At 40.1% G+C, this 144,179-nt stretch overlaps 3 protein-coding genes, 2 long non-coding RNA genes and 1 pseudogene across 10 annotated transcripts in view; 5 read left to right on the top strand and 1 right to left on the bottom strand.

Moving 5' to 3' along the window:
- The first annotated feature begins 35,301 nt into the window (after nucleotides 1-35,301).
- LOC147214049 (uncharacterized) lies at nucleotides 35,302-49,091 on the top strand (annotated as a pseudogene).
- Nucleotides 42,005-82,521, top strand: frmpd1a (FERM and PDZ domain containing 1a). Of its 4 annotated transcripts, XM_086142736.1 has the most exons (17): nucleotides 42,005-42,353; nucleotides 51,267-51,402; nucleotides 54,511-54,624; nucleotides 62,032-62,154; nucleotides 62,410-62,573; nucleotides 64,700-64,802; nucleotides 64,912-64,957; nucleotides 66,757-66,861; nucleotides 68,171-68,266; nucleotides 68,700-68,825; nucleotides 69,641-69,760; nucleotides 71,768-71,904; nucleotides 72,995-73,214; nucleotides 73,314-73,496; nucleotides 73,943-74,087; nucleotides 74,235-75,545; nucleotides 76,984-82,521. In XM_086142736.1, exons 4-17 carry the CDS (start codon nucleotides 62,036-62,038, stop codon nucleotides 80,424-80,426), a joined length of 6,318 nt encoding a protein of 2,105 aa, XP_085998862.1. In that variant the 5' UTR covers nucleotides 42,005-42,353; nucleotides 51,267-51,402; nucleotides 54,511-54,624; nucleotides 62,032-62,035; the 3' UTR covers nucleotides 80,427-82,521. The 4 variants fall into 4 exon arrangements, with proteins under 4 accessions (XP_085998862.1, XP_085998861.1, XP_085998863.1 ...); XM_086142735.1 differs by lacking the exon at nucleotides 51,267-51,402; XM_086142737.1 differs by lacking the exons at nucleotides 51,267-51,402; nucleotides 54,511-54,624.
- Nucleotides 82,522-82,583: 62 nt separating this feature from the next.
- LOC147214047 (uncharacterized) lies at nucleotides 82,584-87,267 on the top strand. The gene is made up of 4 exons (XR_015104424.1): nucleotides 82,584-82,660; nucleotides 82,732-82,904; nucleotides 87,050-87,116; nucleotides 87,219-87,267. It is a non-coding gene; the product is annotated as an uncharacterized LOC147214047 (long non-coding RNA).
- Nucleotides 87,268-88,378: 1,111 nt separating this feature from the next.
- LOC147214046 (multidrug and toxin extrusion protein 1-like) lies at nucleotides 88,379-100,139 on the top strand. Its single transcript, XM_086142618.1, has 16 exons — nucleotides 88,379-88,680; nucleotides 90,430-90,531; nucleotides 90,629-90,697; nucleotides 90,916-91,064; nucleotides 92,448-92,490; nucleotides 92,593-92,637; nucleotides 92,729-92,826; nucleotides 93,489-93,586; nucleotides 93,974-94,155; nucleotides 94,241-94,349; nucleotides 95,294-95,369; nucleotides 95,948-96,017; nucleotides 96,119-96,251; nucleotides 96,338-96,432; nucleotides 96,536-96,599; nucleotides 96,670-100,139. The coding sequence occupies exons 1-16, from the start codon at nucleotides 88,501-88,503 to the stop codon at nucleotides 96,912-96,914; spliced, it is 1,758 nt and encodes a 585-aa protein (XP_085998744.1). The 5' UTR covers nucleotides 88,379-88,500; the 3' UTR covers nucleotides 96,915-100,139.
- Nucleotides 100,140-102,689: 2,550 nt separating this feature from the next.
- LOC147214045 (uncharacterized) lies at nucleotides 102,690-109,254 on the bottom strand. Of its 3 annotated transcripts, none has more exons than XR_015104439.1 (3): nucleotides 109,025-109,189; nucleotides 105,074-105,153; nucleotides 102,690-102,820 (listed from the first exon to the last, which is right to left on the bottom strand). It is a non-coding gene; the product is annotated as an uncharacterized LOC147214045 (long non-coding RNA). The 3 variants fall into 3 exon arrangements; XR_015104437.1 differs by lacking the exon at nucleotides 109,025-109,189 and adding an exon at nucleotides 109,222-109,254 and having other exon boundaries at nucleotides 102,696-102,856; XR_015104438.1 differs by having other exon boundaries at nucleotides 102,696-102,856.
- A 31,043-nt stretch (nucleotides 109,255-140,297) lies between these two features.
- LOC147214044 (high affinity choline transporter 1-like) overlaps nucleotides 140,298-144,179 on the top strand; it is a 20,499-nt gene continuing 16,617 nt past the window's right edge. The window contains exon 1 of the mRNA XM_086142616.1: nucleotides 140,298-140,443. The gene's annotated coding sequence lies outside the window, so the exon portion shown is untranslated. The remainder of the gene's footprint in view (nucleotides 140,444-144,179) is intronic.

The following is a 144,179-nucleotide window of genomic DNA, read 5'->3' as shown; positions in this document are numbered from 1 at the left end:
GCCAGTTGGGAATTTCCACATTCGATGTCTTACCACTTCACCCAGTGGTGTAAATTGAATATTTGTACATCATCATGTTTTTCTTTCTCTCTTTGAAATTCATTTATTTTAGAGTCACTTTGAAATAAAAGGTACGATAAATCAAAAAGATAATAAGCGAAATTCTCGTTATTCTCGTTCAAATCTACACACTTGAAAAAGGAATCCTTTTCGCAGAACCGCAACCCTGGTATGAAAGCCTGCTTATGTAATCTGATTTTATTTTTTTAAACAAGTCTTTCATGGCCCTGCAGAGAGCAGCCAGATCGGTAAATTCCCACAAACATCATGAGGGCACTTTAAATGTTGACACATGGTCACGCGGGTCGAACCCACATTGTCTATTCAAAAGAAGCCCCCATGTGCCTGCACCGAGCCGATAACTGGGAGATACAAAGGAGAACCAGAAAGCTAGTTTAAAAGTAGAATGAAAATAAAAGGCAACATATAGATTTGTATGGAACAAAGTTGTAGTGAACAGGGATGTATGATGAGGCTTCCTGTCGGGCTAATTTTTTTTCCTTTTTTTTTTTTTCTTTCCATAAACAGCAAGACAACTGTAAAACCCACGAATTTGAAAAAGAAAAAAAAAAAACAAAAAAAAACGAACACCGTGTCAAATGTGTAAAAAAAAAAAGACATTACAGGGAAAAAAAGGCCTTCCCTCGCCTTAAGATACAGCCGGTGCAATCGCACAGCTGGAAACAAATGCTTGGATCAAGAGTTATTTTTGTAAAAGCTTTCCCCTGTGACGTTGCATCACGCCCGCATTAGCCATCCCCATGCAGGATTGCATAACTGCCGTTTATGTACATTTATCAATTCTGCATTTAAACTCTTAACCTTGCGTCATTTCGCATCATGCTTCTGTTGAGGGATTCCTGAGTTTTAATCAAAGGGAGAAAAAATGCTGTGCCATGTAAATCATTTTTTTTCTATTTTGGTTTTATTTCTTTTTTATATTTTGGAGTGTTTCTGGAAGCGGGCAAATCTAGTAAACCAGAGAATTAAAAAGAGGAAAGTGAGAAACAAGGAGAAACAAGGGCAGAAAATGAAGTTTGCGGCGTATGTTGATGGGATATGCGAATGGACGAGAAGCTCATTGCATCATGGGAGATCCCCGGCGGCATTGGCCCGGAGTAGAAGAACTGAACCATCCCTAACTATGAGCTTGATCAAAAAGGAAGGCTGCATGTCTGCTCTTAAATGTAGAGAGCGTGAGTCCAGGACCTAAACTGGGATCCGGGACAACAGGAGAGGAGCCCGATAGCCGAAGGCTCTGCCTCTCGTTCTACTTTTGGAGACTTGAGGAACCAAAAATATCCGAACTCTGGAAGCTTACGGCTGTCATGGGGTAATAACATGCTGCAAGATTTTCGGAGACATGATTGTGCCTGACCGCGCTCTACACGTGACGAGAAGGATTTCAAATAATTTTCTGTGATTCTCATGGAGCCACTGCAGGAAATATTGTTGGCCCTTTGTGCTCGTACCTGTCTATACCAGTCCTTCCTGAATTTGCAGGAGAGCAGCAGCCCGCCAATAAGGAATTGCAATCAACCAGCGCTGGAAAACTCTTCTACCAATAAGTCGAAGCGGTTCGTTTTAAACGTATTTGTGCCTAACGTAATGATTTATGCCGCATAAACCGAAGGTCGGAAGTTGCAGGTTTACAAGCGGGTGTAATGAAATGCATTTGAATGTATTATGGCATCTAATTGAGTTAACAGCGTAACTGTGCAGATGGACAGTTAATCACAGTATTTGAAATGGGAATAGCTGAAGGTCGCATTACATATCAATTCAATGACCATAGAGACAACCGGATATCATTTCATCCATTTGTTGACATGAAATTAAATTTGATGTGGTACACCCTTAATTTGACATAATTTGTAGTAAAACATGCGTAAAAATACCACTCGGAGTATGAATGCAGATAAGTAAATAGATATAGGCCTATATGCTGAGGTAAAGCAAGTTTGCTAAGATATTGCGATATGTTTAGTTGTTCAATTACAGTATCAAATTTAACCAATGATCAGTATTCAGACAACCACAATAACATGTCTCTGTGATTCGAGATAATTTTTTTAATCACAAAGAATTCATTACTTTTACAGCGACCCCGGGTATTGCAAATGTAGATTCTTATACTTAATGCACAAAACAAATCCTACAAAAATATCAGTACATGAAATGTTACAGTCCAAATAAGGTGCTCTGCTGAAAAGGATGATTTACAATGCTGTGTTCGGTAAAAAAAAAAAAAAGGGAACCAAACCATCTACACATCTGCGTCCTTTTTTGGGATCTAAAGCAGCAATTAGTTCTAACATCACAAGTACACAGAAAGTCCTTTGTCAAAGACGATTAGGATGTAGTTTTCACTAAAAAAATCCATTCATGTGCTCTATCTGCGGTGCCACCTGACTTGGGAATACCTAACACCAAAAAAATAACTTCTTATAGAATCACAAACCAGTTGAATTACAGGAATGGATTCCATCATGTGAACATTTGTTTTAGTTTCTTCAGACTTCCACTAACAAGTTGTCAATGATGGGACATGTGGCTCCATTATTATTATTATTTCTAAGATAGTGATGATTACTAATTATTTATGCATGTATTTTTATTTAGTTATTCATGTTTTATGTCCCGCTCTGGGGCTTCTTATCATGTATTGAGATCAAATCAGCTTAGAACAAAGTTGTCGTCTGTCAATGTAAAATGGTTTTGTGCAGATAACGCCAATGGATAATTTATTTTATTCAAATAACGCTCCCTCCCATCTGCAGAGCAGCTTTAAGTCACGTAGATTTTAACCACTTGTTGAGGCTCTTCTGAGGTTTCTTCCATTTGTCTACAGTAGTCAAATACTGTGAAAAGCAGATTACACTTCCTGCCCAAAAGTTTGTCATTAATCAATAGACTTTTTTTTTCTAAAATCTCAAAAATTGTGTAAATCAGCTTTTTATTTATCTATTTATTTTAAAGCAACTAAACAAGCTATAAACAGCCGTGCTTGGACAGAAGACGACGATAAAGGAAACATTCATGCATCGTTGAAAGATGGAGTAAATAACTAGGGTATCAGAAAGAAAACATTTCAGCAGCCTTAAAGTAAAAAAAAAAAAAAAAAAAAGCATCAGTCATGTTTTTAAGCATTTTATGAATATCATCAAAGATATATTGTGTCAGCCTTTTATTCTTCTTTTAATTCCAAATCTGCTGTAACTAATTGTGCATTATTGCTAATTAAAAGACACTTTAATGTTTTCTTTCCATTAATCCAATCCCGGGTTACAACATGTGCACACAAAGGACTCTTATTCTTGTGTTTTCCGCTTTTATCACGACCACCAAGAGGCTAAACAGGCTAATTTGTTACTCGGATTTTTTTCGGAATCCAGCAAAGGCATTATTGGGTTACCAATAAAACAGCATACCGCATTATTGTATATTAAAACCAACTTTTTAAGGCTTCGCTGTTGATCCAATTAACATTACCTAACAGACTAATCAACTTTTACAGCCTTAGCATATTTCCCTGTCACACAAACCACAAGTGGATACTGTGATTGTACTGCATTTCACCAGTAGCTCTGGAAGGGATTTTATGTGAATAGATTGATAGTTGCACTTCCCTTACTAGAAAAGCCTCATTTAATGTTTTGTAATGTGAGATTTATTGGAAGTCTCAGGTCTGCTTTTGTATTTTCGGGCAGCACCGGCATTTTTTTCTCTCATGCAGCGTCCCGCAGGGGGAACACTGGCATACAGGTACAAGGAACAGAGTTACAGTTGTACACATTGTTCTCGTCAGTTCTGCTCGTCTTTTATGTGGTTGAAGCGAAATGTGCCTTCAAGCGGTTTGCATGGCTGATCTGAGGAATGCTCTGTGAGGCCATATGGATATGAGATCCTAAAGACGACGATCATGTGGATACCAAACAAATACACAGAGACACACACGGAGAGCATATTGGAATGTGTACATTTATGAGAGACACATTTGGTTAATCCTTTTGAATGAAGTGCCAAGCGCTGTCATAATTGGGTGGTGGTGATAGAAGGCGGCACCCCATCGCCTTCAAAGATTTTCCCCAGCATGAGCCTTTATTTGACATTTCACATGACTTCTTTAATTTAGTATATTGTAAACCAATATACGTAATAGTCTGACATTAGAACAGAGACATAAAATCGAGATTGCATTACGGGAGAGTGAATAATAAGAACAAGAATTTGCAAATTAATTCCCGTTGTCCAGGGAATGGTTTATTTTGGCAAAAAAGTTAGCCGACTGCTGTTTATTCAAGAAGAGCAATAATGAGCCAACATTAATGCGCTGTAGCCTTTTCGCTGTAAAAAGGGTTGTAGTATACTGAGGAAGCACGGAGCTTCATTAAGTTGTAGAAACATATAAGCCCACTATTGACCATCTTATTATTCAATTATTCATTCCTTCAAACTATCCATCCGCCCATCCATTATCTACCTCTTATCGGTAAGATAAGATAAGATAAGATAAGATAAGATAAGATAAGATAAGATAAGATAAGATAAGATAAGATAGTGGAGGGGGCAAGGTCGGCCTTTGAGGCTGCATAGCGTGAAATACAATTTTTTGAGAATCTATCTGATAGATTCACGGTATGGATAAAACCAAGTTATCTAACAAATAAAGTAAAAGCAGATATACCTGGAACGGGTAAATGATCCACTAGATATCATGGGGCATGTTGCTCCCATGGTAGGTTGTCCACAGCCACCCAAGGCCCTACGGTCTGATCAAATATTGGTATATTACAATGGAAAAAGCAAAAGCCAAGCTTTTTTGGCCACCAAGCAGAAGTCAAGGCTTTGAACCTGGATTTCAGAAAGCAGCGGTTGACGTCAAACACGGGCTGTTTAAAATTTAAATTAACTCAATGTTCTTGTCTCACACAGTCAGATGCAACACAGAAAGGAATATCTAGTGCATTTTGTTGTTCGGTTAACATCTCATAAAGGACTAGGTTATGAATTATTTTTGTTTAAATGATCGGGGGGCAACATCTGATATAGGAAATGAACATGTCAAAACATTATTAAAATGAGTGACAGGTATTTTCAAAAACCACCTTTGGGAATCACACCTTAATCCCCCCGTCGGTCGATGTAGATGAGGACCGTGTCGGTCTCCTGATTAATCTGCCTTGTCTACATGCCCTTGAGAAGCTTTCTGCACATCTACTTTCAACTCATCATTATCCACGTGTGACATCATCGGCACTCTTGCATACCTTTGTTGTGTTTTCCTCCCCGCTTTAATTCACAGCCACAAAAGATAAGAGGAACCCACAGCATACCAGCCGGCGAGAGGAAGAGTGCTGAAGAAAGACCAACGCAAAGGCAAAATAAACAGATTTCAAAGCACTTTTATATCAAGACATCAAACATTCTGCACGATGAAACAACATGCCGCTGCTCGCTTTAATTGACACATTGACAACCTCAAACTTATGATAAGAAGATGGGAGACGGGGCAAGATGGATGGAAAGCAGGAGCGAGGGAGGGAGGGGGGGGAGAGCGGTGAAGGAATGAAAGGAAGATCAGCCTAAACTAACAACAATAATGCAAAGATAGAGGGGCTTAATTTTGCCTGACAGAAGGTGCTTTCATCAGAATGTGTGCCTTCAACCGCACCTTGATTAATTATTTAATAAGGTGGCCTACTCTTCAGCTCCGGCTCTCATTTGATGCTCCCACAAATGTGCTCCCGCTGACAGATAGGGGTCCACTACTGGCCCCTGTTTACACACACCGAAATAGAGCGGCAGCCTGCGCCCCGTCGTACCTAGTGACTGCAGCTTTGATGGTATTAAGCCAGCTAGGGGAGGGTCTCGCTATCTGATCCCTACCTTTCAAAAAGATATTCTTCATCGCCTCGCCGTACGCATGCCGAGCAACCTTGAATTGGTACGCACTTTATCTATATTCGGATCGACGCGGAAGGCGTATTCGCGATAATGGAGATGTGCTATTTATAGCTGGTTCACGCACGTTATCTAATGGCACAAAGTAAAAACTCAAAGTAATGATGTGTAGTTTTGAAGTCATTCTTGATGAGTTTTTCATTTTACGTAGTGCCTCGTGCTTCAGCTCCCCTCTGTGTCACGAGGGACTATTTTACTTTGCATTACGGATGTGAAGCTTCACAGTGGATCTTCACATCTAATGCACTTGGCTGGCTCTGCGCCTCGGCAAATCTTTTACTGTTACATTAAGATGCATCAGCCTGTCCCAGCTGGTCCAAGATGATTGGGTATGCATTAGTAAAAAGCATCCCTCTAAGAGCCTCAGAAATTGCAGATTGCAATTAATGTATGAAAACATCACAGTATCACATGCAAATGTTTATATCTTCATTTGAAAGAACCGCCATTGTTTTGCGGTGCGACTTTCTCTCCATGGGAACGACCTGCTCGTGGTTATCACATTGAAATGTGATTTAAATTGTCAAAAAAGAAACCTAATAACCTATCATTGAATGTTTTTGACATCTTCATTTATTCTCACACTCAAAAATAAATGCAAACATGTGTGTTTGTCTTCAAACTACCGCATACTCATGTCATAAAGATATACAGTGGTATGTATACACACACACACACGAGTCAAGTATCTCCATAACAAACATAAACTGTACAGACAGATAGATAAATTAGACAGATAGATATATAGATAGGACCATATAGTATGCATATATATATAATACATATAAAAATGTGGGTGTGTGTTTGTGTTTGTCTGTGTGTGTGTGTTTATGTCTACATGAATTGTGAAATACTCAAGATAATATTCTAACGCATCCTCACGTATGATTTCACGTCTCACTCCTGCACTACTTTTGCTATATTGCCACTATTATGCTTGCAATTGTTGCCACTATTATGCACAATTATGCTTGTCATGAAAATCTTCCAGATAATTTCAGATGTAATTATGGAAATAATGAGTACATGCCTGGAAGCTGTTGAAATAAAATTTCAATGCCACCTCATTCTGTTTTTTTATGTTTTTTGAAAACAAAAAAAAAAAAAGTATGAGACTACCTGGACTCCGAGGAGTTTCTTAAAGACCTTCCATGGACAGCAAAGACCAGATCCGTCATTCATCAAATTCAACGTCTCGATTTCCCCAAAATGGTTTCAGTGTCTTCTACATCTGACCTGAGTCTGACCTGAGATCAGTGGCATAATGGTGCAATGTGTTTCCATTCTTACTCTCCGTGCTCTTTTGTCTGTGAGGGACCTGCGTCCTCTCAGGTCCCCGTTTGGATTGACCATAGCTGCCGTTTTGTGATTTTATTAAGACTTTAACCAGCTCGGCTAATCTGAAGAACCACCCGCACGTTTCCTCACTCTTGTCACACACCTTGAGTATGTAGCGTTGCTCATCGGCTCGACTGACCTGCGCCTTGCAGGTTTGTCCTCGTATAACCTGTCGGCCTTATTTCACATCCTCTAAAACATGTCCTGTACCTACACGTAAACTTCAATTTGGCATGAGACAATAAATAAAAGTTTTGAAATTTCCTTGGAACGTTAAGTAGTATTGAGTAAACCCTTTCATCCCACCTTAACTAGATTACTCTGAAGAGTCTAATTTATGCCTGCCGGCCCCAACAATAGCTCATTGTGTGGAGGACTGAGGTGATCTAATCACTACTGCCCTCGGAAGTCTGACTGAGAGGATGAAGAGGAAACAACATTGGAAACATCCATCACTTTTGATGTGAAAACACATGATGGCTCAGTCTTATCTGATCTTTCCTGCAAATTAGTTGGACCAAATGAAATGACGCAGATCAAATATGATGACAGAGTCATTTAATTGCATTACGCACCCACATTCGAGCTTTGGAAATAAACTCTACTTTCCGTCTGCTGGGATGGGCATTTTTATAAACAGATGACAATAATATTTGCGGAGCGGTTTGCACGGTATTTAGATTTTCTCCGTTCTCAGTTCGCACGGCGGCGAGAACAGACATTACCCGAAACGCGTACCCGCCCGCGAAAAAGCATATTTTCACACTTCGCATTAACCTGGAAACCAAAAGACAATCAATGGTCGCTTATCGTCAGCAATCCTGCAAAGCTGCCTTCACTTTGGTGAGTTCAGATGTCAGCTGCACACTCAAAGACAAAGCCGAGCGCAGATACCGACTCATCCTCTATCTATGGCACAGAAAAAAACAAAACAAAAAAAAAAAAAAAAAAACATGACAGATTCTGAAATGCCAGCTTGTGACTTTTTGGAGGAGCTAATCTATTCTATTTAATGTAGTTCAGAGGGGCCCCTGCTCCGCACTGAAGACACAAGGCGGGATTAGTCCTCATATCGTGGTGGCGAGATGAAAGGAGATAAACCACTTAGCCCGGTTCTTGGATGACTTTATATATTTATTTCCCTCAAGTCTCTTCCCAACGTTTGAAAAAGGATTTAATAGCGAAGACACTTAAGTCTCTGGAAGTTAATCTTTTTTTCCTCTTTCAAATAAGTTGTGGATTTTTTTTTTTCGATTTTTTTTTTTTTTTTTTTTTTTTTTTTGTGCTGTTGAGTTTTATGAACTTTCAACAGTAGCGCGGCGAGGACTCGGTTAGAATTCCCAATGATAACCCTGGCTTTTGTAATAAAAAAAAAAAAACAAAAAAAACCAAAACACGAGAATAGTTCCTCTCGCATTGTATTCCAGCTTTCTTACGTCACATTTCATTCCGATTCACACCTTTAAATAAGCTGGTGAGGCGCATACAGATTTTAACCCCCATTTTTTTTTGCGTTGCCTTCATGTGTGTCTCTGAGTGTGACCCATCTGCTCTTCAATATCTTCCCACTCCTCTATTGACTCTGCAGACCCTGTGCTCGGAGCCAAGCCTGCTGAGGGGTGGCGACCCCAGGCTCCGGCCCCTGCACATCAAAGACTCCTTATGGAGGATGTTAATATTTGCTCAGGTGCATCTTGCGGGTCTCCCTCTCTGAGCGGAGGCTGCTCCGAGCATATAAATATATCAGAGGCCAAAGGGACGTCTGGTCACGCTGTCCTTGTGTGTGTGAGAACAGGGAAGTGGAGGGGATGACAGTGTGCACTGTCACATAACACATATTCACAGACACACACATGAACAAAAACAGATATTCACACACACACACACACAGACTCCACCCCTCCTCAAGTCTATAGCCTGCATTTGAACCCTCTCATCTCCAGCTTCCTTTCTTCTTCGTGACCTCTTGACCGGGTGTGGCCCTTTCGGTCAGGGGGGGACGTGGACAGGACAGCTGGGGACAACAGGAGCCCTGTCCCCGACGAATCCCCCCTGCTTATAGACCCTTCCATCCCATGACCCCCGCGTCGCTTTTGAACTTCTGCCGCCGATACTGAGAGAGGCCGTCTCTCCCGAGAGGCAAAACTGTTTATCCAGCGAGGTTACAAATAAAAACACGGTGGCAAGATGCAATTTCGACTTTTCCGAACCTCTTTGTTCACAACGTCGAACCATCTCACAAACGCACTGATTTCATCTTGGGTTTACAAAGCCTCGATCATACATGTCCGCTAATGCCACCATGTATTTTGATAATGCGCACAGGCTCGGGAGCATGAATTAACTTTTTAATGAATTTCATTCACGTGCGAGGGGGAAAACACAGGAGCTGAGCTACACGTTTCACAAACCCGAGGGAAGTAACAAAGGTTCACCTCACAACATGGACTGCAGGACTATTATATGCGGCATCATCTCAATCTATAACCCCAGCGTTGTGTATGCCCCTTGGTTTTTGAAAGTCAGGTTTACTTGGTTCACCGTGACTTGTTTACGCTGAGCTCCACAAATAAGATCTAGCCCTCAGCGGCCTCTGTTGGCCGCCAACACGGATAGATATACGTGGAATCTAGAAACCCCGGCGTCACATCAAAGAAGCTGGAAAGCAGTCAGACCCACATCTGTTGAACAATCTGACTGCAAGACTGATGTGTTTCATAACCCGCTCGCTGACAATACACAGACTGTTGGAGACCTGCAGAACTGCCGCTTGATCACGTAACAAGGCTGCACATACTTACATGCAGTATATGTCCGGAGTTTAGGATCCCAAGCAGTCATGGAGTCCTGGTACACGATGTCAAGCAGGACGCCGAATGTACGTCTGTGGTGTAGCAGCAAAATAAGGAGTATCAAGATATTTATCATTTTTGATGATTAGAAGTGAAGGAAATATGACAAAACATTTTTTTAAATAAGGGCAAGGTCACACCGATGGTATAGTTTTTTTTCCTCAAACAAGGTCAATATATATGGCAGCCAGAGCAGAAAATTCATTTTAAGCCATTTGTGTCACGGTAACACAGATCATACTTTCTTCCAGGGCCAATAGCAGAAAATCCATTAATGCCGCGGATGTTGGTTCATAATCGATGAGGACATGCTAAAAAGTCTTTTACAATAACTTTGTCTGTCTATCTGAACTCCGGGGCAAGGACGTGGGTGGAAGGAAATGTCATTCTTTGATGGCATTTTCCTATATTGCCTGCAAAAGACGATAACATTACCCAGCAAAATCAAACATTACTGTTGAATCATATAATATTGATCATCTGTTCTTATCAGCCTGGTGCAGAGCCTGCCCTGCTGTATTGTCCTACATGCTTGTTTCAATAATCTCTCTCGCTCTCCCAATGATAAAAAAGTGGGAAAAGTCAGAGTTTGAACAAAATTATTTCACGTAAAGCTGAGCTCGACACCAGGGATATCTAAAGACTGCAGTTTCAGTGAATTGTATTGCTTTTGCACGTTTGTATTGTAATACTAGATACACCGCTAAATGTAAATGCATCCATTATTCTCCATTCAAAATGGGCTGTAAGGTGAATTCAAATCCGTGCTTATTTAACAGTGTTTTATGCATAAAGGTGAGGTGTCTTGAGGTTTTCTCAAAGAAGCATCAGCTATGGATGACCTCAATGCCAGGTGCTCATTCTGAAAAAGCCAGTTGTAGAAAACAGTGCAAACATAGAGGATATTTACAAGAGCTGATGCATACATATCCAGGGTGGACGAAGGGTGGTGTGACACTGGATGTTAGAGTGATTGTCCTTGGAATTGAACGTTCCTGGTTAAATTCCTCCTAGCCTGTTAAAGTGTTGTTGAACAAGACACAAAACGCCTAACTTCTCCCCCGGTGTTGTTCCTTGGCTGCCTTCTGCTCATGGTGCATCCGTGATGGGTTAAACGCAGTGGTCAAATTTCACTGTTGTTGTGCTCTATGTGCAACTGTATGTCAAAATAAACACCTGTTGCATGTAAAACAAATGACACTTGAATGATAGTTTAAAAATATGGGTTTAGTAAATGGAAGTCAGATACATGACCTGTTCATGTTTTGTAGTCTTCATTCCGGCAGAGGAATTCCTCTGTCATTCAGCTCCTAAATCCCATTGGAAATCTAGCAAGTCCATATGTCCTCTTGTGCCGTTTTTGGTAATTTTCATGGCATTTTTACGGCATGTGTATAATCCAGGTTGTTCCGTCCATTTCAGTGATGGCAGCCATTTTGTGTTTACAAAACTGCCTCAGAGGCATTGGCATCCCCCGCCCACAGTAGTTCTAGATCAATCCTCAGAGAAAGCTGGTTCTGAGTGTTGCAGATTCATAACAGTTGGGAATGAATTGAATGGGAAATGGGCCACATGTATCCGCAGAGGTAAACGGAACCTGAAATAGCGCCGGTTTTGCTCGGATGCCAGTATAGTTCAACACCTGTTTATTTCACAGTTGAGAAAAACCCAAGTTCATGAAGGTGCGGTGGTTAGCACTCTCAACTGCAAGTGTTGAGTTGACTGGTTTACTTCCAGATTTTAAGTGCATGGTTTCCTCTCGCTGTCCAAAAATAGCAGGTTAAGTTAAGTTTTTAAATTCTCTGTGGGTACGCGTTGTTGTACATTTCTGTGTTATCCTGAGATTAACTGTCGACTGATCCAGGTCACTCACACGTCAAATATAGTTGCCTTTGTCAACATACTTATCCATTTACTGATGGAAGAGTATTCATCTGTTTATTTTCTGAATTTTTAAAAAAAGATAGAACAAAATGAAAATGAGTGTGCTGTGGAATCATAAAAGGAAAGGGGAACAAAAAAATAAATAAAATCAAAAAAACATAGTGGATTAGCACCACCAGGCTCGCATAATGAGTATCAGCGTCCCATTCTTATAGAAACTGATGAAGCACAAATAACGGGGATAAGAAAATAAAGGAAATTGGACGAAGTAACAACAAACCGCAACAAAACAAATGTGCAACTTATGAAATTCAAGAAAAAAAAAAAGATCATCCATATTACTGTGTAAACTAAACAAATTTCATTGCCAACATTATGAAAACATACAATAATTAACTATGACAGTCAAAGTTTTTAAAAAATGCTAAAACTCCAAAAATATATGAATTAATATAAAAAGGGTAACAAGAGAAATCGCAATTAAAAATGTTCCAACTTTAATTAAAAGAATTAAGATATTTAAATCAGGCTTTACATTTTAGTCGCATTTGAGTGAAATTAGATACATCGGAAAAATGGTATACCACTATTCCAGTGTGTTATTGGACAACTGAAGGCGTGCAACACTGAAGTATAATCTAAAAGCCCCTATGCCTATTTAAGAATTCTCTTTTGCATATTGCAGAAAAGAGGTTTGAGATTTTTCTACTGTATTTCATGAGATCTGCATAATATGAATAGCGCAGAAGAAGTCTAAAAATAACTTCCTCGGCACGCTTTTCCATGGCCTAAATCAGATCGCTTGTAATTGAAAAAAAAAATATCTTCCTCATTACGCAACTTGAATTGTATTACAATTTATTGAAATGAAATGAATATGTTTCTTTTAATGTTATGAGCCTCATTGTCATTAGATCCAAACCAATTAGTTGTTTAGCATTAAAACTTTGGACTGACAAACGCTACCAAGCAAAATAGGGTAAAAGAGGCCGAAACCCTTTGTTAAATAATTTCAGCAAGAAGAAAACTGACCCTGTCACCGTAATTAGTCTGATGTGTCATCACAAAGGGGCAAATATATTGTTCTGACTTGAATTAACACTGTTCTCCCTCAGGCAAATAACTTAAGTGAAGGACCATCTGTTCAGCAATGTGGAGGTAATTAACTGCATATAAATGAAGCCGATAAACACACAGTGTTTGAATCGGCATTCATTAATATTAGATCACTGGCAAGTATTAATATGTAACCGCCCAACTCTAAAAGACACATATGAATGCATGTTTCCAAAAGATCTAACCCTTGCAACCTTTAATGTTGCATGAATATGCAAATAAGGAATCCTATCCGCTATCTGTTACACATCGTGTTTTGGAGTTGATCACATGTATAGGTTACTTTGAATTGAAAAAACAAAATAAATTGTTGTTTCACTGTTCACTTTTGCCTCTTGCCATGAAAAAATAAGCAGGAATGTATGACTCTGAAAATAAAGAACCGTTGAATATCATGTCCAAAGCGTGCATTTTATCCCGTTTTCTCGCATCATCATGTTTTAGAATCTGACTACAGCCTTGGGGGCTTCAGATGAAAAATATTGGTCTATGGGAGTGCAAAAAAAAAAAAAAAAAATCATTGGATGCGGCTCAGTACAGCAAAAACATTCCAGACTTCCAGGGCTAACCTCTGTTTTAGCCTTTAGCTACAACTGAATTGATTGAGAAGTTATTAAATCATTTAGTCTTGGCCAGATATGTAAGGAGAGGCTTTGTTGAAACATCTCAAATGCCTAGTCCTCCAAATGTCAATGGCCTTCAGCCAGGAGAACTCATATGAGCCCAATTCAAAACAAAACAAAAAAAAGTAAAATTAATAGAAAATAAAAAGATAATCCTTGCAAGGGGTTGTCTGAAATGATAGGAATTATTTTTGATGTGCATTTTAAGAACAGATTAATGTTGTCAGTTTTACTTGGAGGCAACATTGGGTCACAGACATGCTACAAATTCTGTACCCTAAAATACCACGGCCCATTCCTCACCCTGTGCATTTCCAATATTAACAATAATGATATTAAAAAAAGGCTTTTTCATGCACAATGTGTGTGTTTTTTTTTTGTTTTTTTTTTGTTTTTTATTTCTTTCTGTCAAAACAGCTATTCTTGTCGAAATCTTCTTGTCTTGGCAACTGGACAAGAATTTCTTCTCACCCCTAATCCGAGAAGCCTCTTCTTCAGAATAAGCTATGTTGCAAGCCCAATAATCTTGTTGTTTTGCTGCAGTCCTTTCCCTCTGTTGCCCCGTTTGTCCACCGATTCGGGCCGTGGCTTCGTGTTCCTGAAGAAGGCCGATGAGACACACCTACACGCGTTTGAATGCCCTCCGCATGTCCCGCATTCCACTCCTTGGAGATGGTTCCATCTCAGCCAGTCTCCAATCCCAGATCACGATGTGAGACACTTTCGTGAGTTTGATGTCCACGCTAACACTGGTTTAAATACGCCATGCCTCTTGCTGCCACTCCTCCGCCTCAACCACACTCACCTCTACGCCTCTATGCCAGTTTGGGCCTGGGAGTATCTCCTCAGCCAACACTACACCCAGCATTCAGATCAACCGCCTATTTGACATTCACTCAGCAGACCTTTGTTAACCAATCCCGCTTCCAGTGAGTCCTCTGGGGTCCAAATACAAACCTATAACACTATAAAGCTGTTTTGAGACCAGAGGTACTTGTCAGCAACGTATTCTTGTGAAAAATCATCTGATGCACGACGGCCTGTTACCACTTATGGAGCAATATATTTTCCGCTTGCCCCGTAAAATGCTTTTGATACATCAGTAGTGTTGAGGCGCAAGTTGCTGAGTTTGGGAGAGCTTCAAAATGGAGAAGTCTGCTCCCTCTGGAAATCGCTGGACCTGCACCAATGATGTAAGTGTCATTCAAATCAATTTAGATAATCCAGCACTGATGTCAGCAGAGATTTATGTCTTTTGATTAAAAGCTCTTATGTGAGTCTATAGATCTAATTAGATTCTTGGCAAAGTGGTTGACCCAATGAACTTTGACTGGGGTCCAATTAGTGAGTCGCAGCCAACAAAATACAATAAATTCACTTTGTATTTTTAGAGTAATCAAGAGTGAATGGCGAGTAATCGCGGTTTTGAATATTAATAATATCTCTTTTTTAAACTAGATTTATTTCTCTTAATGTCATTTTAACTGACAGGACTGATACCTGGTTTAAGGTGATATATGAAGGAGGAAAAAGGCCACCCCTCAAAAAAAAAAAAAATGAAAATATAATTTTACATCTCAAGGGATATATATATATTTACCATTTTTTGGAGAAAAAAATTCTGAAAGGAAGACTTACTCCAGCTCAGCGGCAATAAAAGTGTCAGAGATACTCAATGACATTTTGCACGTCACAAACTCTCCTTGTCAAATATTCATCACATCCATGCATTAGCGGATAAAAGGAAATCAAACAAGCTCCCGGAGGGAGCAAAGGAGCCTCACGATCTCAATGCTGTTTGTACTTGGGAAGAATCAATTAAAATGTACAGCTGCCATAGATTTATTATTCATACGCACATCTTTTTCAGTCCATTGATGGATTCTGATATTTGCCAGGCGGTAAATAAGTGAAGGAGGAGAAAAGAGGAAGTTGCTTGAAGGAGCATTCTGTACCACCAAATTTGGGATTGTGCCCTTGTGATTATTTTCACGGTCTCCTGGTTACGGCCCTTTTGGCCCTCACGGCTTCGCTCGGCGAATTGAAAAATCGTCGTCATCACGTATAAAGCATCTATCTGTCTGCTCTTCTGTCAGTTAATTTTCCCTCCCCTTGTTTTTGGTGTTGGTATTACTGTCTCTCAAACTCATTACTTGTTGAAGGGGTTGACGTTAAATATGGACATTTGACCAGAGCAGCTTTGAATCTTGACAGATCCATGTCCGATATTTTATCTCAACATATCTGCCTGCCAGTCATGTTGCCTGAGCTATAGATCCCTAATGGCTCAGCCAGAGAAACCACTGAATGTCTGCGATGCAATTTTTAACCCCATGCTGCACTTATAGGATCCACAAGCGGACTTGCAAAGATTGAAGTGAGAGAGCCAAGTCAATCTGAGCTCACTTGCTTGTACTCAAACACATGTGGGTGTTTGGTCTTGTAGCATCTGAGATTCTTCAAATGCGCTTTAAAAAAAAAAAAAAGAAAGAAAAAGTTTCTTTGCCAACCACAATAGAGCAGGCAAAACTTCTGAAAAGCTTTGCCAAGTGAGACACACAAACACACACACACACACACACACACCTACCTCTAGGTTTCTTCACCATGAGAAGAGTGTCCTTTCTTCCACCTCCTCCTCCAGATCTCTCTCCTTATTGCATTTTTATTAAAAACATCAATCTGTGTGATGTTCACCTGACATCTGTTCTGGGGGAAAGTTGCGGTGCCTTAATAGGGGATCAATACAGGGAAAATTACTCATGCTCAGGTGGAAGGTTGAAGCGTATAGTTCAGCAGATGTTCCATACGAAGATAAGTGAGGTGTGTATGCATGTGCTCATCAGCGTGCGCATGTGTTTCAACATGTGTGTGTTGCGGTATGTGTGAGATGACAGATAGAGAGGATCCCGAAGGGAAACCTCTTCCTGAGAGCCTTATCCTTCAGGCGGGGAAGCTTCGGGCATGGCATCTCATACCTTTAAAATTACAAGCTTTAGAATATGAATGACTGATAGACAGCGGCGTTCAGGCTGAACTAACAACTTTGTTTAGCCTTAATGTGTCGCCCTTGTAAGGTTAATCTCTGTATCATGTCTGTCACTAAACGTGCAGGTAGACTGTGTGCACACATCTTTGCCCATCTGCTATGTAAATGTTCCTTCTATCGCCTAGATGAGTTCCCTCGAAGATAAGACGCCAGTGAGATGACTGTCCGATTCCAAAACAAAAAACCATAAGGGTGGAAAAAGAAGAAGAAAAAAAAAAAATCGAGGAAGTTTAAGTGTTGCTCATCTTGTGTTTGTGGACGCTGGCATTTCAGTTCTCCGCCCCTAGAGGGCAGATTCGGTCACAGAGCCTCATTTCTCTCATCCTGCACTGATCAACAGAATGTTTGAGTCGACCCGGACCGTCGCAGGGTAAAGCGTTACCAATAGCAAAACCGAAAAAAAAAAAGGAAAGACATACTGTTTTAAATCCTCATTCAAAAACAGTAACAAAAGGTACAAAGGATGCTATTGGAAATTTCAGCAAAAGTAAAAAGATGCAAAAAGAAGACGAGCGGCGGGGAAAAGAGAGCGAAAGCAGACAATGACCTGCAAAAGCAGCTTTCTTACACAATTCCTTCTGGATCTTTGCCACAGTTCCTTTTGCTTCCACTCTCTTCCATATTTTCCACATCTGGCGGTGCAACATAAAGAGGTTTTTTTGAAGGCTGCAGATACTCCACCTGCAGGTTGCTTCAATCACACAAACACACACATACACACACACACAAGCTGTATCTGGTATGTTAAAAGCACATCCCAGACACGGGAGGGAGCAGCTTGGATGTTTCCAAAGGCGCTGTTTTAGAGAAAAAGCAGGAAAGGTGTGAGAAGGAAAAAATATGTAGCCTTTGACCTCAAAGGAAGTGATTTATACAGGACTATAAAGCGAGCCCCGAGGAGCAGCGCCGAGTTGTGAAGAGGCTTTGGCCTGGTGGTCAAAGCCCGAATTGCAGGTGGGGACATTTTCCCCTTGTTTCCCGGCAAAATCATCACAGAACGGATTGCTAAAAGCGATTAATAAGTCTTACAGGAAAAACCATCCTCAAGCAGGATCTATTTCTGATTTATCCTCACCATAAAGGTAAACAAGGCCTGAAATAATGCTATTGGATAAGATACTGGAATTTTTGTGGCTATATTTTGGTGTAAAACTGAATTGATGCTCTGATGATTTCAGAGGGAGAGTTGAACATGCTGGCAATTTACTATTAATCAGATTATCGTTCTTTTTACTTTTAAATTTATTTTCTAGCTTCATTCTATTATTTTCTCACTCTCGGCAGTGATATTCCTTGACCTGCAAAACACTCCACTATGTACACCTGCCTGTCACTTGTTCTCCGAGTTTGGCATTCTATGCAGAGTAACGCACAGTGGAAACAACTCTGAGAGTCAACCAAAAATAGAAATAAAAAATAAATAAAAAAGCCAGAGAGCAAAACAATGAAGAAAACCACCATAAAGACACAATATTCGGGTTTCCATTCAAAGGTGCCACAGATTCTTACCGACTTTTATGAAAATCTTTAAAAGAAAATATAAATGCATGCACATTTCTGTTCACTGAGATTGGGCTGTTCTTTTATAAAATAGACACAATAAAGTCAAGACAGTGTTAAAAAGAATACTTTTTATCACATTTTTTTGTTGGATTCATGACCCTTTTCTGATGTCAAACCGAGTACCCATATAATGCATATTAAAAAGCCATTGCTGTTTAATATATTCTCATTCTGAATACAAATTACAACACCATATCCAGGCCAATCCTGGAATTGTGGCTGTAGGTACATTATTTAAACAAGACCAATTCTATTTAAGATATTTGCAAATTACATCACATATATTGCATGGGCTTTTAACGCATTTAAGGGCAGTAGTGACTCTGTGTTTAGCACTTCCTCTTCACTGCAAGAAGTCCTTGGTGTGATTCCGACAGGTCAAAATTCTGTATGGAGTTCGAAAGGTTCGCCTCTTGTCTGCATTTCTGTTTCTTCTGGGTTCTCCAGTTTCATTCCACAATCCCAAAAACATGCAGTAGAATCACTGGAGATCCTGAATTGTCCAGATGTGTGAATGACAAAATGAATGGTTGTTTGTCTCTATACGGCGGTTGGTCCGAGGTGAGCCCTGCCTCTCAACCAATGACAGCTTGCTTTAGCCCCCTCTGGGTGCAGAATAAACTTTATAGATAATGAATTAATCAATGAGTTACAAGGTGCTACTATTGACGGGTGTAGCCAAGATTTATTTAGCTTTATTTGCCTTAAAACAGAAGTAAGTGACCCATCGGATATCTAAATCACTCTGTTTTTAAGAGAGATAGTCATGCAATACCATCAGATGAGCAAATGAGACCATCCCTCTGCAAATACTTACTGTTATCATGAATGGGACAAGAAAATGACAGCTTGCATCGACTGTGTCACCACCGTGACAATGAGCACAGGATAAATGGTATAGATAATGGATGAATAAAAAGGATAATGAATTTTATAATGTGAAAGTAATTGCGATCGCTCCTGCTATTGAGTTCAAACCGTTTGAGTACCTCACACCCAAATCCCTGATTCAGTTGGTCTTTTTTTGTTTGCTTGTTTTTTTTTTGTTTTGTTTTGTATTTAAGAACTTATGGGGCGGCATGGCTCAGGGTGTTACAGTGGTTGGAACCGAATATTCATGACTTGAGCCAGTTGAATTGTTGTGTGAAGTGCCAGTTGAACCCCTGGCGCTGCCATATGTGTAAGTGAATGTGACAGTAAAGGTATTTCTTCTTGATCCTTAATTTCTTGTCTTGGTTGCTGTTATTCCGGTACTTTCTCCCTCTACCGTGACTTCTGAAAAAAAAAAACAAGGTTCCAAGCAACCAGTTGATTCAGCAAGTGGTTTGACATAACTTTTTTCTCCCTTCGGTTTTTCCCCTCAGGGGTCACTACCACGAATCAACCTTCTCCATCTAACCCTATTCTCTCCATTCTCCTCTCTCACACCAACTACCTTCATATCCTCTTTCACAACGTCAATAATTCCTCTCTTTGGTCTTCCCCTAGAATTCTGAACCGCCTGCCTCCGGCAGCGCCAGTTCCAGCATCCGTCTACCAATATATTTGCGATCCCTTCTCTGGACATGACTGAACCATCTAAGTCTGGCTTCTTATATGTGTCGTTTCTCTGATAGACTCATTCCCGCTCCTATCCATCCTGGTCACTCCCAAAGAGAACCTCAGCATCTATGTCTCTGCAACCTCTAGCTCTGCCTCCTGTCTTTTTTTATCCTCAACCTGCACTCTGCTCTCACAAAAGATCACAATGTCATTTGCAAACTTAATGGTCCATGGAGATTCCTGTCTAACTTCATCTCTCAGCCTGTCCATCACCACTGCAAACAAGAAGAGGCTCAGAGCTGATTCCTGATGGAGTCTCACCTCCACCTTGAACTTCTCTGTTACCCCTAAAGCACACCACACCACTGTCTCACAGCTAGCATACATGTCTTGCACCAGTCAAACATACTTCTCTGCCACTCCAGACTTCCTCATACAATACCAGAATTCCTCTCTTGGCACCCTGTCATCTGTTTTTTCTAAGTCTACAAAATCACAATGCAACTCCTTTTGGCCTTCTCTGTACTTCTCTATTAGCATTCTCAAAGCAAATACTGCATGTGTAGTACTCTTTCTCCGCATTAAGCCATACTGCTGCTCATGAATGCTGACTTCTGCTCCCATAACTTCATTGTATGGCTCATCAACTTTATTACTCTATAGTTGCCGCAATTGGAAAAAAGTGTTCGCTACAGCCATTTCCATCCTTTTTGCAAAGTCTACCACCATCTGTCCCTCTGCGTTCCTATCCTGGATCACAAATCTGCCCATCAGTTCCTCTTTCCCTCTATTGCATGAACCAACATGCCCATTGAAGTCTGCACCAATTACCACTCTTCTCTCTGGGGATATTCTCCATCACTTCATCTAACTCATTCCAGAACTTCTCCTTCTCCTCTAACTCACATCCCGCCTGCAGGGGCATAGCCACTAACAACATTGAGCATCACACCTTCAATTTCCAGTTTCAGACTCATAAGTCTATCTGACATTCTTTTCACCTCCAGAACATTCCTAACAAACTCCTCCCTCAAGATGTCTCCTACTCCATTTCTCTTCCTGCCCCAAGACTTCTGGCCTTACTACCTTTCCACCTGGTCTCCTGGACACACAATATATCCACCTTCCTTCTCTGCATCATGTCGATCAACTCTACCTTTTCCTTTCATAGTCCCAATATCCAAAGTCCCTTCCCTCAGTCGCAGACTCTTGCCTTTCCACTTCTGTCTCTGCTTCCGAACGCACCTTCCTCCTCTCCTCTCTCCTTCTTTGACCTACAGTAGCCAAGTTTCCATTGGTACCCTTTAGGTCATCAGTACCAATGGCGGTCGTTTTCATCTGGGCCTCAATTGATCCAGTATGAGATTATTAGGTTTGATTCTCATGTTTGGTTTTGGCAAAAGTTTTACGCCGAATGCCCTCCCTGACACACGTCTCTGTACTTATCCAGGCTTGGGACCGGCTCAGGGACACACTGGCCCGTACCGCCCTGAGGCTGCATGGTAAAAGGGATAAATGCAGTTCTATGAATATCTGGGGTGAGACACCACTGAATGGAATCACGCTTTCTTTTCGAAGTTGACAAGGAATGTGATTGAGACCAGGTATCGCGCCTAAGATGCTGAATCCCACATTTTTCTCTGAAACCTGTTTAAATGAATCTAACTTTCCAGTCCGTCTCTTCTCCTGCTGTAAACAACCAGCAAGCGTGCCTTTTGCTCCTCATGCATTTATCTGTTTATTTTTAGTTATGCATTTTAAGCTCCCTGCTAGTTCCAATGCTATCTAAATTTTGTCCAGCCATATTTTATACTAACACTATTGTTTTGTGCCTTTCAATTACAGTGAATGCAGTTTTGTCCTTTAAATAGCAGTTCCATATTGAAGTTTCCTTTTTTTCCTTTTTTTTTTGCAAAAAAAATGTTGTATAAAGGACATGAGTGAAGAACATGACGGCTGTGTTGGTCAGAAGAATATCTCCAGTCACATGTTCTGTACTGAATGCTATTTCTGGAGCTGCTGATGAATAAAAACTTCCACATTGAACATGCGATTGTTACAGAAAGACCTTAATGTGATACTAAAATGTCAAAAAATGTTAACGTGTGTTTTTTTTTGAGTACGTGTTTCGGTAACATTTTTTTAAAATAAAGCGTAAATTTACCCTCAAATTTAACTCACCATAAATTCTCATCCGAGGGCATTCCCACAGTCACAGTCACACACAAACAAAGACACGCAAATGCACATGCACGCACATTCAAAAGTAATTATAAGGGCATTTAGGAAAATGTGCCCTCTTTAGCTTGTTTTCTTTTCATAGTCTCAACCAAAGATAGTAAAGCTGAGAAAGCTTGCCTGCTCTCTTATTTTCCTGTTTCTATCTCTCTGTGTGTCCTGCCCTTGAAAAAGACAAGGACAGGCTCAGACAGCCTGGGAACGGCTAACTACTAGAGGATCCGAGCAACGCTACATCAAAGGCCACCCCATTTGCACAGCAGCTTACACACACCCACACATACACAAACACCAGCTTACATATTTGGAGTTGCTTTCTCTGAAGTTCATTACGAGTGGCAGGACTATTAATCTCTTTGACAGCATGTGTGTGTGTCAACTACAAAGGGGGAGAGTTCAGCTCATAAACAGTTCGACTTGCCCAAAAAGTAGGGAAGTTTTGGAACAGTTCCTGCATTATCATTACTTTTTCTCTCATTTCCGGACTGCGAGGGAGTGACTTGTCCGTTCGCTTCTGAAAATATGCAGGGATGATACCAAAAATGTGTCACAAAGAGTAAATAGTATTCGCAAGTCATTTATCGTGACTGGTGGTTTAAGTTAGCGGAACAAAATGGCAAGAATCATAAGTAGATGGATTAACGGACATCTCCTCCCACATTCTCTGATCTTTTACTGCAGCCTTAAGTGGCAATATTAGAAGCCTGAGCCGGTGCCAAGACAAATGCGGCTAGTGCACAAACTGCCTGCTCTCGATGGTTCTTGGTGTACCGTGTCTGCGAAAAAGAAAGATGGATCTCACATGAGCAAATGGCTGCAGGAGAGTGGAAATGAGCGAGGGTGAAAGGGGCAGATTAACGTGAGAACAGAGGAGGAGGGGATCGTGGGTGGGAGGGACTGATGATGGATACAAGATGTGTGAAGATCCTTAGGCACGATGAAAAAGTTTTAGGAGTCATATTGAGTTATTGGACTAAGACTTTGAGCAATATGATAATAACAGTATGAGCGAGGGAGCAGAGGTCTCTGTGACATCATTAAAAAGAGGATTAATGTGAAGTTTCACCTTAAAAGTGAAGGTGGAAATGGACTCTAATCCGCCCCTGGCCCATTGTCACCTAAGCAGGCCAGTGCGGTTTTATTTCAAGGCCAGGTTTGGTCAAAATGTGAAATTCAAGGCCGGATCAATGAGGCTTGGAGCTTCTGTGTTTAACATGGACAGGGGACGGGCTTTTTTTTTTTCCCCTTTTTTTGGCTTCTTTGTAAAGTTTAGCTGGCATACCAGCATCCGCTTGTGGGTGGATACAAGTCATCTCGCAACATGTTGGAACCATTACATGATGTCATGATTGTACAATTTCCCACCAAAGCCTGAATGTGTGAGAGGAAGTGATGTCACAGGCTCAGCCTGAGCTTTGTGGCTGGCACTTCTGATAGACCAGAACAGATAGCATCTAAACTGTGTGTGTGTATGTGTGTGTGTGTGTGGGTGGGGGAGGTACACAAATCATACGTAATTCAGCAATTATAATTAATGAGCTCACATATCAGGTATTTGTGACACAATACCCCACTACTTTCAAATACAGAATTGCACAACCTTCAACTAATAAGTTATGCGGTACCATTTCGTAGATAAGAGAATAGGTTTAACAGAATGGGAGAAAAATACACAAATCTATCCTTTCATTACCAATTACTATCCTTCACGCAGGGTTGTTTTGGGGAGAAGGGCAATCGTAACTGACAATGGGTGCGAGGCAGCTCACGTCCCAGTGGTAAGGAGATCGACAGGCCACACGCAACCGTTCAGCCAAATATTCTTACCTACACTTGATTACAAGAATTCAGTTTACTTTCTGTATGATTTAACCACAACATGCACATTTCATACAGAAATGCCAATGTCCACCTGCTCCTGGGTTCTTGCTGAGAGCTAATAGTGCACACCAAGGTGTCCTAGAAAATGAACAAAAGAAAAAATGACTACTAAAGACACAAGACAATTTTATCATATATATATACAAGATATGAGATGATTTTATCTGGAGCTGTTTCTCGTCATCCGAATCTCCTTCTCCTCTTTATCCTCTGTGTGTCATTCATTTCAGTGGTCATGTCTGTCGTGAACCCTATGACGGCGAGACAAGTCTCGTGATCAGTTAGTCTGGTATGAGCGATGTGGACAAATGCATTCAAGAACACACGTGTGAAAGGCTCACTCACTGAGAGGGAGAAAATTAGTCTAGTATGTTTAGACAGTTGTAATCAGTTTATACTTGTCAAAAAGGAAGCAAGTATCATTAAATTAAGAAAAGGCAAACCAAATCAATGTGAACAGTTTGTCCATTCTGAGCTCCTGTAGCTGCAGCGAAGTGAGCACAGTTGAAAGTGGACCCCTTTGAATGTCGATACGAATGATAAAAACTTAAATCATACACTTTTATTGTACGTTTCTTGAGTATCATTACAGTGGCACTTCTCAAATTTATGAACTCAGTGGGGTGTCAGTCAAGTCCCATCATGGATGCCCCCTTGCTTTAACTCACCTCAGAGTTTCCCCCTCAAAACTAGCTGTCCACAACCGACATTTAAGTTGATAATATAGAATAAAAATGTGATATGTTTGCTTCACGATACTGTGTATTCAGACTTAAAAATAATGACATGATAAAACACTTGAATGCCGACTATCTTCCTATGCGAAGTGGATAAAAGCTTCATTACATTTCGGGTAAGCGGGGTATTGAAGCAGGATGGTGGATTATTTTGAAAGCGGAAAAAAATTGGGGGTAGGAAAGAAAAAAAGAGATGGAGTCTGAGCAGTAATCAATGTTATTTTTTTTCCCCCCAGAGCTCCATGGGGATTTGTGCTGAGTGATCTGAAGTGGCGCCCCGCTGTGCAAACCTGAGTGCTTTGACTCAACATAAAACCATTCAATCACAGAGCACCATGTTCTACTAAAAAGCCCCTTATGAGATCATTACTAAGGATGAACAAACAGGCAGTAATGAAAAGAGCCAGAGCCTGTTCCTCAAGTGAAAGATGGGCAAAACAAGGGTGAAGATGTTGCGTGGTTTTCTAGAGGTAATGTCCTGCAGGGAAATATTTCTGCAAGAAAACATGATGTGGTCAAATATTCCTTTGAATAGGAACCCCGCTAATTTTACACTTGAGATCACCACAGAGGCATTAGACTTCATTTACAAATGACTGCGGGTTTTATTTGCCATTTCTGACCCCATGTTTACATTATCAAGAGAAACTACATGACAAATATGCATCATTACCTTGACACCAAAATTTCAACATGTACCACTTCTGAAAACCATCATCATTTAAAGCAACTGTTTCACTCGAGTTGGTGGAAAATATAAATAAAATGAAATAATAGATAGTCATCAGTACATGGCTATCTGATAGATCAGGGCAGGTCTAACATTCATCATCTTCAAATAAGGGGAACATTTAGCATTTGAAAAGGATTAAGCCATTTACTCTTGGGAACCTGCCACCGATTCATCACCACTTGAGACGCAGGCTGGGTCCTGCCAACATCAAACAAACTAGAAGGCCCATTACCAATGAGTCTCAACAATTCCCAACAAAAACAAAATTCTTCTTTTGCTTTGGGGCTCCCAGGAACCGGGTGCGCGAAACCCAAAACGTTGATATTGACAGTTCCCGAGAGTTAGCGAAGCCGTTTCAGGGTAATGATACATTCAATCGAGCAGAAACGGAACGAGGGCCGGCCCCTATGCAAAGTGATACTGTTGCACTTTGAGGCCCCCATAATGCACCTGCTTGTTTCCACAACAGGACATCTTAGATTTGTGGGCCAGTAGCTCTTTCATTGCAAAGGCACCCAGCTGTTACTTGGCTTCGGTCGAACAAAACCGCGCAGTTTATCCAAATCCCCAACACAAACAAACCGAAGCAATACCGATGGCGAAACATTTGATCTGTTTCAGTCTTTTGTAAAAGCTGATAATATCTGCGATCACGTCAACACGTCCGTCCATTATAAGCAGGAACGCAGACAGCGCTTGCCAGTTGCCGTGGTCAGGTGCCAAAGCATTTGCTGGTGCCAGAACACTATCGCAATGTCAAGATACGCACGTACCGCCGGCTGGGTAAGTGTAACGTCCGCGGACGTACGAAGGGTCAGACCACAAGAAACTGCAGCAGCGGTCGAATCTGTATCACAGGTTTGCCAGTTAAGAGTTCTTGCTAAGTTTACCATTGTGGAGCCACACACACAGATTAAAAGCTTTGGAACATTAAAGGGGTTGACCACCTGTCCCAGTCTTCTCTCTCAGGCCTGAATGAGACCACAGGGAGATCCTCTTCCTCCAGCACACCAGCTGCTACCACCACCTCCCCTTTAATGTTGGGCAACTCTTAAAGGATCCAACAATGGCACTTTGTAAAGAGTGCCCAGCTTAGCACAGAAGCTACTTGCGAAACTCCAACTTGCCTTCAGCTACATTAAAGAAAGTTTTTGTGCTTTTATCACCTAAAATTAACCTCAATGGGACAAGATAATCCATTTGAATTGAAGGGATGAGAGAAAACATCTGATGCACTTGTTGGAAGTTCCAATAGGACATTTCAATGGAAACTACATTTCTTCATTTCAGTGAAATAACACAGGAGTACTATTTTTGGGGTAAATGGTCTCTTTTAGTGAGCGCCATCAATAGAGTACCATACTGCGGTGCAATGAAAAGGCTCGCAAATTGGATTCACCATTTTTCTTAGAACAGAAAGATAAAGATATCCCGTTGCATTTTGGTACAACCAAATCGTTTGACGGGAGGTGCATTCTTTCTCATTTAAAGAAGTTGTAAAAAGGCTTGCAATGCTTACCGAAGGTGAAATTACACATAACAATACAATGATTTGATTTATATTATATTTAATTCTTGAAATTGAAGAAACCTGTTTACTTTGCTGACATTACTTGTTAAATAAGTGCATTCGGTGTCGAGCGTATTCAAACATCTGATCAGGAATGCGGAAAATATTCATCTACAACTATGGGTTTACAGCGTTGGTTTGCTATGCAACATAATCAATATGCAATTAGTCAATACCGATCAGGCCTTCAAATTCGAGTGAATGTATTCGGTCCTTTAGGGGGAACATTTTTGGTTCCTTTGGTGAACTGCTTTGTGTATTGAGGCGCCGGTCCATGTGTGACACATATTGCGTAGAATTAGATCAAAATAAAGAGTCAGTTGTGCAACTGCAGCCCTTAGAAGTCAGCTCTGGGGTAAAAGAAAAAGGCGAAACAAAAACTAAGAGCCTGCTTCATACAAAGATCATCCTCTCTCCTCATTTTGCTTTTGGCAAATAAACCCTTTCATCTTCTGTACCCACCAAACTGTGACCCATGAAAGTTGCACAAGTCCATTTAACTCCACGAGAATAATAAAGGCTGTGAGATGAAACGGGTGAAGGAAAGCAGCGTGCGTTGTGTAAGATGCACAGCGGATTAGCATTTCCCCCCTCCAAAGAAGTTTATCAAACTGAACTTGAGAAAGCGCAAAGAACAAACTGGGAGAAAGAGTTGTTGCATGAAGCTCTACTTCATGTTGCATTCAATGATACGCGACAGCGTAGAAAAGTTACATCAAAGGTCACTTGAAGCTGAAGATGTTATTTTGTTAAAATAAAAGACGGCATGTCCTCATCATCTAACTTGGTTATGTGTTGCATTTTGTCTGTTTTGTACCAAGAGGTTTGGGGGTCGCGGGGGGGGGGGGGGGGGGGGGGTGGTGGTTCTATTTTGCTTGCTTATTTCTCTGTCATGTAGGTTAGTGTCAGAAAATCAGATGTAAAATATATTAAGGAGAAAACAAAAATGCAAAGTTGCAGCCAGATCCAGAGAAGCCATCTGGCCGTTCTGGCGCACACCTGAAGAGCCCATTCTCTCTCAAGTCATTACAACAGACATGATTTAACGATAGGTATTTGTAGAATACTTCCGAAGGAACATGCAGCACGCAGTATCAAAACTCCGAGGCGCCGTCTCCCGCCAAACTGCTGTCTTGGACCGGAGGATTAAAGTCTGTTGGGAAAATGAAAAAGGCAGAATAACTGTATTGTCTTCAGGTCTACAAAATTTGTCGGCTCGTATAAATCGTTCAAAACTATTTCGGTGATTATTCCATAATGTGACGCTTTAACATATAATATTCAAAATATTAATCACTTTCCCTCTCATAAAAAGTCAACAAAAAAAAATAAAAAATCAAGGTAGTTGATTGCTTTAATGTCTTTTTTTCTTTGTAAATTCCTCATTATTGTTATTGTTATTTCTTTGGATTTTTTTTCTATATCAGCACTCCCTCTCATTGTCCTTCATGTCGGTTTATTCAAAGTTCATTTACTTGGATTTGTCAAGTTACAGCTCTTTATTAACCCTTCTTAAGTTCTTTCTTCTAATGAAGGCAAGTATGAAAACAATAAAATAGTTCACCGTGCTATTAAAAGAAAAAAATTATCATTTGAATTCAGAATGACTACTATGGAAAAGAAGGTAATGAATGTTACTGCTTTAGCAGCTAGATGCTATAATTAAAAGTTCACCAATAACATGATGAGTTGCTGAGTGCTTTCCATTTTTGCCAAACACAGTTTTTATGGCTCATTTGCATTTTTTTGGACTCCCGAGGAGGGTCTCAGATTAGTGCTAGTAATTCAACCATTGTTAATATAAACACCAAGTAAACCCTTTGAATGAGCCGATGATAAAACATCATCAATCTTTATTGCATTTGTGAGTTCCTTATTCACGCACGCGGTCTCTTTCTCTGCAGCGTGATTTATGTGTTTCCCCTGCTGGAGCCGCACATGTGAGCTCGGTTCAGATCATCAAAGCAGGAACAGACCATTCCCATGCTTGTTCCTTGGGTCTCGCTCTTAAATATAAGAAGATCAGGTTATGTGATCAAAGACCTCCAGTTTCGGGGGCTTTAGTGTCGCTCTATTTCATCCCGGGCCGGTTGTCTTTTTGACCTCTGTTACCACAGGGAAACATAACAAAAGCAGGTAATGGAACTTTCCTTGTGTTGTAAATACTGTATGTGTTATTCTCATTGAAAACCAATGAGATGCAGGATATAATGACACAAATTACAGCTTCTATTGTCCCGCAGACTACAGAGACACCTGTCTCTTTATTCTGCTAAAAAAAGAAAAAAAGACATTACGCCGCGGAGATATCAAAAGACATCCGGGTAACACTTGGCTTTCCTCTGACCAAAGTGTTTACCAGACAGGCGCATGTAAGGCATTGTTTTGCCACTAACCAGCTTCTTCCTAACCTTAATTGTTTTGACATGTGTCCTTCCAAAGCATAACTCCAGATCTATTCGGAGCTATCAGTATTAACTTCCTGTTGTTAAATCCCGGTGCCAGAATTTCGTATTATTCATGGTTACTAATACTCAGAAAGTCACGAGATATTCAACAGACTTTTTGAAGGTTTGCTGAAATAAGTATTTCTTGTCCCCTCAAGAAGAGTTTGCTCGATAAATACTGGATTTATCACTGAAAACAATCACAGAATATCATGTATTTACCTGTGTTGATATTTGTCTTATCACTACAAGTATACATATTACCAAAACAACTGCACAAAATTCAGAAAAAGAATATTCAACCAACCACAACAAAATGACATGCAGTCAATATAAACACAATGGGAAAACTTGGATATATATACCAACCTAAAAACATGCATTAAAAATGTATTATATAAAAATGTTATGCATGTTGGAAAACCTACAAGAAGAATACTCAGATGTCTAACATCAAGTGAATGCTGCAAGAATTGGTGACTCCTGGTTTCCATGCCTTCTCTACCAAGCTGTAAAGGATGTAAATTGGAGAGGAGGTTGCAATTCAGTCGTACCCCCACATCGAATAGGTCAGGGGCCGGCAGAGGACAATTGTTTTGTAAGACTTATTTCATCCGCCTGCACTTTGGCATCCCTGCAGCAGGCGTGAGCTCACTCCTTTGTCTCCCAGACACTACAAAACACAGAACACATGACCGGGGATGGTGTTTTGTTTTGTTTACGTAACAGTAATTCATGATTGATTAGGTGAGCGATTGACTAAATCAGACAAAGCCGAAATAGTCATTAATGTTTACAAGTGTTTCTGCGTTGCCTGCAGTATCTATCTAACAGTTCATTCGGCAGATGATTTGGGATTTATTAATCAGACACGAAGAAACAACAAATCGAAGCATTCGGTTTGAGCAGAAAAAAAAACTCCACCTACGCTAAAAAGTAGTTTTATGTGCCATGGTTGTAATGAAGGTTAATAGACAATTAATTTGTTTCAGGTTTGCTCTGTTTAGCTGTTTAGACACAGAAAAATACACTTTATCACTTTTACCTGTTTTGAACCATATCATGCATTGGCTCACAGAGGACCCACATCTTTATTTGTTTAAGTTTTTAAACTTAGAATATTCACTTAAGGTTGGAATTCACTTTTGTGCAGCAGCAATGTACACTTTTCTATGTTAAGTTAGACAGATAAGTTGAGTAAGTAACATAATGGCAATGTTTAATCTAATTATGTTGATGTTACCCTTTATACCGCTTGGCTAAAACAGCGCAACGTGTGAATCTCCCGGGCCCTGCCATTCAGAATCCTGTGCCCACCCCCCCCCCGGCTGCAATGGGAATCTAAGAGTAACGTGGGCATCTTTGGCCGAAAAAATAGCGCTCACGATCTAACTTGGTAGATGTGTGCCCAACTCTGCCAAACCATTGAATTCGGTTACACAAGACACACACTGTTCCCTCAGTCCAGTTGGCTTACAATATTTGAGTGGTTCGTTCAGAGTTGTAACACAAAGATATTCTCTTTGTCGGTCTTTCATCTCCAAAGTATTGCCTTTGGCGTACCAGTGTGGTATTTGCGAACCATCTTGAAGATCCTCCAATGCTATTTTTCTGGCACGTAATGAATCACAGCGACCAAGTTGTGGTGCATTGGCGCTGACCCTCACTCCAAACGTCAGCCTACCCAAACACCAGTGTTGTTGGTGGGGGTGCAAATGAGCGCCAACAGAATATGTAAGCAAGACGGGGATGAGTTACCAAAAGAACAAGAACGGAAACCTAACATTGTTACTCCTTGCAGAAAATGAGCTTGATGATGCAGAATCTGCAAAGACGCCTCTGACTGACAGAGCTAAAGTCCACATGCATATTAATCCAGGGTTATTTACTCATTTTAATCTGTGATTAATCGGACGCCAAGATTTACTGGCAGTGTCGAGTCTTTACATAGTATGACACATATTCAAATGTTGTGCTCGTTGTAATGCTGTAAACTAGTTAAAACCAATAATGATCTTAAATGTAAATAAAGAAATGATTGAGTTCAGTGATATGAATACAGATGTGATACCTGGCGCCTCAACAAAGAATGAAACCACGTAAATTTGTTTGTAAAGTTACACACAGTCCCACCGCCTTGTTTGGTGCCTCATCAGTCAAGTTTTTCTAAAGCAATTCTAAAGTACTAATCCGTATTTAGAAAAGCGTGAATCCAGAGACATGTAGATAATTCTCCCATCCTGCACCTCCCAGGCTTACAGTATCCATCTGCATGCCAGCTACATATTGACCAGATGGAAACTCTGTCTGCTTGCCTCTCTCGCTCTTCTGCGTGTGCATGTGCGTGTCTATGAGCGCGAGAGAAAAAGAGAGAAGAATCCCTAACAATGTGAATTGAAGACAGACAGTCTCCCTCCTAAACATAAGATCAGCATGTGTTGGCGTGCTGCACCTATAGACTGCTTCATCTCCAACTCCCTGCTAGTATGCAGAGAAGCCACATCATCAGTCTACAGACCTCACCTACCGTGGCTGGAAGAAAGAATCGGAGTAAAAACATCTCTTTAACCCCTGATGTTTTCACTCATTGCGCACGTTGCGTTTCTCCGAAGCTGACAGATTTTGTAAATGTTCCTATCCATCTTCATGCATTCATATGGACCATCTCATTAAAAGGGGCTGACTAGGAACCGTGCAACCTCAGGAGATGTAACGTAACTGGAGTAGGAACCACTCGTCAGGGTCACCGTTCAATCTGATAGCAAAAGCGAGCTTCGTGGTGCTCTTCTGCATCCCCTTTCCCAAAAATCCCGACTAGTTTCCTGCGGGTACTGTAAAGGTGTCAGTGAGCCTTAAATGAAGTGCTTTCAGATTGTTGAAGACCAACTTCCAAACATCAGGTTTCAGGGTCAGGTGCATTTTTCATTTTTATGACATTCTGAAACTGTCAGTGCAGCAACACACGCTTCATGCTGTGGCTTGTCAGATGTGCAGGGGAGAAATTGTTTACAGGATTTGAACTTTGAACACAGCAACTTTACATGCTCCCTGTGTGTGCAAAAGAGGTGGGGACCTGCAAAATATTCAAAGAGACAGTATTCCAATTTCTATATGCATGTCATTTCTCTGCGTGACTCTAGGCTTGTCACTTTTCACCCCATCTTCAAAAACAAGCACAGAGAGTACATATCCTGGCATTTTCCGTCGGAACCGTCCGGATGACACCGGAGCACAAAAACGATTTTTTCCAGCAAAAGCTGAAAGAAGAACTCTCGTACGTTTAACCTTGTTACTACTTTGCCAAGCTTTTGGCTCAAAAACGTTTGAGCGGTTGACTGGTACGGGCAGCAACCATTATATGGCTGCGGTGTCATTGTTTTGGTCAAAGCGTGTCCACTAGAATGTTTGGGGTTTTGCCATTGAAAGGATCAGATTGTTATTATCACTCCGTCAAGACCATGAAAGGATCTCTGCTGACCGACGGGCTCGCCGAGAGCCTATCATCATCGTCATTCATCTCCAGCAGCTATCTCCTAACTCACAAAATATGTTATTGTTAAATTGTTTTTTAGCTCTTATCCGGTCGTGGCTTCATGTTTACAGATGCAGATTTCCAAAATAAGATAATCTCGGCTGTTTCCGTAACGGGTTTCGCTTCGCTTCGACAAGCGTTTTGTTTCAGGGCTTATGGCCAGTAAAGGTCATCTATAAAATCTCATAAAAGCGCCGTGCATCGTTTTGTTGAATACATTTGGAAATGTTTAACGACAACTCGGTTTTTTCTCGCCTCCCAGATAAGACTGAGCCGTTGAAGTTACTCCATCGCCGAAGCCCAATGTACCCCAGATGGCAACTCTCACACAAGATTCACGAGGGATTTCAGCATCGTTCAGGTTTATCCCTTACAGGAATCCTTTTTTATTGACGCTGTCAGATGCCAACAGCAAGACAAAAGACAGCGCTTTCAGTTGAACAACTTTGATGGTGGCTCGTAGGACAACATTGGCTATTCTCCACCGCTACTAGCGATATTGATCTCACTTAACACGGGAAAGCAATCATTTTGATCCGTTTCAAACCAATCCGTGGGAATCAAGACTCGTTTTCAGAAAAAAAGAGAAATATGATCAACAATGCACGGCCGAGCCTTGAACTCCTTTTCAGATTTACTCACTGACTGATAAGAGAATGGCAGTGATTAGGTGACAGACTTTGCATCTCGACACTCGTGAAATGCATGAACTCTAAACGCCCTGAACTTTCCGATTCATTAATGAGTGCCTTGTTTCCCTCTGAGCATTTAGAGCTCCGCTTTAACATAAAACATACCTCTGCTTTTCTTTTAGCTCTATCATCGTTGCTGGCCTCCTCAACAATTTCCCTGTGTGATTCTCGACATCTGCTGCCAGCTGGCCAGGAATCCGAGCTGAGCTGTGTATATCAGTAAATATTCCATATAGTTCTTTGGAAATACTTTTCCTGACAGTATCTGGCAGCTGGGCTGCACTAATCAGAGTTCTTTGGAAGCTCTATTGATCTCACTTTGTAACTAACAACAAATAACATGTACTTTTATTACTTGGTGAACATTTAGTCATTTTCTTTCCCCCCCTAATCCTTTCAAGTTTATTCTCTGCAGCGCTGTATGCGCTACGTTCTCTTGCACTCTCCCTCTCAATCCCTCATCCCTCTCTCTTTCTATCTAATCCCAGACGAAAGGGAGTTGGACACTTCCAAAAGTTGGATTTGTAAATAGCTTGAACCACATCTGAGGGAGAGACAGAATTAGCAGGAAAACACCAACTCGGTGCAGAGGAGGAGAGTGAGCGAGAGAGAAATACTGTATTGTCCAATTTTCAAGCCCAGAAATTAAATCCTCTAATGCAACTCCCATACAAGGGGTTATACGAGACACAAAAGTAAATTTTCAACAGTGGTTAGTCCAATGTAAACCTTGGAGCCGTGCATAGTTTCCAACTTCACTTGACCAGAAGTTTCTGTTTGATCTGTTATTCTTGAGAAATTATCAAAGGTAATATGATCACTTCAGGACCCACGAGAACATCCGTCACTGAAACAAACATTAACGGCCAAGACGCGAGGAAGCGTTCGTACTTTGCCGACAGAAAAAAAGCATCCCCGGCAATCATTACCGGCATTTTCGGCGCTCGAGGTTGCTGTGACATGAATGACGTGTCCTGTGCTTTATTCCAGGAGACACCTTCCGGGCACCAAGGTCCGATCAGACGCCATCTCGAGCTGCATCCTTTCCAGAAAGGCCCTCGCTCTAATAGAACGTACTTATTGACGCCTTTGTTTAATAGCGTTGACATAAGAGAGGAACACGCTGTTTAGGTGTGTTTATTATGACTGGTGATCACAATGGGAACCTCAGACTCGGAATCAAAGTGCTGGAGCTCTTTTGATGCCGGACCCAAGTGAGCTTGGATGCTGGGATCAGCTGGCTCCTCTGATTCATTAAGTCTGCTGACATTTAGGTGTAGCATGTGATAGAGCACGAGCTCGACATTCACGCCTTTTAAGAACCCCACTCCCGATGCAGATTTTGAAAAAAAAAAACAAAAAAAAAAAAAACACGCAGTCCATAAGGCACACCGGGATGTCTACACCTGAAAGATTTTGGCGGCGTTCTACGACATTTACTCCCAAACTTGGCCGTAACCCACGTGAAAGCCCACGGGGAATGGCAAAGCCTCACGTCTGCAGCCGATTAGGGATAGAGATTAAGGCCTGCCAGGAGAAACCAGGCCATGGTGGAGGTGTGGGTACTGGGAGAGATGGAATGAATAAAAGACGAGTTCAAACCAAACAGGCCCGCCGGGCTTATCCACCATCCACTGCAGAGTAGTTTGAGCTTCCTGATAAAGATGCAAGACAACTATGTTGGGTAGAAGACAGAGAGAGGTAAAAAAAAAAACTGTGAACCATTAAGTTTACATAGGCTTCAACACCCTTCTCCTCATCTTTCACCGTATTTGATGGCACTTTTGATTATACCATCATGCCGGTACTTTAAACTTCTCTATAGATGAGATGGTTTTTGTCTATTCTTCAATTTAAAATTAAATTGTGCCTTGTAGTTATTTACATATATTTATGTCAGCAGAAGTTTATTCCATTTCTTGATGAAACACTTTTCATCTCAATCCCACTTTCAATCTAGAAATCTTTGTGACGGTTTACTCGAGTATTTGGTCAATCACGTGAAATCCACAGTAAACTGGAGCTATGGTTCACTGAGGCTGAAGCATCATGATTCGGTGGCTGAGATTTGGGAGAGCGGTCGGAAAATTAACGACTAAAGATCAATGCAGAAAATTCACCGAAAAGTTAGTTAGTCATCTCGACGGAGTGGGGCGCGTTAGACCGCTTGATAAATCGAGCAAAATGTCGAAAACGGGGCGCTCAAATTCACTCACTCATTCGCACTACTGATTTTGCTGATGAGTTTCTTCTCTCTTGTTGACGCGCCAGTGAAGTGTAATGTTTAGATCGACAGAAAACATAATTTTCGTGCTTCGGTCTAATGAGCCTAAGTTTGATATGTGTGAATACGTTGTCAAACGCTCAAGAGAAGCCAATTGAATATCAATCAAACAACCGTTTATAAGAACGCGTTGAGTAGCCGCGGTCATTTAGATCATTTGTTTTTTTCAGCACGCACCTGCGATGAGGAACCAGTCAAATGATGCGTAGCAATACCACTGTTTTGGGTGCTTGCCTTGTCTATTTGTTTTAGTCTGATTTTGCCTGAGCTTTTACTCAAAACTAATGACAGTTTGTTAAATATGTGTGCCTGGATGACATTCAAGGGGATACCTTATACCCAGGCAAAATACGAAAATGAACCGTAACTGTTTTAATGATTATGTAGATTAGAATGGTTTATATTCTCAAATATCTTCCAGTAATAGAAATCCTCCTCCCCTCAGCTCTCCTTAGTCCTGTCTTTTTGAAACATAGCGCCACCATCTAGTGGCAACATCTGGAAAAGATCTGCTTTTTCCTCCAAATAACCCACTTTATACGCAAAGCAACGGTCTCCAATACAGTACATACAACTCATGTCGCTTCTATGGTAACACAAATAACTCCAAGCCAATCATTTGAAGTTCATCCATACTCCACTAATGATGCTAATAAGGCTAATGACAAAGAGGATCCTCTGTTCTCCTTTCATGTCAGCCATGAAACGAGAACAACATCTCTCTTCCTTAGGACAGTATTAAATGGATTTTGGCTTCATGGGGTAGCTCAACTCTCTTTGAAATATCTCTCTTCTTCTTCTTCTTCTTCTTCTTCTTTTTTTATCATAAGAGAGGAGGCGACTGGCGCAAGTGAGAGAAAGCGGGAAAAGGATTGTTTGGAGTCAGAAACACATTTCAAAGGCTTCCCCAAAAACAGCCTGCGAAATCTGAGATGAAACCAGCTAATAAAGCGCCACACGGCAATAAATAATGCAACAAGAGGAAACAACATGAAAGATCTTTTCATCTCATATAGAGAGGAAAAGGGAAAGGAAGCAGGGAGAATATGTACACTCTCAGTTCTGTAGTCAATACAACAGTTTGCTGGACTTCTCTTTGAAACTTTGTAACTTTTGGTCAACAGAGAAATCTCATTTTTGCCTCAATTGATATTGCGGTCAAAAAAAAAAAAGATAAACGATAAAAAAAAAAAAGACCGGAATAACTTATTTTGAAAGGCTGACACCCGGTTAACACAATGACCTTTGACATTTTCTTCTGCTGGTCTCTGCACACCCTTTTGCAGTTCAATATTCTCTACATATATCAGCGAGATTACAATTTAGTTTTTGTTGGTTTATTTCCCCCTTTTATTAGACCATGTGACTATAATCCCATTTTCCCCCCTTTTTTAGCACAACAGTCAGTTCACAGTGCAGCCTGTATCACCACTCCAAATGAAAAGTGGAGCCAAATCTTATGACTCAGTACAATCAACAGGCCAAAAAATCCCTTCACAACCACTTAAAATAGTTCTGTCCACCAGCTGACGGCCAAGGACGGAGATCAAACCGACCACAAAGCATGGGGGTTGAAACAAGACCAACTAAAGGATTTCCTCTTGTAAGCTCTGATAAATTAGAGTAGACGTGCATGGGATGTGGGCTTCCTGGAGAGGATAAATGAGCTTGAGCAGTGACTGGAAGTGGACTGTGTGGTTATGATATTATTAATAAAGATGGCATGGAGAGTGGAAGCTCTGTAGCTGCATGTGTCACTATTGTGTGTCTGTCCTTGTGTGCGTGTGTGTGTGTGTGCGTGTGTGATTGAGGGGCTGAAGAGTGAGAGAAGAAGGCAATATCACACTTATGTAATGCTGACATCTTGTGGCCAAATTAGTAACATGCAGCTTTGGGTCATGTACAGTTTCTTATTTATTGATTGTATGTGGTGACGTATTCTGAAGTACACAAAATTAATGCAATTATTATTATTATTTGGATGGCCAAATGTAAATCATAACTTTTAGCACACAACAGCATAACATGTAACAGCAGCAAAAACACTGAAACAGTCATTCTACTGATCCAGACCGGATGGCAACGTGGCCTCGGTTCAGTATAGAGTTTGACATCAATTTAAATGTCGCAAATAATCAGCAATAACTTGAGTCCTCCAAAATGAGGCAGGATTTTGGAAGAGACAGCATATTAATAATGGGATTAAAAATAAAATATCCAGCCAGGTGTTCCAGTGAGCCTAAATAAACAAGGGTATAATCAAATCATCCATTCAATTATTCACACAATATCAAAATGCTTGGCCTTCAGAACACTTTACATAAATTCACACTGACACTAAAAGTACAATTTTATGCATTTCCATAAAATGATTTTTGTAGCCAATTGCCCTCGATGACTGGATGAGCAATTCTTGTAAGCATTGGAATTTAAAGAAAATATTTACAACCAAGCCAAACTATAATAGAACTTCCCATACACAATTACACATCCAGTGCACTCTGCAAGAGTTCCATGGTTGTTATCAGGCGTTGGGGTTTGTCTCCTTTTAAGAGGGAGGAATGGATTGATACATCATGTGTATCGAGTTTCAGCAAAATATACACAGCTATTAACTTATAAAGGGGGCCCCAGACAGATCAGATAGCCCGGGGAGCACGGAAAAAACAACAGATTTGCAAGGTTTTCACTTTCTCAAGATTGTCTGTTTATTTTATTTTATTTTTTTTTTATATTTGAAATATACATGGGTCATTTTCATATTAAAATCCAAATTAGAAGAAAATGCCCAGAGAGGCATACACAAGGTTGTAAAGTAGAGCAGTGGTTAGTACTACCGACTCAAGCAAGAAGGTTTCTGGTTCGATTCCCATTGACATGAGGAGTTTGCATGTTCTTCCCAACACGTTCCCCAGTTTCTTTCCACAGGACCAAAAAAATGTTATAGGTGAAAGGAGCACTTAAATTGTCCATAGATGAGGATGACAGGGTAAATCACAGGGTCTCAAAATGGGCCCTTTGGTTGACAGAATACCAGGTTCAGGTTAAACCCCTGAACCCCATGAATGAATATTACATGGGAAGCCTAAAAAACAACAAAATCCATCTATCCATCCATCCATCTTACCCCACTTATACCTCCCTCTCCCCCGCCACTTGGTCCAGTTCTTCTTGGGAGACCCCAAGGCGTCAGGGAGTGCTGGAGATCATGGCCTGATGAATCCAACAGAACCACATCGTCTTGATCATCATTTTGAGACTTGATCCTGCGGCCACCAAACCGGATCCCCTCAACGCCCTGGCCGCACCTAGAAATTCTGTCCATAAAAGTTATGAACAGAATTGGTGACAAAGGGCAGCCCTGGCGGAGTCAGCAGAAACAGATCCGACTTACAACTGGCAATGCGAACCGAGCTCCAACATCGATCACACTGGGACCAAACAGCCCGTATGACAGGATTTGGTACCCAATACTCCCGGGGCACCCCCCACAGGATTGCTCCGGGGTCACGGTCGAATGCCTTCTCCAGATCCACAAAACACATGTAGACTGGTTGGGCAAACTCCCCATGCCCCCTCGAGGACCCTGCCGAGGGGGGAGAGGAGCCCATATCAATCCTTCGGGCCGTGCCCGCCAGAGACCCATGGTTGACGACCCAGCCACTAGGTACTCGCCACTGAGCCCCGTCCCCGGGCCTGGCTCTAGGCTTGACTCCAGGACCCACGTCTGGGCAAGGGAAAACTAGGTCCAACATTTGTCTCCTTCATGAAGGTCTTCTCAGCCACACTGTCTGGTCTTTCACCTGGGACCTGTTTGCCTTGGGTGATCACTGCAGGGACATAAATCCCTCGATAACATAGCTCCCAGGATTACTGGGATCCGCAAACCCCTCTACCAGAGTAAGGTGGCAGCTCATGGAGGGGAAACAACAAAATACTTCATATAATTCCTCTTGTTTTGCAATGGCTCAAATATAAAAATATATATTCTGGATGCTACATATGCTTTCGTGAATCTTACAGGACTAATAGGTTACCATTGTCAAACCACATGAATATTCAGTCAGTCAAGATTAAAATAATGTTTTGGATTCCACAAATGAAAAGGCACTGAAAAACACTTGAGCCAAAAAAACAAGTCCACTGAGGATGATAACCTTTTTACCCATTCCCCTTATGGTTTCTAACCTTTTCAAGGTTTCATATTCTGCATTCTCTTTTTCTCAAGCTCTCTCCCTTGTTCCCTGCCTACTTCTGGGCCAAAGTGGGATACTCTTCTAAATAAACAACTCATAAATATAAAAATGCATTCATGCTTTGTATGTAAGGGACATTGCACCTTCACAAAACAAAGTAACCAGTATATAACCTCCCCGCAGATTCTAAGCTGGACTTGATATTGGTCCTTTAGGTTAAACCCATGCAGCCCCAAGCGTGGTGTACATATTGCATTCAAAGCCTAGAAAAACCCTAAATAGGTCTAAACCATTTCTCCAACCTCTTCTCCCGCACTGCTTCACAAGCTTATGGTACTTGAATTGCACTCATTAGCTCCTTCCGAGGGGACAGTCAGGTCTAATGGAAGCATTTGCTCCAAAAAAAACAAAAACAAAAAAAAAAAAAAAAACTCCATGCAACAGTTCCCATTCCCCCAAATCACCCACAGCATCATCCAGAAGATTCTGATGAGTTCAGAGCAGTGCCTGTACATCTTCCAGGGTCTTCCGCTCGCTCCCTCGCTGTTAAAACACATTTTGAACCCCTTGCTACATATACAGGCCCTTAAAGTACTCAAGATAGATGCTTTGCTTCAGTCTTATCAGCTTTTTGGCAAAGCAGAAGAGGTCACCTAAAATTGTAGTTTACAGGCGCTTGTTATTCTCTCTATTCTTTATCTCCTGTGTGCCGTCAGCCCTTAGCAGGGTTGCAGTTTGATGATGTTCAGCAAGTAATGGTTTCATCTCCTATTGCACTTTAGACCTGTTGTCTGGGGATCCTCTAGAGAATACCAAAAATTGGTGGAAGATGATGGACCTTTAATTCTTTCCACATGTTTCCACATGTGCAAAACATCAAGAAAATCTAATGATAAGGTATACAATAAGCTTTTATCAAATTCAACTTGAAAACAATTTATCAAGACAATGTATAGCTCTGAATTTAAGAAAATGATCTTATATTATATACTTTATGATTTAAAGTCTGGACAGAAAATGCTTGAATTAATTATCAGAATCTGTCCGAATAAATAAAAGATGGGAAAACACACACCAATAATACCAAAGAGGGATTCAGGTTTAAAACAAAACATCCATGAAAATAGATAGAATATCTATAACACGAAGAGGGTAAGAAGAGTAAATAGGAGTTTACAGGCTTTACAGACAGAATTATCAGAATCTGTCTGTTTAAATAGAAGATGGGTAAAAACACACCAATAATACCAAAGAGGGAGTCAGGTTTAAAACAAAACATCCATGAAAATAGGTAGAATGTCTATAACACTCAGAGGGTAAGAAGAGTAAATATCAAATTGAATTCACTGGAAATAATTCCTTTGAAAAAACATTTAGACATATATTTATAATCATATGATCCATCCATTCCCCCCCCCCCCCCCCCACATGTCACCCCGACATCGTTCTTCCATTGACAAATTATGACATCATGACTACATGAACATCCTTCGCAATTACGCACGAATAGAGTAAATACGTGGATAAGAAGGCGTGTGTGTGAGAGTATGTGGGTGTGTGTGTGTGTGTGTGTGTGTGTGTGTGTGTGTGTGTGAGTGAGAGTGAGAGAGAGAGAGCGAGAGAGAGAGAGAGAGAGAGAGAGGGTGTGCGTACGGGAGGTTGCGAGAGAGGGAGGGTGAGAGACATAGAGAGACATAGAGAGAGAGGGGGGGGGGGGTTTACGTCATTTCAACCGCGCGCGCCTCAACCCTCGCACCTCACGCGCTCACCTGCCATTGGACTTTTTTTTTTTTCTGTAAAACGTTCCGTTTTGTTTGTCACGCGAGACTTTGGGTCTCACTCCGCCTCGCGCTGCTTGACACCAGCTGATATGGATTACGTCGTTTTTCTTTTTTCTTAGTTTTCCTTTTTATTGAATTTTATTTATTTATTTATTTTATTTTACTTTATTTTTTTTTGTTTGCTGTCCGAAGTTCGTCCACATTCAGGAGGGTCTACTCGACCAGCGTTAAGGAGGGGGTTAGGCTGAGGATTACAAGCCTGCTTAACTAGGTAAGGTCTTTAAAGCTAATTATTAAATATATTACCTGACTGACTGAATAACACAAATCAATTTTGGTCTGTGCTGTTTTTTTTTTTTTTCCTTTTCCTATGTCTGAAGTGTTGAGTGCTGGTATGCAAAAAACAGGCTGGAGTCAAATGTAAAAAGAAAAGACATAATAAAAAGGAAAATGTGTTATTTGTAGCTATAGCATTTGTTTACTAATTAAGTGACTTAATCCATACATATGTACATAGATACATAGATAAATGCACATACATACATATTAACAATGAACATCTGACAATCAAAAGCATAAATAACCACTTATGTGTTAGAATTTGAAATGAGTTGGAAATGGATTGGAAGCTACAAAATAAGAACCTGTATTCTTCGAAGAAGATAAAAATACTTGATTGAGAAAACTGCAGGTGGACATGAAGCACATATGAGGAGGAGGAGGAGGAGGAGGAGGTAGGTAAGAGGGATTTTTAAAGCTTAGGGACAGTCAGACAGATTGGATTGTGGAAAAACGTATGGGAGGCTATAAGAAAGATGGTCCTAATGCTGTGTAGATCTCACTTGATGCAGTTAAGAGGATACAAACAGACTGACACACTCCCCCGGTCCTTTGAAAGAAGCGACTACTGTCGCCTCATGTGTTCAACCACCACTGAAGAATTGATTCTACACAGTCTGTGTAAAGTCTGAATGGGTTACACCAATGCAACAGCCAACAAGCATGTGTAACACGCACACACACAGACACACATGCACTCAAGGCCACATGCATTTTACAGTAAGATGTAGCTCTAAATATTTTGCTGCATCATGCTTCACCACCCACACCCCGTACAGATGCCACTGAAAACGTGCAATGGGCTGTGTGCTTTATTGTGAACCGTTCATCCACCTCTCTGTTTGTGTATGTTGTATGGATGTAGCTGTGTGACATGCCTACAAAGTGAGTGCTACCACTCAGAACTGAACAGAAAAAGAAGAATATGAGCCTCGCCGTGTTCTGAAGGCCCTCCCCAGCTTTATTAATTGATGATGTTATTTTTAGGCTTGGCTACATTTTTGATGCATTTGCATTTGTCAAGTTTAATACTGGGTGAAAACTCCTGGTGTATCTGTCAACCTTTGTATGCTACTGTGTGTATGTTTCACTGCACATAAACATATGCAACATACACATGAATGCAAAAATGTAGACAGAAGTTCTGTGTCTTTGTTATGTTATGTGATTTTATGCTGCACTTTCCAAACCAACTGATCAAAAGATTTAAGTATAAAATATAAGGTCTTTGCATATATGCACAAAATAAATAGCCCATAGTTGTTGGAAGTCAGTTTTTTAACCTCTGAACTAAACACCGACCCTCATGTTTACAAATTAAAAGTTGAACATCCTAATATTGAAAGTGGTAAATCCCTATCTTCAAAAGTAGATGGGGGAAATTAGAGAAAATTATTCTATCCATGTAGCACAAACAAGTTCTGCTTCAAAAACACATTTATCTGATTTATTCCATTACACGAGTGGTAGATCAGTGAGGAAAGAAAGAACTGCTCTAATGAGGTCTAAAAGGATGTTAGGCCAAACATAATCAGCTTTTCCATACAGGCAGCACTTTCAAACCGTGTGGCATCAATCTGAAACTCGTTGTTTATGAGTTCCTGGACAACAGCAGCTAAATGTATGTGCTTTATTGCACCTGGCTCACCCCTGGAAATCCATCACATCATATTAGACTGAGACAAAGTGAAAGCTGGATCTTGGTTTGCTGTTGCATATCAATGTATTTCTTTTATTCAGCAAGTTTGTCTTTGGCTATACACACAATTTTGAAAAATTACAAGTGGAAGAAAAGTACATGCCAATTTTTCCTGAGAGATGCTGTTGAACGATGTTGTTGCTCAGAAAGAACCTTTGAGCTTCTGGATGAGCCCTTCTCTTAACAGAGTAATTTTACTTTTTTGGTCACATTTACCTATTTTCCTTTTTTGAAAACGTTAGCTAAAAAGATCAATGCCATAACGGAATATCTAGTATTGGCTAGCAGAAAGCCGAAGAGAGGGACTTGGTCTGCAATACAGATCAAGGCTGTGAATGATACCATAAATTAAATTAACATTCGTATTTTACCTTTGGTTTTTTTTTGTAAAATATTGTGGATAATATGTAATGATATTTTATCCTATAAACGACAATGCTGGAACACACAAAAAGGATTTTTACCAGTTATTACAAACTACTAAATACATGCACTTCTTGCATTGCACAAACTGCGTTCGATAGATGGTTATAATTACAGAAGGAGATCATTAATTTCAAAATTAACTTCAACATCCAACACCCCTGCACAATATTACTTTGCCAACATACAATACAGCTAGGGAAACAGTCCATTGATATCTTTTGTTCCTGTCTGTAGATCAGTCTGGTCCCCTCCCTCCCCAATGGCTAACCAAGTCAGGTACAACCATTTACCTCTTCAAGGTGAAGTTTAATAAAAGGAGTAGGCAGTGGATATGGTGGGACATTTGTAAACACAAGATTCTGTCTTCTGAGGTGGGCTGAAAAAAGTCAACAGTTATTTACATTAAAATATAAAAAAGAAGAATGCAGCATGTCTGTTTCATTTCCCAATATCAGTGCAATGTCACAAGTTTGTTCTTGCTGAAATGTTGTTCATCACTGTGTTTGCCTCTGATTGGTTGTTGCTCCATATTTTCTATACTGTGATTTATAATGGATGTAATAAATAATGTGGACAACTGGTCCATGGCCACTGTTGTAGCCAAATGAAAATCTAAAGTCAACTAAGATAAACCAGACCAATATGCCTTGATGATTCGATCAGTCGGTACCAGGCTATTACCTGTCACGTGCTAGAAAGTACTGAGGGAACACAATGTTTCTCTGTCTGAAAACATTTCTGAAGCCATGATATGAGTAAGCAGAATTATCTGTATTTGAAGTACTTGTTGTTAATGTCATTAATGTAAAAAATCAACAAAGAACACTTTCATGGAGAAATGAGCAGATACAATGACAACAGATAAGAAAAATAGATTAAATCACTGTTTAATTGTACTTGCAACGAGTCGTGTTCATCTCTCCCGAGAGAAAGTTACAAACGTTCAGAACAAGGAAAATTCCTAATGTGGCCAAACATTTGTTGAGAACAAAAGTAACTTGTCACTACGTCAATAAAAGATATGAAGATAAGTTTCAACTAAGTACACAAAATGTCATGAGGATTCTCATCAGGTTCAACTCTTTCAGTCAAAATTTAAGAAGTATGATAGGACATGTGTGTCACTGTAGTAACATGAAATACCCTTTATCTGTGGATTTATAGAAAGAGAGAACTTTTTATCTCTCAGTATTACAGGAGAGACAGTGGGCTATTACCGCAAAGAATTCTTTTTGAGCCATGATCTTTCATTGCCAACAATTATATCACAAAATGATCTAAAAATGCATAGGAAAACAGTTCATGAAATGAGAATTGTGAATGAATATACCTGTATCAGGTTTATTTTTTATTCTATGTTATTTATTGCACATTACGAAATACTCAACCCTTTTGACAGAATGGGGATACGAGTTAATGTATTTTGACTCAAAGCCAACCTCCTCTCTCTGAGTCTCCAGTCAAAACACTGTAAATTGCAAAGAAAGTTCAATCAAGTAATTGAAAAAATGTTGCATATCATCAAAGGTTCTGAAATGTTAGAGGTCCTTATATAGTAAGACAATAACTGCATATTTAAAACATGTGAAAGAACACTGACAATAAGAGCAAATCATTTATATAGTTTTAGACAAGGGTGAAGCTAACCATGCATCTCAATAACAAGTTAATCTTGAAATTAAATAATTACATTTAAACACTCATTTACGTAAGTGTGTGCTATTGGTTTAGATCAATGAAAGAAGAACTACCTAAACTGTCATTTTGGTTGTTTTGATTTGGTTTGAGGCCTCTGAGAGGCTACTAGGAAGTGACCACCACCTTCTGCACTTCATCCGCCTTAGAGCCACCCTTTTCTTGGAAATGCAATCCTGTCACATCGTCTGCTACTGGATAACATTGAAAATAGACTTGTGCCTGTATTTTCTTATGCAAGGAAACCAATAACAATAATTTCTTTAAGCCAGGTTATTATCTTTGTTTTTTATAATTCCACTCCTTTATCGGTACAGTCTCATCATTAATTTTATATTGCTATATGGCCTGTTTGAAACTGAAAGCTAGCTGTGAAATGTGTGCATTTGTGGGGCATTTATTATCTTTTTCTTTGTCAAACTTGGTGTGAAAGTAAAAACCTGGTTGCTGCTGGTTGGATGTACACACTTGTACATAGTGTGTCACATGCATGTTTATCCCTCAAGTTTATGGCTATAAGACAGAAAGCTTCTGCAGCATATTGCTTACTTGAAATAAATATTTTATGGACATAAGATTTAACAACCATTTTCCCTCTTCATTTAATGAAGATGCAGTTTTGAGCACTCTTCACTGAACTATATGTTTTCAGTTGTAAACTTTCACAGATATGGCAATTGATAAACAGCCTCCAACTACTAACTATATTGCAATGAATGGTAAATGTACATTTGTAAATTTGTGCTGGTAGTGTTCATACATTAGGACATCTTTTTTTAGTGTTTTTTTTTTTTTGATTTGCCAGTTAAATAAAAAAGTAGTACATCATCCAAGTGTCATGGAAACAGGAGTAACGAAACTTATTTAAAGTTTTCCTCCATGAAATATTGAAATTGTTTCTTAGCCCACACTATCTCCTCTGTGTACAACAGTATTCAGACACGGCTCCGAAACATCGCATTTTGAGTTCAGTTGTCAGCCATAGATGCACTAATGCATTTGGCAGTGTAGTGCTGTCCGCAGTTCTGAGTGGGGCGGTTGAAAGAAATACAAAATACATCACTTTTGTTCCTCTCTTGGTTTTATTAGTAATAAATGAGCTTTTGGCCAGATTTTTTTTCATGGTTTCCAAAAGAAGACACAATCCAATTTTCCAGTGAGTGAGAATTGCCTAATCTTGTAATCTATAAATTATATCTATTTATACCTACATTAAGTAGGTATAAATTACATTAACCTTGAGTTGAACTGCTATGAAGTATTGTATTATTTAACTGCCAACATTTATGCTCAGGATTTCTACTGGAAGTCATGCTAAGTCATGCTGAAAACTGTCTTTTGGTCCACCTCTAAAGGGAACCTCGTCTGGGAGGACTAATAATAATAATAATAATGAAAATGCACTTTATTTGAGGGCGCCTTTCTTGACACTCAGGGACACAGTACAGACATGCACATACAAAGAGCAACTGACATAAATAGGCTTTAATGTTCATCTCATACTATTATGTATTGTTAAAAAAGCACAAAGAAATGTTATTTCTTTAAAAATTGCAATTTATAACACATTTTAATCTACAGGCGTATACATAGTTGTATGAGCGCAATGAATGCTGGGTTGATTACATATAGATGTAGCTCTGAGTTATCTTTGGCTTTCTGCTGAACTTTTGCTCGGTTATGGCAAAGTATATACAATAAAAATTCCACATTGTGCTGCTTTTGGGGACAATTTCCATTCCAATGAAAATAAAGGGACTGATGCCCCACCACCTTTGTTGTCAGTGGAGAGAGAATCCCCCTCCTGGTGGAACGACCCATCCAAAGCCTGATAAGGTAGTACACCACCGAACTGTTTGACAAACAGATGGAGAAAACTGTCATGAAGCAGCTAACAGACGGCCTGGTAAGGATTGACCAAAGCCAACTCCCAAATTACAAGGTCTGGTGCTACATATTCAACCACTACAGGAGGGTAGTGTGGCCACTGGAGATGACGGAGATCGCCTCATCCACCACAAGAAAGATGGACGGAAAAGCCAACGCACTTATCTGAAAGTGGTTGGGGCTGTCACGGTGCCTCTCTGAAACAGGCCTCTTTGGGTAGAACACACTCCAACTGCCACTGCAATCCATCCCTAAGGGCTATATGCAAGAGAAGACCAGGCTGGTCTTCGAGCTAAGGGAGTCCACTGATCAGGCAGTAAGGAGTGCAAACACCAGGGCTCCTTTGGGCCAGAAGTGGAACGCTTAAACAGAAGCTAAACAGGCTGTTAGCAGGCTGCAACATCAAGAGGTTGTTGGCAGAGTCCAGGTAGGCAGAGCAGGAATAGCGGGGAGGCGCCTCACTTCTGGTCCTAAACCAACTGCGAAGAGAGGAAGGAGATGTTGGTGGTGGAGGTGGCGAGGACGGAGGAAGAGCATGTCAAGATCAAGGCTGTGTTGCAGGGCCAGCAGGGAACCTGAACAACTTGGGAGGGAGTTGCCGCCCAGAACATCAGTTGGTCAAACTTGTGGAAGATGCCACAGGCAAGGATTAGTTTTCTCATTTGCGCAACATGCGACACAATTCCCTGTCCCCGTAACTTCCACCAGTGGGTTGGGAGCGAGGAATGCTGCTACGTCTGCAAAGCCTGCAACGCAAACCCCTTGCACATCCTGTCAGGCTGCAACATTGCATTTTTTCAGGAGCACGACAGATGGCACCACAACCAGGTCCTGAGGAAGTTAGCTCAGGTTCTGGAAAGGTGTCCACAAGATAACAAAAAGTCATCACCAGCAGAGAGCATCATCAACTTTGTTTTAGAAGGCATGCGCATGCAAAGAGTATTTGGCATAAATAGACTTTAATGTTTGTCTCATACTAGAATGTGCGGTTAAAAAAGCTCGAAGAATTGTTGTTTCATTAATAATCGTAATTTATTACACATATTTTAACCTACAGGCACAGCCATTGTTTTCTAGTGGTGATTAATGACATGTAGAGGTAGCATTGTGTTAACTTTGACTTTCTGCTTATGTTAACTTTTGCTCGGTTATGGTACAGTATGTAAATTAATAATGCCACATTGTGCTGGTTTTAGGTCCAATTTCTAGTCCAAGGAAAACAAAGAGACTCTCAAGGACAAGAAGGGAAGAAAGAAGTGGGAAATTGTTTCTAGACATAAATACTTCCTAAAGATCAGCTGTGTTCTTACTGCTTCTCTCCCGATGCATTTGACACATATAGCCATGCTAAGGTTTTTAATTTTTTTTTTTTTTTTTTTTTTTTTTTTAATTCTTTGATGTTCACAATTTGATGCTGCTACCCCATGTGCTCCCCAAAATGCCCCCCAGGGGCAAATAAAGTTTATTCTGATTCTGATTCTGACTAAGCTCCTGAATGAGCTCACGGGTGCTTCTAGTGTAAAACGGACGCTACACCCAAATGCTGTGCCCACAGTTTTCTTTCACAAGCATACAAAAGGTCCTTGGGAAACAAGTGTAGCCAACTCAAAAAAACTTGTCTCTCTCATGCAACATAAACAACAAGATATGTTGAGAGATTTTATTAACCTTTAATGTAACTTGTTAAATATTGAACAAATAGCAAGATAACATCTTGGTAAGCGGTAACCCAGTGATCCATTATTAAAACTTAACACAGGACCAATGATTGGGTTCTTGGAACTTTCAGCAATTGTTTAGTGAAAATTTCCAAAATGGATCACATATACAGGATTGTTTATGACAGAGACATCACTTGTTAATGTATAGAGAATTCATTTCAGACCACAGCACACAACCATGAACTCCAGTAATGCTTAAAGAATCATTGTTTCAGAAATCAGAAGTTTGGTCAGCAAGTGACCTTTGAAACTGAAAAATATTTATTTCTGTGGGTAATATGTATTTATCATTACTGTGACACTATTTTAGATTATATGTTCTGAATCGGATTTAAAAAGCAAATGAGCTACTTCTTGTTCTTCTTTCGGCTTTTCCTTCACGGGTCGCCACAGCGAATCAACCTTCTCCATCTCACCCTATTCTCTGTATCCACCTCTCTCACACCAAGCACCTTCATATCCTCTCTCACTATGTCCATAAAGCAAATGAGTTAAGATCAAGTATAGTATTCATAAAATACACCATAACTTTGGTCTTATCCCCATCTTTGTATTTCAGGATTATTATATGTCTTGACTACTTTGTAAATGTCAAACCTGTGTGCCATTCTACTCTTAACATAGGCAAACCGACCAAACAGACAACCTACCCCATTTCTATCTCTGATCCGTAAGACCTAATGCTATTTTTCTCTCTGATGTACATTGCTGTTTTCGCAATGTTTACCATGCACATAAGGTAGCGGCATTCAGGCTGTGATTTTCAGCTTGTTTGAAAGCAATGATTTTCTTGTTGTCCCCTTGAATTAATCCATAATGTTTTGGTGATAAAGCTGTGCAGTGAGCTATTGTTTTTCTTGTTCAAGCTCCACTTCTGAGCCATATATTGTCTTTGGTTGGGATTGCCAGTGTTTTCTTATGATAAGATGAATTTTCATTCTTGAATGGTACAATACTCATATAAAAACATATTGGTTTTATTGTATCACTTTCTTTATTTTTCAGGCAGATATGAAGGTTACCTCTGAATGGGGTTGTTTTTTTTTTTTTTTGGTTTTTTTCCTCTCTTTTTTGTTGGTTCAATGGGTAAATTGTTGCCACTGCAGTTCATTAATACTGTTATTTGAATGAGCAGGAGAGGGAGGACACTGCCAGAAGAGGTCCAGTTTGCTTCAGTCCATTTGTTATAGCTCAAAACTAAAATTGATTCAAAGATTGAAGCTTGTACATTGAATGGCCCTTGAGAAGCATTTATTCACGGTGAGAGATTATTAACACGTGCAATGCTTTACAGGGCCATCCAACTCAAATATGTTCCTGTTGCAAAAATGTTTTGAGGTTGTTGTAGATAAACATCATACCAACATATCACAAAACACAATATACTACATCTCTGTATTTTTCTCCTTATTCCTAGAGAAAACCATCAGTCTACAAAGCAGCTATATCTGCAGTCCATTAAAACAAGTGCTGGGTTGATGTGAAGTCTCTAATGCCAATCTGGGAGCCTCCTTTTAAGTCACTCCCTGGTGTTGACCTCCAGCCTCGCTTGTGTAAGACAGCTTTCCATGTTGTTCTTGACTACTGCTTCAGCTGAATGCGTGAGTGTGCTGAGCTCTCTCCTCTCTCCATTTGTCACAATTTCAAACGGAAATGGCTTGTCCACCTCCTAACAAGTGTTGGAAATAAATTTTAGCCTCCAAACATCTGGTGTATCTACCCTCAATCACACCACTCTCCAGAGCATAAGCTTGTATTTCAGATTTTTTTCTGGTATAAACTTTAGCAAATTCACTGGCAATCAGGCTTTTCCAGACAGTGGTGTTGCAGTCTTGGTCATATGGAAGAGAGGGAGATTTTCTTTTCAATGTGTGTACAGGGTCATAAAAGGAAAAAGTTAGCAATGAACTTCACACAGTGCTGTAGAAGTTTCATACCAAAAAGGTCCAAAAGCTCCAGCCATATTTAATTGCATCATTGTTTCAGTATTTGTGTCTCACTTAGAAATGATGTCTTCAGCATCATTCTTTTTATATCCCATCTAGATCCCATCTGATTTTTTTTGATCTGTGATAACTCAGACCAGAGACCTTGCTACCTTTGACCAGCCAGCTCACTTACCAGCAACATTTGCTGTAAGACATACAGCTCAATCAGCTAAAGCCTAAAGAATGTCAGGTCATCAGTGCATGTCTGAGATGGGATTTTGTGTCCCTATGTAGTTCTGCATGGAAGCGCTTACGGTATTCCACCCTTCAGCCAGGCTTTTTGTGTCTAATGGCTGAACCAATTTAGAAAATGCTATTTCAATACATTCCCTGGCTCAATGCAGAGTGTCATTGATCGAATTATCAAATGGAAGGATAGATTTCTCTGCAAGGCCTTGGGCGGAGATTCACAGCACACTCAAAAGACGACATCCATAAACCAGCAAGCTGGACATCATCATCCTACACTAAACTGATGTTTTCATTTCTTTTGTTCATAAATAACAATTTCGTAGAAATCTTTTAGCTCACACAGCAAAATATGTCACCTTGATTTGTTCATTCATCTCTTTTTGTTGTTGTCAGGAGAGAGAGATCTAACCAAGTCCCTGCACCATGAGGGTTGATAAATTCAGCGTCAGGAAATCTGGAGTTTTTGGCACATGGTTGCAGGTTCTCTTGCATTCACAACTTTTACTTTTAACCTGACCCTTTGGGAGGGTACTTAAACATGTTTTAACTACTTCACTAATTAGCTTGACTAGATTCCATTTTGTTACTTTACTATAATTTAAGGGAACTTCAGGGAGTTTCAGAACTAAATAAATGTTTAGATTTCTTCATTTGTTTATCCTCAGTACTTGCCGTTGGTTGTTTCTATACCACATAATTTACCTATTGCTTTCCAACCAAACAACTTCTTCCGTCTTCTCTCCATGTAATAAAACCTTTGTTTCAAAAAGAGATGGTGATTCTTCCATGACAACATCAATAACAGGGGCCTGAGTAGCTCTTAGGCGGATATAATGCAATTTATTCAGTACTGAATAAACATTAGCAGCATAAGAGATCCTTTGGTATTGTTGGCTTTTGTTATTTAGCCCTGGTCATTGACTCTCATTCAGTTTATTCGTACAGCACATAGTTATATCCGGGCACTTTTAGGAAGAAGTGCCAAACCCCAAATGCAACCAGAAATTGCATTACTGATTTTAAGAAAAATCTTTTTTGAAGTGTTGTTTATGGCTTTCTGAAAGCTTTTAGGTTGCACCTTTGGTAGGACCAACACATTACTACAAGGTGCCAATACAAGATACTGTAACAGGCACCTTGAATAATTGACTATGTATTTTCATGTCAATTCAAATTTTTGAATATCATGTGTTTTTAATATGTTCTGTCTCACCTCATTTTGGAATATCTTTTTCTCTCTGCCTCTCCCCCTGTCCTCCCTGTCTTTTTGTGTCTTCCTCTGTTTGTACCAGCATGCCTGTTAGTTGTTAGTAGAGTGAAGCGGCTGCATTATCTAGATACATTATTGATGTATACGGCACTTTGACTAACACACACACACACACACACACACACACACACACACACACACACACACACACACACACACACACACACACACACAGGTTCCATCCACTCTCACATAATAAAAACATACATACTCTCAATACTCTAAAATCAAACACATTGTTGTGCACCTACACATGCACACACACTCATAAAAAGCATATGCTTGGATTTGTTTTTGAGATGTGTATATGCAGAGGAGAAAAGGAAAACACTTGCAAACTGGTTCTTCATGGGTGAAAGAGCACAGCTGATTTTCTCCAGGTCTTGCATAAAAAAGATGGAAAAGTCATTCTCAGAAAATGCAGGGAACTGAAATGGGCAAGCCCAGTCCCAACTACGTACTGCACTGATAGTTTTGTGAGCTTGCTTAATATCCTGTAGTTCTTTTGGGAGAAGCTGAAAACCCAGATGAGTGAAATCTTTAAAAATAACTATAGAGGAAAGAATAAAGACATATTCTGGAGAGCAGGATGAGACAAAAGCAAAGAGTGAGATGAGTGAGGCAGAGGAAAAAAGAGAATTTGTGTGGAGGGGAGGTGGTTGGTGGAGGGGGACAGAAAAGTTCCCAGCATTTCTTTTCCCAGGGCTTTGTAAGGGCCTCATTAAATATGGATGGTGTTTGGAGCAAAGCTGGGGCAACTGGGACTTGACAAACAGCACAAGCAGGCCCATCCTGCTGTGAGCAAGCCATGCTGTCTTTTTCACCTCGTCTGTCCCTCCATTTCTACGAACACCTCACATTTCTCTCTTCTCTCCTTTTGGTACGTGTTTTAATCCCCATCCCATAATTGTTCCAGCCTGTCTTTTTGTTATTATCTGAGTCTGTTGACCAAACTCTCTAATGGTAAAGTGTCTGTGTCATTCACTTCTTTCCGACAAAGTCTCTCTCTCTCCCTTTCCTCTAATGGTTTTGCCTTCCTACTCTGCACTCTGTTCTTCTTCTCTTGCTCTTCTCTTAGCCAGTTGTTTCTCTCCGTGTTTCGTCTGCCTCCATGTAATGATTCCAAAATTATGTAATTCAAGGTGCAATCTATCTTTCTGTCTGTCTGTTTATCTGCATTAATGTTCTATCTCTTGCATGCTTGTCATCAGGAAATGAAGAAACGTCGCCTCGCTCCTCCGCAGCCAAGCAATGGATGGAGAGAGTACAGAGAAGGACTATAACTGGCGCCTTGATGGAGCCCTGAAATACAGGGCAGAGAGCAGGTGTGTGTCAGCCTGTCTGTCTCAGACTGTTTGTACACGAAACGAACAGCGACAAGTTTAGAGGATTATGGGAGAGGGTGGGATTGAGACAGTGAGAGGGAAGTGAGTCATGAACCAGTGATAAACTCTGTCTGTGTTATAATTTAAGCCAGTCTGTTACCCCAACAGAGATGTAAGGTTGAGAGGAAGATCAGTCTAATCTGGCTCAGCAGGAGTGACGCACATACTCCTTGCAACACCCTGCAGACATACTCAGTAATCCCATTTGCCTGTCCTGTGTGTCTGTCTTTTGTGTATTTAGGACATATGCAAAAGATGTATGTCAAGTTGTTTCAAGCATAATTGCATACTCAGCCCACATGAGAAATGTATTTATGTACTACTAATAACATTGATGTTCATTCTTTGTTCATACTTAACCCAAACAACATCACAGTTCAGTACTACCTAGTATCTTTGGGATGTTTTGCTCTCCACATAAAGAGTAACATTTTTTACTGTTGCCATCACTGGTTTCAGAGTGTTAGTTTTTAGTGTAGCCATTTTGTCTACTTTGTGACTGTTATATAAAACGCACAACAATTGAAAGGTAAACATAGAAAGAAATGGTGGTCTGGCTCATCAGCCAAATGTAAATCCAATCAATACAGTATAATGAAATACTGACAAGCTGAAAGGTCAACGTCATACTACTAATTTCTTGCTAAAAAGGCTTTGAGAAAGCAGCAGAATTTTAAAAAGTTAATTAGGCATCATGTTAGTTGGAAAATCCCTTAGCCAGGCTTTCATTGAAAATTTACATTTTATTACATTGCAGGCTATGTTAGAATAATGTGAGAATGTCTGGAGATAGAAAGCATAAGTACCACAGCAGTCTATATTCTTTGATATCTGAATAAGAAATTGTACTTATTTACAGATTACAGATTTTTTGATCAAACTTTAGTAAAACCAAATGGCATCTTCTCATAATTACTATGCATGGTATTGTTGAAAACTAATTTTAGTGAATCGACAAAATATACGCTGCAAGTGGGTGATGTGTTCCAGAGACATTATGTTTGTTGTCACATCCTTGCAACATCTGTCATCTATCTCAATCCCAGCTTTGATGCTGATGTTAAAATTCACCCATTAATTGGTATAAGACAAAAATTGATTAAAAAAATGTTTTTTTTATTACTGTCTATATTTTTTCAATAATTTCTACATTTACTCTCACCTATAATGAGAAATGAGGGGCAAAAAGACTCTGACAACTTAATGAAAAAGGAACGATCTCCATGTCAAAGTTATCAACCATTAAAGGATAATTTGTAATTTGAACCTCAAAGACCATATGCAGTGTTTGATAAGAAGGGCATCCATGAAGACTGTAGTTAGATCTATTAGGAGGCAACCTGAACTGTTCTTCATAGTGTGCGCCTCGCACATCATAGTAAGGTCATGAATTGTCACTAGATGATATCATGATTTGAACCTTGAGGTCAGCTGCCTGTGACCAACATCACCAAACTCTTATATTATTGTCTCATCACATGGATCAAGATTGTGCAAATAAGTAATGCAAAGATGTTTCCCCACTGAAACCATGGTGGCATTTGCTAAAATCAAAAATCTAAATTAAATCCAGGTAAATGTTTTGTTCCGACAATCCTGCCTCTAACTTGTTTTATTCAATAAGAATGCCTAATCTTTTGACATTATGAAGCTGTAATCACCATTTAACAAAATAGAAGAATAATTCATAGCCTTCATAACCCCCACATGAAAGAATCATCGTCTGAAAAGTGGGATGCTTTAAAGAAGTGAAATGTTATTGACATTTCCTTTGTGTAACATACAATATATAGTATTATATACTTTAGTTTCTTAGTCTTAGTGCAGTCAAATCACAGCATTGAGTTACACCATTATATATCTTCTTCTACAACTGGAAGAGTGTTACACTGCTTGGCCTCTTCTAGGAGCTAATAGCAGAGTGCTAGAAAAGTAGATCTGGCTGATTTTCTCCCATTTGATAATTGTAAAACAGTTTAACTTACCTTTGCTTGTGAAGCCCCAGAACACATATTAGTTGTTCACCAATACTGTTTTTATAACTGCAGAGGGGATCTGAATATGTATGTTGTTTATTTCTGTTGAGGGTACAGTGGAAGTATGTGCTATTGGGTTTGTCTACCTTCTCTCTTTATAACAATTGAAAGAGAAAGAAAGCTTATGCTTCTGACACACTGTCAAAGTCTTTTATTGTTGGGCTCTTTTAGGGGTTTTCTCATTGATTTGGTGAGTGGTATTGATGATCTCATGGCAAAGTTGGGTCATAAGTATTTGTGAGTGGTGTGTATAAGTCTGTCTGTTTGATTGTGTGCCTTTGTATGTATGGGTGTAGCGGTTAATGGTTTGTCTACTTTTTGGCTACATAACTCCGGTAATCTAATGAGCAGTTTGCAGATGAGTGCGATCATGTCATGTTCAAAGCCTGGACCTCAGAGTCAATGGTGCTCTCCTGGAAAAAGCCTGAATCGATCGTTATGTGTGGAAATAAGTTGCTCCCTCAGTGATAGACATCAAACTTTTCTGGGTCCCGCCATTGAGTAATTTTAGTGTGTTAAATATGTAGTTTGGTGTCATTTATGACGCTTCAAGTACTTTGTCTGGTGAAGGAGTCTCAAAAAGGAAACCCCTTCATTTCCCAGTCTTTGTAAAATTCCAATCCTATATACACAGGACTGTCTCAGAATATTAGAATATTGTGATAAAGTTCTTTATCTTCTATAATGCAATTACAAAAACATTAGAATAATATTAGAATATCATGAAAAAGTAATTTTCGTTTTTTTAATGACATTACAGAAGATAAAGAACTTTATCAAAATATTCTAATTTTCTGAGACAGTCCTGCACATATAACCACAGTCAAGCTATAAACAAAATATTCATCATGCAAAGACAAAGGGCGGAAACTGCTTTACCTTCCTGGGTATATACAGCATAGATGTTCCAAGATGGCCAATAGAACAGCTGCTTCTCCATGGAAGCAGTCAGTTGAAGGGGGTCCAGCTCCAAATCCATTGGAACTGGATGTCCATCATGAAGGAGGCCTCATGATTGACCCAAGTCAGACTATTGGAACTAAATATTTTGTCTGGTCAAGGAATGCCCTGGGGTTCCCCTGGAAGGGCTAGAGTGTGGGGCTGGACATATATTGGTAGACTTATTCATTCTGCTGCCATTACCCAGCCCCAGATAAGCTGATGAAAATGGATGAATAAATAATTTAGAATGTGGGTACGTCAAGCACTTAGGGATTTGGCCGCCATATTTTGAGGTTCCATTGCTTAGGCCATGCTTTTATTTTGCCATCAGAATGTTTTCCATTGTTTTGGTTTTTTTTTTCCTGATCAATGGGGTGGCCCACTAAAATTGCTATATCCATAAAAGTTAAAAAAAAACAAAAACCTTAATCTAATAATTAAACTCATTCACATGAAATGATGTAGCCTGCTCCTAAACATTTAACATACAACTCCACAAAATACCTTAACCGATAGAAACTATGACTCGACGCACTACACTAAACACTTTGCTTGAGTGGGTCGGCTTTTAGTGTACTTTATCTTTACAGTCAATCAACGCTACAGAGGATGGCAAATGTGTAAAATTATCATAGGAGGGCTGAATGTATATTAGTCAACTTTATTGGGTTTTGGTATTTTTAATGTATCTACTTTATCTAATGCAATGTATGCTAACAGAAAATTAGGTTGTCATTCTAAAAAATACAGAATGTGTACAGGATTCAGGATCTATTTATATGTGTATGTAAACAACTATATATTTTCCCTTTCAAGGTCGCCATATTGAAATATTATATTTTACTCCAAGTCTAAGAACATCCCCAGATTGTACCATTCTACAACTGAGAAATGAGATGCTCAATGCAAAGCAAAAAGGAAGACAAATGATAAATGACAGAAAGTGAATTAAGGACCCGATGGGATGAAAAGAAAGGAGAGAGAGAGCTGTGTGGGATTCGCAGACAGATGGACAGATAATGTGCTTATGACGAAAGATCCCACAGGACATATTGCTGGCTGTGTGGCCCAGCACTTTCATCACAAAGCTTTGCAGCTGCTACCACGTTCTTATTTCCTTTCTTTTTTTCTATGCCTTGTCACATTATACTCTACCAGATGCATTGTATATTTCTACCTCTTTTCCATTTTTTTCATGCGCAACTCCTCTTTTCCAGTCTCTACTCATCTTCCTGTTTCCTCTAATCGATCATTCTAATGCCTATTATCAGCATTATTAGGGGGAGATTCCTTCCTGCTGCTCATAGACAGACACCACTGCCTACTGAGAACATTTACTCATTCATTCATCCATCTATAATCCATTTCTTAGTTTTTGGTTCAAAATCTCTCTTTTTCTCTATCTAACCTTATGAGGAAGTAGATAGTCAGTGTTCACTTAACTAGTCCTTTTACCACAGACTTTACTAGTCTGTGGTAAAAGGACTGTTGAGTGACAGTGAATCACCACATTTGATGCAGTCTTGTCAGTTGTTTGGTGGTGTGGCTTTATGTAGTAGTCCAGCAAGAGATTTCCTAAAGCACTTACACTGGGCACATGAGCATCAAAACTGAACCACTGAGCAACTGAAGATTTTGACTTGGCTATCCACATGTTGTAAATGTAAAGTGTGGTTCATTAGGGCAAGTGCAGGTGCAACACTTACTTGGGAAATAAAACAGGCACCCGGATGCAGTGAGAAAAGTGCAATGCTTTGAAAATGTTCTACTGGGATTACTCCGGTCCTGTCACTCATGTGGAAGGAACTTTTAGAAGTACTACCCATCTCAAGATGAAAGCAGACCAAACACACCTCTTCCTGTAAACAGTATGAATGAATGTGATTCAGCTGTATCATCTCTCCTGCCACACTCAAAAATGCTTAGGAGAACATTGGGGTACATTGTGTCACGTTGTTATCTTGGCTTTCAAATATCCCAAATGTCGGTCCCACTCAGAATCTGTGGGATGTACTCGAAAAACAAATCAAATTCATGGTAGCTCCACGTCACAATTTGCAGGTCTTAATGCCAAATACAACAGTACTGCCTCGGATGTCAATGATTGATGGGTCATGGCAGTTTTGTTTTGAAAAGGAGGTGCTGCCCAAGATTAAGCAGGTTGTCACAATGCTATGTGTATACTGTCCTGCAGCATGATGTTCTTATTAGAGCTCCAGACAGATGTGGTTATGTGACAAAATATGTACAGATTGAGTAGAAAGGAGTGCCCTGAATTGTTTAAAGTCCCATTACTCTGCTCATTTTGTGTTCTTTTCTTTATAATGCCAGTTGTTTTACAATCACCGTGAACATAGTTGCTGTGGATAACCTAGTCTGTTTGTGTCTGATGGTGCAGTGATTAGCACTCACACCTCACTGCAAGAGGGTCCCATTTCCAACTGGGGGCCTTTCTGTGTGGCTTTTCATGCTTTCCCATTGTCTGCGTGGGTTTCCTCCAGGGTTTCCTCCCAAAGACCAAAAAGATCTTCTTCTTCTCATTTTGGCTTTTCCCTTTAGGGGCTGCCATGGCAAATCAACCTTCTCCATCTAACCCTATTCTCTGTATCGTCCTCTCTCACTCCAACCAACTTCATATCCTCTCACTACGTCCATAAATCTTCTCTTTTGTCTTCCTCGAGACCTCCTGCCTGGCAGCTCCACTTCCAGCATCTGTCTACCAATTTATTAACTATCCCTCCTCTGTACATGACCAAACCTTCTTAGTCTGGCTTCTCTGACTTCCGCTCCAAAACACTTAACATGTGCAAAGACTAAAAAGATGTAGTAGGTTAATTTAACAGTAAATTGCCAAGATGTGTGAATGGGGGTGTCAATGGTTGTTTGTGTCTACAGGACTGTCTCAGAAAACTAGAATATTGTGATAAAGGTCTTTATCTTCTGTAATGAAATTAAAAAAACAAAAATTGCTTTTTCATGATATTCTAATATTTTGAGATAGGATTTTTGAGTTTTCTTAAGATGTAAGCCATAATCGGCAATATTAAAATAATAAAAGGTTTGCAATGTTTCAGTCTATTTTTAATGAATCCAGAATGTATAACATTTTTGTTTTTGTAATTGCATTACAGAAGATAAAGAACTTTATCATAATATTCTAATTTTCTGAGACAGTCCTGTATATGTGGCTCTGTGCTCGACCTGGTGACCAGTCCAGAGTGCACCATGTCTCCCGTAACATGACGGTCGGAACAGGCTCCACTGCCCCTATGACCCTGAGTGCAGGATAAGCGGTAGAAGATGGATGGATGGATTAATGAATTAATGAATAATGAATGCATGAGTACAGTTGTATATCTTGTGTAACATACATGGGTAAAATAAGATGGGAAATCAGCACATAAATACAGCACTTTCCCTTTTGGAGTCATATGAGAGTTGCAGGACAGTCAGTATCCTTGTAAGTCCTCAAAGAGCTTGTGAGAATTTTTAATCTGATATGTTATTACCTAAAATATTCCAGGGTTTGAGACCTCAAGGAACTATTAACTCAAAAGTTACATCAGCCCGAGCAAACCCCAAAGGCACCATGGCCATTATGTATCTGTGGAGGTTCTCAGTCATCCAGGTCATGGTAAATTCTTGTCGAAATCTTCTTTTTGTGGTCATTAGAACTGAAGAAGCCTCTTGCATGGGGGGTGAAACATCTTCAAGTGAAGAAATTCAAGGCAAGTTGCCTCCAGAAGATTTCAACAATAATTCATGTCCATTACATTCAGCTACAACCACCATGGTTTGAAGCAATCATTTCTGATGACACTGTGACTCATCGCAAATACAACAGGGAATCATTTAAATGAGACCTCACTGCAGTAGGAAATTAGGACTATCGATTTTGATTTGTGTGGATGCTTGAATGCAACATGCAGGCATTTGGCTCATAACCTTTGCTAAGAGCCCATTAGGCAACATGGAAAAACAAGGGGCATAATAGTTACCCTCAGTCTGTGTTTAATACCCAGAAATCTCTCTGCAACTCCAATAGATGTATGCTTTTCCTGTTCACTTATCTAAGATTGGATTTCGAAGAATCTTCAGGTGGATAGGATTAACTTTGAAGGTCCCATTATTATTGCAAAGTATTGTTTTCCTTAGTTGGATTAGTGCACCATATGTTCATTGTTATGGCAAGGTATACCACTCACATTTTACATAACCAATTGTGTCCCCTGATGTAGCTTAAACGTTTGACATGGCTGAATGTACATCCTAATATAATCTCTTAATCTGAATCTTCAAGATATTTAACAGATTTTTGAGCTATCTGATAAATTAAAGTTTTCAATTCCTTTCATATTTACCCTGATAGGTAAATGGAGTCACAGGATAGGAGTCGCTCCCCGTCCCGCAGGACCAGTAGGGTTGAGCAAGTGGTTGGGCGATGGCTGAGACGATCCAGAGATTTGGGGAGCAGATCTCACTCTCTCAGCAGGTAAACCTCTGTGGTTCTGTCCCTTTAAGTTGCATTCAAACATTTTTACAAATTACAATAACATACGACAGGATTTGTTAATATGAAAATAGAATGTTTGTGGAATGTTAGCAATTTTTTTCCATAGATTTGTTCATTTCTTTACCAATTTAGACAAATATTGAGTTGATCACATTGATACTATAAAGTGAATGGTCAAAATACTTTTGATTTATTCATCTTTTTTTTTTTTTTTCAACATCTGAACACCTACAGAGAAAGAGTTGCAGTTGATGGGAAGACCTCAGAGTCCAGTGGCTCAGATTCTAGGAATTACCCTTTCCGCTTCAATGTTCAAATTCCACGAGACCCAAGTATCAACTCTCATGGCCTCATTCTGTCCTCTCAGATACCCATCCTGGTGCAAGAAGTTACTCCAGGTATGTTAAGACGTATAAGATGATAACAAGAGGAAAATATTTTCAGTATTTGTAAAAAAAATATATTTTCGTATTGAAAAGCAAGACGGTCTGTTAAGGCACACTCTTGGCTTACCAACAAGACAAAATTAGCAGAAAATGTGATCGCTGAGAACAATAGCATGATCAGTTCCTTCAGTTCAAAGAACATTACTTTCAGCTTATTTCATCATTGATGATTAATTTTATGTCTACTCTAATTCATCTGAGTGTTGAAAACTTTTCGAAATTACTTAAAAAAAAAATGATAAGGACTCTATCTCAGTTCCAACATTCAAAATAGTCTTCCTTTCCAAATTATATCTTACAGCATTCATCTTTTTGTCTGACGATGTGCTCCTCCTGTCCCAAACAGCTAAAATTTAAATCAGCTTAAAAGCTATCCTATATTATATATAAGTATAATATTTTCAAGAAATAAATCCATCACATTTTATTCTCACTTGGAAGAACTGCTTCATGTCTCGTTCTGCCTGTTCTTTCCTGAGCAACTAGAAAGAGCAAGAAATTGAGGATGGAACTTTACCAGATCACCTCAAGCCTTTGGCTGGTGTGTAGAACAAAAAAATGTGCCTCCAAGGGATGCCGATATGCTCATTATGCTTACATGCACACAGAATCACACAATCGAAAGTAAACTTAGCCTGTGACATTGATAGTGTGTGTCTGCGCCATGTCTGTATCGGGTTTTTTTGTAGCGTTGTGTTGATTTGCAAACGCCAAGTCAATGACTTCCACAGATCTAATAGGGGGGAATTGTGATGTGAGCCCTGGCCAATACTGCGAATAGGAACACCTAACAAGTTTTATACATTTTTCAAAAACATTTGTCCTGCTACCACTAAAGTTGAAACGTACCTGATTTCAGGAATACTAAAATGCTTGAATGGTACATTTGTTTAAAAAACAATGAGTAAATATCATTACTAAAGGTTTTTGTTAAAGATGAACATTTGTTTGCTTTACTTCTTACTGTATTTGGTTAGCAGTATCTAGTGCATTGCATTTGACTCTTGGCAATTAACTGTATTATATATATTTGACTATCCTGATTAGTAAACGGCCAGTTGTGGTTTTGGAAAATGTGAACATCTCCTGAAAATCATAAATATTCTGAGAGTACAGACTAATCCACAATCCCTACTTTGTATAAATGTGAAGATAGAGCCATCCTGACATGAAATAAAATAGCACAGTATAATCTGTATCTCCCATAATGTGTAGCAATGCAGAACAAGTAAGTGGATTGCCAACATTCACCACCACAATGAAATACAGATGTTCAAGATGTTGGGAAATCAGAATTCTATTTTCTATACATATACAAGTGAAGTCTAATCTAATCCACTCACTAATACCCCTCAGTTTTCTGGTCTGATTTGAGTTTGCTCTTTCATACCATGACTGAATGGCTGAATTGCTCCATCCAAAGCAAACATATACACAGTATATACACATAAAGACTTCCATATCCCATGTCTACTTTGGCACAAAAGAGCCTAAATTCAGGTCTATCTCTTTGCATCTTTTGCGTGTTGTAAACGAAACATATTGCCTTTCATAATTGTTTTCTTGAGACTTGAAAAGATAAACCTGGACTCTGTAAATGCCACGTATATAAACATTGCAATAAATTCTTGCAATGTGCCAAAATACACATGTGAAAGTCTTGATTGTTTTGATTGATTGGCAATTCTAACGTCATGCTCAGATTGTGTCCGTGATTCTATTTTTTGACCACCTCTTCTATGAAGACATTACTTAAACCATGCAAGGAGCAGTTACTCCTATTATTTTGCAAGTGTATCAACAAAACAGTCTGCTAAATGAATACATTTCGTCTTGGGGAAAGAAGACTTTCAGCATAGAAATCAAATTTTAGACTCATAGCAGTGATTGGATGGGTACACAATCTGGTCACAAGCTCTTGAGAGCTTTGTGACAAATTGTGTATCACTAACATGAAAGGAGATCACAAGAATATTGAGATCCTGGAACCTGTCCATCATCAGCCCATTCTGAACTAAGTATGAGGACAAATTAAGGACCCTTGGGCATGACAACAGAAGGACTTTTTGTTTGTCCAGGTGGTCCTGCAGATGGCCGGCTTGTCCCTGGTGACCAGCTCGTGAAGATCAATAACGTTGCGGTCGATGACCTGACCCCAGAGCAGGCTGCTGAAATTATAAGGTCTAAATTTACAGCTGCACACACAGGCATAGATAATGTAAACAAGTGTATTGATACACACAAACATAAAAGTGATTAAAATTATTTTATTCCCTTCTCTTATTTTCAGGGAGTGTCAGGATTTGTTGACAATGACTGTCCTTAGAACAATGCTGGTGAGTTGACAAAAATAGACAGAATCACACACACGCACACACACACGCACAGAGACACACACATACACTTCTGTAATTGAAAGAAGGAATTATTTTGTCACTGATTTGCATCTAATTCAGCTTTTCTGTTTGTGTGTCTGTGTGCTTGCAACTGCATGTGTACAGGAATTGAAACACTTAGTTGAAGTTGGTGAGAGGAGAATAATAAATGGCTGAACCACATCCATCAAAGAGTAACCAATGTGAATTATAATTACTTGCTTTGCTGATGGAGGCAACTCTTGTATCTGAGTCATAGATGCTAGCTCCTGCAATTCATCATTTCAAACATTTAAGGAATTATTAGCACTTCACAGAAATTATTCATCACCACCATACCTGAAGCAAAGAAACCATCATGACTTTGGCAGTGAGGTATATTCTTATAGAAGCAAGTAACAATCATAATTAAAACTAAAATCCTAATTAATTCAGTTAAAGAATATTCACAGAAAAAAAATACTGTTTTCTCCCTGTTGTCCATCCAGGGCCTTCAGCCAAGTGTGCCTCCTGGTGCCTCATCAAAAGAGAGTTTATAGGAAAGAGACAAGATGTCTGCTCCAATTTACTACATAGCAAGGTTAACTGCAGTTAGCCATGTGAGTTATATTTTAAGTGGTATAGGAAGCTAGAGTTGAAAAAAAAACATCAAATAAGCAGTAACATTGCTTTGGTCCTGTCTCTACTCTTTTCTCACCTTATTCTATTACTTTTGCACATTTTTGTGTAACAGCTACCAATCAGCTTCTAACTTCACACAGGGGCTGGTAGTGTCTTGAATATGTAATTTTTTGAGTTATTATTTAGTCAATGCTTTCCTATCATCAGCATCTTAACAACAAAGATATAATTTCAGTATTAACATGAAAATATATGTTTTTGTAATGATAATAAACCTCCATGTTACCATTAAACACCATGACAAACCACTGTAAAGAATTCCAAAAATGTTCAAAATTTCAGTTACACCATGGAGTGCAATTCTAGGATCTCTCACATTCTCACATATCCTGTTGTGTGCTGTTTGGCAAACTGCTGAGTAAAGCTGACAGCCAGCCGCTTTATACTTCGTTGCTGTGTGTGTGTGTGTGTGTGTGTGTGTGTGTGTGTGTGTGTGTGTGTGTGTGTGTGTGTGTGTGTGTGTGTGTGTGTGTGTGTGTGTGTGTGTGTGTGTGTGTGTGTGTGTGTGTGTGTGTGTGTGTGTGTGTGTGTGTGTGTGTGTGCGCGCGCGTGTGTTTGTGCATCTGAGCTTGTGTGCATACATGTGTGTGTGTATGTGCTTCTGACTGGTAGCACTTGTTTTTTTTTCTACATTGATGCTCATAACAAGCTGTAGTTGCAGCTCTGATGAGCTTCATGCCTTCTCAAGCTTCATTTCAAGATTGGAGGACTTGGTAGATTTTCAGTGAGACATGCAATGCTTCATAGATCCAGTATTGGACTTTTTTAGAGTTTTGATGTCATTATCCTTCAATTTCCTCCCCCTTTTGGATATTATTAAGGTTGAGATAAAATGAAAATAACCTGAAGAAACTTGTCTTTTATAGCAATTATGAAAGTCAGTGTAAGATGGGGTTTGCATTGGAAGTATTGCAGCAGACATTTTCTGTGAACACAAATGCACATGAACACTTGCAGTGTCTATTACTCAAGCATAAGAAAAACTGTTGGGTTATTAGAGTTTGTGCTTTTCTGAAAAAAAAAAATACTGTATGAAGCTATATCCTTATTTCCGGTTCACTGACTTGTGATCCCTCCAGGGTCCGAAGTCATCATTCATCACACCAGAGAAGAGAGCCAAGCTCAAGTCCAACCCTGTAAAAGTTCACTTTGCTGAAGAGGTCGAAGTCAATGGACACGCTCAGGTGAGTGTTCAAACATCCAACATCATTGACTGTCCCTCCCTCATCTCACTCACTATTTATTAAGGTTAAGGTTAATAAGGTTGTCATTGTAATATTCACGGAGCCTTGTCCTTTTATTTTTATAGAAATCATGCAACTTTGTTCTTGAGCACAACTTTTAGCCGTCTTTTTTTTTTTTTTTTTTAATTTGCTGGAAGACGATAAAAACTCTTCATTCCAAACAGACTGCAGTAATTTCGGCACTCTTGTCTCATCCTTCAAAGCAAAAGTGTTACTAGTCCCTATTTACACACAAGTCACAGTCTGAGCTGGCAGACAGGTCAAATTTAACTCTTAGATCCCTTGAAAAACAGTTTGAATGCCGTTTCTCTGCAATATCCTGTTTTTAATCATTGTTCCCCTCAAAATTATTTTTTCAAATAGGGATATAAATAGATATTAACTGGAAAATTGTACTGTGATGTGTTTAATATAAATTGTTTTTTTCTGCTCTGGCTGTTTTTTTTTTTTTTTTTTTTTTTTTGGTATTTTTAGACAGACTAACATCTTGTTTCTCATACAGTAAGGAGTTCTTGTAACTTAATGCATTTTCTCTGTTCTGTCAGTCTGAGGGTGAATGAATGTAAATAAGAATAAGGAGTCCCTTAATGGTAGTGGGAAAACTACATGCGGTAACTCAAAACTTCTTAATGTCAGATCTGGGCAGGACCAGAATTTCCATCCTGTTGTGCACATAAAATTAGCTGATTGAGTCCAACCATAGAGGCTAGAGTGCCCATTACTGATGATGGAAAATGGAGATCAATATTTGCTCCCATCTTATTATTGACTGTGATTGCAGGACAATAAACGTCTGATTATAAAAAGAAAATTAGAGGAATGCAGGCAAGAGGAGGGGTAGAGTTGTCATGAACTCAAAGGAACAATTGAGAAATTCAAAATGAGAAGATGACACACTCACACACAGTCATGCATCGATGTTTCGTTATGTCACAGTGTCAACACAGCATCATCTTAAAAGAGAGTAGATGTGGCAGCAAAAAGACAGCTTCAACAAAACCTGTGCAGAATGACAGTGCGAAGAAGAGCTTATGATGCAAAACAAAGCCCTGTGGGTAGAGCTAGGATTGATGCATGGCCTCATCCCTTTCCATCTTTATATCAATATTTAGCACAAAATATAGTATTGTATGCTAAATATAAATTCTTGTTCTTTTGAAATTGCTTGCTGAATGTTTGAATACAACATAGTTTGAATAAAACTTTCATTCAACTCTCCATTTAACCTTTACCCATGTCTTACTTGCAGGGCAACTCACTGTTATTCCTGCCGAATGTTCTCAAAGTGTATCTGGAGAATGGACAGACTAAGGCCTTTAAATTTGACTCCAGCACCACAGTCAAGGTTTGGTTGGGCTCTTTGATGCCTTTTTTGAAAAGCATCCTCGTTTCCAATGTTTCTCAGACTTCATACATGACTTGCCAATTACCTGGAAACAACCCTATGATATTTAAGCATGTCATAATTAATGTTATCAATTTGAATTACTGAGAAAGAGTGGTAAATACCTTGGACATTTTTGGATGGTAATTGTTTTCTGTATCCTTAGTAAATACAAAGTGTTTTTTGTTGTTTTCTTTAAATGAGGCAAAAAATGCATCATTAATCCAATATATTGGATTATTAAATATAGGATTAATCGAAGATTAATTAATTAATCCTCCATTAAATTAATTTTAACAATATCAACAGAATATCACTTAATTTGATTTCCTCACTTCACTCCCAAACCAGCTCACCTGCCATAAAATAAGATCACATTTCCTTTGTGCAACAGGACATTGTGATGACACTGAAGGAAAAGCTTTCCCTTAGATGTATCGAGAATTTTTCCCTGGTGCTAGAGCAGCAGCCCAGTGTCACCAAACTTCTGCTGCTTCATGATGAGGAAAGGATACAGCAGGTAAGAAGTTTTACCGGTGATGATGAGAAGTTTTTGCCTGTATTTTTAAAAGATGACATTTGGATTTAGTTGGTAGCTTTCAAATGAAAATGAATATTTGAGTTGATACTAATATCTAGATGTTTACCTATTTAAAATAAAGCCAGAAAAAAACAGCAAAACCGTTGGTACAAGGAACAATGCTGAATTTTGATCTGGGTTTTTATATAGGGGGTTCATATTTTGTAATCGTGCAGGACCAGTCCAGGAAAAATATGTATGTTCATTAGCAACTTTGCACCATTTGATGAGGTGGGACTCATACAGTTGATATAGCCGATTAAGGCCAGGCCTGGAAAGAGCATGCAAGTACAGGTTTGTCTTTCAGATATGCTAGTCTGACGAATAATTTTTGATGTTCTTAAATATTAAAAAAGGAAGAAAAGATAATCTGCCAGCAAAGAATCAGCCAGCAGCCTCTCATTCCTAAGGGTATTAAAATATGGTGATTTGATTGGCTCACTCAAAGTCCAATCTCTAACCCTTGCTAATCTTTTCCTGTCTTGATGTGCTACCATGAAACTGTCCCAGAAGGGATGGCCAACTGTGTGTACGCTGCCCTTTGATCTTACAATTAAACTTGTCCTTTTTTACTTGCATCTCAGACCCAAAGTTAGTGTAATATTGTCTGGAATGTTATAAAAAATTAACAGGCTGTCTATTTGATTAATATGAAATTTCATCAGCATAGTGCATAGTGCTCCCTATTGATGCACCCAGTGTACATGATTTCTATGTGTGTATGTGTGTGTCCATCCATCCGTCTGTCGTTCCAGGTTGTTCAGAAGAAAGAGGTCCATGACTACAGATGTCTGTTCCGAGTGTGTTTTATCCCAAAAAACCTCCAAACTGTACTTCAAGAGGATCCCACTACTTTTGAGTACCTTTACCTACAGGTAAATAATTCAATCTTTTCCAACATGCCATGCATTCTAACAGCTTGATTACTAAAGGCTGTCATGCTTCAAATGTGTATATTTGTGTTTAAAATTAATCCAAAGAAAATGTGCAACTGTTTTGCGAACATATTAGGGTTACATGTATCAAATGAGCATGTAAAATTATTTGCCTATTTACTTTGTCTGTGTCGATGAATGTGAAGAAAGGCAGGATGTTTCCAAGATCCTTGGAGGAAAAAATGCTAACAGGATAAACAGGATAATTTAGCAAACACACTAAAGACTAATAAACCATTATCATGATTGTTTCTCTTAACATCCCTTTGAGGAAAAGTGCTAAGTAGCCCTGTTTAGAAATAGAAATAGTAAAGAGAGTAACAAAGATGGAAACAAAAAAGAAGATTCTAAATATACTATAAACAATACAGATGGATAATGTATAGATGCATTTCATGATATATTCCATAATGCGGAGCAACCATGCTGCTGATGCTGCCTTAGGCACTACACCAATAGTCTCTTAATGTAACACTGCTTTTAACAATAACAAACATTCCCAATGTATCTTTCATTCATTGTATATTTTCAGTCTAAGTAAAAGAGTGGAAGATATTTGTTTTTATTTTGCAGTATTTTATTTCAATACATTTTTCTTTTGCCTACAACCTCATATCAAGCCATACCCTCTTGATTCAGCCTCTTGTTCCTCTTGTGTTTCTTACTGCATTGACATTCTCACCCCATATACTTTCTTCACATGATGTATAGACTTATAGCATTTGATTTTAGTATGTCTTTATTCTATTCTATTCTGTATAGGATAATTAAATCAAATGTAAGACTTAATCAAATCTTTCAAATCTTGTGACTTTCACAAACCTGTTCCCGAAAAGATTCACATCTTTCACAGCCAAAGCAGCTTTCTTCTGATCCCTGGAATGTCCAGGCTACCTGTCAAAACATAATCTGATTGGAAGATGCTTTCAACACTAAGAAAGAGAAAAAGAAAAAAATGTTTTGTCTCTTTAGTTACTGCAGCTTGTCTGAATTGTCTGAATGCAAAGCAGCTAACAGGTAAACTGTCTGACTTTGAAATTCAGCTTTTTTTCAGCTAACCCCCCCAAATGTTTTTACATCTTTTATTTCATGTCCATTGAAAATTTTACTTAAATGAAAGCTTGTCACATAGAAAGGAAAAACACCATATAAAATAATAATCATGAATCATGACCTACTTACATATCTGCTCAGTGCTTACTGTCTTGACTCATTTAAACCAAACAGAAATGTTACACTTCCTGTGAAAATGTTTTTTTGTTCAGTAAAATTATTTACTTCACATTTTAACTAATTCTTGTGTCAGTAAAAATGGAAATGCTTTATCATATTAAAGTAGGTCAACATTAACCGTAAACTACAAAAGTAGTTTGTGACAACAAATAGGGCTAAAGAATACAAAATGAGATTGAGGGTAAAGGTGAGATAAAAAAATGCCTTCAAGATATCAATTACTTACAACTGGACTCGTGCCTCTATGCACAAGAAACTGTACAAACAATAAAACCTTAGTGTCAACGCAGTCAGTTGAGCTGGATACTAGATGCAGAGCAACTCACAGATAAGAAAAATAAAGGAATAAATGTACAATATCACAACACATTGGCTGTCTTCTGTGTCTTAATAACATTACATGATGCTGCATTGTGTCAACAGCCCACAACTGAGCAGCAGCTTTCACAGACACACCAGAGGCCTAGAGGAGTCTTTGAAAATTGAGCCTGTCAAAGATAAATATCCCTCCTTGTTAAAGGAAACAGTCTGCCGTCGCCAGGCTTCCCTGACCATGTTATAAGTTTGTTGTCTACAATAAAGATTATGACTAATTTATTAAGTGATTCATGTTTTGTAGTTATTGGTAAATTATAAGCACACTAATAGATTGACTCTGTGTTTGTGTGTGTATGTGTGTTTATGTGTGTGTGTGTGTTTTTGCATTTGTGTTAGGGGGTGAATGATGTGCTTCAGGAACGCTTTGCCGTAGAGATGAGATGTAACACCGCCCTACGACTCGCTGCTCTGCACATCCAAGAGAGGTTGGCAAGTTGCGGACAGTCACCAAAGACCAACCTGAAGATGATCACGTGAGAGATAAAACATGTTTACTGCCCATGAGTTAACAGAATTTTACATTATGTTTTATGATTTAATAATTGCCCAGACTTAATATTAACCGCATTTTAATTTCATTGACGTCAGATGAAGATATGCGTTGCATTAAAATGGCTCAATTTGCATTCATGACAAATGAATATTTTAAAACTATGAAATTTTGGTTTATTACTTTTAAAGAAGAAGTCATCATCACCTTGAAACTATTTTATAATAACAAACTAAGCTATATTTTTATGAAATATGGTATTGACTGGATGTCAAAATCAGCAGGGAGACTTTCTGTACTGTCTGTGAATTTATTTCTACAATAACCAATATTTTGTTCAAAATATAACTATTTTTTTATTGATGGGGACAGGTAAAAAAATTGTCAGTTAAAAATGCAGACTAACTATCCAGCATCTTCATACACTGATTTACTTGCAGTTACTCAGCAAAACAACCAATCGCACCTAATGTGTAAAAGTTAATTTACTAGAGGCCCAGTTGAAACTGCTTTGGTTTTGTAGACCAGATGGTCACTGATTCAGTCTTTGACCTGAATATCTGGTGTTGAACAAAGCTCCTATTCACCATATTGCTGCTCAATCATTGTTTGACTTCACTGTTATTATCTATATGTTGCTTCTATTAAAAGAATTTATTAAATTACACTGTAACATATACCATGACATGTGCTTCTCTTATAATCTGAAAAATACTGTTGGGAGTATTTACATTATTTTGTTTTTTTTTTTTTCATCTTAGTACAGTAAAATACAATGTAATAATGTGCAAGATGTGTTCTACTGAAAAATGTAAACAATAATTTTAGAATTAGTTTTAAATTAGTTTTAAGTACAAACACGCCATACCAACATGACATGTTTGCATGTGTTGCATTTTTCTGTGACCATTCTGTTTCTACTGGACTACTTGTTTTATTGTTATGATAACAGTAGCACCAACAGTAGTACTAGTAGTAGTTCTGGTACTCGTAGTTCTAGTAAAGATATGGTTCATGAAACAATCTGTGCCCCTTAAGAGATAGTTAAAGATGCCCTTCTGTGTTTACTCCAGGAAGACCTGGGGCATAGAGAATTTTGTATCTTCCACCCTGTTGAGAAACATGCGAGAGAAAGATCTGAGAAAAGCCATTGGCTACCACATGAAGAAGAGCCTCTCACAGCACGATCCCAAACAGAAGGGACTGACAGTCAATCAGGCACGCATTAACTACCTGGAGGAGCTCAGCGATCTTAAGTCATTTTGCGGGAAATCCTTCAGTGCCACCATGATGGTCAGGATGTTTGGCAAAACACTGTATGTAAATTCGCCTGTCTTGGTGTGGTATTCAAAATGTTTAATGTATCTTTCTCAATCATTTCTCATCATTTAGCTCCAAGACAGGGAGTCAATGGTGACCCTGCTGGTCGGGGCACGTTATGGGGTGAGTCAGGTGGTCAACCACAAACTGAGCATCCTCTCCACCCTCACAGAGTTCACCAGCATCACACGCATTGAGCTGCTTCCTGAATCTGACAAGGTCAGCCTGGTCAAAATATACCTGCAGGACATCAAGGTGAGACCAGGAATATACATCCAGACAATCAAAAGTTAGATTGAACATTTTAGCCCTCATCAGGAGCATCTGTGTACAAATCAGTATTACAAACACTGCTACAAAGGGGAGCTGTGCCATGTTTTGGCATGGTTTTGTTTTTTATACACTGTATCTAATTGAAATGTGTATGGATTTACTTGATCAGCAGTTTGGAGGACAGGAGATTTAGCCTCTCTGGTACGCCATTGTTTGTCAGCTGTTTACAAACTTCAGGGTCCAAATTACTATTGACTAATAGTTAATTTCTATATATTTTTACATGAAAAAAGAGTGATTTACAGTGCTCCAAATTTGTTTGACTTTTTTCTCAGCAATGTTGTGACAAATTTTCACAAGATTTCTTAAACATATCAGAAATTCTTCTGTATCATTTGATGTTTTTGTGTCTTCTGTCAAATACCAAGCCAATTACATTACTATTGGAGTCAGTGGCAGCCAAGGATATGTCTTGTCTAATAGCGGGGTACTGTCGAGTGTTTGTTGACCCCAACCTTCACATCTTTCCCTGGATTGATGCCTCCAAGAAACACAAAGTGTCTGCTGAGGAAGGTACAAAGAACTCACACATACACAGCCAACTATTAATACACAACTATAAGGTCATGCACCATTCTTAGTCTCAGGGTGATAAAGAAAGAGGACACTGAGATTACTTTTAACTGACTTTTAGATACGCATTTATGCTCATATCCACAGGTTACGTGTCACGGTGTGGCAGCGACTCTGACAGCTCCTCAGATCTAGACATGGAACCACCGTTAAAGTCTTGTGTTGAGAAGCCCTGCCCACGTCTCAGGTCATCATCAGACCCTGAGGGAAGGAAAAAAAAAGACAGAGAAAGAAGGAGAAACAGAGACAGCAACGCGAGTAAAGCGTGGTTGGAAAAAATGGAAAAGGAAGAAAATGATGCTATCGCAGATAAGAGACAGAATAAGAGCAAAGAGGGCAGGTACGAAAACACAGAGAAGATATTGGGGGCATATTCGAGTGGACAAATAGAGGTAAAAGGCATCGACAATGGTTCTGAGATAAAAGTGGTAAAGTTCAAGACTGAGAAAGAGAAACAAGATCGCAAGATAACAGGAGAAGAGAAAGTGCATGCAACTGAGGATCAGCCATCTGTGTCCGAAGCATCAGATTCATGTCATACTGACTCCCGTGTCATGACCAGTCCCTCCAGTGACTCTCTAGATGCCTTGGAGGAGGATGATTTGCTGTCATGTTCCTCCTCTTCCATCCATCCCAGTACTTCCTCACAAACCATCACTTACAGCCACTCCCTTCATCAGCTTCATCATTGTCCTCAAAGACAGTCTGAGTTCCACCTTCTTGCTCCTCCACGTGCTCACTCCCATCCCCTCATTCAACTCACCAGCCCTGAGAGTGACGAAGGAGGGAGCAGGAAATGCACAGACGGAGCAAATCCCCAAGGCCTCATACCCTTATCCACCTCTGTTGATCTTGACTTTTCCCAAAAATGTTCCAACAACCTCTATTGTGATAACAGCTCCCTTTGTTTTGCTGAGCTCTCTCGCTTTGTGGACTTCCTGCCAAGTCCACCAGAGGCCAGTGAGGAGGATGAAGATGAAGAAGAAGAACTGAGGAGAAGGAGGATGAAGCTACTGAAGGAAAACGAGGAGTCCACAAGGCAAACAAATGAAGACGGACAGCCAAGCGGGGAGGGTAGTTTTAAAGGACACCCGCTGTCCCCTCCTTTGTCTTCCCTGTCCTCCAACACTGACTTTGTGTTCAATTTTGACCAGAGTGACGCCCGCTGCTACTACAAACTTTGCTCCAACATCACCCCCGACAGTGCTCGTAGCCTCCTGAATTGTAATGAAGGAGTAGCAGGGGAGGTGGAGGGAGGTCTGCCTGCAGAAGTGGAGTTGATTCCCATCCTCCAGCCACCCCCTGGCTTTGGTGATAGCAGCTCTGATGAAGAGTTCTATGATGCCAGGGATCGCTTCACCTCGCCCGAAGACCCAACATCAGGGGCTATCCCACGAGGTGATTGTTCCTGTGGTCATCTTTGTTCCTAAGAATTTTGTGTTCGTCAAATCATTTAGCTACATATCTGATGCTGCCATCTAGTGGCTGATTTTACACATTTAAGCTGCTGCATCACACCATAGAGCAGTACACTTTCATTGCCAGGAAGAGGCAAAACAGACCACACCTTACACTATTATTGAACACAGACAGCGTTCTCCAGCTCTCACCGGAGTGGTTCGCAGCCGAGTGTGAGCCGGCCGTGATGAGGATCAGCACCTCCATATCTGGAACCATGGTCCTCATCCTAAAACGGGTGGAATGCCCGAAGAGGTCCTGCCCCAAGTGGGGGGAGTTCAAGTATCTTGGGGTCTTGTTCACGAGTGAGGGGAGGATGGAGTGGGATATCAACAGGCAGATCGGTGCAGCGTCACTCAGTATAGCAATAAAGTTAATTGATCAGAACAATTTAGATGCAATCGTCAAAGTCTCAAACACTAATACCAACATTTGTACAAAAGACCCACTCAATAGTGTACATCAATAGTATTGTGATCAATGCAGGCAAGCTCTACTTATGATTTAGTGTTTAGAAGCATTTTATCTAACCCTATACTGACATCCATTTAAATACTCAGAGAGTACTCTGAGGTGATGTAAAACTAATGTTTGACTTCAATCTTTAAAAATTACAGTCGAAATAAATTATGATAATCATAGAAATTGATGGTTTTTCAATTTGCAGTACAATATTGTGAACAATGAAATTGATGGTGGCCTAACATTTTCTTTCCATGTTTATTTTCAGTACAAATAAGATTCCATTATGCACTTTTTCTTTTTAAAGCATTGCTTTCGAGTTGAGTATTTTTTTACATGCTTCCATTAAATTGTTTTGAAAAACTAATCAAAATAGTTGCATTTTAATGCAACGGTTATTGTTTTAGGTTAATCATTGTACACTGATGTAAATCAGTTAAATCAGCATGGAAAAAAGCAGGAGCCTACTGAGCATCCTGTTTAAGATCCTCTCAGAAAACTCCAGGTATGCAGCTACATATAACAAAGACTGTGATCCTGTAGAGATCATAAAAACTCACTTAGCCCTGCTTACGTGCCTGTTTTTTTTTTAGGGTTATGCCTCCCTGCTCCCTACAAAGAAGATCAATTAAACACAAGCACTGCCGCATCCTTTCAGGGGTTGTGAAAACAATATTCTCCAAGGCCATTGTTTGCACTTTATAGCACTAAAATATATCACATTTATTTACCTCAGTGTTATTTTCTGGCAGACAATATAGACTGTGAGCAACTAAGAACACAGTTAATTGGTCATTGAATTGCATTGTGTTTCTTTTGGCAGTGCACTGAAAATGTATTATTTCGCAATGTAGAAAAAACATTTGCTTTGAACAGGACACCATCTTTTCATCCTGATGTTTTTTCTGTCTTTCAGATATTTGCACAGAGATGAAAGTGGACTTCATAAGCACCATCAGTCTCAGTGACATCAGAGTCTGTGTGGCAGATGCAGATAAGGACGAAAAACCAGAGCAGGAGAGAATAGAGGAAGGAGGAGGCAAAGCATTGTTTCAGTTCAGGAAAAGATCCCGCAAGCGACGTTCATTCGTGGAAACAAATTACACCTCGACGGTATCATACCCAAGGTCCGACACAGAACTAAAGCAGGCCATGCTAAGCAATAGACTTCATGAAAACCTTTCAGCTGAAGCCAGTAATTCCGAGATATTGAGTTCTGACCTTGAACGTTCAGTTCAAACCCAAAATCCTAGTCCCACTGTTTCTTCATTGACTCATGCTGAGGGGGAACCTGCCCAGCTTGAGTCAAAACCCATCCTCTCCAAGTCTTGCCTCCATGGACCAGGCACTGCGGCAAGTGTAGGATCCCAGGAGCAAACCAAAAATTCTTCAACACCCACCAGGAAAAGAGAAATGGAAATGGAACCTGATGAAATGGAATCCAAATCTGTCACTGACCTCATTAAGTCACCATCTTCTACCATCACTGTTGTCCGTTGTCGGGTGGATCCAGATGGAAAGGAGAGCGATGATCTTACAGTAGACAGGAAAAAAGAGGGGGGGCTACAGGGGGAGATGGGTGATGGGAAAGTGACAACAGAGAAGCAGGAGCCTGGGCCATACAATACTCATATGTTTCTGCCAGAGATCACCCAGAGAGCAGACAAGGTGGAAGACATGAGAGAAGAGAGTGAGGGAGGTGAAAATGAATGTGGCTCACAAGAACCCATCACTGAAATGGCATTGGAAGACAACACATCCTCGAAAGACTTTAATAAGAAAAACTTAATTGAAACCTATCCATTTGCTGCTAGGAAAAATGTATGCACCCCCAAATGTGTGCGTGAAGATGACTTAGCTTCTTCATCATACTCTCCGCCACCTCCTCCACCCTCGTCGCCTCTTCCTCCAACACCAATGCTTGACGATTCCCAGAGGGTCTGTTTGATAAGGGAGAAAAGTATAAGTAGCTCAACCAACATGTCTGTCTGTCAAAATCACACAGATGAGGTACAGTCTTATTTAGACATGACGACCAGTCGTATTGAAAACGAAGCCATCAATCCTGTTAGTGGTGCCATGACTTCTAGTGATGAGATAACGGACAGCACCAATTCAGACAATGTTTTTGATGATGATGATGATGATGTGACTGACTCCATAAATGAAAAGGTTTCAAGCAGAGATACTTTACCCATAGCTGTAAATTACAGTTTGGCTCCAATGAGTAAATCTGAGTCTCAGTTGAGTGGCAAATCTCTTTTCGATAGAACCACTGAAGCCAATACGAGCATAGTGTTGGCTCATTCTCAGTATACCTGCACTATAAACTCCATCACAACAAAGCTTGGAGCTGCAACAAGTGTTTCTGGTCCTAAATTTAAAACAGGTGCTGAACTTAACAGTGTGACATCACCTGATTCTTGCTTAAATCAAAACGTCGATAAACCTGAAAGTAATTGTACCATGCTTAGCACGAAGGCTAAAGGTGGGTTTCCTCTTCCCATTGTTACAAAAGCTAACACGGCTACCATGCATGGAAACCCAGAAGAGGCTCATACTCCATCTCAACTTTTTTTTCAGTCCTGTTCTTCCAACATCATGGGCCGTTTGTCTGCCTCTACGCTTCGGGTTAAAATTCAAAACTTGCCACTTTATTTATCACGTTCCCAAGAAATGCTAAACAAAGCTGGATTAGACAGTGTGCCACAGAGTCCTCCTCTTAATAAGGGAGACCCAGAGATTACAATAAAGGTCACAGATATTCATGATGTAACGCAAACCATAGACTTGGAGATGGACCAGGCTGATAAGTCAGTGGAGTCAGATGATTCAGACTCTACAGTCACAGGATCAGATGTAGATGGGGAGATTTTTGGAGAAACTCCCCTAGCTAAGTGTTCTTATTCAGTTGTAGAGGAGATGGGAGTGGCGAATAGAATGTTAGTAGAACTTGATAACTCGGCACCGCCTGTTCAAGATGAACCAATGTCACAACAGAACAACGAGATTGCCGGTGGGTTCACCCAAAACACTCCAGGACCCATAACAGAGCCTCCCATTTCGACAGCAAGCGCCTTTGGAGGAGGTTCTTCAGATTTGATAATGGACACTCCAGGGCCCATAAAATATGCTCCCGAATCAAAGACAAAAGTCACACTTCCAGCAGAGTACATCATGGATAAAGTTAGCACTCAGTCACACTCCATCCCACCTCCGATAGTCGTGACTACACAAAACCTAAACGGGCCAGGTTTACTTTTTCATAGTCAGCCTCAAAAAGCGAGACGGACCAGCAGTGACAGACCTTTAGTAGGTCTTTGTGGTCCAACAAATAGAGAGACATCCCCATCAGAAACACTTTCGTCAGGCTGCAGGGTTTTTACCATCTGTGAAGAGCCTTTCCAGATGAAGACAGCCGAGGCTGGGGCTGCTCCACCATTGAAACCTGAGTTCAGTTGCAGTTCCGCGTTGGCATTGGGATGCGAGTCTGTTGTAGAGGGGATCCAGATGCCTCTGGATGCTTGTGGTTGCCCAGCAGTGTACACCAACTGTTTCAGTCGGGAGGGCAGCTTTGACGAGGAACTGACAGTGTACGAGTTCTCTTGTCAAAACAGCAGAATGACTCAGACATCTGGGAAGGTTCTTCCTCTCATCACAACTCCTCCAAGCCCCACCTTTCTCTCCAACTCCTCCACGCGCTCTCCGTCATTTCCAGACGCCATTCCATTATCCTCCTCTACCTCTGAACTCAGCCCACTTCTTTCGCCCCTTTCCGACATCCCCGACTGTTTTCAGTCTCAAACGCACAAGAACACTATTAATAGTCTAGGTCAGCAGCGTTACCCAGAACCCCCAGTAGGATTTCAGGTCTTACGTGTTGATGTGGACCAACTGCTCTCTATCTTGGAAAGCAGCTCTGTTAACCGTTCTCTGGCAGGTCATGGAGGCCGCCACCCAAGGGACACCTGCCCCATCCACTTCACCGAGAACAAGCGGGTGCTCCAGACAGAGGCACGGCGGTTGATGACAAGCTGCCAGATAGTGGTGGGAATTAACCAGAGCCCCGAGGACATGCTTCACTCCCTAGCTGACAGTTTCCGGACCCTGGTGGAGTTAGCAGGCATATGCTTGTGGTTCTCTGGCTGCGACAGGTGTGATCGGAGGAACGCAGAGGCAGTTGCAGGTCTTGCAGACGTTGCCCGGTCATTCAGGGACTTCTGCCTGGCAGCTGAGCGTGCCAGCAGTAAGCGCAGCTGCCAGGACCTGAGCACCAAGCTGCTAGCCAAACAGTGCACCGCACTCACCGCCTCGGTCTTCTGCTTCACTCAACTGTTCCGCACTCTCACTGCACTATGACTTGACAACAGCCTTTGCAGACTTTGAAATCACCACCTGTGTGATACCTCAGTTTCATGAGGCCACCAGGGACCCACAGATGTGGGCATAGTGCAACCAGGGCTGGTGGCACATTTACATGCAGTAAATGGGGGGGGGGGGGGGGGATGAGAGGTCACCTGGAAAGCACGTTGGTGTCTTGGAGTTTTGATTACTCATTGAGTTTGATTACTCAGATGATCATAAAAACTCTCAGAATCATTGCGCAAGTTCGTGTTTTTGTGCAGGTAATAGGGTGTGGATTTTATGATGTGCATGTGCTTACTGACCAAGCACACAGTCAGACAGCAGCCAGGCTGTAGGGCAATCCAATCTGCATCGGCAGAACCTGCCTGTATTCCTGTATTGAGGAACTGATGTACTTGAATGTATTCTCCATCATTTTTATCAAGTTATTTATTATTAGAATACTTTAATGACCCCCAGTGAGTCTCCAGGCAAGTAAGGAATGTAAAGATAAATGAGGAAGGTCTTTGTAGAGGTTTCCACTTGTAGGTTTGGACACAGGGATAGTGGTGTTTTAGACCTTTAAATTCGGTGTCCCTGTGGTGCAATACACAGCAACATAATTCAAACACCAAAGTAAGACATTCCATTTTAAACACCACTGTGGAATTGTTCATGTTATGTTTTGTTACAAGTTGCTATTTTTTGCACCTTGGGGTCACCGCATTGTACATACACCCACACACATACATGAATTCAGTGGGTTGTCAGTGAGGAGAAATTCGGCTGACACTGTTTACAAAATCCAAACTTAAGAGCGAGAAAGGATTTGATTCATTCTTACTAATGAAGCCTAAACCTGTGTTTGCTGTTTTATAAATCCAATAGCAGAATGCTGATGTATGCACATTGCATTATTTAACATAAAAAATAGGTACATTTTGGATTTGGAACAGTACTTTGCACATTCAATTTGTTGTCTGTTTTGCACAGATATTTGGTATCATTCATGGAAATATATTAAATTTTCCATTTTTTTTTTCTTAGTTTTTTCAGCACTTGCCCTTCTCTTCTTCCAGTTGAATCACTGACTCCTGGAGTGCATGGTTATATAATTGTCAAACACCAACCTTTGCATTTACTTTTTCTATCAGCAACTAATGTGTCTGTTGAGATCAAGATTCTCCAGGGGAGCCAGCGATGATATTTTCTACGGAGGGTGAGTTGCGTGAACTGAAAGATTTAACTTTCAGTCAATCTGCAAGCTTTACAACATGAGACAAACCTGCACATCTGCATCTGAGCTTTAAGGACAGTTAATTGGAAAGACTTTTTACCAAGTTGAACTATACTGTCCTTCACACTAAGTGCATTATTATGACTGATTTCCTGATATGACCACAAATACTAGTAAACCAATGATTAATTATGGGCACAGGTAGCCCAAGCAGTGCCGAATAACAGTTTCTGTTTGCTTTCTCATTCTATGATTGACACATTGTGTGGGAGATAAGAAAATATCAAACTGGTCCATTTATGGGGTGACGGACTCTCCGGAGTTCCTTGAACTCAACACATTTGTCACAAAAAAACATGCAACACTTACCTACCTAAGGCTAATTATTGTTAATGTGCCGTTTTGCTGCAGCTTTTTTACTCGGGATGCATCATCTTTAAGTAAAAAAAAAAAACAAAAAACAACAGGATTGGTGCACAGGAGACTTGCATGTTCACTGGAGGAGTTTTAAAAATGCATTTTCGTGACAACAGGACTGGGAAAACTAAATGGCCTTGTTTCAGTCTCTAAAAAAATGACAATTGTGTTAATCACTCCCCATTTATTTGGACTTTTTCGTTGAATTTCATCACAGCAGAATCTATTGATATTCTGTACACGATTTACAGCGGAGGAAAAAGTGAATTGCCATTATTACAATCTCCATGAGAAAATTGCCCCAAAGTTTGTATTATTATCATATATGCTCACAAAGCATGCTTTGTCAAGCCATAACATGCATTGTTGTTTCATCAGGGATTTTATCTGGGAATGACTGAATGATGATGTCTGCTCTTGCTTTGTAATGCTCAATCCCACCATTAAAAACTGTGTCCAGACTTTGTTTTGATTGATGTTACCTCTTTTGTCATTCAGCCATCGACATGATTAAAGCGACGACCACTGCTTTGTTTTGGGAGACAATTCAGAGGGCAGTCATTTCTCATCATGTGTCTAACCCTAAATTTCTGAGGTGAGCTACATTCCGTGGAAGAATGTTGTGTTGAAGAAAAGCTGTTCCCACCTTCACTGTCTGCTTTACAGCTATTTAAAAAGCTACATCCGCTCTGGTGTTCCCCTGAGAACCAGGATCAGAGCCTCACATTTGCAGCTTGAACTTCAGTCGGAAGGAGGACAGATTGCAACACTTCAACTCCATGGCAAGGTGTGCTGTGGTTTCCTGTGATAAACTGCCTGCATTTCCATCTAATGCCAAAGTAAGAACAATGCCAAAACCATATCTTATATCAGTGAAAAATGTTGACATATTTCTTCAGAAATGCCCCTTCAGTGAGAGCAGTGAGCTCAGCTGCCTGCAGAGAATATGTGAAGCAGGAAGTGGTCATGGAATCAGAGCCATTTGTAGTTTTCACAGCTAAACCAACCTAACACCCCCTCTCTCATAGATGTTGGGCCACAAGCAACTCAAGCGCACTTCATCGAAACACAGTTCTTTTCATTCCTTGAAATGTGAGGATAATTTGTTTGGTTGAGCACAGTAAATCCTTTGAGAGTGATATTGGTCATATTGGAGCAATAACCAAATCAACTTGCGGTAGATAAATTATATCTTTTGGTTTGCATGTTAGACATAGAGCATTAAATCGGTGTTTCTGAAAACAATTTGTAAAGCCAGGCTCTTAAAATTGCAGGCAAGTCCTTTGAGTTTGGAAGGTGCAAACTTTAGTTGATGAGTAAAAATATCCTGGACATGAAAAAACCTTTTTAGCCCTCCAGATGAACAGTGATGCAGGAAAAATGCTTTTTCCAAGATCAAGATCCCTTAAGTGTACTTTGAGAGTAAGGATAAGAGAGGATGTAGTCCATAATACCTTCGAGAGCTTCTTATTTAAATGGGTATCGAGGCTGACGAGGCTCACAAGTCTGAATTAGGAATTATAACGATTTATTGGTTCACACTGAACCACATACAGAAAAAAGAAACATCAGATGTAACGTGAGACAGAACCATTGACAAAATCTGTAGATCTACTCAAAATCTGCAATGATGACGCAATGATGACACAGTTGTAGCCAGACTGTTGAATAACCAGCTCATTTGCGTTATTAAACTGAAACGAGCAATCAGGATGATTTTTTGATATAGCCCCAGCTGATTATTGAAATGGTTTTCAATAAATAAATTGACTGTACCAGTCTAAGGTTAAAGATAGGGCCTGGCTGAGTGTATGGATAAAACCTAAACTCCCGGCTAATTCTGCTGAATTAAAGTTACTAAAACAAATCCACTTTAATATTGACTCAGAGTGTGTTTCCGAAGAATGAGAGCTTCCAGTGAACAGTCTTGTCATTTAAATGCATAAACATTAAACCAGCAAGTGTGATATTTTAACAAGTCCCTTTAATAGAAATCAGTTATAAATCTCGGTCAGTATGAGGACCCAATCCTGGACAACAATGGCAGCTGTTATACGGACTAAGATTGTTTCTAGGGCAAACGGCGTGGACACAGCAGATGGAGCAGGATTTTGTTCAGGGCTTGAACAAAGGAAGTGGCTCAAAATTGTAGTACATGCAATAGGTAATGCTGCAGGAGATCAGTGATTTTCTTCATCACAGGCTCAGCAGGAAGAGGTAAGGTGTCATGATTTCGAAGGGTGTGCCTGACCCTCAGCAGGTAAGGCGTTTCAAGGGGTTTATTTGACAAGATGAATGGAGGGCTGTGCTGGATCCTGGTTGTTTCTGGGGTCACGGGAACTCACGAGGCATGAAGTTCTGGAACTAGGCACTGGTGAGGAAAGTCAAGACGTAGAATTCAGGGACGAGGAACAACCAACAATCTGGCACAGAATAGCTGCGGCAGTCTCCTCTTATTCTCCACCTGACAAGGCCCGATGAGCGGCAGGTGTGCACTGCCCCCAGCTGACATCCAAATCAGGCTCTCTGGTGAAGAACAGAGGGGAAGGGAAATGTACGTAGAGCCCTAGCCCCGGACCCAAAAAGAAGTCGCCTCTGTATAACCTGTCACTGTAACCCAGGGGTGTCAAACTCGTCACCGTGGGCCACATCAGAATAATAGTTGCCCTCAAAGGGCCGCATGTAACAGCAACAGTATAAACAAAACTAAATATAATTTAAAATAAATGCAACTACTTCATAATGTTAAATCATGTTTCTTACTCATTCAAATCAAAATTTAACACATGCATTCCCATTTTTCTTGAAACAGCCTTCCATTTGCATCAACTTTTCTCTTCCTTGACATTTAGGGATCATTTGTATTTCTCAATTCCACTTGTTGAAAATAGCATCGATGTGGATACACTGCAATGTAATCGGCATGAATTGTGGGAAATGTAGTTCATGGTCAATTGACACATTTGACTTGTTTATTGCCAGACAATTGGACCTTTTAAGACGTTCTCGCGGCCCACATAAAATGACGTGGCAGGTCACATTTGGCCCGCTAAATGTGACATTAACCTGAGAGATTAAGCAAATTAATTTAGATACCAGTTGCTTAATAATGCAGTCTAAAATGATATAAACAAACTCAAATATCAAATTCAAGACTTAAATAACTCTAATTTCATATTGCGCTTCATTACATTTTGCTTACATTTTGCATACCCATATGCTGTATATCCTGCAGTCACTGGGTAGGAGGTAGGCTCAACATGTGGTATGCCAAAGAGAAAAACCCATTCACTAGCTCATTCACTTGGAGGCAGTTTAGAGTTTTTCTGCGATTGTCTGGAAACCGGAGAACCCGCAGGAAAACGCCACACAAGAAGATCAAAACGAGAACCTTCATAGTCGCATCTATGATTGACCTGATTCATTTCTGTTGAAATTGTTTCACCTTTACTATGAAACCTTCTTCATTTTTATTTATTTTTTTTTTTTTTATAATAAATGGTATCTTGCTTCTCAAATTATTTGTTGATAATTAAATGGCATCTTTCTTCTCAATTAATTGGAATGGGGCTCTGGACCAGGAGGTGATACACAAAACAATAATGCAATATACAATGTGCAAATGTAGTCAAGTAAGTTTGATAGTGCAAAGAGATTGATAAACTGATGTACATTGCTGTACATATACAACGTGAACATGATTTACAGCAGTATTTACAGTGAGCAGCATGTAGTAACAGTGCGGGATGACATGAGACGATAAAACGTCTGCAATTTGATTAGGAGGTAATCTTTACTTGAGGTATTGATGATAAGGTACAGATGTTATTGTTAGCGTATGACATGATGTAATTATATATTGTGCTGAAGTCCATCTATGTTTTGACTTAATGTTGTGTTTTACAGAAAATCGTATGTCCTCAGATTACATCTGCAGTAACTGGAAATGTCATTAACATTAGCAACTATATCTTTTGAGTGAAAATTATCCGTAATGTTATATAAAAAGGCTGATGCCGCCCCCGTTAGGTTTCCATCGACACAATTACTAGTAATTATATTTGTATGCATTTTTGTACAAACTTGACAGACAGAAGGCTGCCGAAGAGGTGTGTACTTTTAATACCGCATCAAATCCAAATACTTTTTGTAGCTGTGTTGGAGGCAGCTCTTGAAGTGACATTTTCACTTTGTTGAAATATCTCTCTTGGGAACTGCAGTATTTCTTTCAATATCTTTAATTGTGCTGTGAAAATAAACAGGCCATGTATTCACTTTATGTGCAGCCCAGCTGTAGTCCCAGGATGTCTCTCAGAGCGGTAATGATTGAGGCCAGGGGTTGTCTGAAAACCACCAGGCTACCATATTTGTTGTTTTTAAAGTAAAAATACCACCAACATTTTCCAGTCATGTGTTGCCAAAAATCATGGTCCTACGGAAGAAAGCCAACAGCTCCACCTGTTGAGTCGAATATATAACCCCCAGAAATCCCCGCACTTGACAGTGTTTTTGACATGCCATGTTGGTTCAGTTGATTTTAGATAGGAAAAAAAGGAAATACGACCTCAACCGACAAGTAAATTCATCCCCAGTTAATGTTTTTTTTTCTGTCATGACACCACTTGCCAAGTCATCGCAATATTATCTCTCTCTCTTTCATCAAACGTAAAGCAAACAGGATGGAATCGGTCTCTTTCTCTTTTTTTCTGCAACTGAGATGGTATTTCCCCCAAAAACGGACAAACGAGACACTACTCTTATCAAATGCATGCAATGTTTCTTCTTTATATTTTGAATTGAATATATTCTTGTGCTCCACTTACATAAATACGATGTATCACTTAATCATTTTGAAACATAGGAGATGTCACCCAGCTTGCCAAATACTTATAGCTTTAAATTTGTGAAAAATCTTGAGTACCAGGCAGTACAAGTACAAGATGTTTAACGGAGTTGGAGGTCTTCATTAATAATCTCTGATCAGGCACTCGTGAGAGCTGGAGTCAAGAACAATGAAGACAAAGTTCAAGTGTTCTGGATGGAAAGTAGGGGTAAGTCATAACACACGCAAAATCACCCTATTTTAGTTGTAAATCTTCCGGGTTAATATCTCGAATTTACTCCTCGCAAATTTTGAATGCCATCAAATGAAGCTCACATGGTGGATTCTGCATATGAGACTGTTGAGGAGGACCACACAAACCAGGCGACTCAAGGTCCAGGTCACGCTCGGAGCGCCGCCTCTGCGGTGGGAGACGGCCTCTCGAGACACAAGTAAACGTAAGACGACGACTCACATTACTGGTCAAGCTCCTCATCTTGGCCACGGGACGGCTTAGTGGTATTTTACTAGTTGGCCGGCTGAGGTGACTAGTTTATTTTCTGACCATGTCGACTAAAATCTCCAATGAGTATTCTTTTCAAAATTTGGTGTCAAAATCTTATAATTCATATTTCTTGTTAATAAAACTACACCTCAGCCTCGTTTTTTTTTAAGCTTTTATATGTTGTGTCGGTCTGCCTGTTCGATCTATTAACTCTCCTTATCCGGGAACAGTAAAATAACACATCAATTTAATACGGGACTCTGGCAAAGTTAAAATGAACTGCAGAAGAAACACCGTTTTATGTACAAGTCCAGTCTAAAACTGTTTTTTAACTGATGAAAAGAACAAAAGAGGTGATTAATGAAGACTTAAAAAGTTAGTAGTAAAAGTAAAATCGAACCCCAAAGTGTAAAGACAAAACTGCAAGCTCTATTTTGATAGGACAGTTTATTTTCCACCATGTAAACAGCAGATGAAATCTTAATAGATGGTAGCTTATTCTCATTTAATTTCATTTGGAGCAGAACTGAGGAAGCATCTCGGGTAAAAGATGAACCGTCTTCGTGAGAAGAAATCACAAATGGATCACGATGGAAGCTCCGTTAATCGACCCGCCGATGTGAGATGTAAGATTAACTCTCTAGATCACCTGGTAAAAATAATAATAATTAAAAAAAAAACAATCCTCTGATAATCATGTCCTCATCAATATTTCAGAGTCACTGTCTAAGTCCAACAGTTTACCTCTACATTGTTGTAAATTTGTAACTGATGTTCAGACTTTAATTTCCATAATTTAGGCTGGTCAAGATCTTAGGTAAACTTTCTGGTCACCATAGCAACGCATAGAAATGTGCTCCGTATCAGTGATGTGCAAGTCATTGTTTGAATCCCAAAGGAAGGTGTTCTACACTTCCATGTATTGTACTTGTAGTTTATTTACCTGCAGCTTTCACCTCCACGGGAGGTGAACGCAGCATCACGCCCACTTTTCACTGTCACGCGTGGCTTGTCAGAAAAAGAAGAAAAGAAAAAAGAAAACACGACGGCCGCTTCTGTCATTCGCAGCTTCAAGAGAAAACCGGCTCGGACATCTGAGCGTTCCGACATGGACACCGACACTGAAAAGTCCGAAAAATGTGACCACGACTGGAAGGATGGTCCGAAGGCGGCGGAGGCTGATCCCGCAACTCCGGGCTCCGGTGGAGGAGGGAGATCCTGCGTGAAATCCATCCCGCTTGTTTATCGCAATGAGCTGGAGCAAATTGTCAAACTCGCAGGACCGGTGGTAAGTAGGACTTTGAACGCACCAGTGTTCAACGTCAGAACTTATTTGCTGCGTTTGATGATGTATTCGGATACTTTTGGCCGCAAAAATAAACCCAAACGGGTGTTTGAAAGTTTTTTGTTGTTTTTTTTTAATTTCCACGATCGTTTTGAGACAACGATTTCAGCCGGTTGAGGTTCATAAAAATAATGCCTGGCTAGAAATTTTCCACAGTTTTCCACTGCCGTGAAGCACTTAAGTTCTGATTTATTATATACACACTCATATATGTATATAAATTGTGTGTGTGTGTGTGTGTGTGTGTGTGTGTGTGTGTGTGTGTGTGTGTGTGTGTGTGTGTGAATAATGTTAGCTCTCACTTTACAGCTGTAAAGCATATATGATATATCATGTCAGGAAAAGATGCTGCAATGTAAATATTACTGGGGAATTTATATTTGTCAGTAACAACATTTCAAGTTGCAACATGATAACTTATTCTGGAATTAGAAAAAAAATGAATGGGTTCATCGGGAAATATTGCCAGAAGGGTTTTAATCATGTGGGGTCACTCACAAGAATGCAATATTCAACAGGAACAAGGGTAAATTCACAAATAATGCACTCTTCTGTCAACTTTGTTTAATAAGTGATAATCTGATGCGTTAGTAAAGGAGCTGTGATATCCTGTGCACAGCTCAGTGATACTAAATACTTACAGTATACTTACAGTGGGGAGAACAAATATTTGATCCACTGCTGAATTTTCAGCTTTTCCCACTTGCAAAGCATGTAGAAGTCTGTCATTTTTATTATAAGAACTCTTCAACTTGTGATTTATTTACCTGCGTCTGATCTTGTTACTTACCAACAAAGGTTTCTGTACCAAATATTAAGTTCTGTTTTTCTGATGTATCAAATATGTATGCCATTCGATTTAAAAAAAGATTAATTACTTAAAAATAATACAATATGTTCTCCTGGATTTTGTTTTCGATTCCGTCATTCACCGTTGAAGAGTACCTATGATAAAAATGACAGACCTCTACATGCTTTGCAAGTGGGAAAAGCTGAAAAATCAGCAGTGTATCAAATACTCATTCTCCCCACAGTATAGATATAACCTGACTACACAGGGACTAACCGGAAGACTTTCCGGAAGGTTAGAGGAAAAACAAAGCGTGGAGGTCAAGACCTTTAAATACACTTCAGCAGCAGCCTTACATCCAATTTTCACATTAGTGAACAAAATGATTATCATCATATTACTGAATAACAAAAATTGGTCATGTATGAACATTGGTTTCTTGCTATTTTAAAGAATATATATTTTGGTATCTGCATTCTCTTCTTGCCTAATGTCGTTATTGTAGGGTTTTAGTTGGGGAAACACTTGGGTGACGGTAAAATGTTTGTTTAATGAGCAACAGCTGTTGTTGGCCATGGCCACGAGCCTGCAATATATACTGTATAACTAGCTGTTCCCCCTCAATTTCAGGTAAAAAAGCCCAGAATTCATCGCACCCCAAACCACACCCATATCATTCCCAGCAACGCCAAAATCACACAGAAAACAAGCATCAACATAAACCCCAACATTTGTGACTCGCTACAATATCATGTGGAGAAACTGATCAGTTACCGGCCACGTTGAATTATACCGCTGATTTATTACCGCCATCATCAAAATTCGAAAGCCTCGGCACTTATTCTTGATGTTAGGCCAAAAGTAAAACAATAAAGGGTATTGCGCTTGTTGTTGTATTCCAGGTCATTTCCCAGTTGATGGTCTTCATGATCAGCTTCGTCAGTACAGTGTTCTGTGGTCACCTGGGGAAAATCGAGTTGGCTGCAGTATCACTATCTATTGCGGTGAGACGGCTTGCTTAAAACCTGACTGTATTTACATTGTCCGTTTTCCTGCCAAACAAAATGTGTTAATAATTTATGTGTAATTGCGTTGTTGCAGGTGGTTAACGTCACAGGTATTTCCATCGGTTCTGGTCTGTCGCTAACCTGCGATACCCTCATATCTCAGGTAGCTCTTCAACAAAGGTTGCCCTCTCCCATGATTTGTTTAGATAAGACAATCAATACTACTTCTCTGCTTGTACTCGGGCTCAGTTTCAACCATCTCAACAATGATCTTTGTATCAAGTTAGTTTTCTTTGACCGGACAAACCCATTGTCACCGGTTTAGTCTTGTTGTTTTCTGCTTTTTGCTTATTTGAGTATCCGTCCACCCATCTCACGTAGACGTATGGGAGCGGTAATCTGAAGCGCATTGGCGTGATTCTCCAGACGGGGGTTCTGATTCTGCTGCTGGCCTGTTTCCCGTGCTGGGCTGTTCTTATTAACACTGAACCTCTTCTCCTCGCTGTCAAGCAGAACCCAGAGGTTGCCAGGTCAGTTGTTTTTATAACTTGTTGGAAGTATTTGTGGCACCTGACCATGAAATAGCTATCGCTACTTAAACTTCATCTGGATCTCTACGCACGCTGAATGACTTCTACGTACACGAGTCTGAGGCTATTATTTTCTCTGATTTATGCCAAAAGGTGCTCCATCCTCACATTACTGTGAAAGTTATACTGAGACGCATGTATGGAAACAGCTTTAGTCATGACAGTAAATGAGCCCTGACTCCGGAGGCGACAGCATTTCAATTCGGTCGTTCCTAAGGCTTAAAGAAATATAGGTGTCATTTAGATCTGCATGAAAACAGTGACGTAGCTCACAGTGGGGTCCAAGTGAGCTGTTTAGGCCAACTTTTATTTCCCTCCGCTTGTTTGTTTTGGTTGCATCATCGGCCAGCATAACGTACGTTTCCTTATTAAATCTACTGTTAGATTACACTACACCTTAGCTACTCTTCAAGAGTATAAATACATTTCCTTTCGAGAGTATATGTAACTTTACATCTTTACATCTTTACATAGAAAGTGTTCTTTTAGTTATAGAATAAGGTTAAACTCAAGCTGACTTTATCTAAACAAAACTTCAAGACAGAAAGCATTTTTCATTTTCACAAACTTTGCAGCCTGGCTTACATAATAAGTGTAAGTGTAATTTCAGATTATAATTTCAATTCTGTACCCGGCCTCAGCACAGTGACACTTGCAGCTTTTCTCCATCTTAGATTTATTGGTGGACTACTGCCATTTCCTTCACAGCAAGATGTGTAAAAATTATTATCTTGCCTTTATCTGTATGTATGTTTGACTATTGTAACATTTTATTTTTTTGTCACGAGACAAGAGAGACATTTTCATGAACTTTCCAATCACCTAAAAACTCTGAATTGCACAGACCCTACAAATAATTCTTGAATATCAACTGCAGCACTCCCAGCCATTAAATGCTAGTTTTAGTTAAAGCATATCAGTCCTAAATCCCATTTTGGAATTCCATATCTAAACTGTGCAGCATCCTTCCAATCAACATAAAAACAGGTAATTTCATAGGACAAAAGAAAACATAGGACAAAAGAAAACATAAGATATGTCTGTACTGGTACTTTTGATCAATTGATATTTCACTTTTTTTTAAACTTGAAAAAGCACAATTAGTTTTTTAAGAAAAATAATTATATCCTAGCATCTTTATTATTTTACTTTTATTAATTTTCATAATATCTCTCGGGACCTCTATTCGTTGCCAATGCCGTTTAGACCTGCATTGTTCAACAACAGCATTACTAATGCATTCTGCACTAAAAAAAAAAGTGTGAGACACCTAATTTTCAATTTCACACTTCTACATGCTTGTTTGTGTCTTCTGATCTGAAGCCTCTCCCAGCTGTATGTCAAGATCTTCATGCCCGCCCTGCCGGTGAGTTTACAACTGCGGACAAAAGATGCCTGCGTTTTGTTCGGTCGTTGCTCTTGAGCTCACGCCAACCCTAAGTTTAAACTTCATGTGCTTCCTCCTCAGGCTGCATTTATGTACCAGCTGCAAGGGAGGTATCTGCAAAATCAGGTGCATTCTCTTAAAACAAAACACAGATGACTAATGTGTTAATGAACTGAAGATCAAATAAACCTCATGACTAAGTTATGCTGTTTTTTAGGGGATCATATGGCCTCAGGTTATAACTGGGGTGATTGGAAATATCCTAAATGCTATAATCAACTACATCTTCCTCTTCTTGCTGGATTTGGGTGTTGCGTGAGTATTTCCAAGTTTTCATGTACATTCAAAAGAACACCTGTGTTCCTGCTAGATTTCTTTTCATTTGAAGTATATTGAATGTACGATGAGACAGGTGTTCTTAACATTTTTTAACATTCCGAAGGACTCATTCCAAATTCAAGTGAATTAATACTACAGGCAAGAGTTAACAATATTTACTTATTAAATTATCCTACTATGACTTTTGTTTAAAAACCATCATAGCTAAAGTAGGTTACTTATACATGATGCAAATTTAGCAATTTAATGGATTTGTTTGCTGAATTTTCAATTATATCTTGCTAATTTTACATGATTTTAATTTGCTTTTTTAGAGGATTTTATTTATTTTTTGTTGCAAGCTTTTCCATAACATACCCTCCAGATTTTGACAGTAGTCAATTTAATGTCTTAAGAAAAAGGATGAAATGCAGCTTACAAGTTGTCGTTTTTAAATGCATACTGAACATAATAGTTTCATAGCAAAATAAATATTATGCTATTGCAAGAAAGCTTCAAATGAAAGATTTCTTTGAAATATTCAAATTTCCTGAGCACACTGAATATATGTTTTCTTCTTTTTAAACATTGAGAAACTCCAAATGTAAACACCTTTTTTTTTTTGTTTAAACTATTCTCTCTTTCTCTCTGTCCAAAAGTGGATCTGCAGCAGCCAATGCTGTTTCACAATATCTGCTGGCCGTGGTACTGTTACTTTACATTTGCTGCCGGGGTTTGCACAAAAACACATGGGGAGGTCAGTCATCCTCCTGTTTTGAAATACAGATTAAGTCACGGTGGTGACTTTTTTCACCGCATCCACGTCATCGTTCGTCACATTTCGTCATGGACTCAGTAATGTTTGACAAAATGACTGCGCTGCGTAATAGAGAGGTTAAAGTTATGGGACAGTGTGGATTCACCTCTTAGTTTCTTAATGTGTCTGAAGGCAGCTGTGTAATAAGTTACTTCATTATAATTACTTTGCTAGTTAATGACGATATTGTCAGTCAAGGTTCATTCCCACATTTACCTTATTTTGAAATGGTGCACAGATATACTGTATATTCAAGTGCAAAGACAAAATCACGGTGATTTTCTCTTTCAAATACGACTGGTTTAAAATTCTGTCTTTGACTCACAGGTTGGTCTATGGAGTGTCTGCGGGATTGGGGGCCGTTTGTCAAGCTGGCCATCCCCAGTATGCTCATGCTTTGCCTGGAGTGGTGGACGTTTGAAGTGGGAGGGTTCCTAGCTGGCACCATCAGCGAAGCGGAGCTGGGGGCCCAATCCATCGCTTACGAGCTGGCTGTCATCGCTTACATGGTAACATCTCCCTTGGTTTGGGCGCTCTGTTATGGCTTTACATGCATTCGGGAAGTGGAGACATTTTCATTTGTTTCCTCTTCAGTTCCCCATGGGATTCTCCGCTGCTGCCAGTGTCCGGGTCGGGAATGCGCTGGGGGCAGGAAACATTGAGCAAGCCAAGCTTTCTTGCAAGATCCCCATTGTTTGTTCATGTAAGAATCCACACGCACGTGGTCAATTTAATGAAACGGCCCTTTCCTGGTCACTGTTTTAACAGACGTTTACGGAAAACAAATATATTTGATACAGAGGCCAGCGCACAGGTAAGAACACCTTCTAAAACACAGACAAGCTCTTACGGACTCAGCGTTGAAGATTAACTCGGGCACGTGTATGAGCGGACACTAAGGTTGACCGTGGAAAATGCCTTTTAAAGTTGATGGAGTTCAAAACAAGCCTGAATCTTTCGATACATCTCTAGAAACCATGTACGCATGGTTTGCACACATTTACATTCAGTAATTCTTGAAGTTAGTCACATCTATGTTTTAAAACTTATCATGGCTAACTTTACACACACATATATTCTAATATTCATATATATATATATGAGTGTTTGTGTGTGTGTGTGTGTGTGTGTGTGTGTGTGTGTGTGTGTGTGTGTGTGTGTGTGTGTGTGTGTGTGTGTGTGTGTGTTTATATATTATATATTTATATATATTTATTTATTATATAATATATAATATAATATTATATATTATATATATTATATAATATATTTATTTATTTATTTATTTATATATTTATATATTATATATTTATATTTATATATTCAAATCTTTGTACTTAAGACCTTAAAACACTTGATAGCCTTAACCTTGACAATAATTTCTTATTGTATTTCTTATTCTCCCTCCTTCCTACTATTATCTATTATTGTTATGTTTTTTGCTTGAAACTCTGGCACAACAATTTCCTTCGGGATAAATAAAGTTGCTCTTATCTTATATATAAAAGTTATGGTATATTGTGTAGCAGCTGTACTATTGGCAACAATCTACTTAGTGTGGAGTTATGGTAATAACAATACTAACAGTAAGTCTTTACACTGACTTAATCTTTCAAAAGTGCTCTCCATATCTTTATCCCATTGCAGTCATAATAGCATGTGTCGTCGGTGGTAGTTTCAGCATCGCCAGAAATGTGATTGGATACATTTTCACCACAGAGCAGTAAGTAATGTCTTTGTTCTAAACAAAAAAAAAAATTGATCAGTTGCACGCCAGTTGTCTTTTTAATGGATTGGTTGGTTAAATAGACAATGATACAGAAATTTGGCAGTCAAAAGTGTATAAACCTTGAGAAACATCATTGTTATAAATATATAGTTAAAATTATTTTTTTGTACATATTTACTTTGAATCTTGGACCCAAAGGTCCACTTGTAATAATGCCAAAAATGTTTAAGAAATCCTTCACGTTAATGTGAACAAAGATCACTTGGCACAGACATTTCTTCAGCAGTTACATTTTAACATCCAGTTAGAAATTTTAAATGTTAGAAAAAATTTGACAAGGCATGAAAAAAGCGGGAGGGTGAAGGGTAGTCTGCGACAAGTTTATAATTGGTGACGTTTTTTCTTTGCTAATTTTGTTTTCATTGTATGCTTTGAAACGTGTCTGTGTTTATATGAGATTAACTCAGAGGCATGGATGGCACTAACAAAATATTAGATTGCTTCTGAAACTTTCCTTTCAAGGAAACGAAGAACCTCTTATCTGCCTGTTCTGCCTTTCTTTTTTTTTTTAGAGAAATTTTACAGAGGGTTGCTGATGTAATGGTTGTTTTTGCGTTCACGCATCTTTTCGATGCTGTCGCGGTAAGAATTAAATTCTCGGTTTCACTGCAGAATTCAATATATATTTATGTGTAAAAAAAAAAAAAAAACGATTTAACCGCATGGGTTTCTTGTACCTGCAGGGAGTTACAGGCGGTGTTCTCAGAGGAGCGGGAAAACAGTTAGTTGGCGCTCTGTGTAACCTGGTTGGATTTTACTTCATCGGTTTCCCCATCGGGGTGTCCTTGATGTTTGCAGCAAACCTGGGCATCGTAGGTGAGAATGAAACAGCCCTCACAACGAAAATGTCCCGTCTTTTGCGTGAGAAGTAAAACTGAAAGGCCTCTTTCATCTTTGCGCAGGACTTTGGACAGGATTAACCATTTGTGTCGCAATGCAGTCGCTTTTCTTCATCATATTCGTGTGCAAACTTGACTGGAAAAAGGCTAGCCAAGAAGTGAGCACCAACGCTCCTCAGTTGTACTTTAAAATCAGGCTTGAAATGTAAAAAAAATGATCATCGCGAAAACAAAACTGTTCTGCGTGTCCGTGTTCTGCAGGCTCTGGTGAGAGCAGGAGTTCATGCCAAGGCGGATAAGGATGCGGTCAAGATGGAAAACACGGGTAAAAAAATGGCAAATTGAGTGATGCAGGCCTGGATCTTTATGCTAAAAGTTCACCTTTAACTTTCTAGACTCAAGTAACAGCCCGGCGGGAGCAATCGAGTCTGCCACCACCAACAAAAGTGTTGAAGAGGACTGTGAAGGTCAGAAAATGCAAACTTCAGGCCAGAGTAAAACTACTGCTGCCGCCCCTGTTGGGGGCCATCTCTCGAACACACAGCTGGTTTTAAGACGAGGGTTTACATTTTTGCTCATGGTGGTCATACTCGTGGCAGGAATCTTAACCAATTACTTCCTAATGAAATACTTGAAGTAGTCCATGTGATCAGTCATTGTAAGAGCTGTGAGTTCTTCAACAATGGGCCAAACATTATATTTATGGAAATAAAGAATCAGCTAGTGGTGGGAAAGGGTTATTGTGACCTCGGTCTGCAACCGTAAACCCCTTCCCGTGGCGAGAGATGCAGCTACACCTCTCAATCTGTCATGGGTGTTCTTTCCTCCACGCAGCAAACAACCAAATCAAATTCTCACCTGGAACTCCTCTGTTTGGTTTGGCTGAATTTCTCAGATTTTGTTCGAAGGTTTGGTGTCGGCCTCGCTGAGTAGAGGTCATTAGATATCTATTTCTGCCGGGGCCTTTGTGATGAATGCCTTCGTTTCACACACTCCCTCACATATTTTAATGTTTTACTCATGTCAAATATACAAGGAAAATAGCTCTTGGATGGAGAAACATAGGAGCATAAGCAGTGATTTGTTTCAATATTATAGATATAAGCGCGAGAAATGTTATCGTCTTCAACATCGTGGGGGATGTTTTATGTGGCCAAATTGGAGACTACAACTGCTCACATACTGTACTGAAATGGCAGTTGTGATTTAATCTTGTTGCTTTGCAAAACCTTCAAAAGCCTATTGGACCAAATGAAGTAAACCAGTATAGTTAAATCAGTTATTTCATGGCAATTTTGATTTAAATAACACTTTTACAGCAACTTCCTTCTCACTGCCAGTTCCCATGGTAAAGTTTGCATTGCCGTCAACATTGTCATATGCCACAATGCACTGGCGGCCCGTGCATTTCACACCTAGGCCTTCAGTAGCGCTCCATTAATCAATCCACCTCTCAATAACTGTTTTATGGCTATAAAAAACATTTTATTATGCAGAAATCCAGTATAAAGAGTGGTTACATCGCAGAGATAACTCAGGAACCAGCACTTTCATCATGTCCTCAAAATGAAAATTCCTGCTTGCCCGAAAAAAAAGGCACGGTCTACCAGTCCTTTGAGATTTCCCTATTTTTCTTCACCTTTTCATTGTGGAGCTCTGTTGTCCTGCGTATTTGCTCACTCAGCTGTAGATCCTGGTTTCCCCAAAAGTATTGGACAGCACTATTGCTTTTAAGCGTCCGGTAGTGCTCTGATGTCTCGTTGCTGCCTTGGTTAGGCAAGTCAAATTTACAAACCCAGTGTGGCTCCAGACACCATGTCGATAGGGAGGTAAATAACAAACACTCCAAGAAATACAATTTGCAGTGGTCCTTGGAGCCTGTGAGCCAGGGGTACCGCGCATAGTTGGCAGACTGAAAGTGATGGACAAATCCTTTTCCTCGTAACAGACCTGCTGTCTACGGAATTGCCCGACCTCTCTTAATGTTGTCCAGCTTTTCTTGAAAAGTCCATCTTGAAAATGGCTTTTACAATAAATTTGTAACCACATCAATTTCTTCTCTTCCCTCAGCAATCATGGGCTGACAAATTACTTATTATATCAACACAACTATATTTGTGTTTGTGTAGCTCGCTACAGATGCAGCCTGCTAGCTCTGGCTAGTAGACTCTTTGATTTTCCAATCATGTGACATGCTGACATTACCGTACCCTTCAAGAAGGCCTTGGTGTCGCAACTCAAAATTTGATTGGTTGAAGCAACACTTAAGTTTTTGCTGGAGCACCTGTGAATCTGATTCTGCAGGCCTCCAGGCAGATTTCTTTGACTTTGACCCTGTCAGTCAACAAATAATGGCCAAGATTTGATTGGTTAAATGCTTTAATATGAAAATAGACGGACAGGGAAAAAGCTACGAAAGGAAGAGGACAGATCATTTGGAGTTTGGAATTGAAGAAGTATTCATGGACAAAATATAATTAAAATCAGTCTGTGATTCAGATATTCTTTAGGTCAGCAGAGAAGGCCTTGCAGGCCGTGACAGCTCACCACTGCCACAATGTTTCTAAATGCATCCAGGATATCAACACCCATGTACGTTATCCATCTTTCATTCCTCCGTCAGAGAGCTTTACGATTTGCACTCCGGCTAAAATTTATTCAAAGGGACAATATCTAAGTTTCTGTGCAAACTGGCAAGGGCATTTCTGGTTATGCAGTACCTCTGTTCTGCATGAGGTAGTAGCAAGTTGCTCTGGGCCAAATTAGCTGCAGATGCGTCATACAACTTTGATATGGTACGTGAAAAATATAAAGAAACAAAAACAAGTGTATGCAGACCTGTCACTGGATAGGGATTTAAGACAGAACCATTGTTTTGGCATTAACCAAAACCGGTGATGGTGAAATATAAATTACCTGGTCATTTAAGAGTATTTTTTTGAAGACTTTAGAATGTGTTGTCTAGTTTAGGTTTGTAGAATTTGTTATCTTTTCCGACAGATTTGTCGACACACAGCGACTCTAGGTTGCAAAGCTCCTTTCTGTGTTGCAGTGGGTTTGTGAAAACCGCAGGTAGTAGAGGTCTGAAATCAAATTTCAGGTATGAATTTGGCATCATTCAAGCCAAATCCATCAGATTATTTTTAATACAAATCGAATTCAGGCTTAGGAGGAATCTAGCAGGCAGTGAGTTGCTTTGTAACAACGGCGCCCTAACAATGTGTTACAGCTGTATTTGTCTGTATGATCAACTAAATGTACATTTATTTCAATGGTTAAAAAGCAACTTTACATAGGTGTTACCTGGTACCACCTCTTGAAAACTGCTCGCTTCAATTTCAGTGAAGGCATTTTGCCCAAAACTACCACCTTCTGTTTCAGTGTTCAAACATACCAGGGCCTGATGAGGGTAAAGTTCTTCATGTATGACATAGAATACCAAACAGATTTTCTTGTTTTTCATAAATTGTACATTGAATGTTTAGTATATCTTAAATGTATGAAATGTAATCAACTACAGTTCTTATGCATTTGCTAACAGTGGAGATCAAGCACACAAGTACCTTTTCACTGAAAACAAGAAATATTTGCGAACTGTATAAATGTATTTATGCAGAGAGGTTGGACTGTTGTCTGTTTATTGCTATTTTACCAATGTAATGACTTCTGAAATGATTGATTTAACAATTTATGTATTATATGAAACTGTCACTCACATTATCGGATAAAGCCATTAAGCACATTGTGTCAGTTCTAGGGAGTGAGTGATTCACCTTTGTGCATTAAATATACTTTGACACCCCACATTTAAATATCTAACCGTTAGCCGATACACATTTGTGGAAAAATCAAAATAAAAAACTATTAAGCGAAACAGTAAAACTGATATTTTGCATAATGTTTTTAACTGCGTGGTACAGTACAATTCTGGTCAAAATCCATCCGTCCATCTTCGCCCGCTTATCCGGAGTCGGGTTGTGGGCGCAGCAGCCTCTCCCCCGCCACATGGTCCAGCTCTTCTGGGAGGACCTCCAGGCCAACCTACAGACATCGTCTCTCCAGCGTGTCCTGGGTCTCCACCCAGATGGACATGCCCGAAATACCTCCCCCAACAGGCATCCAGGAGGAATCCTGACCAGATGCCCGAGCTATCTCATCTGACTCCTCTCCATGCGGAGGAGCAACAGCTCTACTCCGAGCTCTCCTCAGTACTGAACTCCTCACCCTATCTCTAAGGGAGAGTCCGACGACCCAGCCAAGAAAACTCATTTCGGCCGCTTGTATCTGCAATCTCGTTCTTTCGGTCACTCCCCACGGCTCATGACTGTAGGTGAGGGTGGGAACATACAACAGTGGATCTGACTATTGATCTCCCGCTCCATCCTTCCCTCTCTCATGAACAAGACCCCGAGATACTTGAGTCCCCTGGCTCTGCTTCCACATTGGAAGGCGTTTCAATAGGGTTGAGGAGGTCTCAGAAGTGTTCCACTACCAATCTAAAACAACTCGAGTTGAGGTCCGTGGTGCCCCGCTCCCACTGTACACAGTGCTCCCCCCTCCTGAGCCGCCGGGTGGTGGACCAAAATCTCAACACCTACCAGAAATCGGTGTCAGTGGTCGCCCCAATCTCCTCCTACGCCAGAGTTTTTGCCTTGGCAACCACTGAAGCTGCATGCCACTTGCCCTGCCAGTACCTGTTAGCTGCCGCCGGTGCCCCACAGGCCAGAAAGGCCTCATAGGACTCCTACTTCAGTTTGATGGCATCACTCCCCGCCACCAGCGGGTTCGAGGGTTTCAACCCCGACAGGCGCCAACCACCTTATGGCCGCTGCTCTAGTCTACCGCCTCAACAATGGAAGCATGGCCCATTCGGACTCAATGTCCCCCGCCTCCCTCGGGATGTGGTTGTAGTTCTGCTGGAGGTGGTAGTTGAAACTCGTTCTGTAAAGGGACTCTGCCAGACGTTCCCAATAGACCATCACGTTATGCTTGGGTCTGCAAGTCTGACCGGCATCTTCCCCCACCATCGGAGCCAGCTCCGTCCCTCTCTTCACCTGAGTGTCCAGGATATGCAGCAGCAAGTCCGACGATACGACCACAAGGTTGATCCAAGAACTGTGGCCTAAGGTGTGTTGGTGCCAAGTGCATTTATGGTAACCTTTATGCCTGAACATGGTGTTTGTTGGGGACAATGCGTGACGAGAACAGAAGTCCAATAACATAACACCGCTCGGGTTCAGATCGTGGGGGCCTTTCCTCCCAATAATGCCCTTGCAAGTCGCACTGTTGTTGCCCACGGGAGTGTTGAAGTCTCCCAGTAGAACGAGGGAGTCCCCAGTAGGAGCGCTTTCGAGCAGACCCCAACGAGGATGAGGAAACTGAACTGCTGCTGGGTGCATAGATACAAACAACAGTCAGAACCCACCCCCCCCCACCAGAAGGCGGAGGGAGGCTACTCTCTTGTCCACTGGGTTGAACCCCAACGTACAGGCGTAGAGTAGGGGGGGCAATCAATATCGCCTCTCTCCAGGGCCAATGCCAGAGTAAAAAAACAGAGTCCAAACCCTCTGGAGAGGCCTAGTTCCAGACCCCACGCTGTGTGTCAAGGTGAGTCCGACTATAAGTAGTCGGAATCTGTCAGCCTCGCACACCAGCTCGGGTTCCTTCCCCGCCAGAGAGGTGGCATTCGATGTCCATGGAGCCAGCTTCTGGAGCTGAGGATCGGACCACCAACGGCCCCCGTTCCCATCACCGCCCGGCTCACACTGCACCTAACACCCTTGGCCCTTCCTGTGGGTGGTGAGCCCAGGGGGAGAGGGACCCATGTCAATCCTTCAGGCTGTGCCCGGCAACCCACGTTCAGGCAAGGGAAAACTGGATCCAAAGTTTGTATTCTTAATGAATGGTCTTCTGAGCTCCGTTCAGATCAAAAATAAGACTGCATAATCGTAGCTCTGGTATATCACATGATGAAATGATGTACTGCCAATGGCAATGTGTCACACTAACCAATATATATTTAAAAAAAATACAAAAGGCTATCAGTTATCAACAGATTTCAGCATCATGATATCCTGGCATGCCATATCAGGCATTCACTGTGGGGTATCCAAATGGTACCCCACTGTCCACCTCATTCCACACCACAGCAGGTTGGGAGTTTCTTGAAACATTCAAGTCAAAAGATGTGAATAGAGGCTAAAGAATTGACTGAATGCTCACCTCACTATTTCCTCTCACAGTATACTAGGGTAGAGGTATTTCAGTATTGGTTAGGCCAGAAGGGAGTCCATTGACTTATTTCAGGAAGTTTTTGATTGTTGCATCTGACAGAAATGAAAAACGTAAATGAAGTACGAATATATTGCTCGTAATGAATTTCAAATGTTTAATTTTATTTTCAAACTTGATTTTGCTCAAATATTCTGGTCTGAGGGAAAATTATAGGAATATATCTCTTCATCGTTGTTTCCCTTGTCTTGCTCAGATCAGCCGCCAGAGGGCGCTGTCAGCCTCCTGATGAAACGATCGTCAGCGCTGTCTTGTCTGTACGGAAACAAGTGGACACTGTCGGCTGATTTACTGTCGGGGAATTACCTAAATATTACTATTTGCGTCTGTGATTCGACACACATTTAAAATAGTCATCTATTTTGAATTATGTCTTGAGGAAAAAAAAACTTCACATGGCATAAAAGTGCAATTTGAATAACTGCACGCATGCGCACGAATGCGTCTTTATTAAACAACATACTGAAGAGTAAGACAGAAGAAAAAAAAAGGATTTATAGAAATTACACGCTGAAAAACAAACAGCATTAACAACAACCTTTAACACACGCGTTTGTTGAGCTGGTATTAATCAAGCCGTAAGAATTTATTTAACAAATCAACAACATAACCACTTGTAATTTAACATTAGCTTTTGCATGCTAACCGCGGTAGTGCAGGTTTTTTTCGCCGCGATGCTAACACCGTAAAGACGTCACTAGGTTGGTGAAAAACAAAACAAAAGCAAACAGATATTAAAAACACACACGTGGTTAATGAGCACGGTAACGGATATGGAAATGGAATATTACTGAGAGAACTCTTTGCAGCCGTGGTTCTTTACTGGGACTATTTAACTTGACAGACGGCTAATGTTGCCAGCTAAGCCTGACAGTTTCTCAGCCCATCACATCTTAAAAACCACCCAATTCAATAAAAAACAACAGCAATGACCGGAAACTGTGTGAAACCACAACATACAGGAAACATGTCAATAGCCTATAAGGTATTTTTTAAATGCTTCAATGATGACACAGGTTCAATGTCACTCAACTGAACAATAACATCAAGGACTAAAGGGACTAAACTAATATCAATCTCACCATGCCAATCCCTCTCTCACACTTACACTTTTGGATGTAGCTAATGACATGTAAGTATTAAGTTATTTTGACTATGTGCTTTTGACCACAGCGTGTCAGCAGGCTTAGTTAATCTCTTTGTCCATTTTTTTTTTTCTCTAGCCGAATATTCTCAAAAGAAGCCCAACTGGGTAAAAGCTTGTTCGATCTGGCAACCAGCTGCTGGTTCGCTTACACACAATCAGCACCTGTACAGGTACGTCCCCCATTGTGAAACTAAATTATGTGCACAGATGCAGCTTCTCGAACATTCTAGTTAGTATTTAAGAAGGCATGGCACTTACACACTCATATTGTTGCGTTTTAGTCAGGGTAAAATGTCTGTTTAATGAGCAATAGCTGTTGTTTGCACAAGCCATGCCACATGAGCCTGAACAGTTAGTGAGAACTAACTGTTCTCACTCAATTCCAGGTAAACAAAAAAAAAAAAAAAAAAAAAACAGAATTAATTGCACTCCAAACCACACCCACAAAATTCCCAGCAACCCCAAAATCACATAGAAAACAAGCATCAATATAAACCCCAATATTCATGACTTGCTTTGATATGCTTGCCCTGGCATAGCAAGAAAAACGAATGATCATTTCAGTAAAGTTTTGAAAATACGAAGATCAGGAGATCTCCACATTTAGCTGTAATTTAACCTATAATGACATGGAAAGGCAAATTGCAATGTATCCACACACTGGATACATTTGTTAACTAGCAAGAACTAACCACTGTGCATTCATACGCTAAAGGGGGTTATAGAGCTATTAGCTTCCCTGAGTACATGGTTAGCTTTTGACAGGGGTTTGGTTAGAGGCTAAATGCCATGCACTGTCAGCTTTGGTGAAGTTAATTAAAATTTTGTCACAATTTCGCTATGGTAATGTCACATGACCAACCCACTGCAGTTCTACGGCCACCAAAACTACTATGTTAACTAATGCATTGAATTATTGCAGGACTGTTAGTGGTATGTTGTGGTAATCAGCGTATTATATGGAAAATACGATATGATATGTCGTAAATACCAAGTCACCATGCTGTCATTTTATACACAAGAGGATTTTTCACAATGTGCTTTGCAGGCTACAGCTCCCAGGGAAAACACAATGTTTCAAGTGGCTTAGTTTCTAAGGTATTGCGATTAAGTAGCATCATCACAGGTACATTTCTACAAGAATCGCTCAAACAAACAAAACCTGACATTTCCAAAGTTTTTGCCTGTCATTTTGAGAATAGATGTGAAACTGCAATAAATGGTAATTTCTGTTTGTTTGCATAATGAAGCAATAACATCAGCATAATTAGTTCCTTTTGCTGTAGTTGAATTTCAGCAAACTCTCTGTTGGAAGCAAATTTCACACAGACTCATCTTTTCACGATGATTTTGAAACTCACCAGGTTGTGTGTGTTTTGCGTCATTTCCATCGTGGCTCATAGTTTCATCATTTTGACTCCCTCTGGATAATGTTTTGGATCTTGACACAAAGACAAATAGTTTTCCGACTACATTTTTGCTCTACAAGTCAGTAATATGAATAACCCAGCAACAAGGTAATGAAGAAAAAGAACAGTGAATATATCCATACTTATACAGGAAATTCTCCTGCTTTTCTGCTCGGCTCCAAATGAGGAGGACAAACAACTGCAGGTTAATTGTGGCATTAATTAATGCTACTCGCCATAACGTGAGAAATGCAAATAAGTGTTGCCTGACATTTTAATTAACACTTATCTACATTGTAGTGTGTATGAGACATGCCCTTTGATTATACACCTTTTATTGTGTGGCATTTTTAGAGGGTGCAATGTTATACACCTCATGACTCAATAAAAGTCATTTTGGATGAGAATCGTGGTTTACCTCAGGTCACCTGTGCCTGTGTTATGTTTGTAGGCAACACCCTTTTAAAATATGCCATGCAAGAATTGAAAATATTCAATGTTGACTAGTAAAGTCTTTATAAGCCCAGCACTCACAGGAAAACAAGCAAGTGCAAACAACGTAGACACATTAATAGAGAGTTGTCCTCTGCTGACAGTTCTTGTTGCTTGGATCAGCTTTAATCCTGAATTCAAGTGTGGGGTATGGGAGTCAAACTTTTTACACTGGCTGTCCGGTTCAAGTCGCTCCAAGCTGGCGAAGGGGACTTTTGAAGAACAACAGTGGCTCTTCACTGTGCGCCCTGACCGTTTCTTGTTGTTCATTGTAGGTGGTGTTTTCTGGCTGAAGGAACCGGCAGTTGAACCGGCTAAACATCTTCAGTGAATTAGCGCATAAGTTTTGAGGACATGACCCTCTTGTCAGTTTTTGAACACCTGAATTCTTGCAGCTTTGCATCAGCTGTATTTTCCATCACAGATTCATTCATTCTTTCATTTTCTATACTGATTATCTTGCCCACAGGATCACAGTGGGGCTGGGGTCAATCACAGCTGACATTGGGTAAGAGGTTCCCACTGGACTGCTCTTGAGTTCATCTCCAACTTGTTTTCCATATGAATGGCTCCTTCCTGTACCAAAGTGTTTTTTTTTTTCACTATTTTACTTGCTCTTTATCTCCCGTGTGTATTTCAAGTTGGTCCCGCCTTCTAAAACTTCAGCTTTTGGTTTTGCTGCTGTTTTACTCGTGTCCTCTCCTGTTTTTCGTTGCCAACGACGAGTTGGGTTTGAGTGCAAAAGGTTTCATTCTTTTGTAATGGATGGAAATCGTAAGATATCACCTGTAGAGGAAAAGACCTCTGGATAGAGATGATAATAATCGGAAAACGCGATGTGTTCCTAACCACCAGGAACAATTGGCCCCCACCTCCCTAATGGTATGCTATCTGCACTAAACAACTTTGCATCATTACTTATTTGATACCTCAAACAGTCTGACATACCATTACTCACAGCCTGATCATTTGTCTCTTCAACACCACACATTTATTATGTTTTATTTTTGTTCTTTCGTTGTTGTTTTTTCAGTCCCACAATGTTCCCCAAGGAGTTGCTTATAGACCCCTTTGGATGACTATTATATTTCTGTTTTATATAACATTCTCAACCACCACCAATTTTGCTTATTCAAGTACTTTCTGGAAAGCTGCCAATCTTTAAACTTTGCCTTCTCTCCATCTACAATGGTTTTACTTTGTATTTTCAGAATTCAATCTTTTTGTGGCTCTGTCTTTATAAGCTCCATTTTCATTCATACCACAGGCAGTGCACTTGTAATCAAGTCCACATAAGAATGCATATCACCATTTATCTTAGTGTTTTCAGGCTCCATTGGTTGACCAGCTCTGGACAACGTGTCTGCTGTGTACATCAGAATCAAATCACATTCAGTGCGTAACATTGCAGCAGGATCATCAATTTTGAAATTCTCAGTGGACAGTCATTGAGTGGCTTTCAGAACAATGCAATCAGGGGCTTATGGTCTGTTTCAACACTGATTGCCTGCAGATACAAACTGGCGGACTCTTTCACAGTGTTACAACCCAGCTCGTGGGCAGCAGTATAACTTGGAGTCTGACACCACAGTTTATAAAAGCAGAGTTACTTTCATTTAAATAAACCACAGTCATGCCAAAAAGGCCTGAATACCAGAGAGAATGAGAGTATGGTAAACTGTCAGCAAGATTGCGGTGAACAGCTGTCAGACTTGCCTTTCTACCAGACCTCCTCAGGTGAAGCCAATCAGACAAATAGGTCATGCAACACACAAACACTCCTACACTGCCACCACGAGAAATGAAAGGGTCCAAAGGAGCCTAACAATCATCATTCCTTCAGTCCTCTGTGGACTGTCATTGAGTGGCATTTGGAACAATGCAATCTGTGGCTTATGGTCTGTTTCAAAACTGATTTTTCGTTCTGGAACAAACAAATCTGTCACAGGCAAAACTTACGCTGAGCAGTCCTGTTTCACTTTGCATATTACGCATCTCAGAAGCTGTCATTGAGCAAGATGTGTATTTGATAAGTCGCCAGTCCTCATGCTTCTGCTGAAGAAAAGCTCCAAGGCTTCTCGGTAATCCATCTGATGCAGCCTTGATGGGCTTTGCGGTATCAAAGAACCTCATAACTGGTTCCTTGTGCTCATGATTCAATTCACATTTAATTTTCTTTTCATTTAGGTGTCTGTGGGGAACCAGTCTTTTAGAGGGGTCAGGAATACATATTTCCTTGTAGTTTATCAGCCCACTAAACCTAACCTCCTAATGTATTTTTTGCATTGAGGTCATGGGAAGTTGTTGATTGCAATTTTTTTTTTTTTTTTGTGAGAGCTTGTCTGATGTTTCCCACAAATTGTTTTTTTAAGCCAGGGTGGCATTTTCCGATATTGATTCTCAAAATAGCTTATGGCATAAACATGGTCAGGATGATGCGGGCCACAGTAATTAAATTACACCTCTCAGTATGCGTAAGTTCGTATTTCAACAAAAATTAAAGGCCACAACCTTGATACTTGAGGGTTGGTGGAAGCAAATCTGAAAAATCGGCAGGCCTTTTGCGGTGTTTGTCAGCCAAAGGGTTTTCGAATCAACTCCAAAGTATCAGGAAGCCAATTGTAACATCAAAATTCATGTAGTTTCCGCACTGCTCTCTGGTCATCGACATGGATCTAAATAGATTTCTGATTCACTGTTCTAAAACATCCTGTCCTCTCAAGTCACCGGGCAGTCCTATCAAAACCAGAACTACAAAATGTTATTGCATTTGAATAATGTGAGAACAGTGTAAATGTCTTTTACGTTATCTTGTTTCACATCATCTATCTAAAACACAGTGTTTAGCTTTTTATCCACATTCCATTCGTTACTAGAGGTGATGTAGCATTAAACTGTTTCGGAGCCAATGATTATGATTTAAAATAACCTGATTTTTTTTTTTTGTTTGTTTGTTATGTTTGATTTCTTGGCGATTGGACATCAAGTAGTTCCGAAACGGTTCCAAATCTCTCCCCTTCTTAGTAAAACAAAGCTTTTGAGTGCCCTAATCAAACAATACCATCCTATGATGCTCAGGCACCTGACAAATCCCAAAAACACCTGGGCCTACTGACTTTAGATGATTACCTCAACTCAGCAGAATGTTCCTCTAGTCCAGTGCAGAGGACTTACCACACGGAAAGGATAATGAGATCATGTCCTATTTTTTCCGTAATTCTATCAGCCCGTATTTGCACATCCACCGAGCGCTAGAAGCAGGCATGTTGACCGGGTAAACATCAAGTTACACGAGGGAGAGGCAGCTTGGTTTCACAATTCTTCATGTTTTAAAATGATATTAAATCTCAAGAAATGGTCTGATGAAGTTGAGGAATTAGTTACCTCATTGAACATTCATACGGTTCATACCTCCATCTTCAACCTCTTCTTCCACCCAGAGCACCGTCCTCACCTGCTTCAAGAACACAACCATCTTCCCCCTCCCCAAGAAGACCCCACCAACCTGCCTGACTGACTACAGGCCAGTAGCACTCCCGCCGATCATTAGTGATAGTCATGCCATTAATGGTATGATAGTGGACATGAGGAAGGAGAGGAGGCCTCACCAGCCACTGGTTCTCCAAGGTCTTGAAGCTGAGATCTCTATCTCCGCCTCCTCACCCTGGATGGTGATTGGTACCCGTCTCCTTCGATTCCTCCAGAAGTCCACAACCGCCTCTGATTTGGAAAGCAGATTTTCTCATGATCAAAAGTATGAAAAATACATCACTGACTGTCATGCACGATTGATATAGAAGACAATTCTGTGAAAATTAGATTATTCGTGAACCTGAAGAAGATAGAAATTTCACAACCGTTGGCATGTGTAATCCATGGGGGGGTTCACCAGGGGGCAGACCTGGATAAGCACCAACCTTTCCAGTATCTTTGCTAGGTGGGTCTTGAGAGCCACTGGTCTTTACTTGTTGAAGTCATTGGGGTGTTGAGGCTCGGACACAGGTGCCACTTATAAGCTTTCCCCCTGCTGTGGCACTATCACATTCTTCAGCTTTCAACTACCCCTCACAGTAAATCCTCACCCTGATTGTAAGGACGTACCAGTTGCAGGAAGACTGTGCAGACTTTTGAGGAGTGTGGGTTTGGCTGGTGAAGACCTGATAGGTAGAGCAGTCAACACTGAATTCAAGCCAAAAGCTGCGAGCAGAGAATTGTGATTTGGGGAAGGGCTTTCTACTGGAGATGCAGAGAGGCTGCAGGTATGGCTGGATGCCTGAACAAATAAAAGGGTCCTGGTGGCTGTGGTGTTTTCTTACACAGACGTTACCATCTTTCAATATGAAGCTTGTAAGGCTGTCATTGTTCTAATGAGAATTTGCATCAAAACGCTCTTTCGGTCACTTCAGGCCATGCAGTTAAGTAAATAGGCAACGTTTAGTGGATAGAGAAGCATGTTTAAGATGAAACGGAGTTCTGAAAGCTGCTCCATGACAGATTAGAGGAGATCGTTTGCAAAAGGGTTAATATACAGCACTGTCATAATGCCATGTGAGAATTTCTTTGCTAAGTATTAAGGCCTCATTCTAACCGCTAAGAGTTTAATGTCCTTGCTGCAGTCCCATTCCTTAATAGCAGTGTTTCAAGGGTTATACCATCTATTCATCACGAACACTGCAAGCTATTCACCTTTCTCCTTACCACTTCCTACTTTCCCATAAGCTCTCACCTACTTCACATCTTCGAATGTGACCTCCCTGTTTAGGGTTGACCATTTCTCGAATAACTCACAAATACCAACCTCCTGATATTTGACTGGTAACAGGTTGGAGCCTTTATCTCATATACTTTATTAAGGGGGAAAAAAAACCTAACTTTCACAATAATAACGCACAAGAAGAAGAGTCTTTAGTATGTTGTCTTGGCTCTATGTACTGTTTTGCTCTATGTACCTGGCTTTGCACCAGGTTTGCCGTCCCAGTTACAGTGGGGTCGCCTCTTAGTGGCACCAACAAGTTACGCAGTTCTAACAGCTGATTTTTTTTCTGTAAACAAATTGGGCTATTGCTATACACAGAGTCCCCTGACACAGCTTTTAAAAGAGTTGAAAACCAAGAAAAACAAAAAACAGAGCAACCACAGCGACTGTGGTTTCCAGTGGTGCAGTGGTGGCCAAGGAAACAGCACACTTAAATCAAATAAAGAACAAAAAATCAAAGCACTCTTTTTAGGAAAACGAGCTGGTGCCGGCTACCACTCGAGTGGCGCCGTCTTTTGTGTAAAACTTCATCCATTCAACCCACTGGTTGCTAGAGCTGCAGACTTGATGCAAAAAATCAGGATACACCATTTTCAGAACTTGAAAATGGATTATCAGTGAGAAGAAGAGAATTTGAAAACATTGTGCTTCAAAAGATGGCCCAAAATGTCAGATGTTTCTTGGAGTGACTTTTGGCTGAAAGTGACATGAGTTTAACTTTATCAGCTGTCAAGCCCCTTGTACAACTATCCTTGTGTCATGCTTCCGCAAACAAATCTGAGGATACTAAAGTAAGACAGAAAAGGCATTGGAGAAATAAATCAAGACCAGCATTACAAATGCTTGACATTTAAAATAGCCCGTATTTGCAGAAAAGAGCAAGATGAAGTGAATAAATCAGGGTTTATTGCTTGTATGAAGCATCAACGACTTGGACGATAGGTCATCTGAGCATGTACAATTGTTGAAAATTGTATATGTGTCGCCAAAATGCGGATATATCACATTTTATTAATGAACTTTGACCATGTTTCTACATTTCATTAATTGAGTGCTGCACTGCATTTGCACTCGTCAATGTGCTTTTACAAATCTTGTCTATCAGACGAAAAGATTTGAGTTTGGTCACTCAACCGTATAGTTTAACAGCAGCCTTGCTTTTTTTAACATCAGCCTTGCTTTTTTTCCCAGACCAGTGGAAGTTGGTGTCAAGCAAGTGGTATGTCAAGTAAAAATTAGTATTATACAGAGCCCCCCTGTATTCTTGGCTAGAAGTTTGCAACCAGATCTGAGGACCTCTAATGACTGGTGGATCATTTAGTTTCATGCTGAACACAAAGAATTAATGATGTTTTGTTTTTTTTCCACTGTATTATCAATGTAAAAGATGCTCAAATTTGAAAAATCATAAGATTCTCTCCCAAGTATATACATCTGTACCTCTTGACACGTCAAGTCGCTTGTCTTGATCACACTATTTGTTCCCACAAAAAATTACCCTGTCCTCTTCTTCTTTTCCTTTCTGCTTCTCCCCTCAGGGGTCGCCACTTTGGATTGACCTCCTCCACCTAACCCACTTTCTTTATCTGCTACAAAAAATGAGCCCTGTAGCTTGCGAAAAAAGAGTAAATGACAAACTAATAATATTAATGATGGCTTATGATTATAGGATGGAGCCAGCTTTTGGAGTGAATGGCGGGAGTGTGTCGATGCACCGCATATTAATAGCTGTGAAAATATTGTCTTAGAGGAAACCAATTCATGGTACAAAAAAATGTTGATGACTGCTGTTCTAAGCTAAACCATTTTTCGGACTTAACGATAGGCTTCATTAACATTTTGCCTGAAAAGTAGGACAAAGCACATCGTTTATTTTAATATCAAATCCATCAGCCCATGCAAAATGCTAATATTCTTCCAATTTAATCACTCTTTTGTGGTGCCAAGAGATTCTTGCTGTACTCTTTTAATAAATAAGTGCCTTCTATTGCAATAATTCACCGTCAGTGAAACGATGACATTCCCAGGAACAGTCTATTTGCTACTGTTCAGACCAAAGTTGGACATTTAGCCAAAAAATTCCTGGCATCTTGACCAAACCTTAAAGGTCGAACTACATTTCAGTCGCCAAACACTCATTCAGCCTCCCACTGGTTTTACAGAGCAAATCATTGTGCAAATGATCGTGTTATTCTATGAGTACTTGTTTTACCCCGTAACAGCATGTTGATGATTTATGTACATAACTATAAATGTTATATCTCCTTGATAGAAAAAAACATGTAAAGAGCTGATTAAATATGGTACTTCGGATGGTACTTAAATACTGGTGCTTCGACTCTTCGGTGACTGAATTGTACTTCTTGTAAGTCGCTCTGGTGAAAAGCGTCTGCCAAATGACTGTACTGTAAATGTAATGTAAATATCAAAGATTTGCTGTTTCATCTTCCATAATCAAATCAATCATGCCAGTGAGTGAATATGCAGTGTAACAAAAGCCTCAAAGGCCATTTTGCATCTCCTCTTGTGTCAATGGCCTTGTGATTTATTGGATGTCTCTGAAGTCTCTTAGTGAAGATATGGCTGTTTTACTTGCAGAAGTGTCAGCTTGTTCTCACCGCATGATGTCAAATAGCTACAATTTCTCACTCCCAATGGCTCTTATAACAGTTAGTGCAGTTAATTAAGCTAAATCTATTTCCTAACCTGCAAACAGGCATGAACCCATTTAATGATTTATCTACTGTTGACCTACCATGTTATGTCACTGACACAAACAGATGGGGTTGTATAGGGCCTAAAAAGGCCACTGACCAAAAATATAGGTCAGGGCTATTTTAGAACAGGAAGACTTTACAGGCCTCTATCATAAATTTAAGCATGAAGCCATGACACACATGTGTCTTTGTGATGAGAGTGGCGCTTGAAGATCCTAATGCAACCATGAAACCAAGGCTGTGGCCTTTGCTTCAGGAACAAAAATAGATCTTAAGTGCCCTCTAAGTCTCTAACTGGGCTTGAAGAGGAAAGTGAAATAGTATGGGAGGTAAAAAGTTGACAGCTACTGCCGATAAGTAGGGTTTTCTAGCAAATACCTCAACACCGATTAAGTAACGGCAATATTTTGAAAATATTTCTTCGCTGATGTATAAATACCACCATTGACAGTTAATATAATTTATGATAGTATCACGCTGAGCTCTACGGCTGAAATGAAATTATATGGAGACATTTCACTCAGCATGTAACATTGATTGAAAGATTTACAAAGCATATCAAACATACATAAAAAAGATCACTTGAAAATGTTATGATACCATTGTAAAATACAGTACTGGCAAAGGCATAAATAACTTTTGCAGGTAATCAATTAGAAATGCAAAACAACATTGCACCTCCTTGTGAATTGCAGGTAACTTAGATAAATGTAAATTATTGTGGTATTTTTCACGGGGAAGACTTGACTAGGTTTAAAGAACCTACAGTAATCAAAGCCTAATGTTCATTCAAAATGGTTTGCTTCAAGCCAAAAAAGCATGCAAAATATAAATAGACATGTTTTAACATAGGTGTTATTTATTTCTCCAAATTTTCCCAAAACAGAATGCCATTTAGTTTTTAGAACATGCTATCCATAATGAGTTGTGTCAATATAATTTATTAAAATGTATGCAAGCTAATTTTAAACTCCAAAAAATATAAAAGATATAGTAATATATTTTATTGCTAATAAAATAGTAACCCTAAATCAAATCAGCAAGAGATAAAGAGTAGGTTATACTATTGGACTTTTGCCCTTTTTAGCCCCAGATTTTGTTGATAAAAGTGAATATGATCAAGGGAAAAGATTGACTGAGCTCTCATAAATTGAGGACTGAAAACTTTTCACTGATATGACCTGAGATAGCAAAAACACATTCATCATAGTACATAAACAAGCATCAGTGTTGGCAGGCAATGAGACTGCAATGACAGCACATGGAGAAAATGAGGAGGAGGTCATCCAAACTTGTTGACCTTATTTTCCATGTTCTCCATGCCAGCTTAAACATGCATACAATTAGAGCATTATCATTTGGTCAGCTTGTGGGTGCTAATTTGATTTGAAGAGTTATAGTTCACTTGAAGTGTAACAAAAAACAAAACAAAAACGGTTTGACTTAAAAAGCTGTGGCTTATAGATAGTCTTTGTATCAAGTTGCTTTGCCAAAACAATCTGCTACCAGCCTGCTGCGCTCGGGTGTATGTGAAAGAATGCTCCCAAAGTCACCACAGAGTTGGTCTTATTTGAATATTTCTCTTTTTTCTGTCATCCGTAGAAGGAAGTATGGAATGGTGTTTTCATCACAGCATTCATTCGGAAGCTGCTGGTAAAATCATTATGATAGAGTGTTGGTGACGTGGGGTAGAATGAATCCTGGGAATGCCTGCTCGAGAAAGTTAGAGGCAACATGAGGGTAGCTTAACCAAGCTGACTGAAAGTTTTATCAGAAATGCAGAAAACCTGAGCATGTATATGGGCAGGAGTATTAAAATTAGTTATTTGTTTATGGATGACAACACAAAACTATTTGGACCTACAGGAATGCAGTCATAAGTCTGATGCATTTTTGGCAATAAGTGGATTTTTGGTAAAAACCAAAACGAGTCTTTCAGCCCATTTAAGAGGCCTGAAAGCAGAGGATAGCTGCCAATTACACAAGTGTTTACTAAGAAGAATATACCGGATAATTCAGTGTTTTAAGAGTGAACAGTAGACAATACAAAAACATCGTAATGTATCAGATCCCTTATCCCAATGGTCCCCAACTTTTTTATGACAGTCGACAGGTCAACGCTTGACAATTTTACCGCGGACCGGGGGAGGATTGCTTATATTGTGACTATAATAATAATTGGGAATCCACTGTGTGGATCCACCTTTTCCCCTTTGAAAAGAAACTTCCTGTCTGACATCTGTTTTTTTGTCATTTTGCTAACTTGTGGGTTACATTTTTGGCGCTCAAGTGACAGAGATGTAACTGAGAGATTCCAGTCATTTGTCGAAATAAAGATTGTTCAGACTCCGAAATAAATCCAACAGAAATAATAGATTATTTCTTGTTCGGCCTGGTACCAATTGATCCAGCCTGGGGGTTGGGGACCACTGCCCTATCCCATTTTCCCAAATCTTGTACACAAACCCATCCATCTTCCCCCACTTATCCAGAGTCGGGTCGCGGGGGCAGCAGCTGAAGCAGTGAGGCATTAACTTTCCTCTCCTCAGCCACATGGTCCAGCTCTGGTGGGACCTCCAGACCAACCTGGAGACATAGTCCCTCCAGTGTGTCCTGGGTCTTCCCCATGATCTCCCCCCAGATGGACATGCCTGGAATAACTCCCACGGGAGGCGTCCAGGAGGCATCCTGACCAGATGCCATATCTTCTGACTCCTCTATCTGTGGAGGACCAGCGGCTCTGCTCTGAGTTCCTCCCAGATGACTGAACTTCTCACCCTATCACGAAGGGAGAGTCCGGCGACCAAGCTGAGAAAAATAATTTCAGCAGCTTGTATCCGCGATCTCGTTCCTTCAGTCACTACCCACAGCTCGTGACCATAGGTGAGGGAGGGAATGTAGATTGACCAATAAATTGAGAACTTTGCCTTTTGGCAGGTGGCTCCCGCTCCATCCTTCCTTCCCTTGTGAACAAGACCCCAAGATACTTGAACTCCTCCACTTGGTGCAAGACCTCTTACCCAACCTGGAGTGGGCATTCCACCCTTTCCAGCACAATGGTCTCGGATTTGGAGGTGCTGATCCTCATCCCGGCTGCTTCACACTTAGCTTCTAAGTGTTCCAGTGAGAGCTGGTGATCATAGCCTAATGAAGTCAACAAAACAACATCATCCTGCAGCCACCAAAGCGGATCCTCTTGACATCCTGGCTGCACTAAGCAATTCTGTCCATAAAAGTCATGAACAGAATCGGTGACAAAGGGCAGCCCTGGCAGAGTCCAACTCTCACCAGGACCCCTCACCGGATTGCCCGCTGGACACGGTAGAATGTCTTCTCCAGATCCACAAAACACCTGGTCCACTCTTCCACTGCCAGGACGAAACCCACACTGCGCCTCCTGGATCCGAGGTTCAACGAACCGGCGGACCCTCTTCTCCAGCACTGCTGAATAGACCTTAGCAGTGAGGCTGAGGAGTGTGATCCCCCTGTAGTTGGAGCACACCCTGTTCCAGTCTCCCGCCTCAACAATGGAAGCACGGAGCATGGCCCATTCAGAGTCAATGTCCCCCGCCTCCCACGGGATGTGGTTGTAGTTCTGCCAGAGGTGGGAGTTGAAACTCCTTCTGTCAGAGGACTCTGTCAGGCGTTCCCAGCAGACCCTCACATTATTTTTGGGTCGGCCAAGTCTGACCGGCTTCCTCCCCCACCATCGGAGCCAGCTCCCAACCAGATGGTGATCAGTTGACAGCTCCTCCCCTCTTTCCACCTGAGTGTCGAGGACATGAGACCGCAAGTCCAACAATACAACCACAAGGTCGATCAAAGAAACCGTGGCCTAAGGTGTGTTGGTGCCAAGTGCACATATGGACACCTTTATGCCAAACATAGTGTTTGTTATGGACAATCCATGACGAGCACAGAAGACCAATAACAAAATACCGCTCGGGTTTAGATCGGGGGGGACATTCCTCCCAATCAAGCCCTCCCAAGTCGCACTATCGTTGCCCACGTGAGCATTGAAGCCTCCCAGTAGAACGAGGGAGTCCCCGGTAGGGGAGCTCTCCAGCAGCGTCTCTAGGGACCCCAAGAAGGGTGAGTAAACTGAACCGCTGCTGGGTGCATGGCCACAAACAACAGCCAGAACACGTCCCCCCACCTGAAGGCGGAAGGAGGCTACCCTCTTGTCCACCAACTTGCAAGCGCCAAGATGGGGGACAATCAGTATGTTCACACCTGCCCGGCGCCTCTCACCAGGGGCAACTCGAGAAGTCCAGCCCCTCTTGAGAGTTCTGTTTCCAGCCCCCACGCTTTGCGTCAAGGTGAGTCTAACTATATCTCATCTAGCTCCTTCCGCGCCAGAGAGGTGACATTCCATGTCCCAAGAGCCAGCCTCTTTCTACCAGTTACAACCTCCATCTATTAGCTTCAGCTGTTGTAGATACTGAATGATCCCCAGGTGTATGATAGCTGACCACATGTTCCAGTCCCTCACCTCTGATTACTCACCAAGAAATAATCCATTATTAGTGTCTTCCTAAGTGATTAATTATATTTGCAGTCTCTTTCAAAATAAAAACTGGAATGTGTACATGCATTAATGTCTTTGTGGTTTAGAGAAACTGACAAACTTCAACTTGATTCAAATGCAAGTTGTTCCATCTAAAATAATCAGTGCACAGGTTAAAGTACGATAAAAAAAAAAAAAAATGGAAAAAGCACTGCAGCAGCTAGAAATTAGCATTGTGACTCATACATCTAATTGGGCTACATGTGCAGGACCAAGAATACGCCTCCTCTCGTAGACATAATGTTGCTTCTTTAATACGGGACGCATCATATCGAAGGATCACATGCGACTGCTCTCATCACAATATTGAGCAATGTAGTGTTAATTTAATAGATTTTGCACAGCCAATGTGTAAAGTTAGCAAGAGTGAAGCACTGTCAGATTTTTATTTTATTTTATTTTCTATTTTTGTGTATGTGTGTGTGTGTTTGTGTGTGTGTGTTGTCAGTAAACAGTCCTTAACAGTTGTCCTTGACTAATGCAAAAATTACAAGATTATCATTTTGAATATGTCTGGCCCGCATACTTCCAATCCCAAGGACCTTGAACCCAGAAGAAAAGTATCAATGAATGTCATCATTCCTTAAAGTTCACTGTTATTTCAGCTAGTTCTTTGAGGGATCACTATTTGTCTCTGGACAACACGACATTTGATAATATCCTTTTCAAAAATAAATGTCACTGTAAGAGATTATTTAATGGTACAATGATATGATTATATCTTATCATGTATATCTCTTTTTACCAATGCACAGTTGGTTAAAGGTTAATCCTAGGTGTATTAATACTCGCCTTCCTCTTCAACTTCATTGTGGCAATTCAGAAAAATAATTGTTGTAAATCAGATTTTTCTGCAAATCTATATTAACTAAACATTGGGCGATTCAACAATTTAATAATATGAATAATTTCAAATTATTAAGTGGGATGTTATTCATGTTATCATGATCCCATCGAAAGTTGTCAGAATGTCAGTAAAATATTGCATTGATCGCCTCTAGTTTATAAATAAGTAGTTTATAAATAAGTAGTCAAGCATGAAGACCTGACAAAAAGTCAGGTCTTCATGCTTTGCACTTTGAAGGGAGAACTTGGGGTCTGCAACAGTGTCTGCTGAAGACATTGTCTGCTGAGATATGATCTTTGCACTCTTATTGTTTGGTGCATGTAATTGTGGAGTACTACTGTACTGCAAATAGAGTGCCCTGATAGTGATCAAACAATTGGTCACACGTCAGTTGTGTTACCTGAGCAAAGGACGCACAAATGATTGTTTCGAAACAGCAAAGCAATACTCCAGAATAAAAGATTACTGATAGACATTGAGAAAAACACACACCGAAATCCTGACAGCCATGAAGCAGCGCTCAGAACCGTTTAACGTCTGACCAGCAGGAGCCACTTTAGTCCATATCAGTTGTCTCTGATTGCATGGCAACCCTCGATTGTTCTCAAAAAATGAGTTACCCAAATTTCTCCCAAAAATATACTTTCCATGTTTTACTTTGACATGCAAGTTGACTTGTATCTTGGTCTCTTTTTTATTACCAGCTATTAATAGTTTGAATGTTAATTTTTTAGTTTGCGATTAGTGTCGATCAAAGGGATGTCAGATATCATACTACTCTTCTTTATCTGATCTAGCGTTGTGTGAAAATATTTGTTTTATCAGTTAACGGACAATAGAAAAAAATAAAGTGTCCTGTTTTGTTGTTTGCACAGCTGTCGTGAATAACTGTGCTCCTTGTCCTTCAAGTTATGTGGTGCTCAATGTTTTATCGTATAGCCTAATATATGCCTTCAGTAAAACCTGTGTCTTTCGCTCAATGGGTTTTCATCAGACCCCTTCTCTGTTTCCCAACCACAGCCTTTGTTTTTTATTTGCCTGTCTTTTGTTTTCAGACTTTTCTGTCCATCATCTCAAACATCGGCAGGGTTCAAACCTGTTTTCCTGCCTGAGCATGCGCCTACTTTTCTGTCAGAACCTGGTTCCTGTTTCTCTTTGATAACAAGCCCCTGTTCCTCACTTGTGAGTTCCTGTTCTTCAGCCTTTAAACGGGTCTCGGCTTCCATCATCTGTACGCCCCTTTGTGGTCCACTCGTTTTCTTTTTATTCTTGGCCCAGGCATTGCTCCTAAACACTCTACCTGTTGCCAACTTTCTGCAGTCTCCTACTTGTCTCATGTACGGTATACGATATGACAGCTGTTGTCTTTGTACATCCTGTCCCTTTTTATCTAGGTGGACTGGCATCATAGTCTCTCCTATGTCAGTCGGTTTTTGACAGATTCAATGAGTTGCCGTCATCTCCATCCGCTCTTAAACTCTTTTTGGTGCCTCAGTGCACCCTTTCAGGTTCAGCAAAATTATGACAGTTGTAACCAGTATGATTTAGCTGATTTATATGAATGAGTGAGCTTGAAATGAAGTCATAGGTATGCCTTTCATAAACATAAGAACAAAAACAAGTGGGTCATCTGTTCACCATTAAGTAGTACCATAGAATGCAACAGGAGGTCTTTCCCACCTGTGCCCATCAAACTCCACAGTTTTTGTCATTTTGGAGCCACCTGGTAAAAGAATTTCCCACAGGATTGATACAGTCCTATTCTATTCTATTCTATTCTATTCTATTCTATTCTAATAGCTACTTTGTGATTATGTAAAATATTTGCAGTATATCTCTATAATGTTCCTTCATCATCCACCAAGTTAATTTAGTTTCTACAACCTATAAATGACTGACAAAGGATTTTTAAATATAGCAAGATGACCAATTCCGTCAATTATAACAATACTCGAAAACCAAAACCACAACCTTGACAGAAATGCCATGTTTTGTGCTCATGAAATTTGATACCCCATTTGCTAAAGTATTGAACAAAGTGGTAAACCACTTGCATTTTAAACTGTACACAAACAAAATTTACAGGCTGTTTGACTGAAAATAAATGTGTATTTCTGATGTCAAAATTATCACTAAATGTGTTAAAATAGAAATGTACCTGTTGTATACTAATTACACTAGTATACTGGTTACAATAACATACAACAGGTACACAACAGGCAGTGATGTGACCAGGTTCAATAGAGTCGAATTTTCACCGTGACTATTTCCATGATTTTTCTAGAGTTTCACCGTAATCACGGAACATTTACCCACAAGTCAACAGCAAGTGTTGCAATTTACCACCGTTTCTCTTTCCATATCCTTTATGTCGAGCATTTCCTCTTATATTACGATTTTTTTTGTTTATGTGTGTATGCGAAGGTTTTGTAATGTTTCCCACTTCCTTATTGTCACAGCGGCATGACGAGTTTGCATGACTGTTCCTGTACATATTCGAAGGTTGTCAGCAGCTTGCATCAACTCAGAGTGTAATGACAAAGAGGAAATCGCTACTTTGTCTTTGTTTCAGTCACGGCAATTCTGAGTGTGACGGTAACTATCGCTGTTTATTCCTTAGTTGCACAAATATGTGATCTCTGAGGGAAGAAAGAATTGAATTTCTATCGCCAAATGGAGACATTCATTTGATGTACCTTAATATTTCAGACACCTGTAATTTTCATACAATCTCAACATACTCACTGATGGTCATATGAAAATGCTTGATTCCTATCTTTAAGTAATGCAGAGAATGATTCATTTCTGCTCCACACAAAAGTACTAACAGAGGAAATACTCATGCACATGCTGCACACTCACATACCAAAGACGTCATGGAAAAACACTCTGCTGCGAGCTGCCTTTCTCCCTCACCATTTTTTCTCTCTGCTCTCTCTCTCTCTCTCTCTCTCTCTCTCTTTCTCTTTCACTGTCTCACTCTCTCTCAGTCCCCCCCCCCCCCCCTTTTGGCTTAGGACGGTGAGCCAGGTGGTTCAATATATGTTGGTGTTACTGCCGTTATAAGGTTTAATTTTTTTTTTAACATTGAAATTTTGAACAGTCAGATACAACCATACACACTCATGCTATATTACTATTTCTATAGTACTAAGTGAGGGATATCCTGGAGAGTATCTGGATTTGAAAAGTGATATATTTAATTTTATTGACTACAGCTCATTAGTTCATCCATTATCAGGTACTTTATCAGAAACAAGCAGTGGGAGCGGCAACAAGCATGATTTTCTGTCTTTACGTTAGTGTTATAGATATGTATGTTTATGTGGAAAACAATTTAAGATAACATGTTGGAATGCTTTATCTGGTTCCTCTCTTCTTCCTGTCCACAGGGAAGAGTTGAAAGATTTTAACTGTAGCGGTTGCGGGTGGGGGGTGGGGGAAGCTACTTTGTTATCGAAATAAGTGGAATTATGATGACATGGTGACTTGTTTTGGCACAACGTGTTCTGATTTAGGAAATCTACAGGCCAAAGATTACCAGGAAGCATTGGATGATGAGGAACTCCTATACAGACAAATGTGTACCACTCTTTAATGAAGAATACTCACTTTGAATCAGACAGCTGGAGACAGGCTATCTATTTTGTCTGTGTTCAGCCCACCTGCACATTCTCTTCCTCCACTCCATTTATTATCAGTGTAAATGTTGAACCTAGTCCATATTCTGTATTTGCATACTTTCCAAAGATCTGTCCTGTACATGTGTGACTTTTTGCTCCTTTTAATACAGAAAAAACAATCTTTTACAGCCAACTATGTTACATGGGAAAGGTATCCTGGCCTACAAATGTACATGTGTCTGTCCTCGTGTACATTCAATGGTGCTAAAAGAAGTATTCTGTGGCTCAATCTTTTTTTTTAGTTTTTGCACATGTGTGAATGATGGGCTTCCTGCGCCACACAAAGGTGCTGCTGAATTAGTAAGGAAAAAAACAAGACACATGTTACATCTGCAGAGGTGTGTCATGTACACAGAAATGAGCCATCTAATGAACCATCACCGAACCATCCCCGCAGTCCAGATCATGTCTACAATCATCAGCACGTTGGTCTGTAAATAAAATCAGATGTTTTCATTAGTTGTTGCCCCTATTGAATGAGAGGCCTTTGGCTGATTAACATTGGCCCCTTTATCCATGCTTTTCCAAAGGGAAGCAACAATGAATGTGTGGGTCTTCACTTATATAGCACTTTAATTTTAATATTAACATCACATTTATGTAAATTGTCTAGCCTTACGCAATTCTGAATAATGTTCAGTGAGAACTTTTTGCTGTCAGCCTAATAGAAGAAAATATCAGTCACGTCGTAACAAGATTATTGTTATGTAATCATGATAAATATATAGTTTTCATCATCTTAAAGTTTCATATTAAAACATGATACGTTGAATATTTGCAATAGCAGGTTTGGAAATTTGAGTGACATCCATCCATCTTCTGCTGCTTATCCTGCGCTCAGGGTCGCAGGGGATGCTGGACCCCATTTGAGTGACATGAAAATATTTTGTTGCATTGAAACAACTTCAATATGACAATTACATGATAAGATGATAAAGCAGTGTAAAATAGTAAAATTTACATTTAAATAGTGTTATTCTAAACCTCAGTGGCCTTAGATCAGACCTGGCCATTTTATGGCCCGTGAGCCACATCCGGTCCATTTTGCTTTTTTATCCGGCCTGCCAAACTATTTTCTTTGAATAGTTTAACAATTTGTATTTTCAATTAATATTGAACCTAGAAACGCCTTCTTTTCCTTTTGTTTGATTTGGTATGGATAATTACATACAGAATAACGTCAATAAATTTATATGATCATTAATGATTTTAAAGTTGACATGAAATGCCAAAAAATTTGAATATTTAAATTGCAATTTTCATTTTGGTCAATTTACATGATACCTAGTTGGCCTGCACATAAAAGTAAAATAAGAAATGTGTCCCGCCAGCAGAAATAATTGCCCATCCCTGCCTTAGATCCTTATAAATGAGGGTTATTGAAAGCAGAAACACAAGGGGGGCCAATCCTCACAGAACCCGGCAATCTCCCCAAAAATCAGTACAACATGCAAACCCTATTGGTCTCAAACGTAGCTCAAAAGTTTGTCGCTTAAGCACACCAGATTGACACTGAGTTCAGGTCGTGGACGAATACTAAAGTGACACCGAAAAACCCTTTGGATGTCTAAGAAGAAAGATAATGTCAGGCTGCGGTTCGCTCAGCTCTGGCGGACGCTCATCACTGGATTCATGGCTGCTCCTGGTCACAGGCGATCAGCGCAGGTTAAAATGCTCAGCTCCAGACTCAGTCTTTGCTGTTTTTTTTCCCTCCCAAATTGCCAGGTTGTTTTTTCTTCGCCAGGGGACAAATTGTTTTCACTGGACATGGGAGAGCTTTGTTTTTGCAAGACTTTCCATTGGTCTCCCGTTTGGTCTCTGCGACTCCGACCCTGCGTGTCCCCGATCCTTCCGAGCCCTCTGCTCTCAACTGCCAGACCTCCCGAGCTCTGCGTTCTTTTCCTACCAATTGTTCACCTGCTGCCAGAGTTACAGTTCTAACTGCTAACTTCTAACTTCTGGAGTCGTTGTATCTGTATCTGAAACGGACGGTGCCGCAATTGGGGCCGTATACCAGCCGTTACAGATAATTAGATAGTTTAACAAATATAATAGATGACAGAACATTTTTTTCTTTGTTGCAATAACTATGTTCAAGGTCAACATTAACTTGAATTCTTTGTTTCGAATCTACGGTGTTTCAAATGGCATTTGATCATCTTGTCATATCCAGGCTGACAGTGTTGATCTGGAAGGAATTATAATAACAAACCAAACCGAACTAAACCAATTTAATCACGTTACAAATTGAATTCGACAGCAGGGAAGACACATTATTTATTTTTATGAATCATAGACTTGTATCATTAACTGTTACCGTTCAGTATGTTGATTCCAGCTATTGACATCTTTGACGTGTTGCCTGAAATTCCTCTATCATACAACCATGTAAATTGGTACCCCAAATTCTTGCCCAGTGTCTCCTGCCTTTTCAGACTTCTCTGCTGTTGGTTTCCAGAGACAGACTTCCAAATTTGCAAAGTCATTACCATAGCTTGCTAACAAAAGAGTCTTTGAAATGGATCGGCCTCCTGTTTGTTTCTCCTTGCATCCTCATTATCGATAGCTTTGGTGTTGCGCCAACACACCATGGCTTTCAGGCAGCCATTAGCTGTAATACCAGTTTTTGTTTTGCAAATTACATATAATTACTCTCTATTGCCTGCCAGGAGTTTAACAGCCTTGCTATTCATGTTGGCACTCTTTTCTTCTCCTTGTTTATCTCCAGGGTTTCTACACTAGCTGTTGATACAGACTCCAACAAAAACTACCACCCTGTGTTGAATTGTTGTTCATATTAGCACACATTGTAAAAATAAATTCTCCTCGCCAAACAGCCTCAGAATGAGCCAGACTGCCTCTTATTCCTCATGACTGAGAGCTGCTGTTCTGCAGCCAAGCCAAGTGCTGGCCAACTACAGTGGGCAACCTTCAACCCTGACAGCATGCTATAAAGGGAGAAGTATTCCATAGTGTCCAATATGAGCAGTGTTTTGGCTTTCTGAAATACGACCTCAAACTGAAATGTTACCATTGAACTTCTGTTTTTATCGCAGCCTTAATACAGGGCCACCAGTCATTGGTCCTAGAGCCAAAATCTTCAAAACAAAGCACAACAAGACTAATTTTGATCCAAGCCACAAATTTGGCAAAAATTGGTATGACATGACGAACATTCCACACCTGCTTTTGTTATTGGCACCCAACTGAAAGGGATGAAGGATTGGTTGTAGTGATGATCTGGGGCTGTGTGACCCAGATAGCATATCAAGGTTGACTTATGTTGTGTTGCTGATAAATGATGTTTAATGGTTAAACAGAGAGGCTAGTCTACAGTGGCCTGTCTTTTAGGTTCAGTGGGCGAAAAGTTAAAATCTCATGGTCAAGGACAATGCTGATAGATGACGTACATCTGCCATAATAACTTAATATCAGTCTCATTTTCTTTTGACGTATATCAATATTATTGAATGGGTTGCAAAGATCTGGCGAGCACTGACTTGTCCAGGTCAGTACATAAATTTAGTTCGACAAAAAGTTCCACATTCTGACGCAAAGTACTTAGAACGAACGACACGGAACATTTTAACTTTTAACTTACTTTACTTAGAATGATACCGAAAAATATCATAGTCCATATGAGTCTATGTTTGCGATTTTAATTGCAATGTATCCTTTGGCTGAGTAATAGTGCTGCATATACTCCTGTTTCTCAGCTGAAAAAGTTAAAATGACATTTTACAACCTTCCACATGTTATCGCCAGCAGAATTCCTACACAGACCTGACATGATATCCAAGTTGTGTGAACAGCAAATATAAAAGGCTATTTTCGCTTCTTGGTGCAATGATTCCAATGATGTGAGAAGTCTCCCAACTGCAAGCAAATTCTTTGTCTAATGATAATATTACATGACCTGAATTAAAGAATTAGCCAACTGCTAGTTAAGCCTGAGCCATATGCATTCTTATTTATGGTGTTTGTTTATTAGTGTTTAAATAATCAGCTCTATACCCCTGTTTGAGATGCTGGAATAAATTAGTCGTGCTTCTTCCTCCAAAACAAAGTTACACAGTGTTTTGCCAGCATCTAAATCTGGGAAACCAAACTAGTTCCAGACAGATGAAGAGTTAGTGGCTTTCTTTAGAACAAACTGGTCACAATTAACATATGCTCTCTCACTGACAATTTGCCTGTGTTTAAAGAATTCCCAGCAAAGAGGGTGACAGTATGACTAATGGCCGACTGTTAAACTCAGGGATGTGTTGTTTTTTGTTTATGCAATTTCCCCGAAATAACTCCATGAAACCAGATTAAGTGATGAAATTGACTCCAGCTGAGTACATACATTTTTTTTTTAATAACTGCACTTCTCTGTCACATTCCTTGAATATGTCTGAAAACGTCTTGGTAGCATTAAAGTCCGATCTTATCTTTATGTATCATTATATAAAAAAACGATGAAATGATAAAACAATATCAAAATTATGAAACATTATGCAATTAATGTAATTAAAGATAAAGGATGTAAAGAGTCTGGCCTGACAAAATTACAAGTCAAGCAATATGTCTGGACCTGAATGTGACCAAAACTTTTGACTGTTTAGGTAGAGAAAAAAGTTTGGAAGTGTTGGACCAGTCAACACACATCATATTCTCCTACTTCCATTTGTATAAAAATGTCCAAACCACCAGTTCAACAAACTACTTGGGTAAAATGTGTATGCAGCACTGCCTCTCCATATTATCCTCAGAGAACCTTGTGTTATTTGCGTCAGGCGTCTCACACAGCCTTCAAGTAGTGAAAATGTCCCTGGGTTATTTTATCTGTCTTGAAAAAACTGTGTATAAAGTTTTCTGTTTTGTTTTTTTGCAGAGGGAAGGGGGGGTATAAGATTATGAATTCTTGTCTTCTTTCCTTGGTCCCTTGGAAGCCTTGCCTTTTCACTGCTTATACCGTCTCCCCACCCATTAGCATATGTCCTAGAATAATATACATGTATTCAAGCAAAAGAAGACATAGTCCTCTGGTTTGTCTCTATGTTTTCATCTTTTGCAATGCTTTCTGATATTTTCATTTATTCAACTGGTGCTTTCCTCTCCACATTTCTACTTAAGGTATCGCATGTACTATTATTTCTCTGCTTTGGTTTTTCTGTTGATTCATTGGTAGTGTACATATTATTCATCACAATTCAGCGTCTGTCCTATGCTGGGCTTACGCATTAAGACTAAAGACTTAAGACTCAAAACTCAAGACGGCTCATGTAAAACTATTAACTCACACAACGTAACATCTTAAGACTAGTTTTAGAGTTTTAAGTCTTAGCGTAATCACAGTATAATGTTATTACACTGAGACTCGGCTTGGACCAAAAACTGTGGGTCTTACAGCTGAGAGTTTGTAAAGTGGTAATGGAAAACTACAACTAGACTCTTTCAACAATTTCTTGCCCCCCTCTAATGTTATTACCCGGTTTTTGCAGAGCCTTTACTGTTTCAGTCCAATAATCAGAATCAGAATCAAGAGATACTTGTCACCGAGGGGCAATTGGCAGTCACAAGGGGTTGCAACCGAGAGCAGATGGACATACTATAAATATATAAAATAAAGGTAAAAAAAATTGATAAAAACAAGGTGAAGTAACTCCAACATCGACAAGTTGTCTTAAGTAAAATGTATTACTATTTTTATTACAAATATTTTGATCACTTTTCCTTGACTCTGTTGTGGTACATCGTACAAGCTGGGCTGTTCTGCTCACAGCTCCAACATCAGCTCCTCTTTCTGGATGCTCCAAACGGCTCAGGACGTCCTTTCCAATTCTCATTCATCTATTCTGCAAACGGATATCGGCTCTGCTGCCAATACCACTCTGGCTCTCGCTAAGACTTGCAATAAGCCTGAGACTAGGAAAAGACTAAGTTACGGCTCATAAGATTTCCTAACAATTTTCTCTCAACTGCCAGTTTTAAATCCGTGAGTGGAAAATCATACAGTGTAAGCCTGGCCTTACATTGCTGCCTCTGTCTTGCCTGCTTACCTCCAGCCTGCTTTGCAGTTTGTAGTAAAGAATTCTTGCATATCAGTAAAATGAGAAAGCACTTGAGTTCTGTTGTCTTATACTTAACAAATCACCCATCCATTCATCTTCTACCACTTATCCTGCACTCAAGGTCACATGGGATGCTGGAGCCTATCCCAGCTGTCATCAGGCGAGAGGCGGGGTTCACCCTGGACTGGTCGCCAGTCAATCGCAGAGCCTTATACATCGACATACAACATTCACTCATCCATTCGGGGCAATTTTTCCAATTTTTTCCAATTTTCCCAATTTTTTCCAATTAACCTGCTGCATGTTTTTGGACAGTGGGAACCGTAGAACCCGTGAATCGTAGAACCCATAAAAAACCGAAGCAGACACGGGGAGAACATGCAAGCTCTACACAGAAAGGTTCCCTTAACAAATCATTGATCAGCTGATTCCAGTGGTAACCTACAATGTATGGGAGTCGTTGACAGGGAGTAAAATTTTTCTTTATAATGTTAAAAACAAGAAAAATATGACTTTAAAAAAACTTTGATGACAAAATTGGGCCAGACAAGTAATCACTGTCAAAAGAACAAAAAAATAGGGGATTGCATTTTACTTTTCTTTTTTACAATCATTCATCGGCTACTTTATATCTGAATAATCTAAAAATGAGAAACAAATTAGATGTGCAGATTTTGGAAATTCCTCTTGTTTGAATAAAACTGTTAAAAAATGATTACTTTCAATCGAACAAGCTAATTCCTAAAAGAACTAGCTTACTGTAACTGTTCTGCATGGATTTACATTGTCCCCTGGCGTCAGTTCTTTTCAAGTTGAAAATAACAGAGTAGATTAATTGAAAAAGTAAACCTTCCAGGGTTTTACCCCCCTTTCTTTTCAGATGTCAGCAGGAACTGGCCACTTCATTGTACTTCTGCAAAGAGATCAAGTTCCACCACCACAGAGATGATATGTTTAATATATATGTAAATTCTTAAAAAAAAAGACCAAGCATATTGTACGTGAGGATTGTACTGCTCCCAAGTTATCAGGAAAGAGCAGTCCCAACCATGAAATAGTACACCAAGATCATTCATACTGTCAGTGTGGTCATTTGTTCTTCTAGTTAGTTCATAGAAGTTATTTTGGATGTGTTTTTTTTGATCTCTACTGTCTATTAGTAATGTTGTTTCAAAGTTATGATAACTTAATCTGATACTAATTGCATTGAGGAATTTCGGAGATTCTGAAGAAGCTTGTTCTTACTTTATTTAGACTGAGTTAGTTCTTTTTTTAATGCCAGCAGTGACTCAAATACCGGTACTATCTGTCGTACTCTGTTACAGAGCAATGTATAGAATGCAGCGATTACATAACTGCTTGAGGTTTGAGTTTCAACAGTCTTAAGACCATATGTGGAAAGAGATAGAAGTAGCTTGAGCGGTATGTTTCACAATAACAGGAATATTGTGCTTCGTAACTGACGTGATGTGTTTTGGCCTGCTCCTACTTACAGTGAGAAAGATGTAGGAATTGAAGGTAAACAAGAAGTACTTCTTCATGCATGTGTGGACATGAGCATTAAAATCCTGAAACAATGGCCAAACTAGAAAAGGAGTGGTGGCCCATTTGAACAAGTTGGTGCTGGCGTTTTCCATCTAATACAAAAATCTCTTGATGAAGCAAATGAGCCAGAATAGTCCTCCAAAAAGCAGTAGTAAGACTGTAACTCAAGAGTGGAAAGTACTTGACTTTTTGGTGGGTGAGTAAACAAAGTGAGCTAAGGAGACTTGTCATTTTAGTTCTAGCTGCTAAAAAAAAAAAATGGGTACAGGAAAAAGTCAGGACCCGAAAAGTGCTAAACTTACCATTTCAACACACAAACAGATGCAGTGACTCTCACCATGTTCAAGTTTGGGTTGTCATGACATGGTGCCCGTGATCCCCAAATTACTAGGGTCATGAATGACCCAAAATTGGTCTCTTGTTGATGGTGCACAAAATCACAAATATGAATGGTATGAGCCTGTTTATGTTTCATGTATACATATTTAAACCATGGTTTGCACACAAGCTAAGAATGTTCATACATGTATTATCATACCAAAATTGCCGCAGATGCGTAATAGTTAGCGCTTTCAACTCACAGCAAGAAGGTCCGTGGTTTGATTCTGACAGGGGGGCCTTTCTTTGTGGAGTTTGCATTTTCTCCGTGTCTGCGTAGGTTTCCCCCGGGTGCTCTAATTTCATCCCACAGTCGAAAAACATGCTGAGGGTTCATTGTAAAGTTAGAAAATGGTGTAAAGTCATCGGGGACCCTAAAGTGCCCAGACCTGTGAGTGAAAGACTGAATTGTTGTATATGTGGCCCTGTGATCGACTTGTGTTTAGTGTAGGGCGTAGCCTGCATCTTGCCCAATGACAGCTGGGATAAGCTTCAACTCAGGCGGGACCCTCAGTCCAGGATATTCAGTATTGATAATAGATTCATGATTTAAAAAGCATTATTTTCTAGGTTCAATACAAATTGCCATGTTTGCAAGTATTTGTTTCTGTTTTCTTGTTTTGTTTGTTTGTTTGTCTGTTTATATTTTGAAATCTGGTTCTGAGATTTTACAACTCTTTTTTTCAGACATTATGCAGTTTGTAGTGACGAGAACATACTGGCAGTATTTAAGGATGTCGATTTGTTAAAACAAAGGAGAGTAAAGGCAAGACTGAGTCGTAGGTCATAATGACTGACATAAGCTCTTCATATTAATTGTAACTTGAAAACATTCCTGGAACCATAGAGGCAAACCCTTGATATTATCAGGCTTCTCATGCAATGATTCATTTCCAAGAATGTAAACTTGCTGCCTTATTGCTTTATCTGGATATATAGAGCTGACCTTTGAATGATTCTTCAAGAAACTGGTAACATTACAAGAGCTCATGTTGCAAAGACTGTAATGCCCGTATTCCTGTATATCAAGCATGCTTTCACAAAAGTAACATTGACAAATAATTAATGAATTGCTACCATTAATATTTTGTACCTAAAAATCTCAACTGCTAAAACAAAAGCAAAACTGTATTTTGACAGTCATCCATACCCAGTGGAAAGTAATACAATTGATCAGATTCAATATTGATTGACCTTATTTTGGTGGAAAATAAATTCAATCAGACAATACTGTGCTCACTTAAAAGGTTGATTAATTGGACCCCAAAGGATCAGCGATATTTACCTTGTTACTGTCTTAGTGATTAATGAATTCTGCCCTTCACAATACAGTCATAACATGTGGGTGTGTTGGGTGTATTTTATTACTTTTGAGTCTAAGAGACAGCGGGAGGAGATTTATTTAAGAAAGATATCCCTTGATTAAATTTGCATACGTCTGCAACTTCTCAACAACATCCTCACTTCCTTGTGACCAAATATATACCCATGAACCAACCATCAAGGAAGTAGAAGACCTCAGACTAAGTAAAACAAGAGTGAATATCCCAAAGGCGGATTCAATAAATCTTTTCAACCATTTTCTAACCCTACTGTAAATAGGGTTGCTTTCGCACTTCCGCCTTACAGAACAAACCTGGAAAACCTGGGTTATTATATCTTTAAAGGAGCTTTTTCTTATGAACGTTTTTCTTTCTCCTTCGTTGTAGCATTTTTGAAGCTCTATTTCAAAAGGATTTTCTCACATCACATTGCTTTTTTACCCTTCAACTTACATTTAATCCACTCACACACACACACATAAACTCACACACACGCTCATGCTCACTCACACTTAACCGTCATCGGTGTCAAGATACCACATGCATGCATATGGTCGAACGGGTGAATAATGCTCTTGGGAGCAATAATGGCTCAATCCATTCTTTGATCCATCTGTCTGTGATGAATTGATGTTCAGATTGTGTGGCTGGGTGCCACAATGCATTTTGTTCCCGGTACAATATTAGATATTAGATATACAGATAAAGCATTATTCATGAATAGCATTAGTTCTCTGATAACTTAAGAACATTTTAAACAATACATACAGTAACCATCCAAATAAGTATTAACAGGACAGATAATTTGTTATTGAATTTAATTGTAATTCTGGCAGAGTAAGAAAGTGCATATAAGAAATCTAGCAAATTATGACATTTGAAGTTTTAACGGCGTTGGCACTATCAGATTTCAATGAAAGTGTGTCTCACAAGAGTCCATTCCAATCTAATAATGTTGATTTTCTTTATTCCCCTCCTTGATCTGCCACCTTATGGTGGTGGAGGGTTTCGCGCGTCCCAGTGATCCTAGGATCTATGTTGTCGAATGCTTTATGCCCCTGGACAGGTCACCCAAGGCAAGCAGGTCCCAGGGGAAAAACCAGACAAAGCTCATAAGACCCTCATGAAGAATTACAGAATTGGACCCAGTTTTTCCCTGCCCGGACACAGGTCACCAGGGCCCCCCTGCCTAGGGTTAGGGTTTGATGGAGACCACCTAGTGGCTGAGCCTGCACCTAGGGGGCTCGGCCAGGCACAGCCCGAAGAGATGACATGGATCCCTTTTCCCCTGGGCCGACCACCCATAGGAAGGGCCAAGGGGATAGGGTGCATGGGGGCCGGGGAGGGGAACTTGACTCCAGTAGCTGGCTCTAGGGATATGGACTGTCACCTCTGGCAGGGATCTCTAGTTGGGCACCGTGGGGTCTGAAACCAGGCCTCTTGAGAGAGCTGGACTTTTTTTTACTCTTTATCACACTCCTCAGCCTGGTAAGGTCTATTCAGCAGTGCTGGAGAGGAGGTTCCACTGGGTCATTGAACCACGGATCCAGGAGAAGCAGTGTGGGTTTCGTCCTGGTCATAGAACGGTGGACCAGCGGACCAGCGGACCAGCGGACCAGCGGACCAGCTCCATTCCCTTGGCAGGGTCCTCGAGGGGGCATGGGAGTTTGCCCAACCAGTCTACATGTGTTTTGTGGTTCTGGAGAAAGCATTCAATTGTGTCCCATTAGCAATCCTGTCAGAGATGCTCTGGGAACACGGGGTACCAAACCCCGTTATACAGGCTGTTCGGTCCTTGTGCGATTGGTGTTGGAGCCTTTTCTGCATATCAATTGCAAGTTGGATTTGTTTCCGGTGAGGGTTAGACTACGTCAGGGCTGCCCTTTGTCACCCATTCTGTTCATAAGTTTTATGGACAGAATTTCTAGGCACAGCCAGGACATCGAGGGGATGTGGTTTGGTGGCCACAGGATCGAGTCTCTGCTTTTGCAGATGATCTGGCTCTGTTGGCTTCATCAGTCCATGGTCTCTAGCTCTCACTGGAGCAGTTCGCAGCTGAATGTGAAGCAGTCGGGATAAGGATCAGCACCTCCAAATCCGAGACCATGGTTCTCAACTGGAAACGGGGGGGTGCCCACTCCAGGTTGTGGAAGAGGTCCTGCCCAAAGTGGAGGAGTTCAAATATCTTAGGGTCTTGTTCACGAGTGGGGGAAGGATGGAGCGGGAGATCAACAGGCGGATCGGTGCAGCATCTGCAGTGATGTGGACTCTATACTGGTCTGTTGTGCTGCAGAGAGCTGAGCAAACAATGTACCAGTCAATCTGCATTCTTCCCTATGGTCACAAGCTGTGGGTAGAGACAGAAAGAACAAGATCGCGGATACAAGCGGCTGAAATTAGTTTTCTCGGCAGGGTGGCCAGACTCTCTGTTATAGATAGGTTGAGAAATTGGGCCATCCCGGAGGGGCTCAGGGTAGAGTTGCTGCTCCTCCACATAGCGAGGAGTCAGATGAGGTGGCTCCTCGCTACCTCATCTTACTTATTTAACAAAGTCCAATCTGGTCAGGATGTGTTGCATCTGGTCAGGATGCCTCCCGGGGGAGGTATTCGGGGCATGTCCATCTGGGAGGAGGCCACGGGGAAGACTAGGGAAATGCTTGAGAGACTACATCTCCAGGCTGGCCTGGGAATGCCTTGGGAGCTGGTACATACATGTAGCTGAGGTGAGGGAAGTCTGGGCTTTTCTGCTCCGGCTGCTGTCCCCGCAACCCAACTTCGAATAAGTGGCAGAAGATGGATGGAATGATATTCTTTATTGAATACATTGGCCAGTCACTTTTATTTCACAAGAAGCAAAGTGTTTTTCAACAAAGGGAGTTATCGGGCACATTCTCAACATAGAATGCATTTCCTGAGTAGTAACATACTTTGGGTTGAGTTTCAATCACCAACACGTTCCAAGGGTAAACTGGTTTTCATCTAAATGAGTTCTAATAGACTGTGCCTTCAAGAGGCAACACACTAAGATAGCTGTGGTAAATTGCTCAAAATGCCATACTGTCTCAATGCTGTTTAGAAATGTAAATCAGACTGGACTTGGTCTCCCACTGATTCTAGTCTACTTTATATAATTCCAGTGAACTGAAGTATTTTTCTTGTGCAGGATAAGACATATCTTTGAGGGATTGTATTTTGGCCTCATGGCCATATGTTAATAATTCTGAGCAAATATTTGCCATATGTAGACAAAGAAGCTTCTTAAAATGGATCCATGGATTTACAAATTTGTCATTGTTTTCACAATTACTATTTGGACAGTTAAAAACACCCGCACACACAGTCTATGAGCATTTGTACATCCCATCACATAATGAATATCTAGGCCCTTCAAATGTTTGCAAATGCTGTAAAGGGGCTAAATGACGTGTCCATGCTGGCCAACATGTGCTTTCTTTGCACATCCCACCCCACTGTCTTGTTTTTAACATGGGTACATTTTATTCTTCTGCTGACATGTCAAACAACGACATGATCCAACTTTAGGCTCTCGCAACCACAGACCTACTGTGACCTATTTAGGTGTTCTGGGAGCTTGTTAAGCACGAACAGATTGTTTGGCATTTCACTGAAGAGAGCACTGATAAAAAAGTGCCATTGCTAAAGCCTCCCACTGTCAAGGGCTGCAGAACAAGTTTGGGAGCAAAGGGACATCATATCCATGGGCAGGCAAACTATTTTGCACCGCCTTCCTTTCAATGACTGATTTACCTTTCTTATAAATTTCACTAAAAAGGCACATGTCAAATAACTTCCAGACTTCTTTGGTTCCTGGCCACACTAGCATTCATTTAAAGTCACACGCAACAATTAGAGGTTTATTTTCAAGCCCAGAGACACATCGATGAGGCTCTTTGGGAAGATTCATTAGCCTAAATAACTCTGTCTGCCCAACGATGTTCCCCCAAGGTTACATCAAAGGTTACACAGCAATAAAAGATTAAACAGGGTAGGAAGTGAAATTCCAAGAAAGATCAGCCCCTAGTTGATTTTTAAGAATTAGATAGATTATATATAGATACAATCCTGGATCTAATCTATGCATTCTGCCATATCTACATGATTAAATCAAGGTACACTACCAAACGTCACAGGTCATTCTTGCCTTTTTAACTCGATCTGGTAATTACATCATAATATCTCAACTCATCTTACTATCCATCTGGTTGTATTATGCTCTTTTAACCTATTAATCTTAAAACCCAACACCCTTTATATTCTATTATCTTTGTTTATTTGTGTTCATCTCATTTTATTTTCATTTCATTCTGTATAGAGCATCTGGGATCAGGATCAATAGAGTACTTCTGGCTGATCATTTCTGGGCCCGGCCAAAAAGGAAGATTTTTACTCTGACTGCAATTTTAATACACTTTGCAAAGTATGGAATTTGCAAATAAAAAAAAAGTGACAGCATGAGAACCACAATGGTAAATTTGAGTTATTTATGAATAATCTGTTCCTAAGGGGGGAAAAATGCAATACTGAGGATTGAGAAAATATCACAGAGGACCACAAGGATGTTTATGCTAAATTTATAATCTCTGCTTGCTGTCACCAGTGTCTGACTTTGAGATATCTTTAAAGGTGACCGGTCTCTTCGTAATATCAGAGTCCACTGAGGAAAATGGGCGACATTGGGCAATCCATGTTCCTGTAGGTTCATCTGGTGAGCTGTCACACAGCTCCTGCTCTCCCAGGAGAGGGTAGCTAAGAGGGCTAGTAAAGAGATCTGAAGTTTGAGAAGAATGAGGAAGACCTCATAAAAATGATATGTCTCCTCTACCAGCCAGATCATCCCTGCAGAAGGAAAGTCATCAGCTCTCCACTCCTCAGCCTGAATGAGGCAAGTAAGAGCATGTTGCGTGCCGAGTGTAAATGTGAGCCACACTGGCACGCTGAGGTCCGAGGCATATCGTTCAGTGGGCATTGAGACCAAAGCCTATATTACCTGTCAGGTAGGCAAAGCATGCTACATTAGTGCCCGAAGATAATATTGATCTTTTCTCCCTGATGATAAGCAGACCTTGTTTTGGCAATTGTAAAAGAAAAATGTGAGTTGTTGCAGGTTGCATTGAGGTAGTAGCCCAACAGACTAATTTTTAGCCCGGGCTAGCATATTCCAGGCTCACGCTGAATGGTAAACGCAACAGCTATGGCTTTCCTGACTGTCTATATGAATTAGAATTAGTATGCATTCTTTTGTTGAGGACATCACACTAATATTTTCACTCCTCCGTTTTAACTGTATACCGTCTGAAACTTGCTTAGAACAGTTTGGTGTTGATAGTTTATTTATGTTGATTAAATCATTAGTTAATTACAGATTCTTTTGGTAATCTTTGAATCGTTTGGGTTTTTTTAGGCAAAACTGCCAAACATTTTAGGTCTTACCTCCTCTTCAAAGAGATTCTTGTATTCTGATGTCGGCGAGAAACACCAAGAGTATAACTCTTAATATCATAGATGTCTATATTCAAGTGCAACCCTTTCAATGTTTTATGTTGGTTTTCATTGAACTTACTTCTACTTAATAATTCCACCTGGACACATACAGGGACATCTCAAAACAAGATACACTGATAATTATGGGAAGGTCTTGTAATGGCAGGAAACATTAGTGACCAAAGGGGATTTTCCCCACCTGGGGCTTGCAGTCCTCGAATTCCTGTAATTAGAGACAAAAAATGTTTAGAGAACGTAAGTCCCTGTGTATCTGCTAGTCCAGCTGGAAAACCGTACCACAGAAGAAGATCCTCGGGGCAGAGAACCACCAGGGCGAGAGGGCACAGGGGGAGCTTTTCTATGATTCTGGGTAGAAAATGATCCCTCATTAACTAACGGGTCTGTGATATCTCCTCAAAGTGGATGAATCCTGTGTTCATTGGGAGGCTGTGATATCATTTCCTGTGTGTATGACATAACAGCTGGGTGGGCTGTGAAATCACTCTACTTTTATTTATATCGTGTAATAACAAAAAAGAGTTTGTATATGAACTCACAAGGCAGGTACCACTACTTAAGAAGACTTCAGCTGGCTTGTTGGTCCATCAACCTGTGATGTATCAACCTCAGAAGAGGGTGCGTTGTGATAAAAGGGAAACACACCAGAGGACATTAAGGTACACGACCGATGGCATGCTGAAAGCATTTGCTGTTTTTCCTCGCACATTGGTGTCTGACATGATGTTTTGTGAAGTTGCCGTCCCATAAAAAAGCAGTGCTTTTGAAAAAAAAGTTGTTTTTTTTGTTTTTTTTTTTTTTTGGTTTTGATTTTTTAGTTTCATAGAAAATATTTTATCTTGCACACTCTCGAAATGATCCTGCAACATTAAGCATGACAACTTCAGTCATCGTTTAACCGGTATCACTTTTAATGGACCGACCTGCGAATAGTTTAGGATGTACCCCACCTCTCACCTGGTGTCAGCTGGGATTGGCTCCAGCATGCCTGCAACAACCATGTGTGCCGCATAATCGGTGTAGAGCATGAATGAATGAATGCCATAGATCGTTGTGAGCAAAAGTGAACTTAAGAGTCTTCAGAACAGACATTGTGCAGTACGCAGTGCTAAACCTAAAAACATCTGCAGATGATGTTTCAACAGGGGAGAAACAGAGGTTGGCTGAGGGGAACAAATAACTCCCCCCCCCCCCCAAATAATGTGTTTAATAGTTTTTATCCTGTTAATGGAAATTCAGAAAGGTTGCATTGTTTTCCAGTTGTTGTTGGAGCACACTATGGAGGAGTTTGAAGAGACTTTTCTCTCTTGGATTGTGTATAGGTAGCTGTTGAAAGACACATTTTGTCTGTAGACCTTGTTCAGACCCATAAAAGGGCAGATATGTAGTTTTCTCCAAACACCAAAGACAAGGAGTCAGGACATGTCTGACATCTTCAATAATTCTGTATTAGTCCGTTTAGTTGAGTAGTAATTAAATAGTTTCATTTATTGTTTGTTACAGTCATGAAAGAATGACCAGAAGGTTGACACACAGAAAGCAAGTTAAGACCCACCAGACCTGGGCTTGAGAGGACAGCTACCAAACTGAATAGCCTGTAGGCACACACGCACAGACAAACAGGGAGACCGACAGATAGACAGACACACACACACACACACACACAAACACACATTCTGAATGCAGAGAGCAAGCTTTTCTTCGTACAGGAAGGGAACTCTTAAAGTGACAGCACAGCGGGTCCCTTGATTCATATTCCCGAGAAAAAAAACACTGGACCCAAGCACCTTTAAGATTGTAAATGAAGAATGTGAGAGTGCCAGGCAGGCAATGAGGTTGATGCTCGGTGTTGTAATTCCCTGTGGTATTCGATTATGAGGTTGTTTTTTTTTTTCACTGAAGGAAGAACTGGTCAGTAGTTTTTGTCTGCAGAAAAACAGGATGCTGGGTGATCTCATGATCTGGATCAACAAGCACAAATTGGTGGTTTTGTGGTTTTTTTTTTGTAGCAGAGACAAGGGGTAGAGTGACACGTTATAATGAGAATTCCTCTGCCGCTTGTCTCAAAAAAATAAAAGGCAGAAAGTCACACATATTTCAGATTTGTTGAATGTGGGGTGTATTTGTCTCTTCTCACCGATGTGAGAATATGTGAAAACTGCACGAAAATATTTGGCTTGAGGCTGTGTGCGACATCTTCACAGTTTACCTGGGCTGAACAAAGACCTCTTTACAGTGTATTAATGTAGGTCAAGGCAGACTTTGATTTCTGTACACAGAATTAAGTCTGTTTAAATTAATAGGTTGAATCGAGGTCTTCTTTTAACCCAAAGCCATGCTTATTTCCTCATGGCTGCCACATAGTTTCTGTCTCTTTCTTCCCTTGTGATTTACTAAATGCTTGATACACTAAACCATATGGACAGAACAAGGAGAGCTTTGTGTAAGTCCTGAGCAAGGAGGCAGTTGTGTGCGCCCACACTCACACATGAACACACACCAATAAAACCGAATACAACGAACAAAACTGGTAGTCTGTGGAAGGAGCTGTTTTTCTCGACATATTGTGGGCGTGCGATTACCCCGGTGGCATCTGTCAACGCCGACCGTACGGGCTCTGTGAAACACAGCAGATAGGTGAGAGGCAGACGCACTTTATGATATTCCGTTTGTGTACGCAGGGACACGGAGTGCGATTGATGTTCTTAAAGAAGAGAGACCGCGAATAAAGGTTGTTCTAGTCATGGAGAGCTCGGGGGAGCAAAGCGGAGAGGAACGAATCAAGAGAGGGAGAGGCTTTCGTGTGCTTATCATGAGCGGCTGGAGGTGCCAGTGCAGCTCCACCGCACAAGCCATTCTCATGTGGACTTGGCAAACTGGGGGTGGGCTCTTTCTTTCGTTCTGAACTCTGCTAATTGGCTGTTGGCGGGGGTTATGAAGCTGAAGCCAATCAGCTCCTACTCCAGGCGGCTTCCCCTTCCTCTAAATACTGTCTCACCACGCCCACCCTGTGAGGTTTATAACGCAGGCTGAAAAGTGATTCTAGAGAGTTCCATCCTCCTTCATTGAATCTGCCTCATGAGTGTTGAACATCGACTCTGACGCCTCTTCTCTTTTTTTTTTTACGCAGGGCACCTTTATTTTATTTTTTAAAAACAGTTCTAGTCTAGATAGTTTTTTTTTACATTTCTTTTAAATCAAAGAAAAAAAATCCCCTTGTTAAACTTGTAAGAGATTGAGCACCCCCCCTTGTTTCTTTGTATTACCCTTCATCTTTTGGCAGTCTCTCAATCCCCAACACTGTGGATGAGTGTCGCATGATTCTTTCTCCTCCTGGACTGAGTAAATCATCTGGCCTGTTCTGTCCTTTGAGAATAGCCTCTGTTCCCTCTGCTCATCATCACTAAGAACTGACACGCACTGTTAACCCACACATTAGGTATGTATCCAGTCATTGTGTTCTATGTGTTCACTTTTTCAGTGTTAAGATATATATGTATATTTCAGATGTGTTACATTATGCATTGATGATTAGTTGCAAATTTCAAACCACTGAAGGTGCTACACTTCCTTCCATATATGTGTGCTTTACACCTTTTGTCAAGTTGGGACAGGTGAAGTAAGAGTGCATACCTATCCCTACAAAAAGCCATGAGATACACTGTCAAACGGTGAATTTGGGTGTTTTTGCTTTGCCTCTATGGCTAAAGTTGATCTTTGTTTTCTGTAATCTCTTTGTCAATGCTTCTGATCATTTTACACCACTCTTAGTGTGACAGTGAGGAGGTGGCCGTTGCCGATATAGGCTGGAGCATGTGGTATCAGTTTGGTCCAGCTTGAAGGACAATGCTTTTAAATCCACTGTCGAACGCTTATTTTTGGAAGGAACATATCACTGACTGTATGTTTTAGTGGAAAATAGCCGACATCAGTGAACGAGGCTACATATTCTATTCACCAGACATTTTTGATCGCACTATAGGTTATTCGTATGCCATTGCAGTATAAAAGTTGTATTGATTTCATTTCTAATTGCTGTAATCTGCAAGCGTTCAGATGTCTAATTTCTTAGTTTATTTTGGCAGTCTTCATCTTGTGGAATAAAAGTCTGTGTTTGACTTTTTCACTGTCATCCTGCCTTTTCTTAATCACACTGTACCTGTCACTCCCGGAGGGCTGACTCTCCCTCTACATGATGTTCTTTTGACTTGAGGGCAAGTGATGTTGACTGCAATTGCCGTCGTCTTATTCCCCTTCAAAGGTCTTGATGAGTGCTTTGCCAGAAATGGTGTAAATCAAGTCTGGATCTGCTCCAGAGAAGTCTTCTCTCAATAACACAGTTTATAATGTGCTTATCAAAACTGAAAATGCAAATATACCGTTTTGTTTTCCGACGGTCCCTCAGTCGACCCCCTTATTGTCTTCTGCTCTCTCTGTGAAAGCTAATACGTCTGTGTCTGAGGCAAAGAGCGGTCAGATTTCACTGCCGCTTCAAATCACTCTGAAATCTTATAGACTTGAAGTATGTGTGAACGTGCGTGTGCATGAGCGGGAGCCACTCGTTGCTCTCCGTTCTACAGTACTCGCTCATGTCAGTAAACACTTACGGCTGCTGGGGGTGGAGATGGAGAAGAGGCAGGCAGCAAAACGCACATTTGGCAGAGGGTTTGGCCTGAACGGAAAAGTACTGAGAGGCAGGGAAACGGGGAGGTGTGCGGGGGGTGGGGGGGTAAAAGGGGAAGGTATTCATAGAAGGAGTGTAATAGCTGAGCCTTTGCCAAAATACACTTCTACACCTGTACAAAAGAATACCTCATGGATAATCTAGAGAGAAATTATCCCAAGACACTGATCATATTAATTCTGTCCAAGATTACTCCGAGCCAACTACAACCAAAGGTTACAGCCGCTGATGCAATTCCAAATGTCAGTGGGTGAAGGTGTTGTATTTACTGTCAACATAAAATTGACGTTGTTCCGCTGTAGAAAGTCGTAAACGTATAGCTACGCGCTTACTGTCGGAGACACTATTCAGCACCGGGGATTTCTCATTTAGCAAAGTTTTGCAGTAGAGGGATGCTGAAAAACCCTCAACTGAAAAACCCCAGGTGGGGATTTGAATATTTACCCTAATTTTTAATCGAAAGCAATAGTGGCAATATACCGCTATGCCTTTTGGTCTGATAGCACTAAAGTTATTTGTTTAACTTGTTAAACTTTGAATGATTTTGACGTATCATGGGGTTTTTGGCAGGAAGTCTTATGAATGGGGGGATTTTTTTGTATCACAAGATGAGCTGGGATTTTTTTTACCCCATTAGAAAATAAAATTTCGATCACCTTATATTCAGAACTTCTGTTCTCAAAAAAAGCAACATTATGTATCAATGACAGATTTTTTTTTTTTTTTTTTTTTTTTAATCAAACATGCCACACATTTGAAAACGAAGTAGAAAGCCCTCCCCTTGTGATTTGGTGTCAGCTATGTCTGCACTTCAATGCATGTCTAGGCTGTGTAGCTATGGAAAGTTACCAGATGCTGAGTAATAATGATGAGGAAGTAGCATTTATACAAATGTGACTGGATTCTCTTCATTCTCCTATTACACAGATTAATGCGCATCAACGGGAAGCGTTTGAACGAAAATAAATGTGACCATAAATAAGAAGAACAGCAAATGAGGATCCTAAGTTATTCTTTGTAATAGGGAGTTCAGGGAGATTTTATTCCCACTTCTCAGGTTGATATAATTTTACATTTCAACTGAAAATTGCACGGAAATGCCACCCTTGACAAATGTTTAAAAAGCATTTTGTTTATGAATTGATGGCTTAAGGCATAATTCAGTGTTGTAGGTTTATCAGCATGATTTAACTCGATTTTCTGTGACCATTGAAAGTAACCACGTCGTGAAACATGGGGGTATGAATTGTGCAATTGACTTAATTGTAAGTCTTGACTTATTCTGAGGTGGTAAACACATGTTCCTAACACTGCATGAGAAAGTGGTCATTAAAGATTGTATATATGCGTGTAAAGGTGGGAAATGATAGGTTATATATTGTAAAGTGTGGCACTCTGTGTGTGTGTGTGTGTGTGTGTTTATGTGTGTTCACACACCAACATAGCGAGATAAATATGTGCTTAGGCAACTGATAATTTTGGGACAGGATATGTGGGACCAATTTAGAGGCAGCAGAATAACTTGCTTTTCTGTACCACACACACCTCACATGAAGGCACACGTGAGAGCACGTCCAGCTGCTCCAAGTGTACCTCAAAAGGTGGGAAATGTTTGTGTAACGTCATGGGTGAAAAAAAAAAAAAAGTTCCCAGTTCATTCCCATTGGATGTGTTGGGAATTATTAAAATGAAATCATAGCACTTCTGTTGAGATTTTTTTTCCTGCCAAAGACAAAGAGAGGCTGTTTTCACCTCAGCAGTAAAATTGTTTACAGTTTTCCGATACATTTTTAGTTAATATAGCTTTGAATGATAAGCCTCACATAAGTACAACCTCCTGTTTAGCATATGGCTTTTTAAAAAAGGCATTGCACTCAGTGTTATTCCCCGATCACCCTGTCGCTCAGTTTCCAAATGAGTTAAATGCTCCATAGTGGTTCTCACAAAATGCTGAGATTTCAGTTTTGTCTAGATTATCAACATGTTAATTGTTAAGGCTTGAGGCTCCTAACTAAAATGAATAATAAGTAATCCAGACTGCATTTTCATTTTCCTCTTCCAGTCATCTCTTTCCGTGACTTAATCCAATTTACAAACCGAAACACTTGGCATTTCATTTTCAAAATATTCCCCGGCAAATTGTTATCAAATTTCAATTTTTGCGATTTTCAATTCAAAACTAAAGTGAGTAATTAGGACTCCAAACTTCATTTTACTTTCCTATCCCGCCCTGCAAAAAAGGGATCAAAATTCAATAGGGATTCTCAGTCCCAAGCGGCACAGGAGACGTCAGCGGCCAATCTTCTGCTTTGCGGCTTGTTTGGGCACTAGGATACGACACACGGCTGTTCACCTGCGAGCTGATCCCTGCCAGCATGGCGCTCCCTAACGCTGTCATGCAAATCTCATCATTACGGAACCAGATAGAATTGCAGACATCTGAATCGGATGCCCATCAGAGATCTGATCAGATTATAGAGAGCTGAGTTGA

This window comes from Fistularia commersonii, chromosome 35 (genome assembly GCF_037954325.1).
Source record: "Fistularia commersonii isolate RoL2024-O1a breed Wild chromosome 35, RoL_Fcom_v1.0, whole genome shotgun sequence".
Classification (NCBI taxonomy): Eukaryota; Metazoa; Chordata; class Actinopteri; order Syngnathiformes; family Fistulariidae; genus Fistularia; species Fistularia commersonii.
Note: the sequence above shows the minus strand (reverse complement) of the source record. Positions and strands in the feature narration are given on the sequence as shown.

Bases quoted from the DNA above. Each gene is read 5' to 3' on its own strand.
- frmpd1a (XM_086142737.1), top strand. From the start codon at position 62,036: ATGGAGTCACAGGATAGGAGTCGCTCCCCGTCCCGCAGGACCAGTAGG. The intron at 64,958-66,756 runs GTGAGTTGACAA...TGATCCCTCCAG, and splicing joins CTGTCCTTAGAACAATGCTG to GGTCCGAAGTCATCATTCAT. The intron at 74,088-74,234 runs GTACAAAGAACT...TCATATCCACAG, and splicing joins CAAAGTGTCTGCTGAGGAAG to GTTACGTGTCACGGTGTGGC.
- LOC147214046 (XM_086142618.1), top strand. From the start codon at position 88,501: ATGGACACCGACACTGAAAAGTCCGAAAAATGTGACCACGACTGGAAG. The intron at 90,532-90,628 runs GTGAGACGGCTT...GCGTTGTTGCAG, and splicing joins CAGTATCACTATCTATTGCG to GTGGTTAACGTCACAGGTAT. The intron at 96,433-96,535 runs GTGAGCACCAAC...CGTGTTCTGCAG, and splicing joins GGAAAAAGGCTAGCCAAGAA to GCTCTGGTGAGAGCAGGAGT.